Below are 138,788 nucleotides of genomic sequence, written 5' to 3'. Positions count from 1 at the left end.
TTGGACAAGCAGCGTTTGGGTACACTGGACGTATCATAATATCTGTAAGTCTTAAGAACCAGACTACCTGTTGTGTCGCCGAAATTCTTTGAACATTGTCCCCGCGATATGCCAAAATGTCAGCTTTGATGCATCTTGTTTTCCTGTAGATCAGGCGATTGTACCAGTTGGCCATTAATTTCATAGCCTGTCAGTACTTACTTATTTCAAAGGACGTCATAATCGCAGAAAGAAAGTGATGCATGTTTGCTATTGAGGCTATTTTACAATACCAATAGTTTTTTCAAAATCTTTTTTAAAGAAATTCAATACCATTTATTTTTTCTCGCTCGTCTGATGAAGTACTTTCTTCTGTGGTCATGTGCAGATCATTCTTTATACTGAGCTCTACGTAAGCATATATTTTTCCAATGCATGAACTTTTGGATTCCTAAAGCTTTATGTCACTCAAATGCATTTGGCTCTTCGAAACCTGGACTTGAGCATTTTAGTACGCCATGTCCATGTTGTTTGTTGTAATTGTCGTATTCTTCTCGTCGGTTGAGTAATGGACATGCTCTTTTGAAATCTTAAATATCTAAATACTTCACTGTGATGTTCAGTGTATTGTTTCGCATTAGATCTTCACAAAAGATTTTTCAGTCTTATTTCATAATGATTGGTTATTTCATAATGATTGAATTGGTTCTTCTCAGGCATGCTGTGTGGAGTTTTTAATTTTGGAAGGAGACAACCTGTCATCACTCTTTCCGGGGGCACATCTCTCCATTGCGGGTCTTCATCTTGAAGGAAAATCCATGTTTTCTCTTCTGACAGCAATATTCGTGCTACCTACAGTATGGTTACGGGATCTGAGTTACTTGGCATACGTTTCAGGTTTGGCACACTTCGTCTGCTTGGAATTTGTTTATACTTTGATTGGAACTGTTCAAAGGATTTTGAGATCAAATTTCATTTAAATAGAATAATAATACTCACCAAAGTTCAGCTTGATAAGAATGGAGGCAAAAGTGGATAGAGAAACTTCATGTAATCAATAGAGAGATTCCCTACTCGCTTGTCTGTCTGGATTTTTACAGAACGAGTATGTTTGAATATGTTGTAATGTTTTTTGCAATTGGAAGTCAAAAGGTTCCTCCATCATCACAAGGAATCCTGCTGTTTTTTCGCTGAGTACAGCTGGAGGCGTGGTAGCATCATTTGTAGTAGGAATTTCCGTTTTCTGGGTGGGAGCGGTGGATGGCGTGGGCTTTCATGAAACTGGACCACTTTTCAAGTTGTCCAGTCTTCCTGTATCTATTGGTCTCTATGGCTTTTGTTATTCCGGACATGCCGTCTTTCCCAACATCTATTCCTCATTGCGGAATCGGAATGCCTACAACAAAGTACTAGGTATAAGGTGCGCTCTCAATATCAACCATGATTTATATATTGGTAGCTGTTTATGCCGTTTTATGAATATGTCGAAGGAGAGACGTCTTTCTTCTCTGATCTCATTTGTTGCATGTGCTTTGATTCGCAGTTTCATACTATGCACGCTTCTCTATTCTGGAATGGCAGTCATGGGGTTCACAATGTTTGGAGAAGATACCGCATCTCAGATAACTCTTAATTTACCCAAACAGTTTCTGGCTTCGAATATCGCAGTTTGGACCACGGTGAGCCCAGTTCTCCAGCGTTTCGTCGCCTTTTCTTCATAATGTTCATGCTCATACTTCTTTAGGTCCATTTCCACGATGCCATAAAGCGAATATCGTTCTTTGGTGCAGTCTCTGGGTCTGAAAATATTCAAGGATTCATAGTTGATGAGGGTCATAAAATGAATTTGTGAATAAAATCAGAAGTTTTCTAGGTTATAAATGGTTCAATTATGAAGTTATATTTGGTTTTCTTATTTTCGTGGATATGAAATGAAGCTTATCTTTAATTATGGGTTTAAGTGTATATCGTTTTGGTTATTGCTATACAGGTGGTGAATCCGTTCACAAAATTTGCATTATCGATGACACCAGTGGCACTAAGCTTGGAGGAACTACTACCACATAACCCTGACTCTATGAAGCATCGGTCCTCGTCAATCCTTATACGCACAGCACTTGTGATTTCCACCATAGGTGTTGCGCTTTTGGTGCCGTTTTTTGGTGAGATTCTTCCCATCAGGAGTTTTTTTTTTTTTTTTTTTTTTTTTTAATGGAGTGTGGAAAACCATCTATCATTTTGTTGGAAAATTCGTTTTCTGGACATGTCTCAGAGAAGTCTTTTCAAATCGGTATCACTTGGTTTTTCTGTATTCTAATAGAGCAGCCAATCTAGGGTTGCTTACAGCGTGCTCTTTACTAATCACATTAAGTGCACCTGTAGAGTTTTATCACTTTTCTAACATTTGAATACCCCCTCAACACACAAGAAAATTTACTTTTTTCTACCAAGCGTCAATAATTTCCCTGCATGTTTTGTTGCTTTGATAATATAAATTCATGGTTCTGACCTTTGCTCTCATAAATTTGGATCACAGGTTTTGTGATGGCTTTTATAGGCTCCTTCCTAAGTATGAATGTGGTGAGTAATGTATTCTGATGCTGACGCTCGTGCTTTGAGTTTGGAGTGAGCAAAACAGAGCAAAGGAAGACTAAAAGTTAGGAGCTTAACTCATGAACAAAAATTATCTCAATCCTCTAGGTCGTGATCGTTGTTGGTATTACGTTTCATGTTCCAACTATGGTATCTTGCAAACTGACGCATTATTTGGTTTGGGATTGCAGTCATTGATTTTGCCTTGTGCATGCTATCTTGCCATCTTCGGCAAAAAACTGCCAGCGTACCAAGTAAGTTCCTCAACAAGAGAGTCTGAAATGAATCAAGTTTAATTACGATCTCTCAAAACATCTGTTTTTCCTCTTAAAAATTAATAGCCTCATAGCCCAATGTTTGAATCTATCGAAGTACAACCAAATTGCCTTAATGTGTCTGATTGCCAAACAGGAAGTAGATGTTATTTTCTTTACCAAATATGTTGACGACGGTTCATTCATGTCACAGGTGATTTTGTGTGCTATGGTGATTCTTGTTGGGTTCATTTGCCTGGTCTTGGGATCTTATTCCTCACTCTCTAGCATCGTTGCGAGCTATTCCCGCCCCAATAAACTGAATCTGCTTTGAGTACATTCCAGAGGGCAAGAATTTTTTTCTATGAGGCCTTCGAGTATTTACAAGGTAGTCGCCAATTTTTAAATCATGTTCATACACATGTGGAGGCTATATCTTTCATTCTGAATCATCTATGTACAACCCAGTATCATTTTAGTGATATTGTGAATATGGAGGATCTCTAAAAAATTCCAGACCGCTTACTTTTCCAATTCACTGAGTTTTAATGTTTTTTGACTTGTCTTCATATTTCCAACCATTGCATCACTGCTATGTCATGCTGTACTTGGAATATAGTCCGGATATAAGAGGTGACCGCTGAAACATAATATGTATATAATGTATCACAATTTGGTAATAAGCATTGATTTTGCAGTCCATAGTACATTTCGTTGCGTGGCACATCACTACCAAAAAGAGGTAAATTTGCACCTTCTTCATCCTCAACCAAAAGAAAACAATTTAATACACAAATGATATGAGCAAGTATTTATAAAGCTCAGAAAATGTCAATCCATACTTGCTCCTGCAATTCCCACCATGTTAAGCATTTGTCGATCTTCCTTGAATCGCTCCAGAACAGTGCCCTGCAGACCAGAAGCTCCGTTGGAAGTATTGTCGTCTGTTTTGACAACCACTGCCCAGCATTCAACAACGTCAGGCAGAATGTTCGACTGGGACGATAAAGGTGGGTTGTTATATGTTACTGAATGCCTGGTATGACCTCCTTCAAAAGCCGCGTTTATGAAGAGACCAAAGTGGTGGACTTGGCCACCAAACCCGACACCGTTTGGAATGCTCTCCGATGAAAAATTTGCTGCACACTGAGCCACAACAAAATTCGAATAATTACAGATCTCTGACAAATGCTGAAATTTAAAGATAAGAGCAAAACCTCTTGGAATAAAATAATAATAATAATAATAATAATATATAAAAAGACAAGAAAAAACAAAATAACAAAAAAATAAACAAACAAACGAAGTCGGATGGCATCCTCACCCATTGCAAGTTCGTATTCTTCCCAGTTGGTCGGTATATAGCAGCCTTTGGGTGGAGAGTAAAGAGGAAAGACTTCATGTCTCCGTAGAAGTCGCTATGCTTTTCCCAAGGCTGAGAAGCGTAACCTCCATACACACAACCCTGCTTGTCTTTCACTACCAGCACTGATGGCCCTTGCACGATCCTGTCAAATTGCTGAGCATTCTGTTAGAGCTGTGTTGCAAATTTTGTCATTGTCACCCATTAGCTGTTAAAAGACATGGAGCAGTAGCTTGTAATCACAGCTTCCAGAATACTTCTCAACTAAAGGACTCGTGAGGACTGAGGAGCAGTGGAGATGACAGTCCCTTGCAGAATCTTACAATATGTGCATTAACATACCGCAGAACATAACAACCTAAAGAGTATACTGAGAAAAACTTACGCAAGCTTGCCTAAAAATGTATTGAAGCTGAGGCCATGAGCGGAACTGTGATAAACAAGAACCCACTGAACGGCTTCTTGTGATTGCATAACTCCCGCAAGATGCCAAGCATACTCCTTCCTCATCACTGGTTGTAGCTGGCCCATCTTGTCTGGCATTAAAAGCTCTGGAACGAGTCGCCCCGGCAATCCTGATGCAAAAAAAAGTATAGTAGGCATGTGTCCAATACATTCAAGCATTTGAACGCAAAAAAAAAAACCTATAAAAACTGCATCAGTGATCAGTTAAGAAATAAGGATACCAGATGGCAAATAGATATGCACAGCACAAACCTGGGGCAGGTCCTTTGAGGAGTGACGTCAAGAATTTCTTGATGGATGGAACAGATGCACACCACTTGCGAAAGTCCTCAAGAGACATGCAGGGTGCAGCCTCACCCTCCACATCTTCTGTAAAGCTTGCTGCCTGAAGGAAAGACTGCAGACTGCCCTCTGATAAGCCTGCACCCGTCACTGCATTACTGGGACCTAACACTGTCTGCAATATAGATAAAATGACCCCTTCCACCTCTGCCCTGCACAACAATCAAAACTTTCAAGTAGACGAACGGGAATATAAGACGTCGTTCTCCTAGTGAAGATTTTGGACATGCAAATAGTGCACGGTGAAATCACTGGGCGATTTTATTGTAATCGTAACCCGTCACATTGTGTTTTTCTTCTTCTTTTTCTTTTCACAGAACTCAAGATTGCCAAAAAGCGAACTTAACACCATTCAGAATTTAACAGTGAGATCAACAGAAGAGCCAGATTGGGAATTGACCTTTGAGTATGTCCATCTCCACTTAAATCCACTAGTTGGTACATGAAGTTTTCAACTTCATCCGGTGCACCTTTCTCGTACAACCCCTACAAGCAGTGCTGAAACCATGTTAGTGGCAAATCCGTGAAAGCCATTTAGAATTTAAACGAAGCACAACTCTTTCAATACCAAGGAATCTCTAAATCTCGTTATTCCACAGAGTTCTAAAGCATTCTTCGTGTCGTGAAAGTTTAAGACGGAAACCTCACGCTGCACAATCTAAGATATTCGGCTGAGATGTTCACCACGATCGTCAAAAAGAATGAAATTTCAGTTACATACACATTAGTTTAAATTTCGCAGTACCGGACTGATGACTTCAGACTGAGAGTTTGCTCCATACCTTTGCAATAACCAGGTCTTCATAGTAGAGACACATGTTTTCCCGCTCCTGAGTAATAAGATTAAATAACCGCCCTCCCAACGAACCATGGATGCCAAAATATGCCTGAGTGATTTTGAAGAAAGTTATCAGTACGCACGTACATGCACGATGTGAGGACCTGGCATACCAAACAATAAACATAACCTAATGAATTGCCAACATCCTTCCGCTGAGCTCCACCCATTCCATGGTTGATAAACCGAGCATAAGAACAACAAGCAACTCAGCATCCCCCCATTACTTTAAGGAAATTTCAATGCAACAAAAACCCGTTCCAAGCAGCTAAATGACTTCTCTGAAAAAATGTCCTAAAATCATAAACAATACCCGCACCTGAAAAACGGAAGCTATTACGTATTTGCCACCGCTTTTGGACTGATAAGCCAGAGAAACAAACAGCTTCTTCAGGTCTCGCAACTCCGATTCACTGAACTTCCTGCCACACAAATTCAGCCCAGTGGTCCCATGAACATTGATCCTAGACCTCAAATCACCTCAATTCCACGGCCTCGCAAAAAAATTGATAAAAGCACAAAAAAACGCTAAAATAAAAAATAATAATAATAAAAATAAAAATAAACCCTTTTCTTTTTTTGAATCTTACTTGGACGCGATTACAAACGCCTCACTCGTGTCCTCAGTGCTGCTCGCATTCCCCATGTTTCTAACTGACGAGCTCCAATCCTCCAATACTCCAATCCCACAATCAAAACCAAACTATCGCCTCGAATTTCATGAACCACCTCGAACACCACAATTCGAGAACCCAAAAAAACCTACCCACCATAATCACCCAGATCTACATAGAACCACTCAACCAGCGACCAGCAACGCATCCAGAATCCACGTTACGAATCAACAATTAATGGAATTGAACGGAATTGAACCGAAAGCCCGATGGCCTCCTCCCCCTCAACGACGTCACGTCCCGCCCCGCCGACCTCTGCCCTCTTCCCGAAAAGCCATATCTACACCCGTTGCTCATGTAATCCAACAGCATCTAGGAAAACATCGAGAACGACCAGAACGGTGGGAACGAGACTCTCTTGCTGCTGACGGGAGAGTAGCTGGGCCAATGTTCTCCACGTGGCAGCCAGGCGTATCGACGTGGCAAGGGGTTTGGGGGTGTCAACGCAGAGGTCCGATCCTCGTCAGCTGCGCGGTGGCAGGTTACTTTTGTCTCTCTCGTGTTTCCGCCTGGCGTGCTTTCCAATGCCCCCCCCCCCCCCAACTCCCCTATGCTAGCGCAGGCCCCAGTTTTGGTGCTATTTGGAAGAGGCGGGGTAGGTTGGGTTGGGTAGTGTAGTGTTGTGTCTGTGCAGAGCAGGAGGAGCCTGCCGAGTCATACTCCTGTGGTGGACTCTTTCCCCTTCCCTTCCCTTCATTCCCTCCCTCCCTCCCTCCCTTGCTTGTTTGTTTGTTGGTGGCTGGGCGCCCTCTAGTTGGGTCCATGCTCAAGCTCACAGCATGTCACACTTTCCTTTGCCATGGGATTTGTCCCATTGTGGCAGTTGATGGAATGGCAGCTACCAGATGCCACTCTGGGTGTAGACCTAGTTCCAGGAACACAGTTTCCTTTTTTCTGTGGGAATTGTCACCACCCATTTCTGTTTGTTTATGCTGTTCATTTGAAGTGAAGCTGTGTACCAAAAAAAGGGGGGGGGGTAGAGTAAAAGTAAAAGTGCATTAGCAATGGGTGTTTGCATATGTGAGATGTCTGGGAAATGAAAACATGGGTTTTGATGTTAGATAAAGAATGATATGATTTAATGATTTTGAGGAAAAAAGAAATCCATGTCATTGCTTGTGTGTGCAGCATCTCATAATGCCACAATTAAAATCTTGATGTTAGTGATGTATCATAATGGTGTGTCTAAAAGAACGTAATTGTATGACATGTAGAGATTTAAAAATGGGGACCCAGCCTATGGTGATTGTTTTCAATAATAATTAGTGATATTAATGGTTCTTACAATACACTTTGCATTTAAATTGAGAAATGGACTTCTCACACATTGTTGTCATATGACAAGCATGTATACTTGTCTAAACGTTTTTTTTGCATTAGATATGAAATGTGAAAGGAAAACAAAAAATAATAATAAAAAAAGGGCAATGTTTACTATTTGTAGCACAATTGGTATAAGTATGTGTGTCACTTTCAGAGAATATAGTGCTTAAAAAAAGAAACACAATACATAGGCATAATTATATATTCAAAATTATGGATTGATTATATATAAAAAAACTAAAATATAAAATACTACACTTTTTAAATAATTTCTTAATTGATAGCTTAGTTTTTTTATTCAATGCTAAAAATAATTACAATTCCTATTAAACTTTCAATAAATGTTTTTTTAGATATCATATTGTAATTTTTTAGGTTATAATGTTAAAAAAAATTTATTTTGCCTTCAGAATTGCAATCAAGTTTTCTATTGCCAATCCTTTTCATTGTATTGAAAAAAAAAAAAAAAAAAAAAAAAGACAAAAAGAAAGAAACGGGCAAGAAGAACAAGTTACAGACGCCCATATAATTATTTTGGAGGATTGAACCATTAAAAATTTAAGAAAATTAAAAAAGCATATTTAAATGTATCAATAACTACATTTTCCAATTTCTTGAGTATTTCTAAGTTGTCAAGATTTTCAGATCTTCAGTTTACTATCTCTTGCAGATATTTATGGCCTATTTGACTTTGGTGAAGAAAAGATATTTCTAAATCCAATTATTTGCTTAAAATATTTATTTCATTATTATAAGTGGTTAAAAACTTTTAACCAATTGTTTATTAGCATATGTAAGAATCACAATAAATCTCTCTCTCTCTCTCTCTCTCTCTCTCTCTATATATATATATATATATATATGTATATATATGAGTTGTAGTAGAGTTTGAAATGTCATAAGCAAGTCAATATAATCTCTGTATTTCAATGATAGAACCGAGTTTTTCTTTTTCTTTTTTGGTAACACCCATTTTTAGTAAAATAATTTCTACCAATATTTTTATATAAATAGTTTTTACTATTTATACAAAACATTTTTTACTTTTACTGTTACTTTTACTATAAAAATGTATTTATGTATTCCTTCATTCAATGTATGGTTATGTTTAGGAGTGAATTGAATTCGTAATTGTTACAAATTTTGATAACATATGCATACCTACATACTCATAGAATATACATTTTAGCATTTTTATGTCGCGTAATCATTAATTATATTTTATTTAATATAGAAAACACAAATACACTTTTTTTTTGGAACTTTTTGAAAGTCTCAATTAAACCATATTGTCGACGTGGCATCTCCAAATTTCCAGCAGTGCGTGGTCAGTGAGGAAGCGGGAATGGAGACGAGGAGACGAGTCGAGGATGACGAATGCGGGGGGGGGGGGGGGGGATCAAATCCAGGCGCCGACCCCCAAAGCGTGCGTGCATCCATTCAGGTGGAGAGGAGGGAGGGCAGGGAAGAAGGGAGGTGGTGGACTTGGCTTGACTTGGCTGGCTGGCTCGGGTGTTCGTCCGTCGGTCGGTCGGTCGGTCTGTCTGTCTGTCTGTCTGTCTGTCGCTCCGTTTGCGTCTCTGTCTCCCGCTATGCCTCGTTTTACTTTTTCTTTTCTTTACCCTTGGCCGCGCTCTCTCTCTCTCTCTCTCTGTGAGTGAAGCTTTTGGAGTCCCGAAGCCTCTGTTTCTCTAGAGCTCCATCTGCGTTGACGTTGTTGCGTGCGGATGTGTTCCGTTGCCCGACGGGTGCTTTTGTTGCATTTGATTGTGAGCTGGCGTTTCAGCGTGCGGTTATGCAGTTCGATTAGAAGTAGTCGATTCGTGAAAGGGAGGGAGGGAGATTGAGTTTTTGGGACTTCGTCTCTGGGAGGGTTGTGCGTGGTGATGGATCGAGTGCGTTAGTGTTAATGGTTGGAACTGAGATGGCGTGGGTACGATATGAGGGTGGAGAGCGCAGAGGTAGATGAGATTAGGGTGTGTTACTTAGGGTTATGGAGGTAGATGCGTCTGGAGGAATGGGGGAGCAGGAGGAGGTTGAGCGGCACGGTGAGCAGGAAGTGCAGACGATAGAGCAGGATGGAGAGAAAGAGAACAAGCTCGAGCAGGTGAAAAAGGGCGAGGATGAAGAGGTGGACCGGAAACAGACCGAGGCATTGACAGGAACGGCGAATGTGGTGTCGGAGCCTCGTTCAGGGGATACTTGGGGAGGAGAGGCTGTGACGTCGCCGCCTGCTGTGGCTTCAGTGGAGCAAGCGTCGCAGCAAGCTGCTCCATCAGCGCCGGTTCAGCAGAACTCTCATCCGCAGCATCAACAGCTGTCTGGACCTCGACCGGCGCCTACGTACAGGGTTGTGAACTCTGTAATTGAAAAGCGAGATGACGGGCCTGGTCCACGTTGCGGCCATACATTGACGGCTGTGGCCTCTGTGAATGAAGAAGGCTCCCCTGGATATATTGGTCCGAGGCTTATTCTTTTTGGTGGGGCGACGGCCTTGGAGGGGAGCAGCGCGGCTGGTCCTCAAGCTGCCTCGTCTGGAGCTGGCATTCGTATGTTTCTATTGAACTCAGCCTGTTTTTAGGAGAACAACTATTTTCGAGGGATTTTAGAGCAGGATCGGATAGGTTGCTGGTTTTATTTTATATGCACTGGAGTTTGGCGCCTTTAAAGGGGCTGAAAAATAACCCACGATAAGAAGTCGTATGCGAGTACATGTCTCTGATCTATTTTTCGTGACCTCCGTAACACACTTTTGAGGCACTGAATTCAAATCGAAATGATTAGTCAAATTCATCCTAATTAGAACTTGTCAATTCCGGCTCATCACCCACTAATCGATCACTTTTGGAGAATCCCGGATTTTTCCTTAACAATCATCTTGTTATCATGTCTAGTTGACATCCATTGGTACAACAGAAAGTGGTTTCTCTGTGAACTCACTACCTGTTGTACTGGTTGTCTAGGTTTGGCAGGTGCTACTGCAGACGTGCACTGTTATGACGTGCAGTCTAACCAATGGACAAGGTCAGCCTTCGTCAACTTTACATTTCTAATTATTTTAGTTTGTAAACCATACTGGCGCATCGGACTTCGTAAGAATTTGCACGGGGGTTTAGTGTTTCATACGAGACAGTTAAATATAGTACGGTCGTTACGGTGAGACTGCTTAATCACTGGATATTAGGTCAACTCACTGTAGAACTTCAAGCCATGGTGAGTTTAGGAGCTGAAAGTCATGATTTTTTATTTTCTACCTTTTATTTGGTTTTTGAGGATTTCGAGGGAGGAAAATGCACGAATTTATATTTTATTTATATTTTACTTCAATTAGTTCATATGATAAGTTTATTGATTCCGGCATTTCGTGTAGCTATTGTCCGTCCAGCAGGCTTTTAGGATACTTAAAGTATGCGTGGCCAACATTTACTTGAATGCGATGCAGGATTACACCTGTCGGAGATCCTCCTTCGCCTCGAGCTGCTCATGCAGCAACTGCTGTAGGCACTATGGTGGTGATTCAGGTGTGGCATAGAGAGGGTTAATGTCACAACGCTAAGAAGCTGCTTGTACTAGTATGCTGTTTTGTTATCTTTTGCAACTGTTCTAGAAGAGCTGACAAAGGTGGAGTATGCACAGGGAGGCATAGGACCGGCCGGGCTCTCTACGGACGATCTACATGTTTTGGACCTAACTCAAGCTAAGCCGAGATGGCACAGGTTAGTGGTATACGATGTACATCGGCGTGTAGGCTGTTATTGTCGGATTATTGCCCGGATTTGACTTTAGACGATTACTTGTCAAATCTTGGATTTATCCTAAAAAACTGTTGCAGACTAGATTATTTCCAGAGGTTGTGAAGATGCTTATTATTTTCTTTGCCATTCTCTTGAATCGGTCAGTAAATTGGACGTGGAATTTATGACGTCGGTCTACTTTTCACTACGTAGAAGGTTTTGCGTCGATGAGAATGTCGAACTGCTCTTAGTTACTGAGGGGGAGGGATTTCATCTTTGGCAGGGTGGTTGTACAAGGACCAGGTCCAGGCCCTCGCTATGGTCACGTAATGTCCTTAGTTGGACAACGATTTCTTCTCTCCATCAGCGGAAACGATGGTGCGTGTACCACCCATTGAACTAAATAATCATTTATGACATTTTCAACTTGATATTAAATTTTTCTAACAAGAATTTGTCCTACCAGGCAAACGCCCACTCGCGGATGTATGGGCCCTTGATACAGCGGCCAAGCCCTACGAGTGGAGGAAGCTGGAGCCAGAAGGCGATGGCCCTCCTCCATGCATGTAGGTTACATGTACAGAAATTTTCGTATTAGGGTTTCGTAACACTGCGTTTATATAGAGGAGCTTGATGAGGTGCTTCTCTCTGTAACAAGTGTGCTGATTGATCGTTATAGATCAAGTTAATGCTTATTTACGTGTGTATGCTTGGTTGACGTGTTAATTGATTGCTAATTATGCGTGGAAATAATATAATTATTGTTTAGTTTTTTGTTTGGTACCACTACCCGTCATTATGTAGACTTGGGTCAATGGATCGTTCTAGCACGAAGTTTTGGTTCATTTATTCTTTCTTTCTTGAGATAAGTTTTGACATGTTTTTTTTATATAGGTATGCGACAGCGTGTGCACGATCTGATGGTCTATTACTACTTTCTGGTGGAAGGGATGTCCATAGTATGGTATGATTATCTGTTCTCATCTTAGCCCGAGTTGGAATTCTTGTTAATAGTTATTTGCGAAAATTGTCCAATACAACTCAGAAGCGATGTGCAATGTGTCAAGAAGCTACTGATTAATCACGAGGCTTTTTATTTTCTGGCAGCCACTTGATAGTGCATATGGCCTTGCAAAGCATCGTGATGGTAGGTGGGAATGGGCAGTAGCACCTGGCATATCTCCATCTCCAAGATATCAGCATGCAGCTGTAAGTCTTTTTTCAGAATGTTACTGGAGATTGCATTATACAAAATTATCTTATTGTAGATCTGTATGGCTTATAGCCAGTGGTTTGAGATAACTACACTTGAAAAGTCCAGTGGCACCTTGCAGTTTCTGTCTTATTAAACAGGATATAGCTCCCACATATGTTGTGCAGGTATTTGTAAATGCAAGACTACATGTTTCCGGCGGAGCTCTTGGTGGCGGGAGAATGGTTGAGGACTCTTCTAGTGTGGCAGGTCTGCAGAAATCACTCACTATCCATATTCGGCAATGTAGATATGATAGTTTACATTTCATAGATTTTGTTACAGATTAATCCGAAGTCCTACAAAACGGGCTGTGGTGGCAGTACTGCATCTCTCTTCATAGAGACAAATCATTTCATGTGTTACGTTAGGGTTGTGACGTTGTGCTTCGTTTCTGTGATTTTGCAGTTCTGGACACAGCTGCTGGAGTGTGGTGTGATAGAAGAGGGGTAGTCACAAGCCCACGAACAGGGAGGTATAGTAATGATGCAGCTGGTGGGGATGCAATTAATGAATTAACAAGACGTTGTCGGCATGCTGCTGCCTCTGTAGGTGACCTTGTTTTCATGTATGGCGGCCTTAGAGGAGGTGAATTTCTTTCTTTTCTCCTTATTGCCGTGGTCGAATTTTCTTACACAAGGTGTATATAGTTTCAAAAATTTCGTTTCTGATGCTTGAGTTCCATCCTTTAATGTTTTAATAGTAACGTAAAAACAATTTAAATTTCATCTGTGATCTTTCATGTGATTAAGCTCAGGAACAAATGCATGGAAGATTTAACATGGGCTGTAGGTGTCACAAGTGGATGTATGCAAAGTCGTGATTCAGTTTTTTGCAGTTTTTGGAATACAAATCAAGATATTCACCTTGAAGATCAATTGAGACTTGGATAATCGTTCGCTTATAATCGATTCTTTGCGTGTGTTGAACAGGAGTATTGCTGGATGATTTATTGGTAGCAGAAGACCTAGCAGCAGTGGAAACCACGCCTGCTGCTTTGCATGCAGCGGCGGCATCACATCACTCATTCTCGCCCCATAAACCTCAGGAAGTGCGGAAAGTACCACATCCTGATTCTCTAGGAGCTGATGGAGCTTCTGTCTTGATGGCTAATCCAGTCGCTGCACCCGTGAATGGCGATACATCAATGGATATAAGCACTGCAAATGCTTTGTCACATGGACACAGGTACGATTTTGCCAATATATGTTCATTTTTGTTGTTCACTTTGTTAGTATTTTTTCTAATGATCTTTCCAAAACAATTCAATTCTTGAGTATTGCTTAATAAAAGACTAAGCATAAGTCTTCACTTCGAGGAGTCGAGAACATTTAATGACCCGGTAATTTTTTAGACATCTTAGTTATGATCTTTTCATTTGAGATCAAGTGTTTCTTCTCATATCAAGCTGTGTTGTTATAGAGATTCTGTTGTATATATAAAACTCAAAATATTAAAATTATTTTCTGGCATTCAATCTGTTATTTTTGTTTCGTTTTGTTTTGGTAGGAATGAAAGAAGAGGAGTCGAGTCCCTTGTGGAAGCTTCTACTGCTGAAGCAGAAGCAATAAGTGCTGCCTTGGCCGCTGCTGAAGCTAAATTTCGTGATCAGAATGGAGAAATTGAGCCGCATAGTTCCGATAAGGATCGAGAAGCTGAAGCCACTCCAAGTGGGAAACCACCTTCTTCACCATCCCCAAGGTCTCTTATGAGTCTGAACAGACCATCCATTCCCGCCACGCCAGTTCACACTCCCCCTGCGGGTGTGAGGCTGCATCATAGAGCAGTAAGCACTCTCTCGCTTTGTTGATTTTAACCAGTGTGCTGTGTTCTTTACTTGATATAGGTTGCTTTGTTTTCCAATAGCCCCGATTACCTTGTCATATGACCACAAATTATTTTTGTGGTATGCGTGTTAACCATCTAGTATGTTGTTGAACGCAGGTTGTCGTAGCAGCGGAGTCGGGAGGTGCTCTAGGTGGACTAGTTAGGCAACTTTCAATTGATCAGTTTGAGAATGAGGGACGGCGAGTCAGCTATGGAACTCCTGATAATGTCTCTTATGCAAGACAATTATTAGATCGTCAAATGTCTATAAGTGGTGTGCAGAAAAAGGTACTTCAAGTGTTTTCGCACCTTCCCTAGATCACCAGATTACGTGTAAGGAATGGATTAGGCACATCTGCATTCATTTTGAATCGATCGATTAGTTTTTTTTGTTTTTGTTTTGTTCACTGGTTTGCTCCTGCTACCTGAGCAGTTTCATCTTTGGTTTTGTTCTTTTGTTAGTGTTTTCAACTAGGTTTCAGAGTTTCAAGGTGTGGTTAAAAGTTCATGACACGTGTGCCTAGCTTACATTTTATAAGTCTTGTAGTCTGCACCCATGTGTTCTCAGTTCTGAAGCTTGAGCTTGTACTTCTTTCTGGTGTGCAATGCTGAACAGTAGTGCTGTGTGCAGGTACTGTCGTACTTGCTCAAACCGCGAGGCTGGAAACCACCCACGAAACGACATTTTTTCTTGGATTGTGATGAAATAGCTGATCTTTGTAATACAGCAGAAAGACTTTTTGCCCAAGAACCGAGTGTGCTACAAATAAGAGCCCCCGTAAAAATCTTTGGTGATCTACATGGTCAATTCGGAGATCTCATGCGCTTGTTTGACGAATACGGTTCCCCGTCCACAGCAGGAGATATTACGTATGTGTTTCCTTAGCACATACTTTTTGACATCTGTTTGACTGTTCCGCAGAATCTCAATTCGAATTATGGTGAAAAGTTAATTTTTGATGAAATAGTGAAGAACAAGTAATGCTGGTTTTTCACTTTCTACATTTTTCATCATATGAATGGTGGTTTTGCAGTTATATTGATTACCTTTTCTTGGGAGACTACGTCGATAGAGGGCAGCACAGCTTAGAAACAATCACTCTTCTACTCGCCCTGAAGGTGAGCCTTCAACTGTTACAATATTTGTTTTCCTTCCCTGTGCTCTAGATTAATGGGAAGTAAATATTAGTATACTTCTACTGGATATTCAAAACTATTTATCTAGATTCTCTAAATTTTCCATCTGATGTAGCGGTTGTGGAAAGGATTCGATTCATCTCATGCTCCTAATATCCATGTAATCATCTCATTTGAGGCAGATTGAGTATCCAACAAATGTTCATCTCATTCGAGGCAATCATGAAGCTGCTGATATAAATGCCCTGTTCGGTTTTCGTATTGAATGCATAGAGCGCATGGTATGCTGCGTCACTCTCTATTTGTATTTTATACAGCTAAATCATGAGACGATGTCTGGAACACTTAAATTCACAAGATTCCTTCCTGCCAATCAATTTCACTTTCAGCTTTGGTGTTGACGTTTGGGTTTTATTCCAGGGGGAGCGTGATGGCATTTGGGCATGGCAACGGATCAATCAGCTCTTTAATTGGTTGCCACTTGCAGCTTTGATTGAGAAGAAGATCATCTGTATGCATGGTGGTATTGGACGGTCTATTAATTATGTGCGCCAGATTGAAGATCTGCAACGTCCTATCACTATGGAGGCTGGTTCTGTTGTGCTCATGGACCTTTTGTGGTATAGTAAAAATCTGGTCACTGCAACTTCTGCCAGTATCTCATTCAGAATCTCGTTGTCTAGCTGGCATCTTATTCTTGGTGTTTCCAGGTGTTTTCACTTTTTGTTGTCTTTGTGACTGACTTAACAAGATGTGTGTCAGGTCTGATCCAACTGAAAATGATAGTGTTGAGGGTCTGCGTCCAAATGCACGAGGTCCAGGCTTGGTAACCTTTGGGGTGAGTTTTTAGCACATACAATTGAAGTTTGAAGCACGATAGCTTTTAAAGTAAGGAAAGCAGTTGGCTACGTACCCATTCTTGCTTGAAATGATGAGCTCTTCTCAACAGTGTCTTTGGATTGTAATTTGCAGCCGGATCGTGTTATGGAGTTCTGTAAGAATAATGATCTCCAGCTCATTGTGAGAGCTCATGAATGTGTAATGGATGGCTTTGAACGATTTGCCCAAGGTCACTTGATCACCTTATTTTCTGCTACAAATTATTGCGGTACGTGTCCCAACCTCTGAATACGATTCTGTATCCGAGTTCCAATATTTCTACTATTCATTTGTATTTGCACTCGGTCGTTTAATAATGGATGTTTAAATTTTCGTTATGATAACATCTGATAAAAGAGTTTTGATCGTACAGGAACGGCGAATAATGCAGGAGCAATTTTGGTTCTCGGGAGGGATTTAGTCGTAGTTCCCAAGCTTATCCATCCACTCCCACCTGCGATCACCTCGCCTGAGCACTCTCCTGAACACCATCTTGACGACATTTGGATGCAGGTACAGTGCAGCTTCTTTCTACGTATGTATGTGTGTGTTTACACACACAAGCACTAGTTAAAGGTCTCGTGTCGATTACGGTTAAACGAATAATTTCTGTTCTTTTAGTACATTTATTTTACGTTGACAATGTAAGTGAAGTTCAAAGCGTACACGGGCTAAATCTTTAAAGTAATAGCTCTAGTAATGAAAGTAACAATAGAATCGTGTATTGATAAGTATTTTTGATTCATCATACAGGAACTAAATGAGCACAGACCTCCTACACCTACGAGAGGACGTCCTCAGCCTGCACACGATCGTGGCTCCTTAGCTTGGATTTGATAGTTGTCAATCCCAACAAGTCATAATGCCTGCACACATCTGTGCCGATAGCAAATATTGTTCTAGGTGTTGTAAAGTATATTTGTGACTCCTTCAGACTTGATCCACATCCGCCGTTTTTTTTTTGAAGGCGATGAGTTGTGACTATAGTCAACCAGGTGTAAGTAGGATTAAACTGCAGGGAGGGACAGTGATTGTGGATAGAATGTGAAATGAGAATCACAATAATAACAGGCACATGTCACTCCCTTTCAAAAAAAAAAAACATGTATTTTTAGCTATGAAGTTGGTAATTTCTTGTTCAGATAAATATGTTAGGAGTAATAGTATTTGTAGAGTTGTCAAATTCTTCTAGTAGACACTATCTACACTTGTGAAACAGTTGCAGTTTTTTCTGCATTAGCCTATGGTGTTGCAGGGTGAATGTATGATCCATTGCGTCAACATAATTGTGTGACGCCATCGGATCACAAATGCACCTTGCCTGACTGGCTTTGTTTGTCCTGCAGCCTGGTTTATTATACTCTACTGCTCGATGTTGGACAGTTATCTGAACATTTTCTTCCACAATGCAGAGTCTCCAGCACAGAAAATTTCTTCTACCACTATAGTTAGTCCCTGCACCCTAGGGGCAATTGGAGTTTTGACCTGGTCCTCCGTAATAAAAGTAGGCACCCCATTCCGGGTTGACAGAACTTTGAATGTCGTAACAATTTGGGTGCTCAGCTAGCGTTTGCATTCCCACAGGAGTTTTGAGCACATTGTTTGCATCCACATACTTGATGTTCCGCACGTAGCTAGCCTGTGCGAAGCCCTTCTCTGCAAACTGGCCACTTCCCATGCTGGTGGCCGAATGGTGGCCATAAGGTTGTGTGTTTACCACCTCCCCTCCCCACTCTAACATTGTCGCACTACTTGCTAGATGTGTGAATATCGCTGCAGGCCAGTAGCCTACAAGGTAACTTTCTCCGAACTGCATCCACCAATTGCCTTTGATTGGGTCCTGAGAATGCAAAAATCTCATCACGATGAGTCCACGACAGCCCGAGTTTAATACATGGGTTCAGCCATTTCAGGATAGAAGGGAAAGACTTTACTTAAAATATGGCTCTAATTCCAGAGTAAACGAAAAACCCTGTTGCGCACTTGGCGAGCACCCGATGAATTACTATGATTGCCGCAGAGATCAGAGAAGTTTTGTCTACAAAAATGAAGCTTCCTGTGAAAAACTCTCATCACATGCTAGGAAAGTGGGCGTATCATGCTGTCTATTCAAAGTTCAGTGTAACACGCTCACCTTTCGTCCAGGGCAGAACTTATTAATGAATCCCAGAATTTATAACTAGACGGATGCACACTCACCTTCCAGATAAGGATGCGAATATCATATTGCGAACTATCAATACTGGAAACGGGAGTGACAGCCGCTCCTATAGCAATCTCATTACTCGTTTGGACAAACCCAGAGCACAAAAGGTTGTAGCATCCTGTTGCCTGGTAAGCATCTGTCTGGACATCACCAGGCCAACACCTCATGTCATAACCACCATTTGATACCACTACATATCGCATAACAATATAAACTCATTTCACAAATTTCGGAAATCCTGCGTGACGGAGGCAATGTATTTGGAAGTAGTACCGTCCAATATGTGAAAAGCCTTGGGCTGTAGTCTCCATACAATTGAGGGCTCACCTACAGGAATGTATCATCTGGCTTTAGTCCACAGTGAACAATATCCTGTAAACTTGAAAGAACAAGAGTGCGAGGACCTAATAAGCATCGTTTGCTTAGTGAAGAGAAGGGCTTACTTGCCAGCCAGCCTCAATGCTATTGAGGTCCCCGGTGAAGGAGCCAGCGAGAAGCCACATTTGAGAGAGGCTGAACTCACTGGGCACTTGGACACTGGGACTCCAAACATTTATGGTTGCCTGTGCTCCATAGTAAGTATCACCCTGCATGTACCCAATTGCATGCTGCCAATAGTTTCCAGAAACATTGTTTTAGTCCAATCTGCTGTAACCTTAAATAGTATCACCAGTTCATTGACGTGATAAACAAAATGACACTTGTTGAATATGGACTTTTATCGGGGGTAGAGTGAGTGATTAGCTCACCTCGTGGCCGTTTTCAGACATGGAATGGGGTTTCTTCGGTTGCGGCACCGAAGCCAGGCCGTTTCTTTTCTTTCTGTAACTTGCGAAGCTGCCTGATCGCAACACATCTTTCATCAGTGTGCGTCGAATGGCGACCGTGCCTTCAGGGCACAGCCCACTTTGATGCCATAGCTGAGGTCGGAATCTTGGAGCACTGTATGCAAATGCCGTTTTTGATCCCTCTGCGGTGAAGGGGAGCATTTCTGGTGGATTCTGCGTGGCCAGAATGGTATTGCACTATGAGCTAGTCGATCTAAACTCACATTGGCAGCGGCGTAAGTTCGGATTTTTTATTTTTACTGATTTTAATGACAGTTGTATGACAACAGAAAAGCAAATGTTTACATACTTCGACAGTGTGGTTGGCCAATGCAGGGTGGTCGAAGGCAGGTTGCCGGCTAATATCGACGCAGTCGATGACATCGCCATCCACACTCTGCATTCCACGATAGATAAGTAATCTCAGAATGGTTGAATTAACCACGAATGTGTTGATGTAATTCCCTAGTCATAGCAATTAAGTTCGGTGCGATACCAAAATCCTAGCTAAGAGATTCATCGTGCCCAAATACCACACGTAGCTGTGGTCCATCCTGAGAGTTCTGAGTCTAATGGCAAAACCCTGTGGGCGGCTAATTACAGAAGAAAACAACGAACTCTAGGTGCCGAATAGCTGGAGAGAATCAAGAGCCTGTTGGAGGTAGAGCACGGTTCATGACGCATAAACTCCACAATCTACAAGAATACTGATTCATAAGTGTAAGGAGATTTCACATTAGATCCTGAATACTGACCTGAATGCTGACCTGAATAGATTGTAGCACATGAAGAGACTGACCTGAATAGTTGTTACGGCTTGTTTATTAATTCTGTGTAGATGCCTGTGGATTCTGGCTAGCTTGCGTCGAGATGGGACACCCTTGGAATCTGGAGACGAGGAATGTACTCCTGAAAGGGCGAGGATTGGGTAGCACACAAGAATAATGCTCAGGAGTGCGAAGCCTGCCCACAGCTTGGGCAGCTTCTGCTTTGACATGTTTAGTCCCACTCCAGCTTCAACGAGTTCCTACATTGTGACGTTACCAGCCTTGTCGTCTACAATCCATGTGAAACTCCACCATCGTTACTTCCACTCCGGTACCACCTAGCATCCTAGCGACAATGCTCGAGGCTATTTGAACTTACAATGGTTGTGATTCGGGGGAAGTCGCTACAATCTCCATCGTCTAGCGAACCGACTCTGGGACACATCAAAAGGTCACTGCAGCGGTGCACCCCAACAAGCGATGACGCTGTGGTGAGCGGCAAGCGTCAAGCCATGGCGGTCAACCTCGAAGGATAGAGTAGACTGCAGAGCATCGAGAGTACTGTAGAGAAGAGGAAAGCGGACAAAATATTGACTTAAGAATAATTCTACGCAAAATGACCAAATTTATTGCTTGATGCACTAGACTGGGATCGAGTGTCTGGTCGACGACGTAATTCGCTTGCTTGTCCGATGCCGCGACCTAGCTGGATCGTCAGCGCCTAATACTGAGTTAGGTACTGATCGTTCCCAGTTACGTAGGCTATTTCTTTAATAGTAGCTAGCTCTCTTTGAAGCCTGCAAAGGGCTCTCTCCTACTCTGACCGGATCGAATGAGATGAAATGGGGCACGAGTACAAGCCGAAATCACCAGTGGAGTTCCTTCTCACGGATCCAGGTGTACCACCCATATTTTTCTTCCACTTTGCCTTAGGGCGTATCCCATCAGTAGCAGTCCGTCAACAGTCCGTCGCCGTCCGGCAGCAATGCTGGTGCCGTTTCGATAGGACCTCAGCAGCCGTGCTGGCGTCCCGGGAGGAAAAGAAGCTTCCTACTTACGGAGCGTCTTTGCAGCGTCTCATTCGTATGGAAGCGTTGTGTATCACTCACGTTATGAACACCATCGCCGGTGCATTCGTCCTTGCTCTCACGCGCTACCAGACCAGGTTTCCGCGCCTCCGGAAAACACAGCACCCGATTCATGGAACAACGACCACAACCGACCACTCCTTGCCTCCCATCTACGATACTGTAAACCCAGCTACAAGAATCCGGATCAATTGCTGCGTAACCATGATTAACCCACCAACCTCAACACCAAAAACCCACAGATCAAACCACCGCAGATATACACTGCCTCACGTGTGCTAGTGTTCGCCCTCAAGCGTGCACATGCTTCCCCATCAGCAGTTCTAGAAGCTCACAAGGCCACATCCAATCTTCTGAGTAAATCTTACGTGCTCGCCTGTGAATCTCTCCAACTTGCTTCCCTGTGAAGCTCCTCGACTTGCTTGAGATAGACTCAACTAAGCAGCAGTAGCAGCACCCACCCAATGTATCAAGGTAACAACATTCCAGCTTCGAAGCATAAGAATAATCCCAAAGTGGGGGAAAGAAGCTCTCATCAACCTCGGTGTGGTGGACAGTGATGTGTTTGGAAGAATGGATGATACGACCAGCTGCGTAAAGACCATCACTGGCGGTGTCAGGGAGTACTGAATGCTCGGTACAGGGAACAGCGAGACGTCCAGCAATTGCCACACTTTCAGGCTCCCCTACCAAACTGTGATTTATGCATCCTCCATTGCGAGCTCACCAGTCCCCCAACCCCACCCCACTTTCCTTTCCTTGCCTTGCCTTTCCAGGTTCATTGTGTTTTCCCTCTTCCCTTCCCTCCCCTGCTGCTATTTCTTCCGCATTTATTTTTCCTCCCATGTGTTGCATGAATTGGAGCATGTTTTTCCCTGCAACTAGCACTGTGTCTGGACTGTGGCCCTGCTCCTTCTGCGCAGAGATGGAGAGCTTGGAACAAACCCCCCCCCCCCCCCCGCACTCTTGTGATTAATGCCCAAGTAGATGCTTGGCGTGTGTGAGAGTTGAAGACCGCTGATTATTGTAATGGATTTGTTGTGTGGTCAGACGTTTCCTCTTTGATTATCCATGTGTTTTCAGTGTGGGAGATTCATGTGTTTGATTATGGGTGTTTGATTTTCATGTTGAGAGTTGAAGTGCAAGAGAATTAAAAAGCAATGTGGTTCAATAACTAAATCTGGTCAATGGTTGCAATTTTCTAGGAAGTTGCTCCTGGGTGGAATTTTTTTTGGTTAGTTTGTTGACAACTTGATTGGAATGTGGTTAGGGTTTACAATAGGGGTTTCAAACATGACACTTTTGCTAAACCAAATAATTGGGATTCAGCCCCCAAGATCACTTGAAATATCAACTCTAAAATATCACCGTTCAAACTTTAATACCCCTTGATATTTTGTGATATATCAAAGAGGGAAGAGAGCTGAAGAAGCGACACATTTTTTGATATTTAACCCACCCCTCTTGTTATTTCAATTTCAAAATCACACACCTCATGAAGTGGGTGATTTGGTAAAAGATCAAGTGATATTTTGAAATATCACAAAATACTTTGAGCAAATATCACAAGTGAAATATCATCCCAAAAGGCCATGTTTGAAACCTCCTAATTAGTGATGTAATATTTGCAATGGATTAAGTTTTTGGTGGTTATAGTATATATTTTTTCTAATCTAAGATAAATGGTGTAAGATAGAATTATATCCCATTTCATAATTCTATCTTTGGTTTTTTAGGCATCATAATGAATTGTCAACAATCTTTCAAAATGTTTTGTACATGGTATGATACTTGTTCATATTATCATCACAATATATAATCAGAATACATAGCTTTGTGATTGATGATTCTTTTGGATTCTTTTGTTTGATTTTTTCTAAACTCAATTTTTCTTAAGATTGCAATAATGTTAATTTATAAAAATTGTATATGACCAATTATTCATGTTTGAAAAGTCTTAAATTTTGTAACTTTAAATGGAATCAAGCTTTAGTAAAAATAAACCTCTTAGACCAATTTTGTTTTTTTCTTGCACACAAATCATACCTAATTTATAATCAACTTCAACTTTTATATATATATATATATATATATATATATTTATATTTAAAAAATAATATTTTGATGAAATATATTATTAATAAAATAAACCTAAATATATTTTTAAAAGTTATATATATATATATATATATATATTAAACACATAAAATTTAATGTAACAAAATTTAAATTTCCATTCACAAACTTGTTTCTACTTAATAACCTCTAGACATAGTTGGTAAAGTTTGTAGTAAAATCATCTTATTTTTACTTTTTCAATTGTAAAAATGCTAAAAAATGATTTTTATAACGTAACTAAATTAAATCAAATAAATCAAGTCCTAAAATATTATATCTATTCAATCCTAACATTATTTCAAATTTTAAAAATATTCATATATAACATAATCAAAGGTTATGGACTTCCAAATGTTGAAAGAACCTATTAGCATATGTGTATTTGAATTTTACTTGAGGTAATTAAAATTGTATGGATGACTATTTGAATAAAAAAATTCTACAAAGAGTCTAAGAACTTTTTATAATCTATTCAAGTAATCAAGGTTTTATTGAAAAATTATAATTTTATATTTAAAAGAAAAAGAAAAAAGAAAAATTTAATTTTTGGTTAAGTGAGATTAATGTTTCTGTAAAGGATATGTCTTAAAATAAGGGAGAAGATGTAAAGTAATTAAGAACTTTTTTCAAAACAATTTCTACTTTAAAAACACTAAGATAGAGCTGTTTTTGAATTTAACAGAGTATTGAAAGGTTGTCAATGATATTACTACAAAATGAAAAATATTAGTGATAAAAGACTATTCATTAATTCATTACTTCTATGAAAAAGAAAAAAAAAGTATATAAAAAATCCAAAATCAATACATAAAATCAATTCTCGAATGAATGCTAAATTCTACAAAGAAGAAGAAGAAGAAAGAAGTGGTGACTTATTTAAAAATGGTTGAACATATCACAAATTTTTTAGTAATTTTTTTTGAAAATTACAAATTATAGATTATTTGAGCTTTTATTTATTTATTTATTTTATTTCTCTTAATGTCTTTCTATAAAGTACAAAAAATTTATAAATTCACCACAATAATAAACAAACAACAACGTCAGCACTAAAAATATGTGTTTTTTGAACCATGATATTGAAATCACACACAAAATAACTACTATGAACTTTTTTATAGAAAAAATCATTGTATGATTTGTTTGAATGTACATACAATCTGGTAATCACATTTATCAGTATTGATTTACATAGATTTCGAATCTAAAATTTTGGTAGAAAAAAACTGAACTCATTAGTTGTTTGAATCTTTATTTGTTCTTGAAAACCAGTGTTTTTTCTATTTGGTATTCAAAAAACCTGTCAATACAACAAAACCAATCTTTTGTCAACTTCCAATGTTTCTGCCTCCCTGTGCCTCACTGCCTGTGAGCTGAATCCTTTTACATGTGATTCTAGTATATGATGCCACAATAAAGTTGTGAATCCTTCTACAAATACCACATACTATTGCTTGCACTTTTTTCTTCAAAATCACCCCTACTTTCACAATTCCATAATTACCTTGCATTCACTCTAAACTTTCTCATTCTCTACGTCTATCTCAGTAACAACAATAGTCTAGAAAATGCTTCACTGTTTTTATTGTAAAAATAAAAATAAATCTAAAGAGACCTGGAGAACAACATCAACCTAACTCACCCAAACTCCAGTCTCCTTTCAACACAAACTTGAATGTACCTGTTTAATAGCGATTAACAACTTATTAATTGTTTGACAATGCTTTGTTGGTGACTTCAAGCATGATTGAGCCCCAATACCAAGACCCACACCCTGACATGACATTTCCTTCTGTAAGGCAAAATTTGCCTGTTTATTTTTAGCTCTAAATTCATGATTTGACACTTGATATACTTACAAGACTCCAGAGCAAGGAGTGCTACCCCTGTAGCATGGATGTGTGCCAGCTACTGTGTCTTTGCAGCAAAGCATCTGTCTGTTATAAAGAACAAAACAAAACAAAAAAATAGATCCAATAAACTTCTTGTGTCAACATTACATATATATATATATATATATTAGAAAAGACTCTTGAGAAGTGCCTTCTGAAGCTAGTGGTGAGGCCAAAAGTCAAGGTCCTCCATGCACCAGCCTCACCCACTTCCAAAACTGTCTCTACACAATCAACCTGCAGTGCAAATAATGCCTGCATTCATTTAATGAATTCAATTCCTTGTTATAAGTCAAGGTCTATAGACACACACAGTCACACATACACACACACACATACATATCTGCCACCAAACAGACAGATGCCACTGCCACTCACACCAGGCCCTGTTTGTAAGATGAGTGCCCATGTGAGAAAAATTTGACTCCCACTCTTCTTCTCCTTCTTCTTCTTCTATTTCTATTTTCCTTCTTCTTATTTTAGTGCCCACAACCCACATTGCTGCCACACTACATAACCTGACCATATTGAAGAGGCAGTCAGTCAGACAGACACAGAGACACAGAACTTGCAGAGCCATGCTCTTTTGCAGATGCCATGCCCCCCTTTGCCCTCCCTCCAGTCAGACACTACAAATATAACAATGCATTGCTCACTTCAAGATACACCACCCACCACAAAGCCCTTCGCATTTGACTTTGTGATTGGAACTCATTTCCTGTTGAGCCTTGTGTTTCAACCACAGGCACCAAGTTGATGGTGTGACAAAGTAGACATGCCAATGTTTTGTTAGTAATCTGCACGGAAAATATGGTGGTTCATTAGTCCTTTTTAAACACTGGAATAAGTATTGATATAATTGGTAAATACTATATATATACAGTATGTATTTTTATGTTTACATATATGGAAATCCATGCCATTGGCCACGAAAAAGGTGTAAAAGTTTAATTTGCAGTTGCTAAGTAAAAAATTGACCATTCATAAAGAAATGTTGACCAAGAATTATATATATATATATATATATATATGCATAACAATCAAACCATTTATATTTCTTTATTGTAATTGGTAAATATAACTTTTATTTATTTCCTCTAGACCCATGCACATAATTCAATTAACTTTTATTCATCATAAACTAAAAGCAAGAGTCTCTATTAATATGAATCCACTCTTACATAATCCTTGCAAATCTCTCAAAGTGAGCAATCAATCTATATCATATTCTACAAAATAAAATAAAACCACTTTGAAATCTTTGATCATTGATCTCATTATCCAACTTGAGAAAAGCATGTTTTTGCAATTTTTAAGAGGATATAACCAAAAGTCAAGTTTTACATAGATGCTTCATATATCACATAGTTACAAAAAATCAAGTTTTATATAGATGTTGAGAAAAGGTGTATCATAGCAGTGACTTTATTTGAAGTCTAAGGACTTATGTCACCCTCCAAAGTGTCAATAAGTCTAATAATTTTATCATAGTGAGAACCAAACCTACTTTTGTCTATAATTACCTATGATATAATTCCTTGCCTATAAGCAATGTTAATGAAGAACTCACTTTCATATTTGCACAACCAAACCTTTATTACAATTAGGCCTAATATCACCTACATATACAAAGTCATAATGATACAATACTACAAAATATCTCTTAAAATTGCACAATTTTTTTAAGATGCTTTATATTAGAAGAGCATAAATTTGATTAATTGACAATATAAGAAGTAAGGAATTCTATCATTTCTAACTTTTAAACCTTTTCAACATTCTACATTTTTTTTTCTTTAAAGCTAATCCTCAATATACATGTATTGCTCCTACTTTTAACAACAATATTCATCTTTCTATCTACAATGTTGGCATTGTCACATTTCTCTTAGCCACATTCATCTTCTTCTTCATCTTTTTCTTTTCTTCACCTCTCTATTATTATATACTCATTACTAATATCTTTGTGATAAAAATATTTATAATAAAACAATTCCAAAATATCTCTTTACTATTCTAATTTATAAACATGTAAATACTTCAATACCTATATCAAATCCTAAAATTGAATTGCCCTACATAAAAAAAGAAAAAAAAAGAAAAAAAACTTTAGCATAAATTGATTAAAATAATTTTATACAATATACAATTCATATCTTATTAAATTTCCACAAAACATTGTATGCACCATATATAAGCAAAAATAGCATAGCCATCAATATCGCTAAGCACCTTTAAAGATCAAGCATATCCAATCTTATACAAAAAAAATTAGAACATCTTCTAATGTAATAGAATTTAAACCAAATCCTATAGCTCAAGTGATTTACAAAGACCTTATTATACATCTTTTTATTTTTCTGATTGTTGGCAAAAAAGTCAATATTTTAAAAGTATTGAAGTATAAATACTGACCTCAATTCTCAAGATAAAGCAACTTTAACATAAGCTCTTTCTTAGTACACAATTATGCTAGCATTATAGCAACAATGTTAGGAACTGCCACAAAGCTTTTTGCCTCCTATGTAATGCTTATGTAAGCTTACATTTTCTTCTTGAATTGAATTGAATTTCTTAGTTGATACTTTATTCAAGCATATATATTCTTAACTTTCTTTATCTTTTCTAGATTTGTTTAAAGATCATGTGATGAAGGAATGCAAATTTGAGTAGTAATTTACAAACATAAATACTTTTTTATTTAATTCATTTTGGATGGAAATTCTACTTGTCCTCTAATAGGCCAATTATGTTTTTTTTTTTATTATAGAATTAGAATTCATCATGTAACTAGCAATCATATGACAAGTTTGATTTTATTCTCTCATCCTAATACAAATCATATTTATAATCCTTCATTACATAATACAATATAAAATAAAAAATTTAGACCTTTGTATATGTCAATATAAACATACATGATACTAGATAACCAAACAAGCTAGCTACAATAATTGTTACATAAGAAGATTTGCTTTCTAATAGCTTAGCTAATCTTTTGATATAATCAATGTTAACTTGGTTCTCTTACGGCCTTGTGAATTCACCTTTTGATTCATTTTTTATGAATACAATGAGGCATGTAGTAAATCAAAGAGAGGTTTCGTCTCCTCTTGTTTATTCCATATATTTTTTTCCTTCTTGAGCTATTATATATATATATATATATAAACAAAAAAAACTCCATAAATTACCAATAAAACTATCTTCTACATAAATGTCTTAAATTTTTGAATATAAAAATTATGCAAGAAAAAAATTGGATATATATATATATATATATTCATTTATATAAAAGATAGATCCAATTAAAAACAGATACATCAAATTTATTTAGTATAAGTATACAAAATATATTTTAAGATAATTGAATCTATTATCGCAAATATATATATATATGTATTGTAATTGTTACCAAAGTAATATGAATAAATAGAATTAGGTAAAAGTAGATTAATTTCATAATACCTTCTTGAGAAGCTTCTTAAAAGCTTTCTAGATATTGTTTGGACTTTACATATGTTTTACTTGATAGATAGGTTAAAAACTTCGTCAACAAGCTACTCATGTGCTACATATGTTGATAGCTTGTGGAACTAGTTAACTATGTGGCATCCAAATATAAAATTTGCCTTACAAGTTACGATACATGTCATGCAAAGCCAACACATTTTTTGAGACCATATAGAATGTCACCACAAAGATCCTAGATAGATAATATATATAGAGGCAAGAATGAAGCCTTCTTCATTCTTGTCAATTTCTTTCTTGCTTCTAATCTAGATTCAAGAGTCTTTAGTTTTCTTGTCTTTTGGCAATAGCCATTCCAATTTCTTTTTAATATACATACTTCTTAATTTTTATTTTATTACTTTTCTTCTGACATAGATTTCCCTGGTTTATGCATATTCTTTCAGTTCATGTTGTTGACAAATTGACAAGAGTGTACTTACAATATTTGAGCTTTGTCTTTTCTTGATTAAGAATAGATTATTCTTTTCTCTTAATAAAACATAAGCATATTAGAAGTTGTAAATTACCTTCTTTTAAATTAATATTATTCTTAATATTTTCTTTATTCTCAAGTCCTCTCTTTTGCTTATATTGAGCAATATTATACATTTTTTTTCTAAGTTCTTTTGAAATAAAAAGTTCAACAACACAAATCCAAAAATAATTGAAAGAATTGATGCTTGTAATGCATCAATTTAGTTTATTGTCACTAAGAGCAACAAAAATAGCAAGAAATGAAGATACAGACATTATTGGAGCTACTTCAACACCTACACCAAATCACATCTTTTTTCTTATAGTAGAACATCCTTTTAGTATTAGAAAATCCAAAGTTATTTTATCTAAGAAGTTTGATGGCACAAGAATTAAGTTTCAAGGATTTATCAATCAAGTACAATTTGTGATTGAACTTCAATCTCAAAGCTATTCAACATTGGAATTACAAGTTAGATTCATTAATACACTTCTTTCAAATTTGGCATTATCATGGTTTTCATCTTTTTTTGAATGACAAGATTCCATATTAAGTAATCTAGAAGCTTTTTTGGCAAAGTTTTAATGTGTATATGGAAAACATGGTACAATTCATATTACAACTAATAAGATTTTTATTTTACGATAAGGCAATAGATCAGTAACATCATATGCTTTACAATTTTGACAACTAGCGATTGATGTCAAGTAGGATGATGCTGCTTTTATCAACCAATTTTTCTATGGATTACAATATGAGCTACAAAAATTTATGTTCAACTTACTTGATCTTCAAACATTAAATCAAGCAATTGACTTTGCATTGAAGTATAACAATTGACTTTTTGAATTTCAATCTGAGAATCATCTAAGAAAACCACTTCATTATTACAATTCAATGATAATACCAACGACCTATCAATCTAAACATTTGGAAGTAGAAGACATACAAATTGATATAATACATTTTAAACCTCTTATTAAATAAAAAAAGACTCATGGTCATCAAGAAGGATTGTATTTATATTGTGGAGAAGCTAAGCATATTGCTCAACATTGTCCAAAGAAACAATGCAACTACAAAATGAGAAGTACAACTATCAAAGATGAGAAATATCAAAAAAAAAAAATAGCTACAATAGAGACCATACAATTGGAATCTTATACAAATGAAGGTCCTATCTTCTCTTCAGAACTTTCTTTTTATTTTACAATAAATATGCATTTAAGACCTAATATTTATAAAGTCTTTACGTTAATAGATTCAAGAGCCTCAATTTGTTTCTTAGATGAAGAGTTTGTTAAAAGCTATAGAATATCATTAGTACAAAAAATTAAATCCATATATGTAGAAGTAATAGGTGGCCATCTATTATCTTCTAGAGATATTACTCACAAAACATTCCCTATAGATATAACAATAAATGGTCATAATAATTGTGTAATTTTTAACATAATTAGGTCTCCCTCTAATTTGGTGATTTTTGGTTTATTGTGGCTAGAAAAGCATAATCTTCTGATAGATTGGATTTTTCATAAACTTAACTTTTTTCAAAGCACTATTAAGAGTTTCGTAGAAAGCCATGAGTCTAGTATAGTCAAATCCATACTTATAAGCACAAAAGCTTTCTTACATGTTGCAAAAAAAATGATCGCCTTTTGTTATTTATGCCACATCTATTTTTAATAATGGAAAGACTTCAAGTGGCATTCAAAGTCAATATGAAGATTTTTAATATGTTTTTGATAAGGAGAATATAGATATTTTCTTGGAGCATCATCCATATGATTGCTGAATTGACCTTAAAGAGGGAAGTGAGCTACAATTTGGTCCAATCTATAATTTATTACAAAATGAGTTGGCTAAACTCAAGAAATATATTGATAAGAACTTAACTAAGAATTTCATATGTCATTCAAAATTTTATATTAGAGCTGCTATCTTATTTGTGAAAAAAAAAAGGATCATTGAAAATATGCATAGATTATTAAAAACTCAAAAAGATTACCATTAAGAATATGTACTCTTTATCTTTGATATCTACACTTTTTGATCAACTAAATCAAGCTAAGATCTATATAAAAGTAGATGTACAAAGAGCATACAACTTGATCTGCATTAAAGTAGGAGATGAATGGAAGACTGCATTTTGAACAACATATAGACACTTTGAATATAAAATCATGGCTTTTGGATTCACAAATGTATCATCTACTTTTCAACATCTTATGAATGATGTTTTTTGTCAATTTTTAGATGATTTTATTATCTATTATTTAGATGATATTTTAATCTATTCTAGGAACATAAAAGAATATGAAGTTCATGTTCAATGTGTATTACAAAAATTTAGAGATGCAAAATTGTATGTCAAGTTGAAAATGTGTATATTCTATACTATTGAAGTTGATTTCTTAGGATATATTATTTCCAACAAAGGACTTATGATGGATTCGAAGAAAATTCAAATTATTATAAATTTGAAGATTTCAAAAACAATAAAAGATGTATAATACTTTTTGGACTTTGTTAATTAATATTGAATCTTCATCAAGAATTTTTTTCAAGTTGCAACTCCTCTTACATGTCTTACATAGAAAAACATATTTAATTAGAGCAAAGAAGCTAAAGTATCTTTTGAAGCCTTTAAGTTGGTATTTATTTCTGTACCAATCTTGTATCGTATTGACTTTTCAAATGTATTTTTTATAAAAGCAAATGCATCAGATTTTACTATAGGTGCTATTTTATCTCAAACAGAAGAAGATGACAAGCTCCACCTAGTAGCTTTCGATTCCAGGAAATTTTCAACAGTCAAGTTTAACTATGAGATACACAACAAAGAACTTCTTGTAATTGTGGATTCTTTCTAAAAATAACATCATTATCTAGAAGGTACTTCTAATCCACTCACTATATATATAAATCACAAGAACTTCAAGTATTTTTTGTTAGTATATATTTTGAATTGTCATCAAACTCGTTAGAAAATGTCTTTGTCAAGATTTGAATTCAATATTATTTATTGGCCAAGAAAAAAATAAGGTTTGTTCAATGTCCTTTCTAGACATTCTTATCTTGCATCTAATGAAGGAAATATAGCTTTTGATCAACAAAGAATAATTTTATTGAAGCCAAAATAATTTCATCTTTAAATAGTGAAATCAATATTGACTGTTGATTCAACTTTTCTCAAGCAAATTGAATCAAAGTTGTCTTCTAATCCTCTTGTTCATAATATTAAGAATATTTCTTATAAGTCTTGTGATACTTCCAAGTTCAAGTTCAAGAACCACCTACTTTATTTCAAAAGACACTTATATGTTCTAGAAGGAGAAGCATGTTTACATATTCTTTAAGCATGTCACAACTTTCTAATAACAAGACATTTTAATTACAACAAGACTTTGGACTAACATCTAGAGATTTTTGGTATTTGTAAATGTGGAAGGCTATAAAAGATTTTTTTTAAGATCAAAAATTCCTCGTCATCGACCTTATGAACTTCTTTAGCTATTACTTATTTCAAAACAACCATAGTCTTCTATTTCTATAGATTTTATTATAGATATTTTAGTCTCAAGTTTATAAGATTCTATATTTTTGATATTAGATAATTTTATCAAAATGGCATATTTTATGCCATGCACAAAATCTATCATAGATGAAAAAATTGCCAAGTTTTTTCTTGACAATGTCTATTGGTATCATGGATTGTTGAAAGATATTATATCAGATAAAGAGACTCAATTTGTATCAAGATTTTGGAAAATTCTTTTTAAGATTCTAAAGGTGGATATAAAACTTTCTTCATTCTTTCATCATCAAATTGATGGACAAAAAACATGTAAATTAAGTTTTGGAGTAATACTTAAGATGTACCATCAATTATCAACAAGACAATTGAAGAATTTTCTTGCCATTTATAGAGTTTACTTATAATAACATAATGTATTCTTCTATGCAATAAACATCTTTTTTTTTCAATTATGGTTATCATCCACAACTTGATATTTTTGAATTTTCAAAAGTTGATAATCCTACAATGGAAGATTTTGTAAATCGTTTGTCAAAGCCACATGCAACAATGAAGGTGCAATTAAAAGAAACTCAAGAACAACAAAAGATCAACTTGGATGCCTATTGAAAAGAATAACCACAATTCAATGTAAGTGATAAGGTATACTTACTTTGTTATAATATCAAGACTACTTGTCTTTGTAATAAGTTGGACTACTGCAAGCTTGAACCTTTTCCTATTTGTAGACAATTCAATCCAATTGCTTATCAATTATATCTACTAGAGTCAATGAAAATCCATCCTATATTCCACATATCTTTCCTTGAATCATATAAGAGTGTGAATATACCAAGAAGAAGACAACTCCCACCTACTTCTATAGAAGTGGACAATAATAAAGAATTTAAAGTGGAAGAAGTTCTAGACTCAAGGCGACACCAAAATAAGTTGAAATATCTTATCAATTGGTATGGATATGATATTAGTGAATGCACATGGGAGCCAATAAAAAATCTTACAAATGCAAGAAAGACAATGGAGGCTTTTCATCAATAACATCCATCACAACTAAAATAAAGGATAGCAAAGCTTTGCTATAAAAGAAACATAATTTAAGAAAGATTGCATTCTATCTTCTATTCTTGTTTGTAGTTTGTGTATAATTGTGGCATTAAAAAGATGGAGAACCAACAACTAGAAGGTTCAACTCAAGAGCCATTATTTGTTAACTTATTGGACAAAACATTGCAATTATCTTAAACTTCAAGATGACATAATAGGAATAAATACCTTCAAGAAAAACATGATCATTTTCGAATAGATGGCAAGATACAATACATTTGGTATCATGACCTAAGAAAAGACTCTCGATGTTTGGTGATTTTATTGGAGGTAAGCATGACTCTTGATGGTGTTACAAATATTTCATATGAAGGAAGTTACGAAGGTTACAACAATGATCAAATCTCACAGTGGTCTTTCCATCCTAGAATGGAACATTACCAATGGCTGAGAGGACCTATCAAGTACCTTAAAAAAGAACTAAGATCAAAATACATAGCAAATAATTTTTTCCGCATCTTAGACTTTCTCAACATATGATCACCATTCCTCATGAAACTCGTTCTTAGAAGGGAGGATAATATCATGGATATATACCTACTATAATTATTACTTAGGTAATATGAATAGATAGAATTAGATAAAAGTAGATTGATTTTATAATACCTTCTAGAAAAGCTTCCTAAAACCTTTCTAAAAGCTTCGTAGATGTTGCTTAGACTTTACATATGTTTGTAGTTGATTGATAGGACAGAAACTTGGTCAATAAACTATCCATGTGCCATATGTATTGGTAGCTTGGAGAACAAGCTAATTATGTAGCATCCATATAGAAAATTTGCCTTACAAATAAAGATACATGTCATGCAAAGTCAACACGTTTTTGGAGGTCATATAATACATCACCTCATAGATCCTAGATAGATAGTATATATAGAGGCAAAAATGAAGCCTTCTTTATTCTTATCAACTCCTTTCTTGCTTCTAATCTAGATTCAAGAGTCTCTAGTTTCCTTGTCTTTCGGCAATAGCCATTTCATTTTTTTTTTAATATACATATTTCTTTATTTCTATTTTATCACTTATATTTTGACACAAATTTCCTAGGTTTATGCATCTTCTTTCAGTTCATGTTCTTGATATTTATGCAAGTATTTCAATTAAAGTGACAAAGTAAATACGATTTTTATTTAATTTATTTTAAAATTTTATATGATTTTTTGTAAAAATTATCAAATATCTTTATAACTAATTGAAATAAATAATTATAATTTTTTTAGTATTATTTTTTATCAAATATGAATTAATGTAATTTTTAATTATACCAATGTTATGTGTACAAAGAAACTTTCACTACCTTTTTGAAAGAAAAAATTACAATATCTATAGAGGTTTTATAGTATTTTTCTATTACGTTTTTTTAGGTAAAGAATTTTAAAAAAAAATGTTATTAAATTCTAATTTATCAATTTGACCAAAGAATATTAAAGAATGTTTTCTACTATAGATGCCTTGCCGTTTAATCACCCTACAATACATTGTATAAGGCAATTATGCATATTATTCTGCAAGCAATGTCAATTATTAATAATATTACTTTGTTGTTAACGATCTTATCATGATATGAAAAAAATATTATTTGGTTTTATAATAAAAAAATTCTTAACACAAACAAGATTTTAAAAAATTAAAAATAAAGTAAACTTAAAACATTCAAATATATTATGTATTTATTTATTTGGTTTCATTGTCTTCTTTTAATTTTTTTACATTTATTAAATTTTATTAACAACATTATATATATATATATATATATATATATATATTTAATTTTATATTTTTATCTTTTCTTCTTAAAGAAAAGAAATCACACTCTTGAAAATGTGGTTCTTTGGCAAGGCATTAACTTCACATTAATTCAACAATATATACCAATCATCTACATTCCAAAAGAACCACACTATGCAACACATTCACACATATACACACATACATACATACATACATACATACATCCATACATACACATACATACATGACCACTAATTTTTGTTTTTCATGTGCAAAAGTTTCAAAAGTTCCTCTTGATAAGGAAGGGAGCTTAAAAGCAGAAGAGTGGATTTGGGGGGCAATGCAATGTTTGGTTAAGTCCCACATGCACCACCTCATGGATGTGCAAAACACCTCTACCCTATGTACACACATGCATGACCTCTTATCAAACCAAATAATATTTTTTTCATAAAACCTAAATAATATTTTAAAATTATCACCACGGTTTTACAAAGGTGGGTACCCAGTGGTACACTGGGTATCCTCCTTCCTAAAACCGTGGTGAAATTGCTAACCACGGTAATAGGGGCGGGAAACAATAACAACAAGTGTGAGCGCTGACAACAGCGGTTATGGGAGTGGGGGGGGGGTTGCTGTACGATAACAAAACTTTCTGGCACCACCATTACTGGCTAACTTCAGTTTAACTGTGGACAGAGAATCAGATTATTTTCCCAGATACTTTATCCAGGAACATATAGATGGATGAATGTACATATGGATGGATGTACGAGTAGATGGATAGAGGGATGGATGAGTGCCCTTTGTTCATTGGGGGAATGACAGGTGGATGAATAGTTGATGATTTAATGACGATTTTGCATATTTGTGTGTGTGTGTGTGTGTGTGTATATACATTGAATATACAGTGAATGAATATACATACATTATGATTGAGTAAATTCATTCGAATAAAATATGTCAAATTGTGTTCCACATCAATGTTATTAGTTGGATGTCAAAACAACATAAATCAACTCTATTTGTACCATTGCATATAATGTTATATGCATATAATTAACATATAATTAACTGGCCTCAAATAGTAATTCTCATTTGTGGGGAAATGTTTATTGTTTGTGTAGGATGAAGTAGAAGAAGATTATTTTAATTCTTTACTTGTAATAACTTTATTAGTGCAGGTTTTTAAAAATTAAAAAATCTGAGAAGATAAATCTACAGAAATTTTTGAGTGAATGAAAGCAAGAAAAAAGAAAATATCACTAAGTTTATGAGCATGCTTAAAACATTGAAGTAATTTGGGCTTTATACTACCAAATTTTAGCAACAACTTTGAATGGTTAGAGCTAAAAACACTTATCTTTCTGTAATTCATATATTTGTGGTTATATATATATTTTTTGACAGTATAAATTCTTTAAAATTATCATAGTATTATTAACTATCTTTTAACGGAAATCTTTAAGCCCTAAACAAAATCACATCTTTGTAATATTGACCTATCTTTAAAATGGAACTTTAATTTCTTAAATTTTCTCATAAAAGATGCAACAGTATTGGTCTAATAAAAAAGATGTGCTATTTATTTTGTATTTATAGATTTACCTACTAATAGCTTATATTAATATTAATAGTACTAATTAAACCAATAAAAATAATCCATATTTAATTTTCAATAAAAATAATCCCCATTTTATTTTCAACTTTAGCTACTATTACGATTTAGTTGTTAGTCTAATTATAGATTTATGACATCAAAGCTATGGGAATCAACATTTTACTCTGCATTAACTGAACTTTGAAATCTTTTGACATATTTCAAACTTATAGTTCATATCAAATACTTTATTGTATATAGTTTACTTCAAAGGTTTTTAGAAATGTAATGTTGTATGTTTGATTTTTAATTTTGATATTTGATTGTTTTAACAATAAAATAAAAATTAACATTACATACATCTAAAAATGTTGGCAAATTCAAATTGGTTCAAATTTAAAGTATCTTTAGAATGTTCTGTACTCAATGGAACAAGATAATAAATTAACGGAACCACTAGGTGGACACCTCCCATGTCACGCACCCTTACATATACATAGTAAATCTCTTCTTTAAACTATAAAGTATTAGGGTAATGTTTTAGTAAAATATTCCATAAATAAAAATAGTACACTTTTTTAAGTGAATGAAAGAGTTATACAAAATGTATTAAAAAAAGTTATAAAATGTAATCAACAAAAACTAAAAGATATAAAAAAAAAAGGAGAAAAAGAAGAAGAAAGAAACCATAACATAATTCACCAGTTTTATCATAAATCTTTAACAAAGACAAATTTCTTTAAAATTATATCACTCAAAATAGTGGGTGTATTATGTTTTTATTTCAAAAAAAAATTATATTTTAATTTGATGATATATATAACAAAGTTTGATGGATATGAAATTTGGTAGTGTATTTGACTAAGTTTTGATGGATATCTTACTGCAAAGTTTTTATTTCATTTGTAGACAAAAACACACAAATAAATAAATAAATAAATAAAATACAAAGAAATGAATTTTTTCTTCCTTTGTCACCTCCCCAAATACCAAATGATTTTGAGTGTAAAAGAGCAACTATATCTTTCTCAGCGAAATTGACTTATTACTTTCTTTTTTTGTGTTCTGGCTCAACTCATCCAACTTTAGAAATTGTGATTTCAACATAAAATATGAAAAATGGCACAAATACAACATCCTAATGCAATGATCTAAGAAAGTCTTTGGACTCAAACTATGTAATATGCACAAAAGAAGAAAATTCATCGTAATAAGAGCCATATAACATACAACATGTTACTTCATAACCTTATCATGAAATGCATTCTGTTTAGTGTTCACTCATATCACATCCATCAAACTTAGTTAATTAAATAATAACCTAAGCAAACTATTATCTGTGCTGCACAGAAAATGTGCTGTTATCACGGTCCATGCGAGTTGTTTGAGTTTTGTTGAGTCATTTGAAGTTCTTAGAACTACTAAATGGTAAAAATGAGCAGGTAATCAAGGATTGACCAATCAGACTGGACAATGTAAATCAATACCATAACTGGTTAATAATATACACTATTATACATTGAAGACTACTCCTGAGTAGCTCATGTTAGGGTGCATCAGCAAAGCCTGGATTGAGAAATGGACTTGTCTGATGGTTGTCACTCATCGGGAGATCCTTTCGCCTCATCTCGACGCTCCTCGTTGACAGCAATGAAAGCTCGTTTTGCTAACTCATAAACAGCAAATGAGATAGCTGTCATGGGCACTATCTCGAGGTATTCTATTGGTAGACCACGATAAAGGCCTCCAATGCCTTCGTTTTCGATGATACCGTTCAAAGCTTGAATGACATTTGTATACTGAAGATTCCTGCCAACATGCACAGCTTCCTTGGGCAACGCGCTGAAGCTGATCTCCTTTTGAGCTATTTGTAGAGGATAAGTCAGTGTTGTGCTTACAGCAGAAGCTACTGCGCCAATTGTCAGGGAAGCCCAATTGTCAAGTTCTTTCTTACCCTTCTCTTTCAGATACTTGTCCTTGAGGGTTTCGTAAGTATAGAAGCTGGCAGCTGCAGTTGGCACCATCTTAATGAGGGCTGGAGTTATTCCCCGCATCAGCTCACGAAAACCTTCAGTTTTATAGACTTGAGCGAAAGCTGGGAAAAAGCCTGAGTATGCTCCACTCTGCCAAAGTTGTAACAGAGGATCCACGCCTCAGTTAAAATCCTTGACATCTGATATTTGAGCTGCCAGGCAGCATTACGCACTTGTGAAGGGTATGAATTGCAATCTTATACCTAGCACCAGAGACAAAAGTTTATCGTGTTTTTTACAATTTTTTTTCTTTTTCTGTTGCACATTTCAAGATGAAGCATTCCAAGACAAAGACACGTATGGAATTGACTTACATTCAAAACTATACGGTCATTGACAGCTTTAAAAGGATAGAGTAATATTGTTGATGTGAACCCAGCTGCAGCGCCCGCTAATGTGGCAAGGGGGATACCACGAGGCAAAGGTAACACTTTAGGATCTTTCATGTCTTTCTTCTTTTCGGTTCTCTTCACTGCTTCGTAAGTTGCGAACTGCATTCAAAATAAAGCGTGCATCACTTCTTAGAGCAACATCTTACCTACAACCATCAATACTTCTACACTGCGGAAATCAATAATATTTCCATGAGGACTTTGTTGTTAATCACGAAAACAGAATCAACAAGTTCAAAAAGTGGTGGCGATAGCTTCAAATTTTGAACTTCCACATCACCATAGACCCATACCTGGATGCCTTTGTCAAGTGAATTACGAATAATGCTAATGCTGAAGCTTCCTTTCGTTAAAATATCAGCTCCTTCCTCTTCTGCCACTTTCTTAATAACTTGGCCAACTGAGCGGCCTCCATGACCGCCAAGAACACGCATCTTAACGATGTCAAGCGGAGTAACCAGGGTTCCAGCTACCCCGCCAGCTACAACTCCACATATTAACTGCACAGTTACGAATCCGAGTTGTCAAAAAGAACTAAAAGAAATATACACTAGCATGTTAAGATTGGTATCGATTCGTTACTCCATAAAATAACATTTAGTAGAACCACTGCCAGAGTAGAAGGGCGAAAACGAGACTTAATGAGATAATGATGATTTTTGAACATTACAAAATCAAGTGAAACTCATGAAACTCAGAACCTCTTTGAAAATCAGTAACTGCCTTGGTTGAAGTCAAAATTTCGGAAAAGTTGAAGACAGACCTGCTTGAGCACCAAGCTCCGAACTGGCCCCAAAAAAGGAAGGTTTGCCTGTGGAACGGGCACCCGATGATCTTTAGCATATTCCTCAGTCTTTCCTCCGAAATCCTCTGCCTTCTCTAAAACTCTGTCAGCTTGATCCAGCACCTGGTCCTCAGTTTCCTTAATTTCTCGCTGCGTTGACCAACCCAGGACGTTAAGAGTCAGTACACAATTCTCTTGACATATTCCGAAGATCATGCATCTATGATGTTCTGACCCTAGAATGAAGACTTACCGTTATTAAGTCTTTAAAATACGAACCATCCACATATCTTCTTCAAAGTGAGATTGCAGATTCAATGACAATTTGAAGTCAGTGTAGAGCATCTCTGCAAGAAAAATCTCCCTTGCCATTCCTTTTTCTTGCAGAGATGCTCTACGCTGACTATTCCAGCAGGAAATCATGTTTTCGCAAATTTCGTAAAATCCCAGACTTCTACGATTAGATATACCAATCCTATAGCATCAGCTGTTAGATTCCCCTCTCAGGGACCGCACAGAGGTTGGATGGTACTGTTTTCCCTTCCAGACAGCCTTGGTATGGTCCTTATATTAAACTCATACGCATCGAATTCTGAAAGACAGCAAGTCCATGTATCGGAAATGAAATTTCTTTGGGATATTCAAGTTGCTAAAGCAACGCGTCAGCTTGTGGTTTCGCAGCCTTAATGTGGCGTATAATAAAATTTTACCCGAATGTCTTATCTTTCGGGGACCCAAGCACAGTCGGGATCCAGCAATACAAGGTCTTACCACACCGGGGCAAAAGAATAACTTGTAGTACCAACAGTGAGATACGAACGAAACAACCTCGCCCATATGAATTGGTCACCGCACAATGTATCATAAAATCTACAAATTCAATACTCTTCTCAAACAGCCCAGATTATTGATCTGTATTCTTGATGTTTACCTGAGGATCTGCAAGACCTCCAGTGAGGCTAGCGAAGCCAAGAGCGCCTCCTTTGTTAACACTGCTACCCGTACCACTGCCAAAAATATCATTCGTCCCGCTTGCCTTGTTTCTGCTTCTCAACCGCATACTGTTAGGCCTTACCAAGCTTACGCGCGCTTCTTGCAGCCGTTCATCAATCCATTGGAATCCATCTGCCGAAACCAAGCCTCTCTCCGGAGCCCACCTTGTGAGCAGGTAATGGTTGCGAAGAGAATCAGTAGGTGTATCCGCCATTGTGACCACAAATTTAACTGATTATGCAGCTTATCACCAATGTCTTGAATCTGTCACACACGATCCCATAGAAGTGGGAAATAAGAACGAAAAAAAAAAAAAAAAAAAAAAAAAGTCCAAGTTTCGAAGCATCAAAGTCATGCTTTTCGTACTTTGAAACTACCGTATTATCCTGTGTAATAATTATCAAACAAACAAAACTTACGCCCTCCAAATTATTTGGAAGATATAACTCGCTCTCTACAATCTTTCCGGAGGAAAAAGTTTTCGTCTATTGACGGTTCAAAGTTATAAACTCTAAACACCACTCCTCTGGTTCGTTATCACCTGAGCAAATTATTTTCAGGACCACGACAAGGAGACCAATAAGTAGCTTGCACTGCACAAAGCGGAAAGAAAATAGCAACTCTCCAATCAGGCATAGGTATCAAGACTTATATTACTTAGTGTCCAACGAAACCCCAACCCAATGACCCACAAGTAATAATCAAGAAACAATCCAGATGTATGAGAAGCACAATCCTTGATGCCTATTCCTAGTGTAATACACGATGTACAGCAGTAAGGTCACATTGATTTTGGACTGTATTATTGCTCAGACGAATAACGAAGAGGACTTCAACGCTACAACGAACAGCGGTTACACGAGAACAGGAGAGGGATCGAGGAGACAGCGCCAGCATCGTACTTCCGAACCTTTTACAAACAACATTCCACACCTGTTCAAAAAGCAACACCCCTGCTAATCTATCCGCTGTCCGGCAGAGGACAAATACCCAGTTGATCAGAGGCGCTACCCAACTGCGAAGAATCGAACTTCTTCATGAAGAAAACATTCAAAATGTTCTAGCGCCTTAAAAAAAAATTCTCACATCCAAGCCACGGTAGCTATCCACATTATCAAAACTCAAGTGCGAGTGCAGCTTCGTGGTTGAATTTCTCACAAGCCATGGAAGTTGGTGAGGCAAACGACCAGCAACTAATGTACATAAGAACCATTGAGATCAGCTCACAGCTCGTGATCTAAACAACGCTTCTCTCCCCTCTTCTACAGCATTGCGACTGACACGTGACGAAACCCAAGAAAATCCAACTTTAACAACAGAAACACTAATTGTAAAAAAAATCACATATGTATACACATCTCATGTAATCCTTACCTCAAAAAAACTCCAAACTTACAACGACTCCTAAGACATTATCTTCACAAAACTCAATAATCAGAAGAAGAAAAAGAACAGAAAGGGGGAGGCAAAATAAATAAAAATAAAATTTAAAATCAAGAACAAGATTGAGAAGAGCAACAACAATCCCGCATTACGTGCCAATCATTCAAAGCAGCCCACATACCATTAACTAGAAACTGGATTCTCTCAGGTCCATACTCAGGGGGAGCTCCATGACGTGCCTGCTTATGAATTGGGTCGGGCGCGACCTTGCTCCCACAACGATCGACGATCAATCCAGCAGAAGCTGCAGTGATCCCAGGCGTTGGGGGCCTCTTTGAACTGCGCCTGGACATCTGGACCTCCGGCGCTGCCACTTGGTAGGAATCCATTTGGCGTACGCGAAGGCGTGATCCGCCAGATGATGAGGTATGGAGCGGCGTCGGAAAAGTGCACCGGAGCTTTTCACATCGAGCCATCCTGCAAATCCGCAACAAGCCAACTTGTGGATTTGAATGGTCCGGAAAGCATCTGTTCCTGGCGTCGACGATAAGGCAGTTGACGTAACGGACGAAACGCTCTGGTACTGTGGGGCATGAGGGATGGGAGCCCTTAGAACCTTAATTCTAGCTGTAAAGGTCTCCGTGGGAACGATGATGTGTCATCATTTTGAACACGGAGAACCCTGATTTGTGTTGCGAACCTGTAATAATTGTTGAATGCAGGTCATTGACTGAGGTGTGGAACTTAATTTTGAAGAATACTCATGCATTGTGATCCATGGAAAAGTGCTTTACACATGTCAAGTTTTAAATGTCATGGTTTTTGGAGGAAAACATCTGCTTGTGTATCACATTGGGTTTGAGTGAAAATGTGCAAAACAAGAGTTTGACGACGGAATAATTTGACTGACCGTTCGTTAAGTTGTAGTTTCATACTCATTTACACCACTTTAAAAGAATGATGTGTTACTAAATGAAACAGAAATAAAATTAGTTTTATTCAATAACTTATGAACGGAGGTTTTATATGTTCACATATGTATTTCAAAACATTAAAATTTAACATTCAATTGTAGAAATCTAATTTCATAAAAGATTGTTAACGTTATAGAAACAACTAACAGAGATAACACAAAAACAGTCACTACAAGTAGCATTATAATTCAATTTACTGTAAACAAGCCAGTTTACTCAAATTTTGAATTACATCCATATTAGTATGGTAAATGGAGGCAATTTAGTGATCCTATATTCAGCTTCAGCATATGTGCTAGGAAACTCCAAACAACAAACAAATGATATAAAATTTGCTCCCTCTGATTTGAAGCAGTACACTGGTTTTTGCGATACGCTGTAACTCCAGAACTAAGACAACCTCTTACTCTGGGCTTGTTCAAGACACCGCACAGATCATGCCAAATGGCACCCAGTAATACATCAAGATGATTATGATTTGCAGCATTGTACATTGAGGAACGTGGATCAATTGATTTGTTGACGTTACCATATGGCTCGTCCGCTGAACACACTCGTTTGGGCGTTCACAATATTCCCAGTGTGATTTGGATGCCAATTTGGTTTTGTTGCTGACGCCATGCACCGACTCGTTATGCAAAAGTCTTCAACTAATGTACTCAGAAAAAGGTTTTCCTACATTGGCACCATTGGTGGACAATGGCACATCAGCTGCTTCACTTGGAGATGCAAGGGAAATTCCAGATGGTGTAATAAGCAACTTTTTCATCTGAACAATCAAATCACAAATCAGCAGAGTTGTTGAAAAGTAGAATCCAAGTCACATAGGTAGAAAACTACTGTAAAATACAATATTTCTAGAATTGAAGAGCCTGAATACTAGAAAATAAGTTTCCTAATGATGAAATACAAATCAGGCATGGCTATCAGTTGATTCAAAGAAATAACTTTTCATTACTTACACAAAGATATTCAGTTAGTAGGGGAAGGACAATGCACTAACCCTAGCCAGTCTCTCTTGCTGTTCTGCAGAGAACTCTTGTTCTCGCTGTATAGAAGACTCCAACGAGGCTAGGCTAGCCTCCATGGCTAACACAGCTTCTGAAAGCCCGGTCTTGAAACGTAATGGACCATGCTGTTGGCCCGTGGAAGGCAGCTTCGTCTGATTGTACACTGGAGGATCAGGGCGGACAACATTAATCAGTGTTGATTCCTCTGCTTCTAATCTAGATTGCATATCCATTTCTCTTCTGCTTGCAAGTTCATGCTCTTTCAATCGTGGCCTGTAAAATATAAATGGAGCATCATCAGATTAATGAAGATCAAAATAAGAAATGAGGGTAGAAGAAGAAAAACAAGAAAAGTGTGTCTCCTTCTATTTTCAACGACAAAACCAAACATTAAAGAGGCTTGACAGAGAAATCTTGACTTACTTGATAAAGAGGAAGAAAACTAAACACGCCGATCCACTTAGACCCACGCTATTGGCCACAGATCGACCCAATTCATAAGAAATATGCGTTGAGCTTTTCAGCGTTGCCAGGGTCTACGAGTCGTATGTGAACAAATCAGCATATGCAGGTGCGATTAACATGTGATAAAATGTTTGACAGTACTTAAAAGAAACTCTAAGCCACTCGACAAGACGTACAAAACACAATTTCATTGAAGCAACATAAGAAACCTTAGGTCATAGAAAAAAGGTGCTGAACATCTGTTAGCCAATTTGAATAAGAAAACGAACCAAATCAAAAAGCCTTCAACTTACCACCCAGCCTATTGTTAAAACGAAAGCACTTGTGGCAGCTGTAGGCAGGGCTGCTCCAAGAGCAATTATTACACGCTTCGGGTTGATATTCCCTGATGCTTCTCGCAAATTTGTGAGTTGCTTAACTGCTGCTTCCTTCGCTGATTCTCCAGAGAAGACAGGACGTAGCAACTGACTCAAAGATGGCAGAGAAGGAAGAGATGGAAGTAAAGTGATGTCAGGTGCAAGACTGGCTATATTAATTCGCCGTGGTAAAAAGGTGCCACGGATGAAGCGATGACGCAAAGCAGCTGCAGCTGAAGGACGACTGCTGCGAAGACCTGTAGCCAAAGCGAGGAAACTTGTGTTGGATCTTAACTTGATGGTCGCTAGCAAAAAACATTCAAACTCAAGCCTCCATACGCAAGCTTATGTGACCGTAAGGAAATAAGTATGAGGCAATTAAACAAGAGAATGTAACAATATGACGTACTTGGCCAGATGAAGAACGCCTTGTCATGCCTAGGTTGAAGCATAGCCTTTGCGAGCTCCCACCCAGCACCGTCTAAGAAATAAAAAAAGGACTAGATTGGTTACAAAGATCACCATGAATAAAAGCTTATCAAGAAACATAAAATTACTGAAACTTGCAACCCATATGACCCAAGTAAAATTATTTGAAGGAGAAATCAAACCAATGCACAATGCCGAAAGAGCATTCCCAAGCAAGACCTCAAAAGACTCACCATCAGCGTCTAGTACCGCAAATTCCTCGCTACTAATACTGCATCTTTTTCTCCACACATCCAAGTCGTAGCCGTCCCGCTTAAATTGAGTACTGAAAGTTTTCTATAAGGTAGAAAATTGAACGAGCACATATAATTATGGTGCGGATTGAATGCTATCACAACAAGCTACTTTGCTCTTACAATTTTCAGATGGCTGCGGAAAGTAGTGAACAAGAGACACTAGGAGTTCAATACACACTATTACATACACAGATGTTACTAATACATGGACGAAATTATGCTCTAGATTGATTTCCTTCGCTAACAGTTATTTTGCTGTAGTCAGTAGAGCAAGGAAGGCCTCGCATACGACATTCACCGTTAAAACCGCACTGGTACAAGAGGAACAATAGGTCAAAAGTATTACAAGATATATTACCAATCCCACATCCTGGCGTAGCTGCTTTACACATAGCTGCATCAGAATAAGACCCTGCATAAATGACTCTTTTCTTTCAGCATCTGAATGACAAGTAATCAACATCATTCCACGCAATTCCGACACAGAAGCAAAATTAAGATTTGCAGTTATTCCGGATGTTCCAGAAAGAACTACTTTCATGTGCGAAATGGTCATAATTCAAAAAATTACACGGTACTTACAGCAGAATAGAGGTCAAATCGGTCTGGAGTGTTGAGGAACCAGACAAGGGGAGAGATCATAGAACACAAGGGGTCTGGAGGCAAAGTAGGAGTGGAAGTAGGCATCACATAATGCTCGGGAGCGGCGTATGTTGGGTCAATGACAGTCTCAAATGGATCCTGAGACATGCAGCAAAGAAAAGATTTAGATAGTTACGATGATACTGAACAAAATTTCGATTGAATATGTGAAAATTATGCCATGAAGTGGTTGGAGAAGGATCAGTACTTTCCACCTTTACCTATGGTTTTGCAACTTCTCTGAAAAAATAGGCTCAGAAACCAAAACTTACAGTGGGTTAGCAAAGCCTTACATAATTGAATCCTGATCTGATATCAACGCAAGCACCCAGATCAATAAGCTTGAAGAAGCCAGAATCTTCAGATAGGACCAGATTTAGAGGTTTCAAGTCCCGATGAACAACTCCTGCATTAAAAAACCGTCAATCTTTCTTTTTCCAACATGCGATTGGTGAACTATCAACCACGTTCCAGGCAGAATGCGGACACAAGGATCTAAGCTTGCCTGATCGATGCAAGTCACGCAGGTTAGTGAGAATTTGCTGCATAATTTTCCGAACAACAAGAGCATTCTGCTTGTTCAGAGCTGCTCTAGAAGCAGTGTTCTTCACCTGTTAAGAATGTAACCAAAACAAAGTAACCTCCATGTAAGAACCTCGAAGACACCAAGATACATGCCAAAAAAACGTTGCTAGCAACAGTTACAAGTTCATAATGACTAATTTTCTACTGCCGTTTTCAAGATCACACTGAAAGATAATAACAATTAACAAAACTTTTCACTCTAACAAGAGGTTGTACAGGACTACCCGCAATTTTTATTTATATAGAAGTTAGAACCAATACAAGACAAAGAAAGAACGTAATAGAAGAGTAGAAACCTCACCTTTTGACCAAGAACGGCTTCGGCAATGTTCTCTGGAAAGTTCTTCTGCTTCATGTAGTGGTCCAGCGACCAATGCCCTTGATATTTCCAAACTAACCAAACTCCCTGCAAAATGAAACAAACTAGCATCTAAGACAGAGGAGACGAACCTATCGATTACATTTACTGACTTGTGTCATCACAAAAACCAACAACCTCTTTATAGCCCATCACAATCGCAAGGTATTGTCTTTCTGAATTATCTTCCAAGCAAATCAAAACATACAACGAGACTCACTATCACAGGAATGACTACAGCAAATTATTTAAAACGTTGGAAATCAAACCTCCGTCAGCTTGCCCCGAGCTTGAGAGCTAGAAACATTCACGGTGCCCAGAAAATCGGCGATAGCTTCCGGTGATGTTCTCTGATCACACCAAGTCCCCAGAAATAACATTTTAATCAATCAGTTCCTTGGGTGCAGAAAGCAGATTTTTTTCTTTTTCAGAATGAAATTGTTAAATCGAAGAAAGAAAATTATATAGTCTATCATTATGAATTACTACAACAACTGCTCATTATTTCTGGTCTTGTCTCTGCATGGTAAAAACGCATGGACCACAGAAAAAAACCTGCAGACGTTGATTCATGTGTATCTCCGCGTTGAGCATTTGATTTGCACCCGCTACCCTAGCCTTATTCTTTTTCAATACCACGTGCAGTGGCTGCTTCCCTGGTCTCTTCCCTCCTGAAATGAAAATATAATCGTTGCGACTTAGGGTACAAGTCAGGAATCCCATCAAGTGATCAAATTACCCAAACAGGAGATCTATCATACCATTAGTTACTAATCACTAAAACCTCAAAATCAGATAGATCCCGTTCTAATTAGGCAAGTCTATTGGAAATGAAATTGCCACACGTACCTTTGTGTATGAAGCCCTCATAGGCGATTCCAAATGACCCCTCACCCATCAGACGTCCAATTTTAACTTCATGCGCACGAAAAGTACTGCCAATGTACATGTGACAGGTAACATAAAAATGTTTAGAGCAAATTTGGTTCACATGTGCGGATTCCACAAGCACAATTGATGTCTGCGATTGTCAATAATGTGCGAAGAGCAAAGACGCCATATTATTTAAGCAACAACTGATACACAGTTTAACAGTAATTTGCGATCAATACATCCAGATCACTTCACAGAAATTGACATTCTTACGTCTTATCCAAAAAAATCACATAAATGCCTCGCGTGGAATGTTATTTCTACAAGAAGGCTAACCCCGGAAGATAAGCAAGACTGTCGTACAAAAAGCTTACAGAGAACGATTCACATCAGCACGATCTCGCACAAAATCTAGAAGACCTGCGATTGGGCCAGGAGTTGCTGTTAAGTACAGCAACGCAGCAGGAAGAGCAACGGCCAAGTATCCCACAGCCTGGATAGAAACATGCAGGATATTTATCAACAGCTTGAACCTTTTGACTGCATTCATTATTTTGCATTTAATCTCAACATTGAACAAAGCTGGTCCTCTATGTTGCTGAGTATCAATCAACTTATTCGATGTCAACGCCTACTTGTAACTCACAAATGATTAGTGAAAATACTAGTTTACAATACAATAATAGGATCAAAACCCAATGCAGAAAGACTAGTATTACTATGTATATTAATTATTCAAAGCATCAACGCAAAGAACTTAATAATGCCATGAGACTATTCCAATATCTGAACACAAGTTCAGCTATGATCGCAGGAAGAGCTCACTGCCGATTAAATCATTCATCATGTAGTCGTATCCAATTCAAACACACATATGGGATCACAGAGCCGACATGAAAACTGGACACTGTTAGAAACACTTACATTTTCGTCATCAGGAAGATGAACGCCTAGTTTTGCATAGTTGACAAAAACATCGTTATATAATTTAGTCATAGATTGATAGGCTTCAGGTCCTAACCTGCATGAAAATCGCAAACACCACTGAACCACATCTTTCCTGATCGGAAAATACTGTAGAATGCTACCGATCCAGCATCTAAGGTAATTCATCAATGCAAAATTAACCAGCGAAATCCGTAGATGAAAGACTATCAAACAATGAATATGCTACTCTGTACCACCTGCAACTTCAACCCCCGCCTTCAAAAAATTGAAATCCCTGCAGTCATCGTTAACAATCCTCCCTAAAAATGTCGCCCGACTCAACTCCTACACCGTTTCAAGGACAAATCAAACCATCAAGCAAGAACATCGCCAGCAAAAATCGCAGCCAACTCCCATTACATGAAACATGTCTAATTTATTACCCGCTCTGCAGCGCCTCGGAGAACCCTGCCACAGAAATCTGTGCCACGCATCGCCCCGGGTCAATGGAACCCAACCGCGATGGCAAAATTCTATACGTCAACTGCGAATCACGCCGAATCAAGCAGGGACGAAACAAAGACGATCGCAAAGACACAGTGGAGGGGGAGGGAAATGACAAAGAGGCCGCCATAACCGTCATGCCCGATTCCTGCAGCGGCGCCACTCTCCTTCTCCTGTGATCCTCCAACCCTTTGACTATGGCGATCCTCCGATCCTAACTTCAACTCCCTACTGAAAATTTCGAAGCAACATTGGCGCTGCTGGCGAATCTCAGTGTCATTTTCTTCCGTATCGAAGATCATATTACTATCAATTCATGTTTTACAGGACAACATGTACATTCAAGCAACTTGCAACCCAAAGTGAATGTCCACTTGCAAAAAACACTTTATGGAGCGGTCGGCGGCAATACACCAAATAAGGGACATTTTGTAGATGTGAGTCTACAGAATGAATCCGAATGGGATCTCCTGGGGTTCTTCTACTTTAACTGCCAGGTCTACCTCGGCGTAAGATTTGCAAACACCCACATGAAGGTAATTTAACACTCACAGAGGGACTTTAAGCGGAGGCTCAAGTTTTCAACGCCTCAAAAAAGCGGGGAAAACTTGTCGAAACGCGATCGTGAGTGCCGTGTTTTTCCGACTCTAGCAACTACAGATTGCAAGCTCCTCACCTCGGGTGTCGCAATTCTCTTCTTTGCAGGGCTACCGTGGTTACTTCTGTTGCTTCGGCGCTTGTGCTGCGATATTTAGTTGCGACATGATCTGCAACGTCTTAAGAGACACTAATCGATCTTACTTTCACGCAGATTGGTGGTCTCTGATGAGAGTGCAAGAGGGAGAGTGCGAAACGCGCTGAGGATGACGCTTGCTAGGTTAGTCAATCCTTGGTGTGGTATGGAGGTTTTTGACGATTTTTCGTTTTCTCAATGTTTGTGTTATTTGATGTGATTCTTACCTCCCATGTATTGTCAAAATTTCTAAGTTTTATTTTGATGGATTCATGTTTGATCCAGTGGAAGTAGGCAGATTTTTTATTTTCGTTGGTTGAGTTGATGCATTTTTCGAGTTCAGTCTGAGTATTTGTCAATTCTTGGTTCCAGTATAGCGTCCTTATTTACATTGTAGATGTTTTGTGGGTCATTTTAACTGTAGATCTCAAGTTGAAGATCTTGGTTTAGCTGTAATCAATTGACGTCCGGTTTCGAAATTTTTGGTTTTCAAAACGAGGTTTTAAGTCTCTTTTTATTTGCTTCTCTTCCCCCGACAAATAGTTTGGGTTGATGGGATGAGTTCTTGATATCAGTTTGCCGAGAGTGGTTCACGATGGAGTTGTTTGTGTGCACTGTCTACTCTCGTACACTTAAATTTTAGATGGATTGATACATTGGACACTTGCAACACAAGTGAGAATCTGCACTGAAAGGATCTGCTGTGTAATTACACATCTTCCCGATTATCTATGAATTCAATACAGGATAGAACGAACTAGGATACACTTCACACTGTAAGCTTCGGAACCTATTACAGGTTTCAACACGGCTGGCGTATATGAACTAACATTCTCCTTTTTGAACGGCTTCTAACGTCATGGGTTTTGATGTGTTTGCATCAGTTTAAACTAACGTTACATGTGCTTTGCAGCTCAAGCAAGCGTACCAGGAGGTGGAGCATCGTTATCAAGCAGAGATCTTGGGAGTAATAACCACCGCCATGCAGGTTTCGGTATTTATGAAGCATTTTGAAGCTTAGGGAACGGTGAGTACGGTAACCTGTGTGCATAACCTGAAATCAGGCCAACATGCAAGTGTAAGATGCTGTCAGTGCATGAAAATATGCTTCACGTTCCTTCGCATCAGTCACAAATGTGACTTCAAATTCGAAGTTGAGAGGATCTACGCTTGAGTAGATGTTGGGGATTGGTGGAATGCCTGTTACTATATCTTAAAGCTCAGTAAAACGGCATCCCAAGTTGGTTAAATACTTACATTTTGAAGGGTCATAGAAAAGTTGGATGTGTCTATTTGGATGTTGTCTTATGTTATGCTGAAATGGGCGGATAACTGTGAAGCTCTCGGTACATGCACCTCCAAGACGGGTGAAACTGAAGTTGATGAAAAGAATTGCTGCTGAGCTTAGTTGTGCTTATATTTAATGATTAGCTGTTAGTATAAACGGAATATCCATGCGAGCTCCCTGACATTCCTGATCAATTTCTTATGCAACGATTGTGTAGTTAATTGTCTCTCTCTCCCTCTTTCTTCTAAATAGATCATTCAGTGTGCAGGGTGGATCCAGTTATTTCCTTGGAGCGAATGTGATGCCGCTTCCTGAATTCGCTTTCTCATAATCCGTTGTGGCCTCCGCTGCCTTCTGACTTGTTTGGATAGTCTTTGCCTAGATCTTTATTTGAGGACCAGCAGAAATACCAAGTCCCACTTAAGAACGTCCCTTCACCTACGAAGTATGAGCCTCTTTCACCTTAAGTCAATCACGTTCGAAAGGTGGACACGGTTAATCAGGTGTCACGTGTTTCAAAGGGCACACTTATTCAATTGTGAAATCTAATACTTCGAGAGATATGTACGTCTCGACGAAGGATTAGATCTCACGTTTAAATAAGTGCGCCCTTTGGTGATCTACGATTAGTGGTGATTTTGTCTACTGAGCATCTGAGTAACCCATAAGTCAGAACTCGATTACTTTAGGTTTGAATGGTGATGGCGATGATGATGACGACGACGACGACGACGACGATGAGAATCTTAGTGTGCAAGTAAATTTCATTCCATTACAGATGACCAAACGAGGAATTCGATACCAGCACTGGCAAGGCCCAGTGATGGCGATACCGCATGTAAGATTTGCGAAGCAATTGAGAATTGACCCTATGTTTGTAACTACACCTCCGATAGAAAAACATATGGCTTTGAGTGGGGTCCTATAGATTTGTCCAATTTTATGCTTCCATTGATAAAGACACTCTTCATTACATTACTTACGAGTCTGGTGATCAAAACAGTTCGACCGATTCTGAGACATCTAGCGGAGTAGAAGTCCAACCATTACGTAATCAAATTTTTGCTATGATTTTCAAATCTTCAAACTTCGATCCATGAAGGGTATCCATTTTTATGACGAAGGATTACTTGCGGAAGTCAGTGAGCCTTCGCGTCTCAGGAGTTTCTCGAAACCAGCACAGTCTGATGATGAAGATGAGAAGGATGCTTCACCACTGGTGATTAAACCGAGACTTGCCTTGTAAACTTGCCAAACCAGACTTTGGCTGTTCGTTAGACACAGCAATACTTATTCTCGTTATCCAGTACTGAAAGGATTTCAATAGAATTCTTCTCCGAGGACGAATGACTTGGAGGCGTAGTTCGAGGCTCTAGAAGTCTCTGAATCCAATGGTCTGGTATAAAACTTGCACACGAGAAACGTAGTCCTCCTTTGACTGGAGGTTGTCATCACATGAACGGATTATTCCATCACCATTTTCCATACTACGTGTGAGTAACGAATCGTTGGTACCGTCTGTGCGCTCGATTTTGGAGTACTCGAGGAGATACACTGCATTTGAATACCGTATTCATTTACTTGGGCATCTGGGTATGCCCCCATTGCACTTAAAAAGAACGTGCTCTCTCGTGTGTCTGAACAACCAACCTCAACACCGTATGCTTGAAATCGCAAGTCATGCGAAGGCTAACAAAATCCTCATCCATATACTCATATAGAGAGCCAGCGGCGATGGAAGACTCCTAACCATCTAAATTTACTTGAATCTGAGGTGGTCGATTAACAGAACATCATATCTAGAGCCAACAATAGAAACTCATGAGTTACTATTTACAATGTGTACACCGGACATTCAGTCTGACAACATTGCTAGCAATTCAAAATTTGAATGTGCCGCTTTTTTGTGTTGTAAAGTGTGAACGAGGCAACGCCATACTGTTATTTCCTAGCGAAAGAGCTCTCACACTACTGATTTTTATAAAGGGAATCATTCAGTGCATTACATGTCACCTTCTACTGGTGAACGGAGTCGTGGACGTCTGGTGTCTTCTAAGACTCCTATTTATGAAGAAAAACGTGACTGATCGTCGGCAGGTTTGTTCGATGCACAAGTAATGTGCAATGGCTTTTTCTCCACCTTGGCCAATTCAAAGAGGGAATTTGTTTTGAAAAGGCGGTGAGAATAGGAGGCGTCGTGGTCTCATGACCTACGGATCTCGAACTGGAAAAAATAGCAAATTACAGGTCAAAGGGTGGGGCCTTCACGGAGCCCACCTGACTGATTTACGAGGATTGAGGGCTTGCCATGCTCAGGAGAAGCTGGCATCCCACCAAAAAAACACGAGCAGATTCCAGCATGTCGCAGAGACTTTAATGCCGCTCCGCGGTGTGCTTGGTGTAGAAATAGGCGGCGTTCCAACAAACCCCGCAGCCCACTGGGCACCTTGTCCACGGGCCAACGGAGCTCTTCCCATGCCTCTGTTTATGACGACACCCACTCTTTGACTTCCGTTTCTTTCTGGCATCGTTTGCAAATATAATTTTTTCTAACTTTCCAATAATGAAGTCAAAGGATACCGTATCCGAGGGATTCCCATGGTCTCAAGGGCGACCCCCACCGAAACAGTGCATCAACCTCGAACCCCCCAAGTGCACCACTTCGTCACAGATCCCTCGAAGCTCTATCAGTTGATGAAGGCTCTCAAATGTAGTTGCAAAGCTGGCTTCTCTGACACCACACCTACAATGTCAAGACTCAAAACCCATCACTCCACCACTCTAAATGGACTGAATACTTCCGTGGCGTAGGAGAAAGACGCATGGAATACGTTACAAAGCCCACAGGCAACCAGCATCACATCCGGCCACCAGCCGCTAGCTTAGAATGACCACACCGAAACCCCATAATTCGATGTAACTTTATTTAGAAAAAAACACTAAGCTCGTGTAAAAATAAACACAAAACTGGGTCTCAGATTGCATAATAATAATGGACGATGTTTGGGTTCCAGGAATAGCAGGCTGCAGATGGAGTGAGCATCACTCAGTTTCTCCCCCAACAACAACAACAACCCAGTTTCCTTAAGATGGTAATTGATTTGACAAGGTCACCGAACTCCAACCGAGCCATTGCATCGCATGATCCGCTACATCCTGACGATGCGAAGAAGCACCGCAGCTGACTCCCAATCTTCCCTTCATCCTGATTTTTAAATGGCCTCTGCGTGCCTGATGCAATAAGTGGGGAGATGATTTTGTGTCGTGATGATTTGGCTTAGGAGCAGAGTCACGACGGCGAGCCAAGCAAGAGCGGTGCTGACTGTTGAGAATGTTTAAGAGAAAGAGACAAAAGTAGCTGGAAGTAATATGCACATACATGTAAAAACACACACATAAGAAGTTTATTGATAGGATTATCTCTCTTATACAAAGAGAAGGGGAGAAGATAAATAGTTTCTCTCCACTACATGTGATTTACTATAGTCTACAATAAATACTATAGCTACACATGATTTATTATAGTCTACAATAAATATTATAGCTGCAATATGAAAGTCCACAAGTTGTTTCAATGAGGTTTTCGATTGATCACAACCAAATACATTCCCGAGATGTTTCATGTAAGGCAATAATTTTTGCATGGTTGGATGAAGTTGCAATTATAGTTTGTTTCACCATTTTCCATGATATTGCAGTTTCATGTCTTAAGAATACTTAGCTTATTTGAGATTTAGTTGTTACAATATTAGATTTATATCCTACATCAAAATATCCAACCAATTTTGGATTTATATATCGTATGTATTATAATTTCAAATCTTTAATACCTTTTAAATAATGTAATAAATATTTGATTCTATTCCAATGTTGTAGATTTGGACATGCACTATGTCTTAGAAAAACACTAATTGCAAATGCAATATCCGCATTAATAGATGTAGCTAGATATAAAAGTGTTCCAATCCTTGCAAGGCATGGATATTGCTATCTCAATATTTCTTCCTCTTCCTTGCCCAGATGGTATGGATCATGACTATCACAACTGCGTCCAACCATTGCTGTTGACAATAGATAAGTATCAATCATATTGAATCTTTATAAGATTCGTCTAATATATGTTAGTTAGTAGAGAAAAATGCTACCATCTGCGACATGCATAGTCTGAAGATTAATATAAAAAGTTATTTTTCCTAGCATTTTCATCTCAAATTCATGGATAAGTAAATTAGTAGTTACAATACATGCAGATCTAGTACACATTAGGTTAAGATCATCAACATATATAGTGATGATCATAAAACCAATTTAATCTCATTTGATAAACAAACAAGGGATTAGTGGATCACTTACAAACTTATTTATAATTAAATAATCTTGAAAACATTGATACCACATGCATCCAAATTGTTTTAGACCATATAAAGCCTTATATAATTTAATACTACGATATTGTCTTGAAGTAGGTGTATTTGAAGCTCATATTTCTAAACCAAGCAAAACTTTCATATAAATATCTACATCAAGAGAACTATACAAATATGTAGTTACCACATCTATGAAACATATCTCAAGGGTGGCATGAATTGCCATTCCAATAATATATTGGAATATAATTGAATCCATGACTGGAGAATATGTGGATTCATAATCAATGCCAAACCATTGGGTAAATCCTTGGACAACAAGACAAGCTTTATAGCGGATTATTTGATCCTTAGCATCTCACTTACATACTAATACCATCTTATATCCCACAAGGCAAGAAATAAGAACGTCCATAATTGGACCAAAGACTTTCTTCTTATACAAAGAAGCATATTCTTCCTCGATGGCAGTTTTCTATTTTAACTAATCAGAGCAACACATCACTTCTTAGATGGTTTAAGATTTAAGATCCTCTTTCTCGTAAGAAAGAGCTTTTGCAATCATGAATGCAAATGATTCATCTATTATAATAGATGGTCTATCTCAAATATCATTTGTAGTACAATATAGAATAGATAATTTTGTACTCAACTTGGATTTGTTCATCTTAATTTCAAGATTTTCTATTGCATGAGGTGAAGGTATAATGTATATGGATATATTGCCATTAATTGATGGTCTCGTAGGTTTAGTAGGAACTTCCACAAAAACAATACTAGAATCATTATATGTTATAGCTTTCTTCTTTTGTGGTTGCTTATCTAGTCCACGAGTCCTTTCAATAGCTAATGTTTCAACATGAGATATATTTGTTAGTTGTATTGTAATTTGAGCGGGTTCATTCTAAGCCTCATTAATTGGAACTCTTGTAATCCGAGGCACATCATTGAAGCCATCAAGTATTTCATCTGTAATCCATTTTATATACAAAACCTTGGCAACTTCATATTCAGCCAAAGATGTTCTAGGATCAAGATTCATTGTAAATGTTTCTGGTGCTCCAAATTTAAGTATTATATTTTTTTGTTGATTAAATACTCTTTCTCAAAGAGATGAAAATATGTTCTCTTCAAAACGGCAATTTTGAAAACGAGAACATAATAATTTGTCAGTTAATGGATCAATTGTATGAATAATGCTTGGTGAATCAAAACCAACATATATGACTTCTCATTGATGAGCTCCAATGGTATGCCATTGATGTTCTGGTACTGGAACCCAAGTATGACAATGAAACATCTGTAGGTGAGATACATTTGGAACACCACCTAAAATGAGTTCTTGTGGTGTAATAATTTCAAGAGAAGAAGGATAGAGGCGTATTAATGTTGCAGCATGCAAAATTATATGACCCCACATAGATGCAAGTAATTTTTTCTTGAAGAAGGAGTGGCCAGGTAATGTATTGTATATGCTTTATAAATAACTCTGCAAGTTTATTTTGAGTATGTCTATATATAACATAATATATTAACACAATTCCTGTTGGAATACAATAGTCTTCAAAGGACTTTGATGCAAATTCTTTTACATTGTTCATACGCAATGCATTGATAGGATAATTAGAAAAATATGCTCAAAAATTAATAAGCATAGATATAAGATTAACAAATACCATGTTTTGGGATGATAATAATGAAACATGTGATTGTTTGTCTGATGCATAAAAAAGGGACAAAAAATAATAAAATGGTTTCGATATTGGATTAATAGGACTACAAATATCACCATGCAATTTTTCAAGGATTTGTGGTAATTCTTATAAGAGTTTTCAAATTGAAGGCTAGACAATCATCTTACCTTACACACATACATGATATAATTCTATAGAATCTACATCTGTGGATCTTAAATTATGTCCAGTTATACATGGAATTAACTTTTGAAATAATGTAGATCTTTGATGTCTCAATTGTCCATACCAGAGAAAAACGCAACTACCTGTAATAGATGATGCAAAATTAAATAGAATAGGATGTCGAATTGCAATCTGGTATAAACTATTTGTAACAGCAAACAAAAATTCATTTAGTTATGTTGCTCCTGTTATGCATACTTCTCTCCATTAAATAGAAATTTGATTTCGTTGACAATACCATCACTGCTTCACCTTGACACTATGCATATTCTTAAATCATGTAAAAATTTACTCTATTTATTTATTTAAATACGTTTTCTAAAGAAGGGCATAATCAACAGTTACTTATCATATAATTTCCACCTTCATTTATTTTTAATAAATCTAAAAATATATTACTCTTATTAATATTTTTTGTTTAATGTTTTGATTTGTATTAAAAAATTTCAAGTATGCAACTTAAACTTTTTCAAATAAGCTACAACTTTTTCATTATATGATTTAAATAATCATAATAATATTAAAATTGAGGTGCTTTATGAGTTTAAATGGGATTTTTTATTACAGTTTACTATTAATATAAAAATATATTGAATATTGTCTCTGAAGGTCTGACGAAACCTTCTACAACTGATAATTTATTCTACTTTCAAGAAGATATTTTGGTCACTTCCATATCCCACTTCACATTTTTTGCAATTTTTTATGTTTATATCGTTTATGTAGTTAATTTTAATTTCATGTTATGTCTTTTTATGATTAGTGAAGTATTTAAGTTTTCTTTTTTATTTTATTATATAACTTGGCAGCTAAAAAGAATGGAATAATGTAAACTTCAAACTTTTAGATGACTCTGTTTCAGATGCTACTTTTAGTGCTAACGTTTTGATTATTTGATGCATTGTAATATTATTGTTCTTCTTTGTCAGTTTTAATGACAAATATAATATTTTAAAAAAATTACATAGATTATTAAGACTATTGTATTGAACTATATTTAATAACACCACTTGCAAATTCATTTAAAAATTAAACCCATTATTTATATCCATTTTCTTCTTGATTTTTTTTCAAAATGTCTCTATTGTATGTTCAGAAAGATAGACATAAAATCCAATCAAAAAATTATTGGAAATTTTTCGTACCTTCACTATACATTTAAAAATTAAATTAAATTAAAAAAATAGACTTTTTAGATTTGAAGCCAAAGATAAAGTATCATAATTTAGTAAAAACATCAACTTGTTAAAATGTTCGATCCCATATACAATAGCATTGTAATCCTATAACTATAAAAGAACTACAATAAACTCAAAAAGAGTAGTATATAATAAATTCATTAATTTGGAAAAGATTGCAACAAGTTGTTCAAATTCTTTGCTAAATTGTGGTTATTTAAGAAATCTTGTATACTCAATATGGCACCTATGTTGTTTGTTTATTTGTCTAATGTTGTTTGCTTATTTGTTTATTTCGTATTATTATATTGATTCTCAAGTCTTACATTATGTTTCAAAGTTGGTACCAATTAATTTTAAGACAATATCTTTTCAATAACAAAATCAATGATAATAAATTCAATCAATAGATAGTTTCTTTCAACTTGCATGATTTTTTCTTTTATGGTGCATATATTGTTGTATTTGTAGATCTATGCATGTGCAGATGTATTACATTTTATTTTTTTCCTTAAAAAATTGCCAAAAAAACAAAAAAAAAACAAAAAAACAAAACAAAACGTAATAAAATAGTTGCTAATTTTTAAACTGCAAGCCCTCATTATTCAACTGGCTAGAAACTTGTGATTTAAATAGAATATGTAAGGCTTAAACAAAAATGGAATATCCTTCTGGAAACCTCTTTATCAAACCTTACACAAACAATGTATACATCATTATTCATACAACATATGATTGGTTTCAAAGCGGTCAACGAACTAAGATTAATTAAAACAAGTAGTGAAATTTATAAAATAACAAGTGGGCTTTAATTCTAGACTTTTAATAAAAGTAATACTACAGTGGCATAAAAGGACCTCATAAAACACATGCACGTTTATGCAATATATAAAAATATATATATATATATATATATATCACTTTTTACCTCTTGCGAAGCGAATATTGAAATTTAAAGATACTTTCATGCATTGTTGTATTATTCAATAAAAAGTAAGGCACAAAAGGACAATTTTCAGGTAATAACATCCCTACAACACAATCAGGTCTCAAAGGTCTTTTGGAAGTTTTCAAGCATTAGAAAAAGTTTCAAAGGTCCCACTTTAAGTCTCAACTAAATTTATTCAAGTTTTGACTAAAGAATTATTGCAACATCAAATGTCTTGTCAAACCGACATCCTAAATTTGATATGTGGTAAGATTAAAAAAAAAAAAAAAAAAAAAAAAAAAAATTGCAATCGCTGCATTTGATAGAGTTTGGGTTAATTATACCACAAAAAATCAATTAGACATTAAAATGGTTCCCACTGTGAAGCCCTCAATAAACACAACCAATATCTGCTAATATTGATGAAATGAGAAAAAATTCAAATCAATTAAAAAATCATAAATATTATAACTCAATTTTCATACTATGTGATATTTGATTATTCTTTGACTAGAAATATGATAAGCACACTATTCACAATTCTTTAATTAAAATTTGTATCAATAAACAACAAAATATTTTATCTTATTAATAATACATCTAATTTTGTTTTTAAATTTGAGATCCATGATTGTATAAGAAGTATTACAGATTCGTTTTAGCAGCGGTTTTGTGTTTTACAACCAGTTTTGTTTGAACTTCTTGTTAATTGTTTGAATCTTTCAGTGTCTGCTTGTATAGCTGTAAAAATTCGTAAACACTTGTGTTTTGCATCAGCACGTATTATTTTACATTATTAATGTACCATATAATTATAATTAAACTTGTTATTTCTAATTATAGGTGTGTATGAACAACTCAGTTTTTTCCTTTGTACACATACATTCTTATTATTTGAATTGCTTAATTATCGAACTCATGAAAGTGGAATGTGTTTTCTTGTGTGTGTATATATATATATATATATATATATGAAATGCTTATTTATGTGTGATAACTTAATTGATTGTGTGGTGATCTCATCAATCAAGACTAAAGCAGCTTTCCTATTTGTATATTTGTACTTTCAACTTCTCATTCATAAACACAACATTAGAACTTGTATAAAATTCAGTTATTGCTACAGTTTTTACAGTTTAGATCAAACAAAAGCGCATGCTGTAATCTTTAATGAAAGGCAGTCAGTATTTTGTCTTTTAATATGAGGATTCTATGATGGTATTTTGTTGGATAATATGAATCCAATTACAGCACAAAAACACTTTGTTATGATAAATAGACAGACATCGTGATAAGAAAGATAAGCACAACAAATAAAATGTACATACAAAATAGCTTATACGACCATTTATAGTAAACATGTGACATATTATATTTATTCTAAACATTCATGAAATAGAAATACTAATACACACTTTTGCAACCACTTCGCAACTAAACTTTTATACAGTAGCTACTTTTCAATAAACAATACAAATTCCTTTTTTTATTTATTTTTATTACAATTTCAACGATTATAGGTTTTCTATCGAGCACAAGAATCTAAAAGCAAATCATAATCATACAATAGAGTAAACTGGAGGATAGGAAACCATTCAATCACGTTTTTCTTTTCAAGGAAAACACGAAACTGGGCATTCTGAGAATGTACCCATCTTTGCTCATCCAAAAAACAAACAAACAAAAAACAAAAACAAATAAAATTCCATAATATTGCAAAGGGACCCAATTGGATTACGAGATCGATGAAGAAGGGACAATAGTGGCATTCATTCATCCAAACAATCGTCATCCATACCCTCATCAACAATTTCATCCTCTCATTCATCCATTTATACATCCATTCATGCATTGGCGCCGAAGAGTCCCGAGCTGTCGTCTTCGTCAGGGAAGCGGGTCATGATCTGCGAAAGGGCGGGGGCGCTCTTCATCGAAATTGCTTTGGATTGAAGTTTCCAAGTCGGCGATGGTGGTGGTGGACCTCGCCGCGACCGGTAGTGTGTGTTTGAGTCCCGATAACAATGGCGTCTCGCGGATCAGGACCTCGGGAGCGGAGTTTCGGAGTTGCGGAGGGGCAGGGCACAGGGGCGGGCTTGGCTGGGGAGCCGCTGGCGTTGTCGCGCTGGCACTCATGAACTGAACACGAGTTCGGGACGGAAGCTGGATTTAATTTTGGATTCGTGTTTTCGTATCCCAGTTTAGAAGTGAAAAGGAAGATGTTATTTCGAGCTGGCGCTCCGGGGGAGCCGGATCTCGTCACGGGGTGCTGTGATTCAGAGTGGGAGGTGACACAGTAAACCGTGATGGCCTGGTCAACTGGGAGATGTTTCACTTGTATACATTGCTTGTACGCAAGAGAGTTGGTTGCAGTGGTGTTACGTAGTGTTGTAGATTACAGAAATTTTGGTTGATAGGGATTGTGCATTCGGGATTACGGATATTTTTCTCGTGCTGCGCCGCACTGGTGTTTTATTTTATCTTATGTGGATTTCGGGGTGAAGAGTCCTTCGGTGTGGCATTGTAGAATGGCAGATGTGAATTGTGCAGTTGAGAACGCTCGCAGTAGTTGTCGACTTGTCTTTTTCTTGGAGAAGAACTCTAGTTTGCTGGACCTATTGTATATTCTTCCTAGGTGGATCTCGACATCGTGGTTGTGCGTTTTGGAATACTGAACCGGTTTTTGAAGTACGATGTTATGGACCAGGTGGCATTGCGTCGCTGATTGCGACCTTGCTCGAAACCGTTAGGTGCTTAGTTAGATATGTAATGCATCAATCGATGCTGTTCAGATTTGGATGACTTAAGTGGTTGGTGCGTGTTGCATCGTGACGATGCTGACAACCGGATGTTATATTTATTTTTTTGCGTGATTGCATAGTTGATACTTTAGACCGTCGCAGACCGGAATTTACCTAAGAACCATAGATTTGCAACATTGAAATGCAGCGGAACCCTGATCCCCGTCACACATTGTGAGTTTCTCAGTGGTCTCGTACGTAAGTAGCTCTATGCTGAAGGAAAGGTGGAGGCAAAGAGATTCGCCAGAGTGGGTGTCAAGTGTTTCAAAGTGGACATTTAACTTGCTTCATTCTAGTGAGTTGACGCCATTTAGCTATCTGTGTCTCTGAAGACAATATTCACCAAATTTTCGGTAATGGAGGGTGTGGGTGCCGAGGATTTTCTGAGGGAGCTCCAGAACTATAGTTTGAGGCAGTTTGATTTGAACCCTTTGTTAGACCTTTCATCCGGTCGCAAGAACCTCATGAGCAAGTACCTGGACTTGCAAGAAGAAGAGCCGTGGCCTCTGCTTGCTGAGTATTTCGGTGTCGCTCTGGCTTTCGCAGCGTTGGGTGCTCTTATTCGTGGTGCGAATGGAAACAGAGTGAAGGAGGTTGGAGTAGATGAAACTTCGTGGTCCGAGAAGATATCCCTCCAGAAAATGCTGAAAGTGGCTATGGGTCGACTTCAATGCTTAGCTCGAAATGCCCGTGATCTGCAGGAGAGGATGAAAGAACGAGCGGAGGTAGGTGAAAAAGATAGAAAAGAGTGGGATGAAGATAAGGATAAGATGTTACGAAAATTAGCCAATGCCGAGACTGAAATTAAGGAATTGAAGTCTAGGAGGACAGATGATGCTAAAGCCAATGAGAAAGTTGTGCGTATATACGCCAGTCGTGAGCATGCATGGAAGGCCGAAAGGAAGAAGCTTTGTCATGAGATTTCCATGCTTAGGAAGGACCTGATCCACGAAGAGGCTAGTGGAATATGTGGTTCAAAGGTTGGTTTGCTAAATTGCGATGAGTGCGACGTCAAGGAGAGACTTGTGATTGACCTAAAGAAATTGCTGAAAGAGAAGGAGGTAATGGCTGTGACGGAAATGGAGGATTCTCGAAACAAAGAGGCTCAGATTCGCGAGCTCACTTCAAAGCTTGCCGCAGAGAATAAGATCACGACCGAATTGAATGAGACTCTGCAGGAGGAATTATCTAACTCAAAAGAGCGAGAAATTGTACTCAACGAAGTCAGACGTAAGCAGAAGGAAACTGAACGCCAGTTAATGAAAACGTTGGAGGAGCTTGGCACCGCGAAAACAAAACTTGAATCTCTTAGTCTTGCGATCGAAGGGCACTCATCAATGACCCTAAAGCTCTCGGACGAGTTATCGACTGTTAGGCAAGAATCGGAAGACAAGGATGTGATGATATCCACCATGCTGGAGCGATCCACGTTGGAGAGAGAAGAGAAGGAGGATCTTGCCCGTGAGCTTTTTGTCGCGCAGGCTGGGAAAGAAGCTACTGAGGCAGAATTACGCCAGTGGAAAAGGTTAGCGGAGGACAAGGATCGGAGGAACCTCTTTGTCGAAGTTCCCGACTCAAGGTCAGGTCATCGCAGTCATCGCAGCTTGGGTAACAGGTCTGAGTGCGAGAAAATTGTGGATCATGAAAGATCTCACCTCGAGGAAGTGAAAAGTCTCTGCACCTCGTACAGAAGACATGTCGAGGCTCTGGAGAAACAACTGATGGCGTTCACGTCGAAGGCTCAGAAGCCCGCCTCTTCTCCTATACCGACTCTTTTGTTTGCAGACCTCCAAGGTACTTTTCCTCTTCATCCTTGCTTGTGCATTTGAAACGACGTTAAGATCTTATTTTTCTCTCCCACACAAGTCGTTGGTGATTGCATTTAGAAGGTTACATCCCTTTGTTGTTTTATTCTCCTGAATTTGGGATGTATGAATGACTGGTTATCGAAGCCGACTCAAAGCTGGGAATATGCGTCCATACCGATTGCAGTTTGTACAAATTTAACGTCCAAACCTGACCACTCTGTAGGGCATCAACAGCAGTACATGTACTTTGCTTATCCAAAATAAAAGATGATGCTCTAGTTCTGCAATTATTTCATCTTATATTCTGCTCTCTGTTCACCCATTTCAGAGTCAGCATCGGACCCGACCTCTCAAGCATGGTTTGAAGATGTGAAGGGGAGGCTTGTTATGCAAATGGAGGAAAAGCACAGGAATCAGATAGAGACCTTTGAAAGACACTTGCGAGCCAAAGACGAAAGGTTATCAGCCTTCAGATCGAAGCTACTGACAATGGAGACAGAATTGGCTCAATCAAGGACGGAATTTGACGACTTGGGATGCGATGCTGCAGCGGCCGTGGATGATTTTCTAACTGCGGTCAAATCTGAGCATGATGATGTTCCGTCGCAAGTGGTTGGGAAGAGTGACGGATGCGCGCGTTGCGCGGACATAGTGATGGCACCCCAACGATCCATGGAAAAGTTACAAGTTGAGCCTGAAATTGACTACAAGTAAGGAGAAGTTCAACTAACTATGCGTGCAAATTTCTCTGCCACTGTTCTTACAGCATCCGAAACCCTGTGTTACGACGTGCTTGGTTTGGGCTCTCTTTCGAACATATGAATCTGTAGATTCTTCCTGGTCTGTATCTTTATTTCGGGCTTTCACCACAAGAGTATGAGGACCATTAAGTATTTTCTTAATTATGAGAATGTTCTCCATGTCACAGGGATAAGCTAAACGTTCGCGATGATGAGCACAATACTACTATTGAGAAGATACTGGGTACTTCTGAGGGAGAGCTTCAACTCAAAGGTGTTCAATTGGCTGCTTTGGAAACGAAACATCGCCAGCTCCCATTGCAGCTCGAGCAACCAAAATCGGCGAATAAAATGGCCTCTTCGGATATATCTCAAGAGAACGTACGACTGCATACGTTCTTCAAATAAATAAATTTCGTAATAGAAATGCTGTGGCAATATTGCTAAGATTATTTGTGAAGATAAAGCTCCGGCCTGCCGCAGAATGGAATCTGATCGAAATCATAATGCTGATATGTTTTGTCGGAGGCTATTGACTTGAAAGTAGTTGAACTGATCATGTTATTGGAACCGTGTTATCAGGTGCTTTCGGAGAATGCTGAAGTTTTTCCAGTGTCGAAGCCTGAAAAGGTGCTACAATCGTCTCAACATGCGGATGCTACTTCTGGAACAAAAGCTCTGGAGCTCCGAGACCAAACTCCAGAGAAGAATCGACTGGAAATGTGCTTTGAAAAACCTATTCTACTCGACAACTCCGTCTCCGACTCTGCAAAATTGCTGTCTAGACTAAAAGATCTGTGCCTGAAAGAAGAGAAACCTCCCACCACAATACGCTTCCATAAAAAATTAGAGCTAGAAACCTCTGATAGCATAATATTCTCGACAGACGATTCCTGGTTAACTGCTGAACAAAAGACAGGTGCAATGACCCTGCACTTTTCGCCAGAAAAAGACGACTCTCTGCCGGAAAGCATTCCCCATCTTGTATGGGAGGACGAGGATGCTACATTTGGTAACAACTCTCTTAGAGCGGAGTGCGGGAGGGACTTGAAAACGTCGTCTGTGCACAGAAAAGGAAAGAAAGGCGCAAACAAGCAACCCTTGAGTCCTATTGTTAGTGATTATCACTCGAAGGCCCTCCAGACTTTTGACGACATCCTCTACACACAGGTAACATCCTTCATTTGAGTGTGCTAGAAAGAAATTACTGAAGTTGTTACTGGCTAGTCGTGTTATGTAGACGTCATGGGATGCTCATCTGCCTATCAGTTTGGATTCTATGTGAGTTTTCAACTTCACAGATGTGGATGCGATGCAGGCCCCTTCTAAAGGAACGAGACTTGCGAGGTTTGATATGTCCGACGAGCTCGAGGATCATGCTTCCCAACGCGTTCTGTTTACCGACATGGATGGGCTGCAAAGCGCGGCTAACAATCCTACATTTGTCACTGAAGAGAATCAAGACGGTCTGGACGAAATAAGGCACGTCTTGGAACTAGTTTGCACGTCTCTAGGAATTTCCATTGATATCATTTGTTACACAAGTCAGTTTTGTTTGTGTGGAATTTCCACCTCAGGGTGGTCCTAATTTCTCTCCATTACCTTGCTTTATTCAGACAAAAGTCGCAGACTAGACAGGATATTCAGGTGTTGGGATTGGCTTTGGAGGTGAGGAGTATCGAGCAGCAACTTTCAGAAATGAACAAATCGATTGAAGATGCTCAGAAGTTGATTAACCGACCAGTCAAAAGTATCCGAAGTCTGGTTGAAACGTCCATCAGCAAACAAGCCAGTCATTGCATGGGGCTTGCAGGAAAAGTCAGCCAGTTAGCCAAGCAAATTGTAAGTGTTGACAGGACTTCTCAACTCTACTTTTCCTTAAAACTAGTCCTGTTGTTTTGGCTAGAAATGACATTAGAAAGTAAGCTTCTATGGAAACTAAGTTCATCTTTTTAGAAATATTGCATGCTTTTATAATTATTATTACTACTACCATTGTTATTCGTTTTACTGTTGAAGCTATCGGTGCACCTAAAATCCTTGAACTCTGTGCTTTCAGAGCTTGACGAGACCTCTTCGGAGAATAGCATCGAAACCTCAAATTGAGGTGAATGAGTGCGCTCAAATCCTGCTCCCGTCACCCGATTTGTGTCTGCGTAAAAATCCATTATTCTTGCAGGAAACTTCCGCATCTGAGCTTGCTTCTCTGCAAGAAAGAGCTGAGAAAGTCGGCGAAAGCCTCTCTGCAATACAGGCCAGACTTGCGAAAGAGAATAGATCAGATTTTTATGCGCGGCATGAACCTGCTATGGCTCCCAAAAGCAAGTTGGTAGACGATGTTCAGACGCATCTCTCTCAAGTTCAAGAGTCGCTTCACTCAAAATTGACTCAAACAGCAACTGCAAGAAGACCACTTTTACTTACTGCATCGAAACCTTCGACTCCAACCAAAGCCTTGACTCCACGCAATCACACAACACCAATCAAACCATCGACACCTCTTAAGCAATTCAGCCCAACCAGACACATACTGGCATCTTCACCCAAGCAGACAACTTCCATCAAACCGGTGACACCTTCACCTAGGCGGATCACCTCGACCAAGCTGTTGACACCATCTCCACGATCGTTCACTCCGTCTAAACCCTTGACACCGGCACTAAGTCCTTATGGACGAAGGGTAGGGTCCCCAATGAAACCCAAACAGGTAACATTTCGAGTCATTATCCTTAGCTGAATCCATTACTTCGTCGGCATGAAAGGAAATCAGCTTTCATTAAGCTATTGAATATGGACAAGATCTCTAGAAGTTGAGGGTTCACAAGTGATATTTGCTAATATATGTGTTTCGGAGGTGCAGGTATATCCGAAAACCGGAATGGTAGAAATTGTCAAAGATGACCTGAGGAGCAGAGCAGCTTTCGGGAGGAAGGAGACGAAGTCCTTAGTGTAAGTTTCAGACCCATCCTAAGTTGAGTGTACCAGAGTCTTTATGTACATTGCTTAGATTTGTCCTGCCTAGGTTTTGATTCCTCTATTGAACTCGAAAGTACGATTTTAACCCGAACCATGGCACGACAGTGGCCTGACAACTGTCGTTCAATTGTGTGTGTCAATGCAGACGTGACTCACAGACGCGGCATTGGGCAAGAAAAACCAGTACGCACTACGAATTGGATTTGGAGCATTTGCGATGAGACCATCAACTACAGTGAGCAGAGGATACAAAGACTTACCTTTTTCAGGGATGAAACATTGCGTCAGAATTCCCATGAAATTCTGACGCTGCGTACATCACAGCAACATGGATGAGTATTGTGGAGGTTTGATCAAGACGACATACTCAGAAGGAAATAAAGGCTTGCGCAGTTCACCTTCGCAGTGTTATGAAACACACAATGCGTCCGATTCATATCGATAACAATCGACTCATCACATTTGAACAATTCGTTTATGGCTGCATCCAGCCCTCATGCACTTCAGCAATCAACTCGTGAAGGTCACCATGGCACAGACAACTAAAGGCGGACACTGGTGCGTGGTGGTCACGAGTTCATCATCAGCACAACGCTACTCTTCATTGTCTCGTGGTGCCTTTTACAGGAGGGTACCAATAACGGATTCTTCCCGATGATATCATCCTGCCCAATACTTATTAAGTAGGCAAGCGATCTGGTAGTAATCAACATATGTTGAAGCAGGGAATTGTAAGATAGTTTTCATTATCTCCAGAAACTTCATTCACACCATCAGAAATCTCAGCCTAACGTATCAACGGCTGCTTGCATAATTTATCATAGCGTTCGTTGCTGTTCATGTAGATAGGCTGGTGGTACAAGAGACTAAATTCCAAATTTATAAAAATTATTTTTCTACTTGTTTATTGACGTATTGTCAAAATTGAATAATACCTAGTAACAATAGCCGAAATTACATGAATTTGGCGGGATTGATGAATGCAACTTCAAAGTGGTATCCGATTTAATTTTGCAGAAAATCATGAGAGAGCTGACGTGTTTAAATTTTCGAAAGCTGTCGGCCTGAGCATTCTATCGAGCAATTCTATTCAAGGGGAAAACCACCTTCCAACTCAGAGATAACCTATATATAAAGCCACGTCTACACACTGAATTTTTATGTCCAAATAGATGAAAACTCTCTAGGTCTGTAGTGACTGTTGGCTCCTGCACCTCCATGATCGCTCTTTGTCACCGCTTTCTTGCTCCTTAACCTGTACGACGCTGGTGGCTTCTGTCCAGTGGAAGTCTCCAGAGGACCTGAATTGCTTTGGCGACGCAATGAAGCAGAGAATTGCCAAGCGGAGCGATCGGAATCTGACAATGCTGCAGAGGCCGACAGAGGCTGCCCAATAGGATCCCTGCTGTTGAACAGTCCTGAATCATAATCACTGCTGAGGAAGGATGAATCTGGGAGAAACCGTGCTCGGTGATCGGTAGTGGCCCCATACTTGACAAGGTCTAGGGAAAGATCATCTGGGTAGGAGTCACTTGCGTCTGAGTCATTGTAGACAAGTTTCAGAGCCTGCACGACTTCACCCATGAATGGCCGTAGCGACACTTCAGGTTGGACACACGTGGAAGCGACAGCTGCGACCTTAGCAAAGCTGTCGAATGGAGAATCGCCCTCAAGATATGGATCCATTAGCATCACCAATCCTTGTTCAGTTTTAAGCAGTGGACGAGCCCATGTGACCAGATTGTGCTGCCCTTCTGGGTTATTTGAGTCAACAGGCATCCTCCCTGAGAGAAGCTCAAGAAGAACCACCCCATAGCTGTACACGTCGCTCTTCACTAGGAGGTGGCCTGTCATCGCGTATTCAGGCGCCACATATCTGCGTATTAACATATTATCTAATAAGTACGATTTAATAGGCAATAAGTACACAAAAACGTCCAGAATTATTAGATTGCACTCACGAGTTAATCTCCGTGCTGAAAAACCATGACAAAAGCAGTTCCTACCCAATTGTGCCCATCACGCGAGAGTATGTATGCTGACTATTTTCCCCTTCCACGGCTGCCTTAGCCAGACCAAAATCGGCCACTTTAGGGGTATAGTCCATTTCCAATAAAATATTGCTGGCTTTGAAGTCTCGATGTATCACTCTCGGATTCGAATCCTCATGAAGATAAGCTAGCCCCCTTGCGGCTCCCAGAGCGATTTTCAGCCTGGTCTCCCAATTCAGTGGTGCATTATGTTTGTCTGTACCTGCAAATCAGACTCATTATTAAATTATTAAAAATATGTAAGAGATCATGAATTGAGAACTCCACCAGCAAGGTAATAATGATGATATAGTAGCAAATATCTTACACGTGCTTATTATGTGTTCTCGGTAGGAATTTTCAGAACGCTTGCATTCAAATACATATTTAAATGTCGAAGGATTTCTCAGAAGAAATTAAGATTTCATCATCATTAACTTATGTCAGATTGCACACTTCAAAATTCTCGAAGCTGATGTGATCATGTAACATTGACAAGTTTCACCACTGGATTCCAACACAACTTGCTTTAAAAAGCATTTGGTATTAGCGCTAGTAGTGCTTACCATGCAAATGTGACTGAACACTGCCATTGGGGATGAGTTCATACACTAAACATCGCATCCCCTCTATACATATACCAACGAGTTTGACGAGGTTTCGATGATGTAATCTACTCAGCATTTCAACTTCAGCAACAAATCCTCGACCTCCTTGGTCTTCTCCGCGATTTAAGACTTTCACAGCCACATGAGTTCCGTCATCTAATTTCCCCTGAAAGACCGTCCCAAACCCTCCCTGTCCAACAATATTTTCTTGTTTGAAGTTTGCAGTTGCTCTGGTGAGTTCTGCTAGCGAGAAACACCTGGCAGTTCCCCTGTATACTGGTATAATTGATTCACCCGAAAATGATGCTGATTGGAAGCTTCCGGACACCACAGAAACTCCACCTGTGCAAGATCAACAATTGAGTAGTCTTTGAGCCTACTTGGTCGTATTACTTAGTACTGAAGTAGCCTAACTGATTAGATAAATCTAGCAATAAGTAAAAGTTCGACCGCATCGGAGGAAATCATCTAATTCAGACACATATTCCCATTTTCTTTATTAACTTACCAATACTTACGTCGAAATCTGCTGGCAGGTAACAGATTACGAACTGATACTGACCAGAAATTCACTAATAACAAAACTTACCTGAGCGGGTTGACTGTCTCGGGGCAGAAGGATGGAGGAGCTCTGTGGCCTTTTCAATAGCTAGAGCCCGGTTATTGCACTTTAATATCACTAACCAGATCACACAGAGGCAGATCGCTGCACCCATTGTCGATGCTAGAGCAATTACAGCAATTTTTGCACTACTTATTTTATGGTCAACATTGCTAAGGTTCACTCCAATGGGTCGCTGTGCAGTCCCTCCACTTCGTATTGGAGGTATTGCGAATTCGGGTTGGGCTTGAGAAGGCGGAGAGGGAGGGAGTCCTACAAACAGAATCATGCGAACCTGTGGGGGGTGATTGAAAAATATAGAAATAGAGGAAGTTCAGATTTTCAACCATGCAATAAGTATTGAACAATGTAATAGAAAATCAAACGATTTGTTCTCAAATGCTTGATTAAGATTTCAGCGTGCATGTTGTGATACGATATGAAAGAAGTGTGACTACATTTCAGAATATGTCACCTCTCACCAACAAACCACGCCGCCAGCTATTTGATTGGCGTTCCTAAGTTGGGAAATTCAAGGTATAAAATCATGAAATGTACTCTGATTATTACCACCACAGGTCAAAGAAACGCGTACATGATGACATTGTAAGTCCAGAAACTTAGAAGATTCTTGACATTAAAACACATCCACCTGATGTTTTGCAGCTATTACCTGGATAATGTACCGAGATGACTTTGTAGAGACCGAAAAGGGATTCGTTTAATTTCACTCCGTGTTCCCAGATCTGAGAAGCAAGAAACGACGCAGTGGTGTTGTCAAAAGCATCTGCCAAGGGAACAATCTGCACAGTCACATCTGTGTTGTCCTGGAATTGCTCTACTGCATTCGCTCCCACTATATGCACTTGGCTTTGGTGCAGTAAAAGGCTGTCGCTAAGTTCCTTGGCAAGTGCATTCACCAACGTCAATAGTTTCTCAAAGCCGATTTTTAGTTTTAGGCGTGCAGTCATCGGTATCACACATCCACATGGAGCACCTGATGGTGCATTGGCATACCCGTCTTCACATTCTTTACAGCCTGCACATATAAATAGATGTCAGCACCTCACAAATGTCATTAGGTCTTGGTCAATTCTGTAATACCTTTATCGCTCCGGATTGACCGCCGAGATTGAGTTGCAGTACTGTGCTGATCGCTCACTTGTTACACCAAGAAATAGTGCCAATAGATTCACTGCATATGACAACACTTCGGGTTTGTAATCAAGAATTTTTTTCAATAACTGTCTGTACCTTGTATATCCTTTGGAGGTGGAGCATAGATCTGCGGTGGCACTGGAGCGAATGCTGGTGCAGGAGATGGTGCTGTTACCATTCATGTCCAAACAAAATCTTGATCAGCACGATAGCTAAAATTTTAATACTAAAGAACATCGATTTCTCATTGCAGGACATCACATTTATCTCCAAAAACAGCATTACACAAAGCATCTATTAGAATAAGGGATTGGGAAAATCATAAAAATTATAGAATGGAAAATGTATAAAATAACAAGAGTAGTTTATTCAATAGTCATTCTAATTAAATATAATAATCTGATTTTTGTAAAATCTCTATTCTCTGACCTTTGTATGTGTGATGGTGGTGCCCTCTTATTTTTGGAGAAGGAGCTGGAGCTGTAACTGTTGGCCGTGTGGACCTTGTTCGATTTAGACGGGGACTATTATCTGGCGAAGCGGCTGGCGAATAATCTACCAGTTGGGTCCTCAGAACTTGGGGTGCCATCGCAGGTTGCATATCTAGAAACCTGGATGCTCGGATTGGACGCATCACTAATTTATCAGAAGGCAACCCATCGGATGATGAGAAGGTGGAAGTTTGTATCTCTGGTTTCTGGGTAACAAGAACTCGAGCAGGGGGTTCATCCCCTGTAGAACATGGCAAAGCTGCAGCCCAATGCAAAATGCCAAAATGCAACGTCAATTTATCAGATATATTAGAGGCATACTCGGAAAATGCAATAAAATTTAGTAGCAGTGTAGAACATGCTGACTTGAAAGTCTTCGTGGAAGGAAGTTCATCGACTGATATCATACACGAGCTATTAGTAATGGGGTTACATTTAACATCAGTTTCTAAGAAATGAAATTACTTGACGACGTTTATCGACCTATCACTTCGAGCTGTGACAAAACTAGATCAATACTGCGGTTGTAAAACATCGCTGGGGATCCCATGGTATCAAAACAACGATACTACACGTATCTGCTGGTTATTGGGGTATTAAAGGACCCCATTTCACGCGATTGACTCTTCAAGTTCACACCATACCATGAGTAAAGCTATCTAGCCTAAGAACAAATTATGCATCATAATTAAAGCGTCGGAGCTATATACATTTGTCATAAGCGTTAGCATTCATCTATTGTAGATTGTTATTTGGAGCATGACTAAAATCAAAAGTTCCATCTCAGGGCATTATTAATGCAAGTCTATCGAGTTTGCACTGCAATTGAGGTGCAACTATTCTGTCCTTCAACTAGGATTGTGGAGATGGCACTATATGGGTTGAAGCCAAAATATGAATGGCAATCTCCACAACCTACCTGGAAATATTTGACACGTAAATGTAAGGCACCAGGTTAATTTGTGGAATGGAGAAAGGAGAGGATTGTGGAGATGGCACTATACCATGGCCGATCCTGAGAATCTGGGTAGCCACAAGCAGCAATAAAAGCAACCCTGCAATTGGACAGGCATTGCAACGCATGATCGCTCTCACAAGTCTTCACGAAATATCTCTTGATAATCCTGTCCTATCCTTCCCATTCGTTCCGCTGATACGAACAAGCTTCTTCCTGACCTTGGCAACACATGGAGATATTAACTTCCACGATTCGATCCTTCCGTTGAGACCAACGATTTCGCATTGCCTCAGCACCTTAAACTTCTGCCTTTACTCATCTTCGCATCACTCATTTCATCCGAAGTAATCGTGGCTGATAGAAATTTTTCGGTTTTCACAATCAATCTCATGTCGTCAATCAGATGTACCAGAATCAACTGTCAACTAAATTGAGAAGCTATACCATCGGCTCTTCCTGTTAGCAAAGAGCTTCAACTCTTCTCGCGAAAGAACAGTGGACCATCAGGAAAAGTTGTTTGGAACACCTCATCGTTACAACGAATGGCAAATCCCCATTCTGAAAGCCAAAGAACATTAAATGAACACGAATGTTCCCAATGAGACCAGCACAATTCTATCCTTGATTCCTTTAATTCTACTGGGGTATCTCACGCAAAATGCCGAAATCCTGAGAGATAAATGCCGCCTCTAAAATTGTTCCCTGAAAATGTGAACTAGTTACAGTGTGAGTTCTCTCAGAGTGTGCGAGTTCACATCGGTTTTTCAGTAAGCGAGGTTGATCCTCTTTCTCTACCTCTGTCACTCAACCAGTCCTCTAGACTAAAACCCTATTGCACCGACACATCTAATTAACCAAGTAATGTGTGCCAGCGATAAAATAACGCGACCTGTGTTCGCGATTACATGAGCTCCAAGGATCAGTGCCCGTAATTTTCAAGCAACGTTTGTTTATTCCACAAAGAAATCCTGATGATTTTTGGGGAAAGTCGGAGCAACATAGCCTTGAGCTTATACCTGCAGCCTCCCAATTCGGCAACATTATCACAACGTGTATACACCTAATGGTTCTCAAATTCATATGAAACATCTATTTGTTTCACATTTACCTATTATTTAGGGATAAGGTATCTAATCATTTGATTATAACATACTCAATTATGCATCAGTCGAGACTCAATGCCGTCAGTGTCAACGAGCCAAACCTTATTTAGTCAGAATGGACAAGCAGACAACTTCAAAATGGTGTGGCTGCTACCGACTGATATGGAATAAAATCGATCATCACGCGCACATGGGGGGGGGGTGCTCATAAATAAGTGAATGCGCTTGCATGGCATCCACCGCGAGCAACTAGATGCCATTCAGAGGTTCCTCCTTCAGCTGAACAACTCAAGCATGCATTCTTCTGAGCAGTGCGTGCAACCTATCTGACATTACCAACATTTTTGGAGCTCGTTCCCCGAAACTCTTGGAAGCAGCCTACTATATATGTTTACTTTTTATATCGCTTTCACTTAGCTGACGAAGTATATTAAGACATGACCATCCGGCATACTTCTGAATGCACAAACAACTCCCTCTATTCGCCACCACATTACCAGGCCGTGCCAGCGTCTCTCAAACCAAATACATCACTCAACACAGGGAGCTACTGCACTTAGGACGAGACTTACCTCTCATAACGGAACAACTGCATTGCAACTCTCTCGCCCTACGTGTCCCGGCCTAAGGTTTCTAAGCTCACAGACGGCCTGTACCAGACCACCTGCTTTGGTTAACAACGCAAAAAGGGACGTAAACTAGCAGCATGCTGGCAACCTCTTCGCAAATCCAAATCGTCCATACTTTAAGTAGACCTGAGCTCCGCGTCTTGCAGCAATCACCTTCCACTTTGTGATCCTTCTCCTCCTCCGCCTCCTCTAGCTACCTCAACCTTCTGTGAACCAAAGCAAACTACAGCAAGAGCCTTATAACCAACTGCTAAAACAAAGCTCCTTCTCCACGAAATACTAACTGTCAATGCGGTACAAGAACTCATAGACTTGTGAAGCCGACGCGAGAAGCTAGCGAGATCATCAGAGGAGGGAGCAAGTAGGACTAAGGTCAAGATGAAGCAGGAAGAGCTCGGAGAGGACGCACGCACGCATGCGAAGGTCGGGATGGCGGGCAGAAGCAAGAGTTTAATTTACAATGGCGAGGTGGTAATGGCGCGCCCACGTCGGTATCACGCCCAGGGCGGGGTAGTAGGCAGGGAAGGAGCGGTCATACCCGTCCCTTTCAGTGAGACGGGCGTGGGAGTGGGCCTTGGTGAGTGCCCATCATTAGTCCAACCGAAGACCGTGCTAGTCATCATGAGACCGTGGCAGTAATACCGTGGTCTGTTGAGAATGTCTGGCACGGTCTGTGTTGAGGTGAACCGACTTGTGTGTGCATTGCGCAGCTGGCTAGGCGGTTATCAATCTATTCTTTGCAAAAGCTCAAAGGTCATTTCGAATAGAACACCTTTCTGTTGAATTCTTTGTTGTCTGTTGTGCATATGTTTGAATCTATTTTTTCCAACAATGTCATTTTATTTTATTGGAAAATCTATTATGGTTGCTTTTTTACATTTATTTTTTCTTTCTTTATTTATTTATTTATCACCTATAACAACTTAACAAGTATGTAGCTCAACCCAGAGCAAGACACTGTCACACACGGGTTGGCCAGCTATCCCTTCCATGCAGCTGAATCCAGACCCCATGAGCACTTGATTTGATTCCCCTCTTGCTTTGAGTGAGTGAGTGCAAGTGTGTGTGTGTGGACATGGACGACGTGGCAGTGGATTCGCCATGACGGACTCACCCCTCCACCTGGATGTCTAGGTGGCCCAATCATGCTGACGTGGTATTTTCCCACCCCCTGAGAGTAGATCCTGTAGAGTGTAGCACAACAATTGGGGTCCGCCACACCTAATGTGTAGTTGCCTGGGGTGTTGAGAACACTCAGGGAATTGTTGTTCGCCTGTCATTTACTTCATTTCAAAGCTGGTGATTAGATGCCAGCTCAGCCTATTTTGTAATTGGTTGCTTCCAATGACCACCGTTTTTTTACAAGTCTTCCAAGTGTATGAAAAACACAAATGAAAAAAATGTTGTAGTGTCCTCTGAGAGTGCCGTGAGTAGCTGTTTCAAAAACAGATTTTGCAAGACATGTATTTGTTTGCAATATATTTCATCCAGATGTTAATTAGTGAAGTGAAAGTAATAGTGATTCGTTGTCTTCTAGGAATCTTATACAAAGTGACATGATTATGCACAGATAGAAATGAAAGACAAAATGATGCGTGTTTGAGCCATCATGGTTATATTGGCTTTGGTTGGTTGGTCCGTGGAGCTCTTATGTTTTGTATTTGCTTTTTGGACGTACTTAAAGCACATGCCTTACAATTTTTGAAGATTTGATCCAACTTCTGAAACCAAAATTTTCATTGCATTCTCGTTGAATCTCTCTTAAGCTGATGCAATCAACTACTTGATTGCAAATTCGAAAGGAATGAGGTAAATTATGAAGAAAATTTTAGTTTTTTAGTTTTCGAAAATTGAAAGAAACCTAAATCGTAATTCATTATTTTTCAACCAATACGTGTCACTTCGTTTGTTTTGGATCTGTTTCCAATAGATAAATAACTTTGAAAGAAATTCATAGTATGCCTTACAATCCATCCATCCTGGGGAAAGGAGGCAAGGGCAACCAGCAGGATGGTTGCCACTTCAGGGATACTGTGTCTGCACCACAAGTAGAGATCAAAGCAATCTTTCATTCAGGCACGAACGGCACGTAGTTTTATCCAACAAATTTTCATAATGAAGACCACTCTTTAAGGCGAAGTTGGGTTCTTTGCATGTTCTCAGCGTCCTACTTGTAACGGATGTTCATTTCGAAGTGACAACCAGCTGCAGAACAAACTAGAGTGTGCAGATGATTCTGCATGGGTGTATACAATAGGCGGGTAAGTATCTTAGCTCAATTAATGTGTCAGACCATTGAAGCAGAAACTTTCACAAGTAAAACACCATGGCTAGCCTTCTTTTTCAAAAAGCTATGCCCATGTTCATTTTCGCAGCAAATAAGCTGGAACAAGAATCTTCCTGTAACAAATACTGCCTCAATGTGAAAGCACCAGGATTCGTATTTCAAGCAGAGTAGTATACGGCTCTATGAGAAATTTGAGACTTATTTTGTTCGCATAAAACGTCGGCGCATTAGTTTAAAAGGATTATTGATTTCCCACACTATGATAGGGCGAAACCAGTACCAGCCTTGGATATATTGCAACTGCTGGATAATGGGCTCCAACCACCAATTGCAACAGCCACTGCAGTTGTCTTACAAGTTAAGCAATTTTCTTGAAATATCAAGAATTTGGACAGCAAATGCATGCAAGCGATAAAGGTACAAAATGCATCAAATTTGAACGGCAGGTCAAACAAATGAAGGATGTAATCAGGAAGCATCCCTAATTGTTGAACTCTTGAGGAATTTCGCTACATATATGACAGATATTCGTAAAAATAAATCACTTGAACAATTGGTCTCCAAGAGGTCAGTCATACTCCAACTCTTCAGGCGTTATTTCTCGTTTCAAGGGAATGATCGATTTCTTATGCACATCCCGTTTCATGGCTTTTCGCATGTCTGCGGAGTAAATCAATTCAACCCCACACCATCAGCTACTGACAACATGCGTGAAAATTAAGGGAAATATTCTACTCTTACCACTTTCAATGAATTCCACCCTATCTAATTAAATGATAGTATTCACGTGAATGCAGATTTAAAACAAAAAGAAACACAAGTGTGCATCTCTGATGAGATCTAGTATTCGATGCACATACCAAGTCCGTCTTCTTCACCCGAATAATATCTAAGAACCCGTCGGTACACTGAATATCCAAGCTGTTAAGGACCACAGCAAGCAAACCAATTCAATAACCAGGGATTACAAAGTAAAATAGTATGAAGCGGTACATAAAAGAATCACTTCTTTTGAAACTATCTAATTTAGAATCAGTTCCTGCATAGCTTCTGGTCCTCAATGCGAATTTGAATTTGGATGTCTTGGAAGTTAGGTTGCTAAATACCTTCTGGTACATCGTTATTGCAGGGATGTTCGATGCACGTACAAATAAATCCACAAAGTAGCCATTGTACCTGATCACATAAACAATTTCCCACGGCAGGGATGTTACAATAATGTTAAATGACGAGAGGTAAGGGTTAATTGAGAACAAAGAAGTTTTGATTGCTGCGTCTGAGGTCAGATATAATCGTGGGACACAAGCAAAGCTCACGATTTCTCAGTGATGTCCTCTAGGATTTGCATCAGCTTCTTTGCAAGCTGCTGCCGTCGGTATTCAGGGGCCACGGTAACCGCTGTAACATGCCCATGCCAATTCTCGTTGTGCCCTTCCACCTTCCCTAAAACTGCCAGCCATCAACTAGTTACGAAGACGTCATGCAATCACACCTCACTCAAAAAAACCTAATTTCTTCAGCTAGGTGTATTTCATGGACGTACTTGACATACTCTGTAAAACCGACTCTCTTCGCTAACATCACTAAGCTCAATTTTCTTAAGGTGACTCCAACCTGCTTCTTTACACTATCTGTAGCGTGAAGCTAGAACATTGAACAGAAAGGAAGGCCAAAGTTAACAAGCATCATGAAGAGATTGTCAGGTTCGTATCCTCGACGAGATACCGCGCACTTCTGATGCCACAAAGGTCAGCATACAATTCAAACCTGAAAACTCTCTACAATGCAAACCTGCAATCGGCATCACGACCGAAACTTACTGTAACCCATAATTGATCCATTCGGTGCCTCCGCTACATGGCAATAATCTGGCCACCTTGCCATGTAAGTCTGGTAGAATGCCATGCTAAACTGCACATAAACGTCCGCACACAAACTAATCACCCCGCCATCCGCATTCTACATCCAATCACCTCTGATTCACACGAACCCTCTCGACTCACCGAAAATTTCCAACCACACTTAGAAAACTCAATTCAACAACCCCAAAAGAAAAAAAGAATAAAAAAAAAGAAAAAAAAAAAAACAGCAGCAACTTACAGTTTCAGTGAGATGGTCAATGTTCACGTTGGCGAACTTGAGTAGATCATCGCAACAGAATCGCCGAATGGTCGTCATGGTTCTCTCAACTGTAGTAGACAAAAACTCAAGCAAGGACAACGAATTCCGCAAATCTTGAAACCCTATAGTAGATGGGAGATTCAAACGAGGCGCAGAGGAGCGGGAACCTCAAGGGAACAAATGTTCCCATTGCTTCTCACGTATGGGAACATGAGAACTTCGTCTCCCTCCTCGGTTGGCTGGAAATGCGGCGAACTCAAATCGCATTCCAAGTATGGCATGTTCGCGAGGCTTGTAAGACTCTCAATCCGTTGATTGAGACTGAAGCTGAATGGCCCTCATCCGCGTCACCCTTCTCTTTCGCGTGAAGCTTAGGTCATTCGGAGAGCTTGTTCAGTCGGGTGTTGTCTTTTTTTCTTTCAGATATCTGGCTTGCGAGGCTCCACTTTCGGGTGTTGAAGTCGCAGAGTCAATCGCGAGATTATGCTGCTGAATCTGTGAGATTATTGATAAGATTTCGAGATTTTTGGGAGTGGCTTTGTCGGCGGCATTGATGTTTTCTGGAGCAAGACGTTGCGGAAGACGTTGAGGTCGGAGAAGAGGACGTGGAGTAGTATGTATGAAGTGAATGGTGTGAGTGTGTGGTTTAGAAGTGTTGGAGTTGAGAACTTAGAGTAGATTGTGTGGACGGGAGTTTGTTTTTCTGCGAAGGGTGCGAGTTGGTATTGATGTGGGGTGTCTCAATTTGAATCGGATTGTAGTTGCGGCTCACTGAGCGCATGTTGTGCTCAGTGTGGTTCTATGACGGAGGCTTGTTGCGTCGGAGTTCGTTGGGCGTGAAGCTTGGTGGAGAAGAGTTGGTGTGAGAGATTGGATAAGAATGAGGGGTTCCGGGGGTGCCTCGAGGCCTCAGAGGCAAGCAAGGGCTGGGGTGACTTACAAGGAGAGCGATGATGATGACGACGAATTCATTCCCAATGCCAAGTTATCCTCCGACGTTGTTGGCAGGAGGAGTCTCAGAAGTTGCGCACTCGAGGTTGAAGATTCAATGATCACTAAAGGGCGGAGGACTTTAGCCCTGAAAAGGCCAAGGATTATTGTGAGTCCAACTCGACCATAATTGCATCAACTATTCTTCGGATCCTGTTGTTCTTGTTGTAGTCTTTCTGACGGTCTTTTAGCGGAAACATGATTGAAGTTGTATTTTTGAAGTGTTGAATTTGAATTTTGATATTGTTATATCGTCAATTGTGTATAAAACTCTAAAGGTCTTTCTGACATCTGCCGTTAGGGTCCGCCCATTGATAGCGGCAGTGTAAATTAGGTTTCATTGGTGTTCTGGGAATGATCTCTTAGTGCGTTAACAGGTTTCTGTTGATCCATCAGGAACCTCCTGTGATCACGGAAAAGGAGAATATCAATGCAGATGAGATAGCTGAAGCTCCTCACGAGGCGGAGCCAGCGCTATCTCATGATTATCGACACCAGTTCCTCCAGGGCCTTGAATTCTGCCGGATTTCTGCGAATGTGCCTGGTTCACAGAGAGAAAACAGTGCATTTGATTATCTATTGGAAGCCGTCAGTGGGGCAAGTGGTGATGCCTATGAAGAGGGTGCTTCGACAGGTCAACAGTGCTTTGCGACGAAATCAAGCAATCAAGATGAAAGCAGAGCAAAGCAGGTAGTTTGTATTGTCTTAGAACGTGGTTTAAGCAAGATTTGTGAAAATTCTCTCTTCACATCTCCCTGTTGTTGTGGTTAACTGGTATTCAGAAGGAGCAGGAGATTGTTCATTCTATCTCTTCTTAGCAGTTCAGCATTCATGTACTCTGGCAATAGCAGTGAGCATGATATGCATGGCACCTCAGTATTAGAATCATTTTCGATCAGAGTGAACCATCGGGAGGGTTTTTGGTCATTGAAACGGGATTTGTAGTGTTTACACCTTCCGGACCGTGCTAGAAGTATAGCTGGCTGTATTACTCTGCAAGTGGACACTTTGTTAACATGGACAGTTAGCGCCGCCGTGAATTTTTATTTCTTACTTCATTATTTGATCATTTTGTTGATATTTGTTGACAAGACTGACAGGTTTGGAACATGTATTGCTGCAGGAGGTGACTACATCAACTACCTATGCTCCTGAACTTCTTGAAGCATATTCTGTTTTTGAGCGTACGTTGAATGCTGTAAAAGGAGTGATGGAAGAGGACACAAAAGCAACCGTCACATTGACGAGTCCGACACATTCTTCTCATGAGGTATGAATAATTTTAGGCATGTTGAGCAATTCCAGGAATGGAGCTTGTTTAATCATGCTGATACTCATTATTAGTCCATCTTCATTTAATAATTATATGCATCTCACTGTTGGTCATTTACTCATATTTTATTTCTTTACAGGGAGGTAGGCTAGCCAGTTCAAGTGCAGGCGAAGTTTTGAAGAATGTAGTCGAACTTGAGAGGAACAGGGAAGTTGAACAAGATGCTATATCTTCTGCAAATGAGAAGACAGGCCCTAAAAAGGGTTTGGAAGACAAGGAGGTTAACATGTCTTCTGCTAATGAGAAGACAAACAGGAAGAGGGTCAAGAGAGACAATCAGGACAATATTCTCTATTCAGACGAGAAGAAAGACACCAAGAAGATCGAGGACGACAAACAGTGTAATGTGTCTTCCGCAGAGGAGGAGGAAGATGGAGATTCTGAGGCTTCCTGGAATGAAAGTTCTGACGCTTCAGATTCTGATAAAAAGAACTCCGCAATAGGGAAGAATGATACTCTTCCTTCATTCGAGAAATCAAGTCCAAAACTAAAGACCTTTGTTAGTATCTCTGCAACTCACTGAACTTGATTGTCCACCATAGCTTTGCTGTATGCAGGTGTCTCTAGCTTAGAATTTACATGCTCAAAAGGATTTAAGGCCTTGTTGTGTTCACTGACTTAGTGTTTTTTGCTCCGATCTCCTCGAATGTTCAAAATAGTCACGTACTTGGGAAGAGGTATCTACACGAAAACAGAGGCCTGAAGTGTCAACTGGAGCAGTTTTCGTAGATGCGTCAATGTCTGGGAACATCATATTATCATGGTTTTAAATCCTTTTCGTCCCACGCTTACTGCAGGTAAAGAAGTCCAAAGTTTTCAAGAAAGATCTGAACTGTACAGACCCTGTTCCCTCGGTCGCAAAGTCAAGTAAAGCCCTTTACAATTTGAAGTGTAATTTCTGATCTTTCAATCATCTTTTAAGAATCTCAATGGTGTGTTATATTTCTTTTCTTTGACCATTTTATGCCAGTTATCAACTTCAACTGCCTTGGTACAGGTGCCCCACCGTTGATTCCTAAAAAGAGGCCTCCTATTTTTGCCGGCAATAAACCTTTTGTCTCTCCAGGTACCACTTTTACCTACCGTACTCCACAGTTCAATCTTTTCTTCTCTCCGCAGAGAGCTAAGAAATAGTATGTCTTATGCAATCTGTTGTGCAGAGAGCCAGAGGTTGTGGCTTGAATTTTGTCGTAAGCATTTTTAGATGATGAAGGTACTGATCATTGATTTTGTTTTCTGTATAGTTCCTGTACCTCTGAGTCTACCGTCACCAACTGTGGCTCATAGACGAGTTGTGGGGCTCTCTCGGCGTCACAGACCTCCACCATTGCACCCTTATCTGCTGGGAACATAGGCTCCAAAGCTGCCAATGTCGCAAATATTGAGGCAGGTTTTGTCTTCATTTTCTGCTTGACCACAGATAATTTAGGGATGGTGTTCAAGCCGTATACATGCGGGTAGGTAGAGTAATAGTGTGACCTATAGACAGTTGATCATGTACATGGGTTATACTCGATTGTCCTTCTGCCGTGCGTCGGATCCCTAACCGAACTACTAATGTTTTGCGGTTGGAGTGTTTAGGAAGTACATTGAGGATGGGTCATGAAGGCAACTTCTTCATGTGCCAATTTTTTGAAATGTGGAAAGGTCTTTAAGAGGACCAATCCTGTAAAATATGTAGCAATTTATGAGAACACTGCACCGGTTCGCTTGTCAATTCTGTTTGAGCACGGTCTATCCTGAATTTTACTTAATTTTCATCTGCTAAACCTTCCACGTTTACAAACTTCTAGTACCATTAAACTAATTTTATGTTTTTTAAAAGGTACTTCAAAACTTTCTTTTGGAACTTCGCCAATAAAACAAGATCTTTGTAGTATCCTTTGATGACACTACTTCGTCAATGTCGAAATTTGGAACTTGACACTGAACGGGCTAAAATCCGTATTTCTAGCCAGTACTGGAAATGTCGAATTCACCGGAACAGGCTGTCATTCATCTCCGGATTACGATATGAAGTCTTGCGAGGGAATGTGTCGGACTTCTTACGTGAAGTATCTCTTCAAAACAAATTTAGAAGGTGATATGGTTGTAGATCGAGTGGCTGCATACGTGGTAGAAAAACTATGCAGAACCTAAAATGTCACATTAATGCTTTATTCCAGAGCTTTTCCTTCACTTGAGAGCAATGATTTTGGTACTTAATGGCGATGATAAGATTAGCTCCGGGTAAATTGTTAATGTTAAGACCAGGTAGCATTAGGCTTAAGTGCTAACATTCAGTGATTTGTTCCACATTCATTGCGATTACGCAACAGCTTCTTAAGATAGTATACGTGCCATTGGTTGCACATCGTTACCAGAGCTAAATTCACTCCTGGTTCCTCATCAAGACATTACACTCTCGTTGAGACACCAAATTAATGGAACTTCGCGGTTTGTTCGACAACAATAGAAACAAATGGATTTATAAGGACAGAACCGCACCACACGTCTTGTACAACCACATGTCATAATGAAAGAGACGCCGATTTGAGACCGAATTTTGGAAACACTTTACAAATGTGAGTGATTAGAAACGGTTCACCCAAACCAAGAGAAGAAATTCCTCCACTGTATCCACGTACCAGAGCCTCTTTGGTGTGAATTTCTCCTACACTTTTTTACGGAAGGGCAGCCACGAACAGTCACCAATTCAAACCCAATGCACGCTGTCTTCCTTCGAAAGACTAATGTACAAAGAAAACTACAAATCGGCCGTAAAATTGAGCTTCGTAACCGTTTCCCAAATCCATGACCTACTCATGGTGAGGCACTCCATGGATGTTCTTCACCAGGATGGAGAATGTTAAGAAGGAAGCGAACAACACCCAAGCGAAGTAGATCTTCATCAGGTTGGCAGCGACGTGGTTGACGGGCTGGAAAGCACCGATGCATGTGAAGACGCCGGCGGCGAGCGCCAGAATGTCGACGAATGCGAGAGTGATGTTGTGGAACCTGAAGAAGAGCACCGACCACATGAGGTTCAATCCCAGCTGCACGAAGTAGGCGCCGAGAGGGAAGGCATTTCGCTGGAATCCGCCGTCGGCCCACACTAGCCACGAGGCCAGGCCCATGAGGGGGTAGATGAAGGTCCAGATCAAGCCAAAGATGGGACCAGGGGGAGTCCACGCCGGCTTGTTCAAATCCTTGTACCACTGGTCGGGGCCAGTAATCGAGGACACCACCAGTCCTGCCACAAGCGGGATTGCGCAGCTCACTATCAACGATGGCATTCCGGGCTTTTTCACAACCTCGGCGGATTTACGGTATGCCTTGGCGACATACTTCTGCTGTGTGGGGTCGACATCGTGCACAATATCGGCTGTGTCCCGTGACCTCTTCTGCAAACCCTCAGAATTCATTTCCGTTAGCTGCTTCGAACCTACAAGTGCTTGACAAACGAACCCAACAAGACAAAGACTGTGCAAACACTCTAAAAACCTTGTACCCTGAACTAGTAAAAACGAACACAACCACTCCACTTAGCGAAGCTGATCAGTGGGCTATGAAGGACAAGACGTTCTAAGAAGTTCTTGTGGAAAGCAACGTTCTGATAATCAACATGCAACTCTATATTACCCAGAAACGGATACAGCAAGCAAATATATAAACTGAGCCTACCATCCAAGTGGCAACCAGGAGGCTCGAGCCAAGTCTTGCCACGCGTCACTGATATCAAAACGTGTCAAAACATGGAGCGAAAGAGGGACGTGTTGGCATGAGACGCAAGGACCCATTTTGGGTAAGGATGGAGGCCAATGCCATGACTCAGATTCCGACCCCGTTGCTGACAACACCCACATGTTTGCAATTTTGCAGGATTCACTGATCATGAGGGTCGTCTGCCACGTACCTCCTGTTCATCGACCTGTTCACCATTCACCTTTCGCATTTAACGCCGTTGTAGCTGACTTCTGCGAGAACGAAGTTTGACTTGTGGTGCGAGCGTAGAGTCTTGCTCATGGTGATTTCTACAAATCTGGGTGATCACTGGGAGACGAAGCTTTTTTTATTTTTATTTTTATGCTAGCTGAATCAGGCTTCGAAGTTAGCGTGAGCAGCCTCCAAGCGTTTTGCAAGAGAGAAGTGTACCTTTGCACAGCCTTGGTTGATTCTGTCACTCGACTTTTGGTTGCCAGCCGTGTCCTCTCTCGGCTCGTGGTCTTATCTAATGGAATCTCAGTTCTGTGAATACGATGGTTTGCTTCTCTGCTCAGCAACATGCCCCCCGTCTACGGAGCAAGGCAAGCGCATCTGGCGTAAGCAGAGCAAGCTTTCGTGCGAGTGAAAGAGGTGGAGTTTCGGATACCTTTCCGTCGTCGTTGCGAAGCAGGTATGATGGTCTTGTCGGTCACTTTGTTGGACGAACTATTTCTTCCTTGGCGAACAATGGAAACAAATATCGAATTGTAGGAGTTGCGATTCTTCACAGTGTTACGACTGTCAAAACAACTTCAGTAGCATTTAAGGTTGCCAGGATGAGGAGAAAACACATTCCGGTTGACCAGGTCGCAAGATATGAATCTACACCTGAGGGTTTGCGCGGCTGATTCTGAGATAAATGCGACGTTGAGGCGGAACTTGGATGTACCAGTTTTGATAATCACCTCAACCATCACAAAATGTCGCAGAAGCACCTCGATCGAACAATTCTCTTGTCATCGCGGTTGTTGAGTATGTGTAATTAGGCTCTCTTCAGAAGAGTACAAACAGAGCCAAACCCAAATTTTTGCAACCACTAATATGCTCATTTCCAACTCAATCTATCGTTTTATCCTTCAGAACCAGAAAGGCAATCTTTTCTGCGAAAAAAATTTGATGGTCTTTGGATTGAGGGCAAGTGACGAGACTGCTAATTAAGCCCATGTTGTACCAGAGAATACGCATATTATCTGTTCTGAAGCAGGACGAGGTCCGAGAGCGCAATCATGAACAATAACCAATACAAAAGACAACAGGAATTCACAAATGATGTAAAGTTCTAATTGAATGTAGGGGAACACAATCGTATATTGCACAGTCGCTGAGCTACATGAAAAAATGGGCAGACAGCCAAGGGCTGAAATTATATAGCCGTTGGTAAAAATATAAAGATCGATTGCATTGACATTAAAATTCCTGACATATTAGGCTCGACTCTACAGATGAGCGGATGATATATCGAATGCGTCGTCATTGCTGCAAAAAAGTTGATTGCAGATATTGGAGAGCCTCTCCGAAAGCCTCTTTCATCACAGTGGAATTCAGTACTCCTCCAAGAAGACTGTACAAAATGGCGGCCATGGTTGCGTAAAACAAGATCCTAATCGCCATTCTAGTGAAGAAAACTAAAACGCGAGCCGGCAAAAGGATTAGGTAAATAGGCCAGGAAATCACTAACAGGACAATGCGGACGAGTAATCGGAGTGCTGAAAACACATATGACACCGCCAGCCGTAAGAATTGGAGAGACAATACAGCAACGACGATCAGAAGTATATACGGCCAAGCTGCTGCGAGAAATTGAGAATTAAGAAAGTCTGTTGGCATCGATTCCTTCGCCATGGTTCTCCGATTGAGGCGCGCACACAGCAATCTCCTCGGTTCCACACACTCTACTACTTCTGAAACCGAATCCTGCAATCTTCAAAGAGTATCGGATGTTAATCGCCTCAAGATCACCCTTCGTTTCAGATATCCTCAGAGCGAAAACATCAATGCTGGCAATTGTCGTCTCGAGTTTCCTCCTCTCCCGTCACCCGAACTATCAGTCTTCCATCGGCTTCAACAGCCGCATCATTGATCGCAAGGAAACACTCTCACTGTTCACAGCACCGTCAAGTTTGTGACAAGAAAACACCCGGCTAATAAAGGACATCGAATTAGGGCATTGTAAGAAAAAAAACACTGTCGCCAACTTAACACCAATAACAACTTCTACCATCGCAAATGCATCGCACTTGTTAAAATTTTGCAATGATCTAAAATTAATCTTCTGCCGCTGCACACAACGATCAGAAATCGTAACGTGGAATTTCTCCCAGTGCATGTCCAAAGAAAATTCTAGAAAAGTCAAGAGCTTCCCAGTTTTACGGATCCCTTAACGTCATCGAACGATTCAGATTCACAAGACGTCGACGCTTCCCTCAAGTAAACAAGACGTGCCATATAACATCTCACGTCTAGATCCTCATGGTGATGTAAAACATCACGTCCTTCATCGCACCGAATCCGTGTGTTATCCCTCGAAAGTGGCAGTTGGAGCTGAAAGAATTCCGAACGTTATGCCACATTTCTCTCACAACTGCAACGCTGTGACCTCACAAACCAGCCTCGCCATCTGGGTACATGCCCATCTGTAACAATGCCCAAAAGAAAGCAAAAGCGAGGGGATGGCGAAGCAAGCAAGGATAGCAATAGCAATAGAAAAACTATATATATATATATATATAACAAAGCAATAGAAGAACATATATATATATATATATATATATATATATGAATGAGTGTGTGTGTTAGGGTAAGTGAAGGAAGGGGGGGGGGGTCTGCTCTCTCGATCAATGCTTAAGGTACACAGCCAAACAGCCTACAAACAAACAAACAAACACCACAGAAAACATAAATTGCTTCTTTTTCTTCATCAGCAGCAGCTATTCCGTCTATTGTTTTCTCTCCGTTTCTAATGTCGTCCTCGAATAAACAAAAAAAACAAAAGCTTCAGCGCAGAATGCAAAAGGAGGATGATGGTAATAAAGAAGAATCAGCTAAATTGACTAAACGGGCTTCAAAATGTACAGAAATATATACATTTTAACTGTTGCAAGCAGAGATTGTAGCACCAATGAATCTTGTCTATGTAGTAGGAGAAATGTTGCACAATATTTAATATTATTTTGTTTATATATATATAGTCATGTATGAAATTTTCATGAAAAAGATTGTCCTGAGCTTTTTTAATTGATTTACAATAATTGAATTTTCAAGTTTTTCTTCATGCATTATTATTATTATTATTTTAAGGGTTTAGGGCTTAGGGTTTTGGGATATTTACATACTTATTTACATATTATATATATTTATATACACACCCCCCCATACATAACTCTTGTGTGCATATTTTCAAATCAACTGTTTTATATCCACGTAATAGTGCTATAATATCTTCTTAAATGCAAAATTGCATCCACCATCACTTCATTGCATTCTATTCATTCTTATTTCCACTGCTTTATTGTCATTATAGAACTACTTTACCATGTGATCTAGTTTTTTACTGGTAAAAATTAACTGTACATGAATATGTGCATTAAAAAAATAAAATAAAAAAATAAAAAATGATTACAGGATAATATCTCACAAACATAAATAAAAATGCACAACATTCTATCATCTAAAACAATAAATAATGTGAAATATTTGTGTCTGAATTTTTTAGTATGTCTATTTTTTTATTTAGACACATATACTAGAGGGAAAAAAACACACACAACTACAAAAAAGTTGTAACATTTTAATTAAGCAAGTCAAACGTAAATTACTCTTATCAAAACGTTATCAAAAAAGAAGAAATTAAATTAAAATATTCATAATGAAACTATTAACACTAATTTAGTGCTATTAGCATTTACAATTCTTATTTCTTTCAACAACTAAAATAGTTAATATTTGAAGAGGTGCATCGTAAAAAAATAAAAAAAAATATATATATATATATATATATATATATGAAAAGACAACATACATAGAAAAACAACATATATATTTTTTTACATTGTAAAAGAGCATGTATATTTTGGTGATTTTGGAACAAGTTTTAGTGATTTTGAAACAATTTTTGGTGTTTTCATTGGACATCAATTCTATTTTACAATAGTAGAAACCTGTGTTATTGGGCATTGCAATGTGTATCACATGCATCCATTCTCTTGTTCATTTACACTTTTTTGTTCCTATATTCCCATGTTCTATGGTTCCTTATTTCCTAGTGTCTTAATCCCCATGTTCTTTGGTGACCATGTTTCTTGATTCCATGTTTACTTATTTTTATATTCTTTGGTTCTTATATTTCTCAAATTTCTTGTGTTCCCTTCTTTACAACCAATCAAAAGGCTTCTTTGCTTCCTTATATTATACCCAAGTTGTCATATATGTATATATATATATATATATATATATACTTATAAAAAAAAAATTGTGTTTGTATATTTGTCCACAAAAGTTATTGATTAAATGAGGTTATTAAATGGTATTGATTGAATACCAGTTATTGATTGAATGAGGTTAATAATATTCATTTGATTCAAATTTTAATATTAAAAATCACTTTGAGTTCAATCATTATTCTTTTGTTTTAAAAACTATATTTTTAAATCGCCATTTTTGAAAATAATAATAAAAAGGACGAAAACTGTTGTGATAAAAATCAGAGTACATTATGAGGTCAAGTTTAATTGAAAATTTACTCGGTTTGTTTTTTAATATTTGATAAATATTACAGATTAAAAAAACCTAACACGTGGCTCAGCAGTGTTTTTAATTCAAAATGAAATCATAAAATGGCCGCAATAATGTCCAAAGTTTGGCTCCAAGAGCAATGTAAAAAGTATAAACAGTATCATAGTCCACATTTAAATGATAAACTTTATTTGCAAAATCAAGGATTCTCGGCAATTGAGAATTTGGAAGAATATACTGTAAGATCGTTTTCATGGATTTTAAAAACTCAGTATGATTACAGACAGTTTTAACAAATTTAAGAATCAAAAATTATAAATATAAGAATTTTTTTGTTTCATGATATGAAAATACAAATCTATTTACGATGCTATGCATTTCTTTAATTGCATTGTTTGATATTTCTTCACAGTTATATTCAGCATAAGTTTATTTTTTATTTTTTATTTTTTTTTTGTTTGTTTTAGGGGGGGGGTACTTTATTTCCATTTCATGTATATTTAGTCTTGAAAACTAATAATCAAGAATGATATTTTATTAGAATCAATATAACTTTATTATGATAATCAACCCTATTTATCGGTATCAAAATATAATAATTATACACGATCATCATTGATTTGATTTCAGGAAGTGAAAATTGCATACCTTGAGTGTAACTGCATTGAAAGCCTCACAGGCTTGCAGCACATGACAAAGCTACGTACTTTGTATGTAAATAAATGTTCAACTATTTTTTCATTATATATATAAAATTAAACATTTTACAAACTTTTATATTGGAAAACGCACATCAGATTTTAACTTGGTATAATAGTGAATTTTTAAACTTTGTGTTACTTGAATTTATAAATTGATAAGATAAGTTGATTTTTGAACATTTTGCATACATTTCGATATATGAACAGAGTCGCTCATAAAAACAACATCAAAAAGATTGAGCATTTAAATGATTTAAAGATGCTTGATTCGATTGACCTCAGGTTTCAGTTTGAATTCGTTTTATTATATCAGTACTTGTTTTTGAATGCTTAAACTCACACATTAAAATCGAAAGATATTATGCTATATAAAATTATTACACTATACATATATATATATATATATATATATATATACATATTAAAAATTTTGATGTTAAAGAATATTAATTTAAATAAATATGTGTTCGTTTAAATTGATCTCAAAACACACATTAAATTTTTATTATTATGCCCTTCAATAAAAATATGAATACTTTGGATTGTTGATAATTTTGGATAATAATTATGATATACTGTGAAGATGTGAAATTGTAGTGACAATGCATTGGCCAAGCTAGAAAATTTATCATGCTGTCCAAAGTTAACATCTTTAAATGTTGCAAACAATCATCTCAAGACAAATGAATCAATACATCATCTCAAAGAATGCAATAACATTAGGTTGTTATAATCACAAATATATATATATATATATATATGTATATATATTAATGATATTTATGTGGCTCTAAAAAATAATAAAGATGAAAATAAAAATAAAAAATTATTGATATGTGAACACTTATCTTAATCGGTGTTCAAAACAGCTAATCACTATGTAATTTTTATAATAAAATAAATGTTATATATACACATACACATAATGATGATACATTATTAATATTATTATTATTATTATTATTACCATATGTTTAAGCCGTTTGTGGAACAAACTCAATATACGTAAACCAGGGTACTAGACTTGTCACACAACAAACTAGAGGATGGAGAATATGTATTAGAAGTATTAAAGACATTGCCTTTTCTATCTTGTTTGTATCTTTCTGGAAATCCATGTGTTAGAAGTATTTCAAACTATCGAAGGGTACAGTTTCAAAAACATTGTTCCACTTTACAAATGTTTTTTTAGCATAAACCTAGTTCCATTGCACTTTAAACATAAAAATAAAAATTATGCATTGTTTGCATTTGATATAGTACAAATATTAAATCATTTTATATTTGAATGTTCACAGACTTTAATCTCAATGCTACCAGGTTTAAAGCATTTAGACCATTCTCCAGTGTTCTGGACTGAACAAATCTATGCTAATGCTTGGTATGCTTACACATCCCTCATGTGCTAAAAGCTAATTACTGCATATATATATATATATATATATATATGCAGCTATGCTAGTGATACAAAAAATAAAAATGTAAACTATGCAATAACTGTGGTAGGGCAAATGGAGGAGATGAAGCTGTAGAATTAGCACGGGAAGAAGTTTCAAAAACCATAAAGGAAATGGAGAGAACCCAATTTGAAGGTATTATTATAATAAAAATAAATAAAACAGAAATGTATATACACTTTTCAACAGTTTGAAAACATTACTCAAATCTGATTAAAATAACGGTTGCATTTGTTATATGGTGTTATATTTCATTTTTTTGTGATTGATTACCTCTGGTAAAACAGAATGTTTCATATGCGTTGATGAAATGCATTTAATTCACACACCATGACTCCAGAAAAATAAATGGATTTCAATAAGAGAAATGTAAAATTCAATATGTGAAATTGATGTTTTGAATGTGAGGTCAAAAGGAATGAGAATGCTACAAGCTCAAGCTGTAAAAGAACGCCTGGTACCAATTGATGCTACTTTACTGCAATTTGATGAGAATGAGCTGATTGCATCATCTGTAACACCCAATACTACAACAAATTGTGAACAACCTTTAGGTTTGGAAAATAATGTTCACATTTGAAGCTCAAAACAATGGGCTTATGAATACCTGATTGTAATAATATATTAGATTGCCATTCAAAAATAGATCTAAATGCAATTTTCAGTTCCATATTTTACAAGTAATAAAATTTACATCTTAACTTTTGTTTCAACACTTCATTTCATACGGAAGACAATCCACTAGTTTATAGTTCACATAAAGTTCATATTATCAAGAGAGTCTTTAAGACACTAATAAAAATCCTTGTAACAAACATATTTGCAGCAATGCATTGTTTATTTGTATTTCTTTTTGTTTTATTTTGTTTTAATGCAAAATAGGGGGGAAATTAAAAAGGAAAAAAGAAAAAGGTGGATGCTGTACAAGTTTGATTTGATCCTTTTTGTTTGAATTTCTCATGTTTTGGATGCTTTGTTATTTAGGTGTAGTACCAAATAAAAATAAGTCTTTATTGAAAATATAATGATTTCATACAAACCTTTTCAATAAAATCTTTGAACTGTTAATTATGTTTTATCAATTTAAATTTTTTATGATTTTGCTAAACCAATTCAAAAATTACACTTTTTTATTCCTAACTATCAAATTCAATTCAAATGTAATTAATTTCACATATATAGAATTTTATATTTAGTTCAGAGATGAATTCAACAATTAAATCAATAGTATTAAAAAAAACGAAATTGATAAATATTTATAGACTTATTTATTTTTATGTTTGTTTCATGGGGTGTAAAACAACCCTCAAATACTAAATAGCTCTAATTGTTGAACCCTCGTCTACTCACATTGTTGAATCTAATTAGAACTAGGGACTTTATTTTTCTAAGAACTTGATATTCCATTAACTCCCAACACATCAAAAGCACCTAAGATATTTTACCCTAAAAAATAAGTCTCTATAATTAATTATTCCATTGATAAAAAAAACACACCCTATTTATTACTAGTTTTAGTAAAGTTCTAAGTCATTGGAAGATTAGACACACCACTTAATTGCTTTAAAGGAAACCCATTCAGAACCTGTTTTTGAATCGAATAGGATCCTAACTTCCCACACTATTCAAATAAAAAGAATGGCTTCTAAGTTGGCACACCTACAACCGCGTGCAACCCCAATCACACGGTTACAGGTTCCTGAGCCAGCGACCGTGGATGAGAAATAGACGAATGATATCACCAACGGATGGCTGATGTTCCCGTGTTCGGAGAGCGCGTTTCTATATTATGGCGGCAGAGTGTTGCGACTGATTTGAAGCTTCACAAACAATCCTCGTCGAGAATGGCGCGCGTCAATGGCTTCAGCAACACTTCGCACACTGTGTGATCACCATCCCAAATGACCCACAATTCAAAATTTCTTCGCAGCGACTGGGTTGTCTGTTTTCAGACCATGAGCGGAATTCGAAAGCTGTATTCACCGTTGGAGCTATGGAACAGTTGTACACGCTGTTCCACAGGGCAGGAAAAGGTGGGGAGTAGGTGTAATTCTCGTAGGAAGGAAGAGCAGGAATGTCGTGTCCGTATTCATGAAAGTCCTCGATGATGCAACTCGTGCATGGCTTGTTGAGGAAGCCGCGGAGTTGTTCGTGTCTTTGTTTTTGAGAGGCTGCGTCCTTTCCATGTGAAACGTGAAGTGTGTGTGAGAGGAAGATTGCTGGGGAAGGGTGTGTTGTGGCAATAGAGTTGATCGAGATGGAGGCGTTGAAGCACATCCAAGAGGCTGTGGGAGTGGTGACGAGGTTTGATGGAAGAGGAGTGTGTGATGCTGGCGACGTGTTGGCCCAGTGCAAGAATTGGGGTATTACTGCGGAGCTGAAGCCCCATCAAGCTGAGGGGGTGTCATGGCTCATTGGCCGTTACGTGCTTGGCGTCAATGTCATTCTGGGTGAATTTCTAAACTCAAATCTCGTCGATTTTATTTTTTGGGCAAGCGATCACGAAAAGTGATAAAGCAGAATTTAATGTGGTGTTTCCCGATGGGAAAACGTCTGTTTATGGAATTCGACGAGAGATATTACTATTCGTTAATCGGCTATCTTTTGGAACGTAGGTTTTTCTGCAATGTGACAATCGACTGAGAATTTGATAGAAAATCTACATGTTTGTGGGTCGTACTGTGGAAGTTTTATATGTGTTTTTTGATCTTCATTACAGTGCCATCCTTGACCAGTGTCGTGGATGTGCAACTTGAAGGATTCTAATGACATGTTGTCGACTGATAATCTGCAGGTGATGAGGTGCGCCTTCTCGAACTTTGAGAGTATGCTAGGGTGCAGTTAGATACTTCGTGTGCGAGGTTAAAGTGTTAATTTCCTCTCAGCTCAAGTAGTGATATTGCTCTGATTGTTTCGGTCACTTATTGGATGTGTTTTGTGACAGGCATGAGAGAATGAATGCGAACTTTAATGAGGAATTGTCTTCGCTTTCAGTTGCTCGACAGGGTTTAAGGCTTGAGGTGTCAACTTTCTGTCTTCGGTCTTAGTAGAATCCTATTCATTTGAACAAATGAAATTCCAGTTTGATATTGTGTATTTCAGATGGGATTAGGGAAGACGCTGCAGTCCATTGTGTTGCTTGCGTACTTGAAATTCGCACGCTCTTGCAAAGGCCCATTTTGTAAGTTTCCTTTTACTATTTTGACCTGCAACATTGTTTTGTCTTATTGATGCGTCTTCTGGTTCCACCTGCATCAGAACAGTATCATGTATTGATTTTATTTCCTAAGCTCCTGTAGGCTTCCGCAAAGGTAAAATTGAGCTGTAACGGTATTAGTTTACGGATTTTATAAATGAATCAGTGAGTATGGGCAATTGAATTTATTCTGAATGTTTCCATCTGTGAAGTGGCCAATTTTTCTTGATGGCATTGTTTTTCTTGAAGGATTACTTTATTTTTAATCATCTATACAGTTCTGAAGAACCAGCCTCATCATTTCATATTCAATACCGAAAACTGAAGTGGATTTTATAATTGGCACTATTCTGGCAGTGGTGATATGCCCATTGAGCGTAACAGAAGGATGGGCTCTGGAGATGGCAAGATTTGCGCCAAAGTTGAGGGTATTGCGGTATGTTGGAAACAAAGGAGAGAGAGAAGAGTTACGCAGAAGTATCAGCGAGCACGTTAATAAGCAGGCCCCGTCTGCTCGGGTAGGATTTAATACGGTCCTAATTTACATCATTTTTCACGAGGAATTGTTCACTGAAAGTATGTAGTTCTAATCTGATGACAGCTTCTTAAGCTGTTCAATCGGACAACTTGGCCAGATGCTGGTCTGATTCATCCTTCTGCTTTACAATTATGTGTGGTTCGCATAGCTACTTTTTGATGTTAGTTGTTCTGAGATCCTCTCCATGCAACCTTTCAGTGATGGTTCGACTTTTATTGTAATGTTGAATTTGTGGATGGTCTATCTTTCAGTATGGAAGGATCTGTTTCAAAATGTACATTGGGTCACCTTCGGTTGTGAACACTTCCATTTTCACTCACAATGATATCTGCTTTTTGGAGCCCTTGCAGACAAATCCAGATTTGCCGTTTGATGTACTTCTATCGACTTATGAGCTTGCGATGGCTGATGTATCATTCTTAAGCCGTATACGCTGGAGTTATGCTATTATTGATGAAGCTCAACGCCTTAAAAATGCTGACAGTGTATGATTTCCATTTGTACTTGCAAAAGACGTCTTGTACATTTTTTTCTGACAAAATTACTTTACCTTCAATTGTTAAGCTTGGTTTTCATTCTCAATGTAGAATTCCAAGTTCTGAAACTTAAAATTACCTTTTACCTTAACTTCTGCCATTTTGATTTTTGAGACTGGATGATGTGGATACATTTGTGGAAGTTGAATTGGAATTTGTTTTAGGGTCTATCTCTTGTTCCTTCACTCGATACAAAGCGGCTAATGCACATCCAGATGAAGCGCGTTGAAGAAGTTCTGCTATGTACTCTACAATTTACTTATGATTCCAGCACTTGATGATAAAAATGTGCAGGTGCTTTTCAAAACCCTTGACGAGCAGTATATGTTACCCCGACGCTTGCTGCTCACCGGAACCCCAGTGCAAAACAACCTTTCAGAACTTTGGGCATTGCTACACTTTTGCATGCCTTTAATCTTTACCAATGTAGAAGAGTTTCTTGATGCTTTCGGGCCAGCTGCCGCTGCTACACATAAAGGTGAGGAGTCCACATATTTTATTTGTCTCGTAACTTGCAGAAAATTTGCTACATTACCCTCTTGTTTTTGTTTGTGCACTATTTGAATTTTCTTTCCATGTTTCGATATGACAGATGGAGACAAAATTGTTGATAAGGAAGACTCAATTCTGACAATTCTACGGGAAACTGTCAAAGTTTTTATGCTGAGACGTACAAAAGCTGCTCTTGTTCACTCAAAGGCTCTTGTTCTTCCCCCTCTTACTGAAGTTACCATGTGAGTACACTCCGAATTCCACTTCAATTTACAGTACCTTTTCATTTGTTAAGGATGAAATTTGATAAGATGACGTGAATCTTAGGGAAGGGTCTTTGGTTCGCTAATGCAAGTAAATTGAAGGACCCTTGGAATGTTTTTGGAGTAATTTATATTTAGATGTCCGACTTGATCTCGTCTCATGGTTTACACCATTTGAAAACTTAGTAGTCTTTCGATACGAAATGCTTATCCCTCACTTGTCTTCTTGTGGTGGACAGATTTTCTCCTATGGCTAATATTCAGAAGCAAGTGTACGTCTCAGTATTGAAGAAGGAATCTCCAAAGATTATCGGTGACAGTCCTGGAACAGCAACGTCACTGCAGAATATTGTGAGTATTTGAGATTGACGAAGTTTCTTTTAGTAGAAATGTGGAGACCTTATGTCATTTAAATCACATATTATAGATGTCATGTTCTTACGGATAGAAGTTGGATTGTCCAGGTTATCCAGTTAAGAAAAGCTTGCAGCCATCCCTATCTCTTTGATGGGATCGAACCAGAACCATTTCAAGAGGGTGAGCACATTGTTGAGGTATCATTTCTTCCCCATATCTGCATAGATTGGGAGTACCATATCCCGCTAATTCTGAATCCTTTGATACATTTTGCTTGACTGATTTCAGATGTATTCAAGTTGATGAAATATGGCTTATTTTATTCAAATACCTTGTAAATTCTTATTAACACCTTGTTTCGAAAAATAGCCCATAGTATGTTTCACTAAGAACTGAATCTTGCAATGGATGGTGGACTCAAAATTGGATCAGGCTAGTGGAAAGCTGAAGATGCTCGATGTGATCCTGAAAAAGCTGCATGCTAGTGGTCATCGTGTTCTTATTTTTGCTCAAATGACCCGCACGCTGGACATACTTCAGGTCTGATCAACCACCACTGGCATAATCAGCCCAGTCTTGCATGAACATCGTGTGTCAAACAATAGAGAACTGAAATTTGTGAGGCCAGAAGGTAACTTTAACTTTAACTGGAATTGGACACTTGGAACGCGAACATTCGCTGCAGAACTTTTCAGGCTGGGCCTTCTTCGTGACTTTCATTACGATTGTACCAATTCGTACTAAGTTATCTTGAAATTTGATTACACTAAACTCAGGACTACCTGGAGTATCGGAGCTATTCGTATGAACGCCTTGATGGTTCAGTTCGTGCAGAGGAGCGGTTTAACGCTGTTCACAGCTTTAGCGCAGGTCACTCGAAATGTGGTGGTGATGCCAAGTCTGGCAGCGCATTTGTGTTTCTGCTCACTACCCGTGCAGGAGGTGTTGGCTTGAACCTCATCGGTGCAGACACTGTAAGCATTCTCTCAGCCTTAAGGTTTTGGCATGCGTTCAGTTTGGAAAGCACAGTCGAAGAACTCTCGGATCTCTTTAGAGCAACAGCGAAGCTGTACAGACTTCTTTCCATGTTAACAATGCTTCGGAGAGAACTAAGTGACAAATTCAGGTTGATAATGTTTGGGAGTTGTCTCTGGGAATCAGATGCACAGATGCTAATCGACCTGCTGTGAGAAATAAGTATTATTTGCACTCACTAGTCTCTTTTGTACAGGTTTCCATAGGTTTAAGAGGACACCAAATATAGCTTCGGATAATGTGTTCAATCTTTAAGCTTATCGACCTTTCACACCAAGCTAGTCAATGTCACATGTGTGAAGGCCTAATTTTTGGCTGAGTGTGACACCATGGCATAGGTTATCTTTTACGAGCAAGACTGGAACCCTCAAGCTGACAAGCAGGCGTTGCAACGAGCACATAGAATAGGGCAGATATCACCTGTATTGGCTATTAATCTTATTACACGTCACACAATTGACGAGGTCAGTGTTTCACTAATTAGGAATTCGAATCAAATATGAATCAGGAAATAGCAAGAGATTGCATATGCGACTGTTTTATTTGCTGAGAGCGTGTTTACAGCGTTCCTAATGAAAAGTGGGACGTGGTTGCCATGAATAATTGCTATTAAACTGTTCCCAAAATTGTGAAAAAATATTCATACCAGCACTGTTGAAATATTTTTCAAATTTCCTCTACTATTGTAATTTTGAGTATTAAGATCTGAAGTATCGGCTCCAACTTTTCTGAATCTTGTGACAATGTTTTGTTTTGGATTGGATTGTGATGGTGCGTTTCATGCCTTTGACGCTTGGATTGTTGCTTGCTTATCTCCTAATACAGGTGATAATGAGGAGGGCAAAAAAGAAACTAGAGCTCACTTGCAATGTGATTGGGCGGGACGATGCGGATTTGGAAACTCATGGTCCTGCAAGTGCCGTCTCGACAGACTTGAGATCCATGATAATGTTTGGGATTAATACGCTTCACTCGTCCGATGCTACCCAAGATACTGAGGTTGGTCGTAGCTCAGAGCTGGAAAGAATTGTGGAAGCTGCGTTGAACCAGCGTGGCAAAGCAGGCCCTGGCTTGTCAAATGCCACTGAATTCGGCAATGTCGAACTCGTTACATTAGATGCCCAAGACGATGGCGCTGAAAACTTTTACAATTATGAAGGCAAGGACTTTGCGAAGGTGAGAAATTGTGAAGGATGCTGGCTTGACTTGGGTACAAATGTATCTTGGTTCTTTTTGCCCTCGTACGTATATTTGCGGTTCCTCAGAATACTGATATCGAGAGAGCTAATTCATTCAGTTATCTTTCAGCTTTACTTTATGATGCTTTTCGCTCATTCTAATCAGGGTTTATTTGGTACTTCTATGATTTTGTCGATCGTCGTGGATTCTAGCCTACAACAAATGCACATGTATCCCAAATTTATTGTACCACAGTTACTGTATTAAGATGAGAGGTGTCTTAAGAGATATGTGGGCTTTTGCAGCCGGCTGATAAAGCACTGCTGGAATCTTGGGCTGTGCATGCGAATGCAAGTAATGGAGATGAACCTAGCACTCGGCGAACACGCAAAGTAAAAGCTTCTTATTTGAGTGACGATGCAGACAAGGACAACTCCAGGGCTCAGAAGAGGCAGAAAGCAGAAGATAAGAAACACGCAAAATGGAAATCACTTGGATATCATACATTAGCCATTGACGATCCTGGTGCAGGACTTCAGCCAGCTCTTTCAAGTGACAACGTGGGCAGCGATGTTCATTTTGTGATTGGCGATTGCACAGTTCCTGTGACAACGCGCCCAGACGAACCCTGCATCATATTATCGTATACTTCATATCACTTTCGTGCTCACTTTTTTATCCAACTAATTTATATCACATTTTCTCTTTCCTTAGTGATGACCTATCCTGCGCTATTTTAGACTTTTGTTTCTCTCAAGTACTATATTTTTGTTCATCTATACTTGTACTTTTATATGTCTTGGTATAACTTTAGCATGGCATTGAATACAGTTGGGACATTTGTCTGACCATGTGTTTTGGTCGTGTGGCCAGATTCGTCGATGACTCTGGAGTGTGGGGTAGTGGAGGAATGTTTAATGCTGTTGCAAAGCTTTCCTTCAAGATTCCAGAAGCTTATGAAGCAGCTCATGAAGCTGAGGATTTGCACCTTGGTGATTTTCATCTAGTTCCTTTACCTGGTGTGCACCCTCTTTCTGCAACCTCGCCGTCGAACACTTCTCATCTTGAGTGCTTACAGCTCGGGAAACGCCGATATGGAAACCTGTATTGATGAAGCTATGCATGGTGTCAGAAAGAAAGCCCTCGATGATATCCAGGATTTTATATTGATAGAACTGCTTTTGCCGTTGCAGGAGATAGGAGATTTGTTGGAGTAGCAGTAATTCAAACTTACAGCCGCAGAAGGAAGGTCCCTCGCAGTGACATCTCCATCTCAGCCTTCGAAACGTGCCTTCGCAAAGTTGTTACCGCCGCCAAGGCGCGCTCTGGTACATTAACGAGCATTTTCTAATTATAACATTAATGATTGGGAAAACAATTGTTCGATCATTTCAGCTCTTAAACAGAATGATGGGTCACTGAAACCTGCAAACATTCACAGTATCGCATGTGAACGTGAATCACCTTCAGGAACGTAGCTCCACTACCCACTTCGGATACGTTCAAACCGTATTAGTGAGCCTCAAACGAGCCTCATAGCGTCTATGTCATAAACTGATGCCCTCAAACACTAACCTTCAAGCGATAATGCGATTGTTGATTGCAGCGTCTGTGCACGTGCCAAGAATTGGGTCGCGGGGGCAAGGGAAGAACGAGTGGTATGCGGTGGAGCGGCTGCTGCGAAAGTATGCGACGGGCTACGACGTGCCGTTCTATGTGTAAGAAAGTGGTTTTGAGAAGCTGGTTGGGTGAATGAGGCAGGCATTGGTTGGTTGGATGCTGGAGGGGAAATGGGGCTGACATTGTTGGGTTATGAGGAGGGAGGGAGGGAGGGAGGGACTGACTGACTGACGTGTGGGGGGGTGTGTGACGGAACGCAGGTACTACTACAGAAGACCTTGAGGGACATTGAAGATCATGTAACACCATGAGAGAAGAAGTAGGTGTGTTAGTGTTAGTGTTGGTGATTGGTGCAACAAAGGGCAGCGTTGTACGTTGCAGAAAAGAGTAAAACATCAGGTCGTAGTGCTGCTGCTGCTGTTTCTGTCACATTTGGGAGACAAATTCAAGCGTCTTGGTGTGTTGATTGTACAGCTGATTGCCATTTAGCGTCGACTTTTTGCAAATTTTGTTCGACAGGAGTTGAAATGATGAATGATGTTTTTCGGAGGCACCTATCTGTCCAGTCTGTGTTGGTCGGGGAGGATTGGAGCGCGGTTTGTGCAAGCAAAAGAGAGGAAGTTGGAAGTAATGTGTTCCGGGAAGGAAAAAGGGATGGGAAAGGGGAAGCATTGTCTCTGGGTTATCAGAGCGAGGTTTCGATCCTCGGACCTGTGGGTTATGGGCCCACCACGCTTCCGCTGCGCCACTCTGATGCTCGGATGATGGCTTATGTGGACTTTTTTGTAATCATAGGATGCTAAATTTCATCTCGTCAACGGAAGCATTGCTGAACATCTCGGGTTTTCCGTTTCTGCCGCGAAGGAGCTGCGTTTGAAATGTTGAACCCAGATCGCCTCTACACTTCGGCGACTGGCGCCGAGTCTTCCGTTGCTGGGAGAGCCTCCAACCTCTCGCGCATGGCCAGTTCAAGGACCCACGTTGTCCTTCCTCGCGTTCGCTCCGCGTGCTGCCCTCCTCTCCATCGCTCAACAGTACAGTAACGATGCTATCTTGCGGCTTTCTCACTCACACTTTGTTCAGATGGCTGACTTGGAGAACAGTTTCAAAACCTTAGTGGAAGGAACGAAATGGTTTTTCTGAATCTTTTGTTGTAAGAGTCTTTTTTGAAGTAGGTTATCGTTGTTTGTAGAGAGAACGTAGGGTTCGGGATTTATGAAAGAAATTGCACCTAGCACCTTATAATAAATGTTCTTTACTTAATTCTTTACATAACAAAACGTTTAATTTGCAGAGCGTCAAAATGATATCTTATCTTTACACTGAGGGTAATAAAAACAAGAGGTTCCTAGCCAAGTTAGTGTGCAACACGGGAACAGTTAAAGATGTTCAGTATGTACGGTGGATTAATCAACAAGAGTCTACTTTTTGATAAAAGTAGAACTTGGGAATTATCACAGCACACAAAGTAGGTGATGAAAATTGTGGTGGTAGGTTACAAAGACGATCTTGAGTTAACGAAGGAGAAAGAATGTATCAAGAATATATGAGGAGAAGGGCCGATTCAACGTGAAGAAGGGAGTGAAGGATGATGAGGGTTGTCGTTGGTTGCCATGAAATAGGAGACAATGCGTAACATACTTCACTGCAGCACATACGTAGGTTGAGCAAGAACATCATACCGCAAAAATCAAAACTAGTCTTTGGAGAAGACGGGCATCGATCCCGTTACCTCCTGAATGCGAATCAGGCGCTCTACCATTTGAGCTACTCCCCCACGTTGGGAGATGCCTTTCTATTTCAAATTATATACAACATTATCGTCTCAGTCAGCTCCGGAGCAGAAGCTTCACGTACTAGTTCCTCGGACAGAAGGGCTTTGGACGTAGTACGCATTCTAGCCCTGCTTGTGTTCCTTGCGGTTGCCATGTTGCTCCTTCAGAGAACCTGCTGTGCTTGTGCTTAAGGATTGCTTGTAGTAACTTGATGAGCTCTTGAATGGCATTTGCTTTGCTATAAAATGGTGAATAGTTACAATTGTGCTGGGTGTAGTTACATACCTTTCCAATAACCAAGTAGCACCGAAAAGTTATTGAAAGCAAATATGTTAATAGGATTTTAAATACAAAAGGAAAGTCACGTAAAAACGTAGAAGTCCGTCACATATAAGATAAATTAATTATAATGAACGAAAATTGGAAAAAAATATTGGTACTCAACCACCCAATTCAACTTATTAATATTTACAGAAAAATTACAGAATTAACATTAGCACTACGACATTCGTTTACGATAACCTACTTCAAAAAAGACTCTTACAACAAAAGATTCAGAAAAACCATTTCGTTCCTTCCACTAAGGTTTTGAAACTGTTCTCCAAGTCAGCCATCTGAACAAAGTGTGAGTGAGAAAGCCGCAAGATAGCATCGTTACTGTACTGTTGAGCGATGGAGAGGAGGGCAGCACGCGGAGCGAACGCGAGGAAGGACAACGTGGGTCCTTGAACTGGCCATGCGCGAGAGGTTGGAGGCTCTCCCAGCAACGGAAGACTCGGCGCCAGTCGCCGAAGTGTAGAGGCGATCTGGGTTCAACATTTCAAACGCAGCTCCTTCGCGGCAGAAACGGAAAACCCGAGATGTTCAGCAATGCTTCCGTTGACGAGATGAAATTTAGCATCCTATGATTACAAAAAAGTCCACATAAGCCATCATCCGAGCATCAGAGTGGCGCAGCGGAAGCGTGGTGGGCCCATAACCCACAGGTCCGAGGATCGAAACCTCGCTCTGATAACCCAGAGACAATGCTTCCCCTTTCCCATCCCTTTTTCCTTCCCGGAACACATTACTTCCAACTTCCTCTCTTTTGCTTGCACAAACCGCGCTCCAATCCTCCCCGACCAACACAGACTGGACAGATAGGTGCCTCCGAAAAACATCATTCATCATTTCAACTCCTGTCGAACAAAATTTGCAAAAAGTCGACGCTAAATGGCAATCAGCTGTACAATCAACACACCAAGACGCTTGAATTTGTCTCCCAAATGTGACAGAAACAGCAGCAGCAGCACTACGACCTGATGTTTTACTCTTTTCTGCAACGTACAACGCTGCCCTTTGTTGCACCAATCACCAACACTAACACTAACACACCTACTTCTTCTCTCATGGTGTTACATGATCTTCAATGTCCCTCAAGGTCTTCTGTAGTAGTACCTGCGTTCCGTCACACACCCCCCCACACGTCAGTCAGTCAGTCCCTCCCTCCCTCCCTCCCTCCTCATAACCCAACAATGTCAGCCCCATTTCCCCTCCAGCATCCAACCAACCAATGCCTGCCTCATTCACCCAACCAGCTTCTCAAAACCACTTTCTTACACATAGAACGACATTGTCGTTGTGGGCGGCAACGCCTTTGATTCATTTCGTTAAGATTTTAATGTGGAAATCAGGAGGTGGAATAATCAGGCAATGAAGTGGTGATGAAGCGATGACCTTTGCAAAATCTCATGATAAATTAGGTCAAAACTAGCTATGTGGTACTTTTGCATCACAAAATTCGATAACTCTAAATCTATTATGTTAATTATTATACAAACATACAAACAAACAAACAAACAAACAAAAACATCAAGAATTAAGGAAATGTCTGGCTTCATGTTACTTAAATTTGAACTTATTGTATCAAACAAAGGTGTATTGTTTTACTTCATGGGGGCATTTTTTGGAGTTTTTTTGGAGTTTTTTTTTTTTTTTTTTTTTCTAACATTTATTTTCAAGGATATTTCATGAATGTACATTTTAAATGTTCATTTTTTCATACGAATAGAAGCGAAGTTGTGGTGGTCTTAAGATATCAACAAATCCTCATAACATTACAAGGTGTATATTTGGTTTTTCTGTTGGGTGTTGTTTGGCTGGACCATGTACACCATTCTCTTCAAAGGTTGTGATAGGCATCTACAATTACTGGATACACATTTCAAAGTAATGCAAATAAGTATCGATTATGTCCAAGGCCATAGTTTCTGGGTTTGTCAGCAACCAAATAATACTCACAATTTCGCAGTAGTAATCAAAGTTGTAAGATGTGAACTCGCCACCTTTGATTACTTTTTATTTTACATATTCCCTTATGGAGTTCTTCAGTTGAACCACAGCTTAATAAATGTTGAATGTTTGAAGAGTTCGATGTTTTATAGCCAACTACTCAACTTGTTTGAAGTCTGCGCTATAAAAAGAGTTTTACAAGCATTGATAGCAAATGAGGATTCGCTTTGCTAATTCACAGCTTCGCCCGGAATCGCTCCGCTTCGGTCTGGATATGAGATCGGTTGATGTCTGACAGTTTTGTGCAGCCGGCCAAGGTCACGACAAGCTCGAATTCATCCCTCCGCAGCTGCAAGACCCTTTCCACGCCCTGCTGCCCGTCGCAAGCAAGCCCAAAGAGAACAGGTCTTCTAATCTTCGCAAGTGAAAACTGTGTCGATTAGAAAAGAGATGAAAAAGATTTTCGAATTTCTGCAAGAAAACTGCCGAGCAAGGTTCATTCCCTATCTATGGTTAACACAAGTATTACGGAGAGATTGCTAGGATTAGGATTACTCATGAAGACACCAGATGCGCCAAGAGCTAGTGCCTTGAACACATCAGTACCACGGCGCACGCCTCCGTCCAGAAACACTGAAAACCTGCCGGCTGCAACTTGCACAACCTGGCAATTGATGCAGAGTTGACTAAGTCTTCGGTTATGAAAGAAAATGTGTAGATGAATCTCGTGAAAATGATGAAAACGAAGCAACTACCTCAAGAGCTGAGATTGTTGCTGGGACGTAGTCAAGCTGCCTGGCACTGTGATTTGACACAATGATACCTGCTGCTCCGTTACAGATGGCAATTCTAGCTGCGACCATCATACTTCCGGTACGTTAGATAAAAGTTGTGATTGGAAAATCTGGGTGGGGTAGCATTGTAAAGGTGGAACGTGGTTGTCTTTTGAAAATAGTCGATTCTGATTATTGTATGCAAGGTTAAGGTCGTTAGGAGAACACTTCCTATCTTCGGCGGTGAGAATACCCTTGATGAGGACTGGGAGTTTGGTGATGGATTGCAACCATTTTACGTGTTGCAGAGAAAGGATAGGACGTTTCCTGGAGTCTAATTCATGTATGGAATGACTATTCGGCCTCTGCAAAGGAAGATGATAGTGCTAGTGCTTTGTACCTTCCAGGTAAGAGACCTGTCGATTTGACAGGCAACAAAAGAAGCCAATCCAACATCCTGGGTCTACATGACAAACAACACATCCTCAAGGGAAAGAGTTAACTTGGAGTATTTTGGCGAGAGGGAGGAGATTTCAGAACGAAGATCCATGCGCTACACAAACAATGCAAGAGATCCTGCAAAGGGGTTTTAGGCACAAAGCTATTCTACCTTGTCCATCGTTCCAAGGTCCACATCCTGGAAGGTGGCTAGGGTCAGGTGCTTCGGCAAGGCGAACCTGCACGTCAATAGAAGCAAAACTAATAACTGTTCATGTTAAAATACCTGGATCGCCCAATTTCCGCAAATGAACACGTTAGCAGTGAAACAACTCCAAGTGGACACCTGTTCCTGTTGTTTTTTTTCTCGACGTCCAGTACGAGGCGGATCGACTGTAAGCACAATGGCCTTGAAGCCTGCCCTCTCAGCCCGGCGCACCTGATGGGCCACGACGTTCCTGTCCTTGTTTACGTGGAGCTGAAAGAAGCGAATGCTGGGACCGACTGAGCTCACCTCCTCCATGGAGCTGGTCGCCAAAGAGGAAAGTGCCTGTCATTCACCAATCGATTCTACTCGATGAGTATCACCACATCGCAATTCACAGCAAGAGCTGTGCAGGGACCTTTACTTTGTGAAGAACCATACCATAATTGTGCCGGCTTTTGAGGCGGCCCGGATTGTGGCCAATTCTCTTGCACAGAACGAGGATCTCACTTGAATACGCTTCGATTCGAAAACGCATGTCGGTGTAAAGGAAGAAGGCGTGGCTACAACGGAAAATCGGAGCAGTTACCATCCGGGTGAGCCATCCTCTGCATAGCGGTGGAAGCAACCATGATGGGCGCGGAGATGGTGAAGCCCAAGACATTGGCTCTCGGATTCTACATCAACAATAACACGGGGACGGATTCTGCGCGGCAAAACACAATTGTATTCTTGATTGCAAAACTTCCCCAAATTCAGTATCTCTAGATGTGGGGAGATGGCACGCAACATACCTGATTCGCTCGAAGGCGCTGCGATTCTGTTTCAAGGTCCAGAGATCCTCGGCACCAGTGGAGTAGTAATCGTATACCATCTTTGGCAGCTTCTGCTTCGCAAGCTCTTCAAACTCGGACACTTTCACGATCTCGGAGGACGACATGGTGAGCTACTCAAGGCACGAGAAGTCCAAACCTCAACTCCCTTGAAGCTACAAATCAACCCTTGTCGTCGTCCCCAGAGCACGCCCGAGGCCCATTCTTCACCACGCAATGCATGTTGCGAATCTTAACGCAGAACCATGACGCGCTGACACAGGATTCCCTTTCGAATTTGCGCTGGGTTCCTCCATAACTGAGCTGGCGCAAGTCTAGAATTCAACCAAAATTGCAAAGCTCGATGGCGCAAAGCAAATGCGAGAGACAGATTCGTGTTCGAGGCTCTGAAAGCTCGAGCTCACTCTCGGATTGGGTGGGAGCATATGCTCAACGCTGCTTAAGTGTCACCGGTTGACTGCCCTTGGCTTTTTTTAACAATCCTTGTTGGCATCCAAGCTTACAGAATATTTGACATTATACTTCATACATCAAATAGCGTCAAATATACAGTCCAAGTTATTGTGATAGTATATAGCACAAATACCTTAGTAGTTGATAAGTGCAAAGAAAGAAGTTCTAAGCAGGAACTGCATCAATGAGAAGAAGAACCCAAATCAACAAAAGATAAAAAAAACAAACAAACAAATAAGAAGAAAGGTTTCTTTACAAGAAAAATGTTTAATGTATCACTTTAGAATTAAGTGTATCTATATATATATATATATATATATTATTAACTATATTTTATTATAGATTATTTTTGTTAATAAAAGAAATTCTTTGGTAAGGCAATTCAAATATGAATCTTTTGAAAGAATTTTTCTTCATAAAAATTTACAATCTTTCCTTACAGAAGTTATTAAATTTTTATCACAATCATCCATATTTACACCAATAATTATCTATATAATATGAATAAATAAAAGTAGATAAAAGCAGATAAATTTGATAATAACTTGTAGAATAGCTTCTTAGAAGCTTTATAAATACGGCTTTGCTTTTGTACATGTCAATAGGTGATTCATAGGTTAAAAACTTAGCCAAAAAGTTGACCATGTATTGCACATATTGGCCACTTGTGGTATAAGTTGGACATGTGGCATTATTAAGGATATGAATCACAACAAATAAAATCTCAATACTCTCTTGAATCATTCAAAAAGAATAGATAATCACTCAAAATTAATATAGTATTGAAACTAGAATGGCTATTGCCAAAAACAAAAAGACTAGAGATTCTTGAAATAAGACAAATGACTAGAAAGTTGTTCACGAGAGATAAGAAGGCCTCACTCTTGCCTCTATATATACTTTCTAACTAGGAGATATATGGCAACATTTTATGAGATCTTCAACACATATATAACTTATAAGATATGTATCTAACTTGCAAGAGAAGTTTCCTATATATGTACCATATAGTTAGCTTGTATCATAAGCTACCAATGTGTGCAATATGTGGCTAACTTATTAGTCAAGTTTCAAACCTACTAATCAACTACAAACATGTCTAAAATCAAATCTACATCTATGAAACTTCTAAGAAGCTTCACCATAAGATATTATCAAATCTACCTACATTTATTTTCTATCTAATACTTGTTATATATATAACATGTGTACATATATAAAGTTTATCTTGCAAGTTTGATATGTATTTTGCAAGTTGGACACATGTTGGAAATTCTATAGAATATTACCACTTAGCTCCTAGTTAGATAATATATATAGAGACAAAAACAAGGTCTCTTTTGTTTTTTTCAATTATTTTTTTACTTCTAGTCTAGTTTCAAGAATCTCTAGTTTTTTCTTCTTTTGGCAATAGCCATTACAGTTTCTTTTTTAGTATATATACTTAAATTTTTTTGTCTTTTAATATTTTTGAAGAATTTTTTATATTTATATGAGTATTTTTTAAATTCTTATTCTTGACATTTCTACTTCATTTATTTATATTCAATAAAAAAAATTAATTTTTAAATTATATTTTGATTTTAAAGTAATTTTTAATTAATTTTTTTGAATCATTTTTATAACATTTCAATTTTATACATAATTTTTTATATTAAAAGCCTTGCAATAGATAGAAATTTAATAAAAAAATTGATATAAAGAAATTTTAGAATTATTTTATGATTGTATTAAATCTATTTAATAAAAAAATAATATATTATTATTTATTTTTATACTTTGATAAGTAATATATTAATTTTTTTTATATGATTATATTGTTATATTAATAAAAATAAAATTTATTCATTTATATATATATATATATATATATTATTTTTTATCTTATTAATTTAGATTTTTAAAATTTTATATTTACATACTAATTAAAAATAGGTTGTTAGTGAGATCATTTACAAAAATGTAGCTTAATAATAATGTTGTAAAATTTCCTATTATAAATCATTATGTAGCTTGTATTATTTTTAAAATAAATTATTCAATTTTTTATAAAAATTTTAAATTAAAATTTTTAAAAATAAAATAAGTATTTAAGAAAAATATTAAATAAAGAGAAGCTATAAGTCTCAATGCTAAGTATCAATAATATTACACACAATGAGAAGTATGGATTAAGATAATCCTTACTTCTAACATTATTTACTAATGGATGGTGGTTGATGTTCTAATAGACAACTTTCATCTTTTTACTTTAACATTCATCAAAGATTATTTTTAACGTATTTTTTGAAATATAACTTATTAAAAGAATATTCTATAGTATATACTTTATATTCTTACTTATTCTTTGAATATTATTTAATAAATTCATCATCCTCATAATCTTGAGTCTTGGCCTATTGTCAAGGACATGAATTAAAAGATGATGTATAAACCAATAAAATCTATGTCAAAGAAAGAGTAATAAAATAGAAATAAGGAAGTATGTATATTAAAAAGAAACTGGAATGGCTTATTGCCAAAAGACAAGGAAACTTGAGACTCTTGAAACTAGACTAGAAGCAAGAAAGGAATTGACAAGAGTAAAGAGGGCTTTACTCTTGTCTCTGTATATACTATCTAACTAGGGACTAAATGGTGATGTTCTATAAGACCTCTAATATGTGTTGACTTTGTAGAACACATGCCTTGACTTACAAGGCAAGTTTTTCTATGTGTGGACCACATAGTTAGTTTGGGCTACACAAGCTAACAACATGTGTGGCACATGGCCAACTTGTTGACCACTTTTTTAATCCAAAAAGTTAATTATAGATACTTATAAAGTCAAAGTAGTATATATAAAACTTCTAAGAAGCTTCTATAGAAGATATTATACAATTAATTTACTTTTACCTACTTCTACTTACTTCTATCTATTTATACAAGTAATTATTGGCTTACATGTATATGTCTGTGACACCCTTGACCTTATAGTTGGTTCATAGGATGGTCCTGCTACATCCTAAAAACCAATCTTTTAATTGTTAATAACTTTATTAAGATAATATCCTCTAGATGATAAATTATTTTATTTTTAATTTTATTTTTACTGACTTCAACAAAAACATCAAGATATTTAATAAAAAAAAATTAAAATTTTTTTTGTAATTAGTCTCTAAATTCATCAATTACAAGGCTAAAATATTTTGATGAAATCTTCTAATATCTTAATACTTAAATTATTATAAAAAATTTAGATGTTTAAGTAATTTTTTTTAAATATAATTAAATCTAATATAATCGTAAATTATTTAAAAATAGATTAAAGAAAAATCTAAAAGAATTAATAATTATGATTTTAAAATATTATATATTAAAATATATATACATTATTATTTAATAATTTCTTTTAACAAAATTATAATTTAAAAGACATAAGGAATAAAAATTAAATATATGAATAGCATATTATATCAAAATAATCTATTTAAAAAATCGTATTTTTTTCACCAAGACTAAAATTTGTATAAATTAATTCAAGTTAATTTAATATATTTTTTTATTATATAAAACATATATTATAAGTCACAATATTATGTCTCACAATGATTTTTTGCTTATGAAATCTTAACTTCTACTACCTCATTTAAGGCTTTTTTATATTATAATCCTAAAAATCTTATACTTTTAGAATGCTCTTAAAACTAGTTTTATAATTATATTTCTTAATTTTCTAAAAGACTTTGTATTTGTTGCAAGTTCTTGTTTTTATAATTGAAGATCAAATTTCAATTCTACCTTCTATATGGTTATTACTTAAGTATCAATCCTACCATTTTTCTAATTATTTCACAAGAATTTAAGTTTTATTTTGTTTTAGAAAAAATTCTACTATTTTTCCATATATTCTACGTCAACTTGATCCATTTGTAGCTTTACTCAAGTGATAGAAGTCTTTTAATACTATAAACTATATAAAATATAAATCTTATAGCTAATTTCAATCTATTAATTATTAAGGTTTAAAAAATATCTTTTAAATTTGTAATTAAATTTTCTTTATAGATTTTAGATTTTTATTAATATTTTTATAACATAAGAATGTCAAGGCATAACAATAGAAGATATAAAAATATTTAATTTTTAAATACAATCTTAGTATATTCTTGATAAGCAACTTAATTTTTGGCTATTGTAGCCATTGTAACTCAAATAATATTTTATAGTAAAACAAAATTTATTTAGACATTATTATTAATTAGTATAAAAGGCTTCTTAGATATAGTTAGTAGAGTAATAAAGAACATATGTCACAAGTAGGTCTCAAAATAACTAGATCAATGTAAAAGCAACAATCTTAAGAAACAACACAAAATGGCTTTGCCACTTTGTTAAATTATATATATATATATATATATATATATATATATATATATATATATATATATACATATATTTAATATATAAATTTATAAATAAATTAATAGAAAAATCAAATTAATCAAGATATAATTAAGAGGCTTATATACCACATAGACAATATATAGACTATATTTTTATTATAATAAATAATTATTTTCTAAAAAATATACATTATATATAGAGGGCCAAAAAAAAAATATACATACTATTAATGATAGAAGAGCAAGTCAAATAATCCTATCAAAAATAAAATTTCATAATACAATCACGGAGGTTGAAAATTAATATCCAAAAGATTTAATTATAATATTACATTTAAAAGACATATATTTACTTATTATTAATAATAAAACTATTATTAGAATAAATTTGCTATAAATTATTAGAATATTTTTAAGAAATCACTTCATGCTTTATTAATTAAATTACAATAAAGGCATTAAGTTTCAAGATATACATATAATTTAGCCTCTCTTATCTACAATCATTATTATATTATGATACAATTGTTTGATATAAAGATTGGTGATGATTTAAGATTTGTGTAATAAACTCAAGTAAAAATCTTATAGATCTTTGTTTATGGCTTAATTGCTAATAAATATGGCTTATCTACAATACATATGTTTTATATTATTTTTTTATATTAAAACAAAAAAAACTTCTACTACTTAAGTAGAACAATAAATGGATTAAGATGAAGTAGAATAGATGAATAAATATATGGTAACTTTTAGGGTAGATTTAGATTTATTCTTTTATAAAAAATAACTACATAAATTATAGAATTGATACCAAATAGACAATTTTTCTTGCAACAAGATAACAATTGAATCCTAAGGCACAAGAATAATGACTTTTGGCACCTAGGATTGTTTTTAAAGATCAAAAAGGATGATTATATAGCTTGTGAAAAAAACTATTCTATATGTGTAAATTTTTTTGAATAATAAATTAAAAAGACCTTAAAAAATAAAATAAATTATAGAATTTTTTAGGAAATGAAAATTAATAAATAATGATATTAAATTCAAATTTATACTTGATCTATGATTGAATTTTTTTAATTGCATAGATATACAAGCAAGATATAATTTCATAAATCTTCTATTTTGTTGATGATGCAATTAAAAGATGTCTTATTTTATATATAAGGAGGTACTAAAATTTAATTAATTAAAGTTAGTTACAAAAAAAAAACTTTAAAGTACTAATAGAAGACATTACAATTAAATTGTGTACCAAATTTGAGTAGAAATTAATATTTGTAATGTAAAAAGTAACTATTTAAAGTTTTTATTAAATTTGGAGTAAAAAGCCAAATAATATCAATGAAGATTTTATTTCAACTTCTATTACTATATTAAGTTGATATATCTTAAATTTTATGATTATATATATGACTTAAGTAGAAAAAACTATTAATTATGTATTGTTAATATAATTTCATATCAAGAGAATATATTTTATTATATTTTTTAATTAGGCTTTTAAATAAATGAAAGGATTTTCTTAAGAAGTAGGCTTTTGATATTAATTTAAAAAGTAGATTCTAAGGTCTTAAGATTTAAATTTATGAAGAAACTTAAAGTTGTTAAAAATATATATATTTATGAAATTTCTTTTTAGAATCATAATATGATTGTGAGTCATCAAAAAAACCTTCTATAGCTAAATACTTGGTATATTATTTAACTGAAATTTACACAATGCAAAAGTATAACTAGATTTGGAATTAAAAAAATAGATTTATGATAGATTGAAAATTTAATATTATACTATAACAACATTGTTGCATTGGAATACAACCACCTAATAAAAAGAATAGTGGAGAATAAAGCTATGTGAAAATAACTCAAATATAAGTTTTATAAATACCTTCTTATAACTTAATAGCTAAAAAATAAAGTTTAGCTACAAAGAGTACGTTGAATTTTGACTTTTGTATTAAAAATTGCTTTTACAATCTTTATAGGACCATATATGAATTAAATAGAATATGTAGAAATATAATATAATCACTTATAATACAAATTCATGGTTTTGATTTTACAAGACTTACTATAAAATGAGAAGATTAATACCATAAAAAGTACCATTTATGAAATACAATTCAAATCTAATTTTAGATATAAAAATAAGAATTGATAATAAATAGAGTATTTTTTTAGAGATTAAAAAAGTGTGGTTGAAGAACTAAATTATAAAGATTCTAATGATATAAGATTTGTAACTAAGTGGCATTGGTGAAGATTTTATTTCAATATCTATTGATTTTTAGGATAGATTTGTTTTGAAGTTAAATCTACATTAATGATTAAAAATGATTGTATTGTGAAAAAATTTAAATCTAATCTAATTATCAAATTAAGAACTATATCTTATCATAATTTATTACTTCAATTTTGTTAGAATTTATTAAAATCTCTTTAGAGTGTTTTTTAGGATTTAGAATTTAGAATTTGATAATCTTTACAATTTAGAGTACAATGGAATTTTGGATTTAAAATTGTATAAAATTCAAGATTTAGAATTTGATAAAATATAGAAATTAATATTAATTAGGTTTAGTATTGTTAAGCAAGTTGAGGTGTTTAAAGAAGAATATTTTTATATACATATATTATTATCTAAAAAATAATTATAACTTATTAAAAATATTCTTCTAAAGCAAGATGCCTTGTGCATTTTTAAGCCAATTTTATATAATATAATAAAATAAAGTCCATGAAAAGTACACTAATATTGATTTATATGAGAATATTTTCATTAAATTTTGAAATAAAATTAGATCCTATAATTCATTTTAGATTATTCTACAAAATATACATATTTTTTAAATATATAAAAATAATAAAAAAAATTGTAAAAAAAATTGATCATTAAATAGACTATGTAATAATTTCTAATACAAAATAAGACAACTCATATGATTTTATAAAACTTTTGCAAAAAGTAAGCCATTCAAATAACAAGAAAAATTTTAAAAATTAAAAGTAAAATATAGTATCATTAGATGTTATTATAACAAGATCCAAAAAATTTCATAGCTTAAAAATTATTTAATAAGACTCAAAAAACTATTTGTAAAAAGTGAGGGATCAAAAATTGAATTAAATATTTTTTAAATTTATTTTAAAATATAAAGAAATAAATGGTAATAATAAAATCCTAAGCCTTATATTTTTAATTCCTAAATAATACAAGAATTTCTATTTAAAAAAATAATAATTTAAATAGATTTATTATAAGTTCTACTCTTAATCATATTCTTGTTGTTAAATTCTCTAAAAGTATAAGATGTATTAGATGGTTTATTAATTTTTTTTATTATTATTATTACAAAAAAATAAGTTATATAATTTTTTTAGCCTCTTACATTAAAATAACTATGAATTGTAGAAAAAATTACCAAACCTCAATAGATAGAAAAATATGGCTATAATTAGACTAATAAAAAAGACATATCTAAACTATTAGAAATCTATTATGAAATTTAATTTAATATTATTGATGTAATCTACAATTTAGTTGAAATCGTAAAACATAATTTTTATTGTTGGAGATTTTTATAAGGTATAATCCAAAATAAGAACTTTTCTTAGAAATTCCTAATAAAGCAAAATACATTCTATTACAAGAGCTAAGGTTGTATGGATCATTTGTTATAGATTGATTATAAAACAACAATTGAAAAAAATTCATCTAAAAGATGTTTTAGTTGAGTAACACCTGAGTGCATACTAAAATTCTTACATCTAGAAAAATCTAATGCTTAAACTATATTATATCATAGACTTATAATAATTATATCTTAAATATTGTGACATTAAAGCTTAGATTTTGTACAAACTATTTTTTCTTAATTATAAATAAAAAAATAAAATTTACATATTGATTATAAATAAAAAGAGCATTGTATACATATTAACATTTATTTTTTAAAGTATAAAATAAATTATTGTAATAAATTTCAAATATTTTCTATTTAAAAAAGAATTGCTATTTTTCAAGAAAAATATGACAACTTTTCAAAATTAAAGACAATATATGCTTATATTGCACCTTTGAAGTTAATTTTTAAAATTTTACATACTAGATATAATAATCCAAATAAAAACTCAATGCCAAAATAGTTGATTTAAATGCCTACTCTTATAATAATCAAGATATCCAAACTTAAAAGACAAACATTCTTTTTTTTATGTTAGGATATCTTGTTTTTATGTCTTTGGCTACACTACAAATAAAAATTTTCATCAAGAATATTATTATAGTTAAATTTTTAGAATGATAATTAAATCAAAGAATAATTTTATTATGAGGTGAAAAATATGGTATTATTTGAAAAGTTTGAAGCCCTTTTCTTTGATCCATATGTATATTATTATTTCTCAAGACTTAATCTAATGACATATATTGTCAAGTTTAGATACAAGATTTTTTTAATTAAATTCTATTATTTGGTATATAATATAAGTTAATTGACAAGATTAACTTCTCTTTAATTTTAAATTAAACTATATATATATATATATATATATATATGTGTGTATGTATGTATGTATGTACACATAATATTCCTAATACCACTATGGTTTTTGCTATTGCCACCACTATCCACCATATGCCATCTACACCTTGATGATGCTTAAATTGTTGATGCTGAAGAACATCAACAATTTAAACCTAAATTTTAAAATTTTATTTTAATTTAAATATAAAAAATTAATAGAAGAATAAAATAAATAAAACTACAATACAATCCAAGTAAAAGATTTAATTATTATTTTTATTAAGATTGTGTTTATTTTCTATGCATATATATATATATATATATATATATATACACATATAGAATATCAATAAAAAAATCAAACCAAATAATATGAACTATAAAATAAATGTGAAGTGGTGGCAGGTTGTGGTATCAAAAACTGTGCTGACATTAGGAATACCATTCTTATATATACATATATAAATATATATACACGCACAACCACACATGTTAGCTATCAACAAATGCACCTTTTCAATATCCTTAAACTTTTCTCACAACATCCATAACGCTAATGGGAGCAGGTCATGAATCCAAGCCAACAAATTGCCACGTTGCAAGACTTTCGTTTCAAAACAGGCTCAGCTTCCAAATTTCGTCAGTCTGGACTCCAGTCACGACAGAATCTACTCCTTTTCCTGCAGGTAAAATAAAAAATAGCAATGCTGACCTATACCCTCATCGCTTTTATGAGTTATAATGGAAACACTAATATAGGTTTAAAAAATATATATTGGACAATCTGTCATTAAAGCTGTTACACGTGAGCTTGTATGGTCACAATTATGCCACTCCGCCATGTTTCATTACAAGCTCCAGAATTCCTTTTGTTGGACTCATTTGGCTCACGCCATCACAGCAAAGGACGCAAGGAATAGACAAACAAAAGATAAGAGAGCCCTTATCAACTACTCAGGAAAAGCTCCATGGCAACGCCAAAATGAGGGGCTTTCGGAGGGAATTCATTCCAATTACATCCTCCTGAACACTGCTGCATGTGTGTTTGCCATTGGGTGCCCATTAATAAATGAACCCTCTGATAAAATTATTGTCGAATAAAACCTTTTAGGCAGATAGCAATCTGCACATATCCTTGACCTTCCAGTAAAGTCCTCGGCATTAAACAGAATACTATTTTAGTCTGAGGAAAAGCTAATTAAATCTTCTCCATCCCCCCCTCAGCTTTGGGTTCTTTTTCTTTTGTGAGTTTTAAATTTATTTCTACTGTTTATATTTGCAATTAATCATGTCAAGGAATTAGTTTTCTATAACATCAATCCAAGAATTGGTATCATTTGTAAACAGTGACATGTAACTATATGTAGTTTTAAGAAATGAAAATGAAGATGCAAAAACAAACAAACCTAATCAGCTAAAAAAAATAAACATGAGAAGAAAAGTAACAGTGATGGAGCAGAATGATAAACGGGTGGATAAATGGATGCTATTACCTTTCAAAGACATCCTCTTCATCTTGTGCATTTGGTAATACTTGTTACCAGATACAATAATAATGAACAGCAACTGTTAACATTCAGCAATAGAGATTTAATTCAAGAACATAGTATTTTTTTTGTGTTCATATGGAACACAATATTGATTCATCTTGAAACTGAAGTATTTGTGTCTCTGAGAATAGGGATCAATAATCTCCTTTTTAATACATTGTTTCTAGACCAACTGTGTTTGAATGCTTCAATCATACTTAAGATAAAAAAAATCATGGATAAGAAAAACCTGAAAGAATATTATAATAATAATAATAATAATAATAATAATAAAATGTATATATATCTACATACATACACAATACTTCAAGACATATTCTATCAATCTGGAGTTCTCTCTCTCATATGTAAAATCATAATATTATATGAATGTCAAAGTATATATGTTTGAGCAAAGTTTTAGTCTTTGAAACAAACAAGTAAGATAATTCATCCAGTTGATAAGTTTGAAGGGATAAGTGATTATATATATATATATATATATATGTGTGTGTGTGTGTGTGTATATACACATAGACAAACAGAGGAGATCTAATTAATATACAATAATACTAATATGTATTATGTTACAAATAAGAAGTGAATGTGGAATCACTAACTAATAAGTGTCTTGTGTAACTAACTACATACTTCATATGTACTACCAACGTATAAAGTAATTACATGTTTTGTAGAAAACAATGTCAAAAAGATAATAAATTGCAATTTTTTTTTTCTTCTTTTCTTTTCTTTTTCTTTCAATAAGGGTCCTAGAAGTTCATGTACAACTTGGCATGTTATTTAAAATTCATTTTTTTGATATATTCTTAGAAGATGCTCCATTTGTTGCAACTATATTCAATGGTTTCTAACCTTATTTTGTATTATGTTTCGGTACAAGCTTATTTGTGTCCTTCAAATACTTTGTTAGTGTATTTTAAGCACAAGTCCTATATCATTTCAGCTCAAAAAATTCTAACTATCTACTGTTGTTTTTAATCTATCAAAGAATTTTATATAATAAAATAAAGTTAAACTAATTATGAAGGTTTTCATTTGTAATAGTACTTCAACTGAATTTTATAAAAAAAAAATAAGAATAAAAATCTACTCTTCATTTATAAACCATTATTGAAGAAGTAGATGTCTGATTGATTGATATATATCTATATATATATATATATCTATATATATATATATATATATATATATATATATATAATTTATTTACTTTCTCTAGCTAATAAATTTAAACCATCTAATAGATGAAGTGTTTTGTACTAAAATAAAAATATATTATAATTTATATATATATATATATATATATATATATATAATTTTATCATTTTTTGCTACAAAAAAAGTTCAATTAATATTTTTACTTACTTGTACATTTCTTAAGAAAAGATATATTATTTAACAACATTAATTTAAAGTGCTTGTTTGTTGTCATTAATTTGGATTTTATTCATTCTATACTTTTTATTACATATTTTTTTGGCATAATTTTACATCTTTTAGTAATATTAAAACATAAAGAGTTCTAAAAATATAGATTTTAAAAAAATATTTATATTCTATTAATATAATACAAAAAAACTCGTTGATTTAGCATATGTCAATTGGTAGTTAAAACCTAAACATTCATGCAACTTCTTTATATCTTGTGATATGTTGGTTTTAGAATGATGTTAATATTTAGTTTATTTTATTTATTTTTATTCCAATTCATGAGATTTTATTTATTTAGTTAAAATATAACTTAAAGATTCAATGTTATAAAATTATAAAGAAGATAAGAAGTTATAACAAACAAAGACAAAAAACAATCATTATAGTGATAGTAGCCAATTCTAGTTGTCCATGATGTTGTATAAATCTAATGACAATTAGGGTCATTCTTAATGTGGCTACATTCACCATATTCTCAAAAGTGCATAATCTTGTTAGGCTGAATTTTTGCCAAGCTTCTTAGGCCTAAAAATATTTTTTATATAAGTAACTATGTCAATGGCATCATTTTGATAATAAGCCCTATTACACTTCTAAATCTTAGTGGACACTTTTGCCACTATTGACTTGTCATTACAGTTGAGAATAACTTTTAATGTGTCTAATTCTAAAAACTGCCTCTCAATTTTAGACAAAAAAATCTTGATAGGTTAATTCTCAACAAATACATCCATTGATTCTATTGCAAACCATGCCAAATGGATATACATAGTATATGGTGTATCTTCAGTTTTAAGTTAAAAGTTATAGATGCATTGCATTAGATCACATCTAAAGCTTTTGAAATCATTCTTTAAATGTTTAATAAACACTTTGAGTAGCTCAAACAATGGTAGTTCTTCTATTATAGATAAAGCCGCCTTCATAACTTGAGCTATTTGTAATAAGATAAATGAAGTATTACTATTTAATGACACTTCTAATGCTATAACCTTCCTTTTGGTATCTTCAAAGGATTTTATTTTATTTTTTATTTTATTTTTTATTTTTTTATAGATGAATTATTTCTTTTAGTTTAGGAATTAAATTAAAAATAATACCTTCTTTAAAAGAAAAATATGAATTCTATTCTAATATTCCAATAGAGTTCTATGTCTTGCAATTAAAGTGAGTGTTCTTTATTTTATCTTCATATGATTGGAGTACCTTATATTCCAAATATTGTGGGAATAGCTCAAATGCATATCACTCATTAAAAGTAGGAGACTACTAACCTTTGTAATTTATCAATAACCACTTCTAATCATTAACATGAGTTCATTTCTATAATATCTTAATAAACATAATTTAGTATAATACAAAATGGAGCAACACCAAATATCCCTAGTAAAAATAATTACAAATAAGAGAAGATATTAAAGAAAAAAACCAAAAATCCAAACTAGATATTCATTCCAATAACATAAAGCAAAAATAATAAATGAATTAGAGCAATTGGGACTTGCTTGTGGTCAATAGTGACAAATCTTAAAACCTATAACAATGAAAGAAGATTGCATCAAAATCCAAAATTTGAAATGTGGAAAAAAGAAGGATAAAAATTTACTTCAAAAATAACTAATATTGAATAAATACTAATTAAAAGTTATAGATAACCTCCATATAATAAATCAAAAATATTATTGGTAATTTTTATGTAAAAATGATTAAAAAATTGTCAAACTTGGTTTTTTTATGCACTTGAAATAAACTTTAAATATTTGATACTCAAAGTTTTTTTTTTTTTTTTTTTTTTTTTTTAAACGATCCTTATGATTGTACATCATTGCTTATGACTGCACAACTTCTTGTCATCATGTGCCACAAGTTATTATAGAATGTTACAACAAGCAGCCATAAGTAGCCTATTACTACTTCTTTCTATATTTCTCTACTCCACTTCAACACCAAGGAGATTAATATATGGAAGGAAACATGACAATGGCAATGCAAACAATATTGGTTTTATACAAAGATGTAAGAATGCAAGGTCAATGAAAACTTTCACAACAATGGCTTTTCTTCTTCTATTCTTTGGTACTTATAAAAAAAACTAAAAATTCATGCCTTTTGCAAAAGAAAATCTAAATTCCAAATCAAATAATCTAGCCAAAATACTTCTAGTAATATTTCAACTTTCTAAGTAAAAATTGATTGAAGCGCAAAATCAAGCTTCTAAATCAGGTGTATCTCTTTACATTTTATTTTTTAATGTTACAATCCAATGCTTTGCTTTAGACTCCAATGTTAAAAAAATAATATCAAAAAATAAATAAAATAATAGACATAGTATTCTAACAATAAAGCAAAACTTTGTTGCTTTGCTCCAATCCCTAATGCTACACCACAACTCCAATGTTGCAAGTCTTTTAGGTTCAATTGGTCATTGCACTACAAAATTTTTCTTAAAAAATTTAATATCCATATTAACTTCAACATATCTAAATGAAAAATATGCCAATACAAATGTATCCAAGAGAAAAAAATTATAAAAAAAACATCTAATACAACTTATATAAATTAAAAAAGAGATTTATTTTATTTTATTTTATTTTAATTAAAAAAGATCAGATTCTTGTCAAGTAAAAAATGATAAATATAATCAAAACTCAGTCAAGTTATCTTTCTTGCTACAAAGAAAGAATCTAAGAGTGCAAGTGTGTAAAGAAAATTCTAAATATAACTAGACTATATATTTGATGTAATCCAATGCCACATCATATGACAATGATTTTTTTAAGTCATTATTTTTTAAGGCTTTTATTAACTAAACAGTGACAAAAAATATATAATCAATTAAATTAGGCATAAATATCAAATTAGATGTTTAATTTATTATTTTTATTTTTTTATTTTTTATTTATATTATTTTAATATTATTTTTGTATTATGTAAAAAATAATTTAAGAATGGTTGGTTAGATAAATTGTACTAACAACAAATAGAGAATTTAATAATCCTAATAAAATTTTAAACAAACTTTCATTGAACTCAAATAATTATAATGAAAATTTAATAAATCCTAAGAAAAATATTAAATAGTTCAATAAAAAAATCACAAGAAATTTTGAAGAAATCCAAAAGAATTTATAAAGGAAATATGAAAATTTCTTTAAAAAAAATTAAAGAAATAATAAAGAATCTTTATAGAAATTTTAAAAAAAATCCTTCAAAATTTTGAAAGAAAAATCTTAATGAAATTATTAAAATAATCTTAAGTAATTTTTTAAAAAAATATATTCCAAAGAAATGAAAAATTAATCCAAAAAAATTTCCAAAAAAATCCTAATAATTCTAGAAAAATCTAAAATAAATCCTAATAAATCTTGAATAAATTCTTTAAAATCTTAATAAAATTCTAAATAAATCATAAAAAAGTTTAAAAAAATTCTAATCAAGATCCAAACAATAATTATAATATATTGATTAAAAATAAGCAAAATAATTCAAAAAAGAGCCCAAATTATCAATTAGGAGAAAAAACTATTTAGTTCTTCAAGTATTGGCCGTCTTTATTCTCCAACCTTGATGTTGATCTTTTAACAACAATAATTTCTTATTAACAAATTTATTTACATTCAAATATTAAAAATTGGTCCAAAATAAAATTAAAAATTCATTCAAAAAACCTTTCATTAATCTAATTAAGAAATTATTCAAAATAAAAAAAACTCTTGTTGATCCTTGAAATTCAAATTCTAAGACTTTGTCATGGATATACATATTTATCCTCATAATTATCTAGATAATGAGAATAGGTAGAAGTAAGCCAAAGTAAATAAATATGATAATATCTTATGGAAAGCTTTTTAGAAACTTCATAGACGTTGCTTTACTTTTAAACATATCTATAGGTGATTGATAGGTTGAAAACTTGGCCAACAAGGAGGCCATGTGTTGACATATTGACCACTTGTAGTAAAATTTGGATATATGGTGCACACCTAGGAAACTTGCCTTGCAAATTAGACATATGTCTTGTAAGTTGGACATGTATGAGAGGTCCTATAGCATGTTGCCACATATTCCTTAATTAAATAGTATATATAGAGGTAAGAATAAGGCCTTCCTCACTCTTGTCAACTCCTTTCTTGATTTTTAGTCTAGTTTCAAGATTCTTATGTTTTCTAGTCTTTAGCAATAGCCATTTCAGTTCTTCCTTGAATATACATATTTTCTTCTATTTTGTCACTTTTCTTTTGATATAGATTCCACGACTTTATGTATCTTCTTCCTGTTTGTGTCTTTGATAGATTGACAAGAGTGTACATATAATATCACAGCTTTATCTTTTCTTGATTAAGAGTGGATTATCTTTTTTTCTAAAAAGACATAAGCATATTAGTAGTTATAGATTATCTTCTTCTAAACTGATATTATTTCTAATTTTTTTTTCTTGATTCTTAAATATTATATTTTATGAGAATAGACACCTTTCTTTTTATTATACTAGTATGGCAAAGCTTATTGAAATGAAGAGTGTAATGGCTCAAATGTAAGAGCAATTGACAGAATTAATGCTTGCAATGCATCAATTCAATCTACTACCACAAGGAGCAATAAGATTATCAGACAATGAAGATATAGAGATGATTGGAGGTGCTTCAATGTCATACTACTACTTGTACAATGGAACATTGTTCAAGTTTCAAGGAACCAAAAATTGGATTGCTCGAGAAGTTTGATGGCACAAGATCTACATTTCGAGGATTCATTAATCAGGTACAACTGGTGATTGAACTACAACCTCAAAGTTATCCAATTCAAGGATCACAAGTTAGGTTTATTGGACCATTACTTTTAGGTTCTACTTTATCATGATTTTCATCATTTCTTGAATGACGTGATTCAATATTGGATAATTTAAAACCATTTTTAGTAGAATTTTGATCTATGTATGGAAAACATGATGCAATCTATATTGCAACCAACAAGATTTATATCTTGCAACAAGACAATCGATTAGTGACATTATACACTTTACAATTTTGACAATTAGCAACAGATATCAAGTAGCATGATGCAACACTCATCAACCAATTTTCCTACAAATTATAATATGAAGTAAAGAAATTGATGCTCAATTTACCTGATGCACAGACATCGAGTCAAAAAATTGATTTTCTATAAAATATGACAATCGACTTTTTGAGTTTCAATTTGAGAATTGCATAAGGAAACCTCAACATTATTACAATTCAATGACAATATCAATGACTTCTCAATCTAAGCATTTGGAAGGAGAAGACATGCAAATTGATATAGTATGTTTTAAACCTCTTATCGAACAAGAAAAGACTCATTGTTATCAAACAAGACTATTTATATTGTGGAGAAGCTAAGCATACTACTCAATATTATCCAAAGAAATGATGCAACTAGAAAATGAGGAGTACTGCTGTCAAAAATGAAAACATGTTGAAAAACGAATTTGTCCAACTACATTAGGAACCATGCGGCTAGAATCTTATATAATTCCTAATGAAGATCCTATTTTTTCCTCATAACCTTCTTTTGATTTATAATAGATGTGCATTTGGGATCTAATAATCACAAAGCCTCTACCTTAATAGATTCACGAGCCTCTACTTATTTTTTAGATGAAGAATTTGTTAAAAGTCATAATATACAATTAGTACAAAAAATTAAATCCATACTCGTAGAAGTCATAGATGGTCATCTGTTATCTTTTGGAGATGTTATTCATGAAACATTTCCTATAGATGTAATAATAAATGGTCATAATAGTTGTATAATTTTTAATACAATTAAATCTCCCTCTAATCTAATTATTTTAGGTTTATTGTGGCTAAAAAAATATAATCTTGTCATGGATTGGATTTCTCAAAAATTTGAATTTTCTTCGAATATTATTTAGAATTTTTCTAATCCAATAGAAAGCCATGAATCTAGTATAGCCAAACCAGTACTTATAGGTGCAAAAGCTTTTTTGCATGTTGCAAAAGAAAGATCGTCTTTTATTATTTACACCACACCCATTTTAAATGATGGAAAGATTTGAAGTGAAATTCCAAGTAAATATCAAGATTTTCAAGATGTTTTTGAGAAGAAGAATGCAGATATTCTCCCAAAGCATTGTCCATATGATTGCTCAATCAATCTTAAAGAAAGAACTCAACCACCATTTGGTCTAATCTATAGTTTATCACAAAATGAGTTGGCTAAACTCAAGAAGTACACTAATGAGAACTTAGCTAAGAATTTCATACACCATTCAAAATCTCATGTAGGAGCTCTTATCTTATTTGTGAAGAAAAAAGATGGATCATTGCAAATGTGTCTGGATTATTGAAGACTCAACAAGATTACCATCAAGAATAGATATCCTCTGTTTTTGATATCTAGACTTATTGATCAATTAAATCAAGCTAAGATCTATACTAAAATAGATCTATAAAGAACATATAATTTGGTTTGCATTAAAGAAGTAGATGAATGGAAGATTGTATTTTGAACAAGGTATGGACACTTTGAATATAATGTAATACCTTTTGGACTCACAAATATACCAGCTACTTTTCAACATTTTATGAATGATATTTTTCATGAGTTTCTAGATGATTTTGTTGTCTCTTACTTAGATGACATTTTAATCTACTCTAAGGATGCAAAAGAATATGAAGTTCATGTTTGTCATGTATTACAAAAACTTGGAGATGTGGAATTGTATGCCAAGATGAAAAGGTGTGTATTCTACACTACTTAAGTTGACTTCTTAGGATACATCATTTCAAACAATGGTCTAATAATAGATCTTAAAAATGTTCAAACAATCATAGACTGAAAGACTCCAAAAATAATAAGAAATATATAATACTTTTTGAGATTTGCCAATTACTATTGGATCTTCATCAAGAACTTTTTTCAAGTTGTAGTGCCACTTACATCCTTAACTTGTAAAGACAAGCTCAAGTAGAATAAAGAAGCAGAAGAATCATTTGAAGTTTTAAAGAAAGCTTTTATTTTAGTACCAATCCTGCATCATGTTGACTTCTCTAAAGAATTTTTTATAGAAAGAGATGCATGTGACTTTGTCTTGGGCATAGTCTTATTACAAATAGGAGCAAATGAAAAACTTCATTCAATAGCTTTTCATTCAAAAAAATTTTCAATAGCCAAGATTAATTATGAGATCCATAAAAAAGAGCTTTTTGTAATCATGGATTCTTTTCAAGAATGGCATCATTATTTAGAAGGCACTTCAAGTCCAGTCACCGTATATATGGATTATAAGAATCTTGAATATTTCATGTCAGCACATATTTTGAATCGTCGGTAGGCTTGTTGGAGTATGTCTTTCTCAAGATTCAAGTTTAATATCACTTATCAACTAAAAAAATAACATTTGTCTAATGCCCTTTCTAGACATTCTTATTTTACACCTAAAGAAGGAGAACCAATTTTTGATCAAGAAAAGATAATTTTATTGAAGCCAAAATAATTTCATCTCTGAATAATGTAATCAACATTGATTGTTGATTTGACTTTTCTTAAGTAGATCCAAGCAAGTATGTCTTCAGAGCTTCTTATTCATGATATTAAAAATAATTCCTCTAAGTTTCAAGTTACTTCTAAATTTGAATTTAAAGAGAATCTATTCTATTTTGAAAGACACTTATATGTTCCAAAAAGAGAAGCACAATTATGTTGTTGTGTTGTAACATGACTATATGGTGAAAGATGATAATATGGATCTTATTATAGAAGATCCAAGTTAAAAGAAAAGGTAGAAAAATATGGATAAAAGATCGGAAGGTAATAAAACTTTTAGTAGTAATGCTGCCTTTTTAGAAAAAATAGCTTCTACTTACTTTGTAGGGCCAAAAATAAGGCAAAATAAGATAGATTGGAAAAATAAATGATATAGACATCTTTAGAAAAAATTAAGAGTAATTTCTTGTAAAAATTACTTTGAAAAATTAGATGTTGATACCTGGAGAGGGCCTGTTATGAATTAGGATCGAAATCAGATCCAGAGGCACAAAACCTAGTCTCGACGACGACTTTAGGATTCTTTGGCAGATCGGAGAATGGGATTTGATAGAAGATTGGATAGGGTTTCTATAGGAATTAATTTTGGGTGATTTGGAGTTGATATGACTTTGTAAGAGCTTTGCAAAGTCAAGGTTTGTTTCAGATGACTTGGGTTTTGTGAAATAAAATAGGGTTTACGTTTTGGGTGATTTCAAGAGTTTTCTAATAGATCTATGGGTGAAATTTTGTGGGTTTATGGCTATAGTTAAGTTTAATATGTGTTATGAATTTGAGCTCGATCTAATGGTTGAATTGAGGAATATTGAGGTTTAAGTGTGTCAAGGTCTCAGAAAGTAGAATTTTAGATCCAATGAGGGTTTTTAAGACTTCTTGCAATCTACAAGTTGGATTGGAGTGAAACTTATGTGAGAAGATATTATACTTGATTTTCTATGTGTATAAGAATTTTGAGATCAATCGAACGGTGCAAAAGAGAGATATTGACTCTTGAAGATTGGCATCAAGATTGGAGAAGGATGCCGACCAATATCCGAGCACATTTTTGAGGATATCATCAATTTGATAACTCCGATCCTTTTCAATTTTTTTATGCTTATTCTTAACTTATTTTTTTAGAAGTGTGCAAAATTTGAGTTAAGATCGATAGTTTATTCATTAGTTATTGAGGTTTAAATCTGTTGTAGGAATTACTAGGATTTGGTTTAAGAATTGGTTAGGATTTGGTTTTAGGTTTAGGATTTGGATTAGGGTTTGATTTAGGATTTAGGATTTGATTTAGGATTTATCTAGGATTTAGAGTTTGATTTAGGATTTATTTAAGGTTTAGGATTTGGTTTAGGATTTATTTAGGATTTATTTACAGATTAGGGTTTGGATTAGGATTTGATTTAGGGTTTAGGGTTTGATTTAGGATTTGGAATTTAGGATCATTTAGGATTTAGGATTTGGTTAGGATTTGGTTTAGGATTTAAGGTTTGGTTTAGGATTTGGTTAGGATTTGATTTAGGATTTAGGATTTGGATTAGGATTTGGTTAGGGTTTAATTTAGGGTTTAGGGTTTGGTTTAGGATTTGGTTAGGATTTGGTTTAAGGTTTTTTTAGGGTTTTATTTAGGGTTTAGGATTTTATTAGGATTTAAGATTCAATTAGTTTTGGCCTAAAGTTTGAATGAAGTTCAATAGGATTTTAACTAAAATTAAATTATGATTGAAATGAGATGTATTTGAGTGATATTTGTGATCCTTTTAATATTTCTTTAAAAAAATTTATTGTTTGTTTGAAATTTCTTTGAGTTTGTTTTGAATTTGATTAAGCTTGATTAGCATTATTATAGTCTAATAAGAGCATTGTTAGTATTCTATTAGAATTAGGATTTTGTTATTGCAATTTCCATTCTTCCTTCCACAGCTAGGTGCTCAAAGCATTCTCAAGCAAGACTTCACGTATTACGACAATATGCTCTTAAAGCTCGTCACAATTTACTTGCAGGATGACATTTTGGATATAATAAGACTTTGGAATTTATATCCAAAGATTTTTGGTGGCCTAAAATATGAAAGATTGTTAAAGAATTTGTGTAGACATGTGATGTTTGTTCAAGATCAAAAACTCCTTATCATTGATCTTATGGACTCGTCCAACCATTACATGTATCAAAACAACTATGATCTTCTATTTCTATGGATTTTATCATGGATCTTCTAATTTCAAGTTCATATGATTCCATATTTGTGATTGTAGATCATTTCACCAAGATGGTACATTTTGTACCATGTACCAAATCTATCACATGTAAAAGAATAATTAAACTCTTTTTTGATAATATCTATCACTATCATGGATTATTAAGGGATATTGTATCAGATAGAAGAACACAATTTTTATCGAGATTTTGGAGAACTCTTTTTAAGATATTGAAGATCGATATAAAACTATCTTCGGCTTTCCACCCTCAAACTGATGGACAAAAAATGTGGGTAAATTAAGTTTTAGAGCAATATTTGAGATGTACAATCAACTATCAACAAGATGATTGGACAACTCTTTTACCATTGGCAGAGTTTGTTTACAATAATTTGGTATATTTTTCTACTCAACAAACACCTTTCTTTGCCAATTATTGTTATTATCCAGAATTTGACAATTTTGACTTTTCAAAAGTTGATAACCCTACGGCAGAAGATGTAGCAAATCAATTATTAGAGCTATATGCAACAATAAAGGTACAATTAAAAGAAGCTCAAGAATTTCAAAAAACCAATGCAGATGTCTATTGTAAGGAACAACTTCAATTCTATGTGGGAGATAAGACATGGTTACTTTTTCATAATATTAAAATTATTCGTCTTTGTAACAAATTAAATTATCATAGGCTTGAACCATTTTCCATTTGTGAGTAGATCAATCCAGTTGCTTATTGATTATACCTATCTAAGTCTATAAAAATCCATCATGTATTCCAAGTGTCTTTATTTGAACCATACAAGACAATGGATATACAAGGAAGGAGACAAATGCCACTACCTTCTACAAAAAAAATCAATAATAAAGAATTTGAAATAGAAGAAGTTTTAAATTCAAGGTAGCACCGAAATAAGTTAGAATATGTAGTACATTGGCGTGAATATGACATTAATGAACGCACATGGGAGCTATCTAGGAATCTAGCAAATGCACCATTCAAAATTAAAGCTTTTTATCAATGACATCCATCAAAATTAAAATGAAAAGTCAAAAAATTCTTTGCTATAAAGCAAAACAAGCCCAATAGAGATTTCATTATATCTTGTATTATTGTTTCTTTGGATTTTTTAGTACTTAGGAGATGGAGAATCAACAACCAACAAATTCAATTCAAGAGCTATCATTTGTTGAGTTATCAGATAAGACATAGCGACTATGACAACCTTTGAGATGGCCAATACGAGATGATGATCTTCAAGAATGACATGTTCTTCTTCAAATAGATGGCAAGATACAACATGTTTGGTACCACGACCTTAAAAGAAACTTCCGATGTTTAGTGATACTTTTCGAAATAAAAACTACTAGTGATAGTATTATTAATATTTTGTTTGAAGGAAGTAATGAAGGCTTCAATAATGATCAAATATCAAGGTGATCTTCTTGCCATGATATAGAACATTATTGATGGTTGAAGGGACCTATTAATTATCTTCAAAGGAAACAAAGATCAGAGTATGTAGCAAATATAGTTTGGTGCATCTTGGACTTCATCTACATGTATTCACTACTCCATGATGAACTTATTCTTAGAAGGGGGGTTAAAGCCATAGATATATATATTTATCTTGATAATTATCTAGATAATAAGAATAGGTAGAACCAAGCCAAAGTAGATAAATATGATAATATCTTGTGAAAAGCTTTTTAGAAACTTCATAGATATTTCTTTGCCTTTAAACATTTCTAGAAGTAATTGATAGGTTGAAAACTTAGCTAACAAGGAGGCCACGTGTGGACATATTGACCACTTCTAGTATAAGTTGGACATATGGTGCACACCTAGAAAACTTGTCTTGTAAATTAGACATGTGTCTTCTAAGTTGGATGTGTATGAGAGGTCTTATAGCATATTGCCACGTATTCCTTAGTTAAGTAGTATATATAGAAGCAAGAATATGGCCTTCTTCACTCTTGTCAACTCTTTTCTTGGTTTTTAGTATAGTTTCAAGAGTCTTATGTTTTCTAGTCTTTAGCAATAGCCATTCCAGTTCTTCCTTGAATATACATATTTTTTTCTATTTTGTCACTTTTTTTTTGATATAGATTCCACAACTTTATGTATCTTCTTCTTATTTGTGTCCTTGACAGACTCTAATCTAATTAGATTTCAATCAACTTTAATTTGACTATTTGATTGAATTTAAATTGATAAAAATAAATAAATTAAATTAAGTAGATGTCCAAGTTCATACAATTTTATTTATCAATATGTTATAATATTTATAAAAGTTTTAAATATATAAAATTTTATTTAATTCTTACAAACCTAATATCAAGGACAAGAACATAACAAAGACAAATAAATAAGTGAGACTTCTTTCAAAGAAAGATGACAAAATAGAAATAACTTGATATGTATATTAAAAAAGAAAGTGGAATGGCTATTGCCAAAATACAAGAAAACTAGAGACCTTTGAAACTAGATTGGAAGCAAGAATGGAATTGACAAGAGTGAAGAAGGCTTCACTCTTTTTTCTATATATACTATTTAACTAGGGACTGTGTGGCGACGTTCTATAGGACCTCTAATATGTGTTGACTTTGTAGAACACATGCCTTGACTTACAAGGCAAGTTTTTCAACGTGTGGGCCACATAGTTAGGTTGGTCTTCAAACTAACATGTGTGGCACATGGCCAACTTGTTGACCACGTTTCTAATTCCAAAAAGTTAATTAAAGACACTTATAAAGTCAAAGCAATGTCTATGAAGCTTCTAAAAAGCTTCTACACCAAGTACTATAGAATTAACTTACTTTTACCTATTTTTACTTACTTCTATCTATTTATACATATAATTATTGGCTTACATGTGTATGTCCGTGACATTACCCTCCCCCCCTTCTAGGAATGAGTTTCATGAGGAGCGGTAATCATATGTTGAGAAAATCTATGATGCGACGAATTATATTTGCCACATATTCTGATCTTTATTCTTTTTGAGGATGATTGATAGGGCCTCTCAACCATCGGTAGTATTCTATATGAGAGCGAGAAGTCCACCCAGTTATTTGATTATTGTTGAGGCCTTCATAACTTCCTTCAAATAAAATATTTGAAATACCATCAGGAGTTGTTCCTACCTTTAGTAAAATCACCAAATATCGGAAGTCCCTTCCAAGGTCATGATACCAAACGCATTACATTTTGCCATCTATTTGAGGAAGAACATGTCGTTCTTAAAGATCTTCATCTTGATTGCGTCACCTTGAAGGTTGAGACAATCATAATGTCTCGTCTAGTAGGTCAACAAATAAAGGCTCTTGAGTCGAATCCATTGGTTGTTGGTTTTCCATCTCTTGAGCATCACAACTACAAAGAAGCTACAAAGAAGGATTGAAAGTAGAATGATATCTTGCCTAGATCTTGTTTCTTTTATAAAAAAAAGTTTTCATCTTGATTTTGATAGATGTCGTTAATGAACAGCCTCCACCACCTTTGTTGCATTTGCTAGATTCTTTACTAGCTCCCATGTACATTCACTAATATCATATTTGTATCAATGGACAAGATATTCTAATTTATTTTGGTACCGCCTTGAATCTAAGACTTCTTCCACTTCAAACTCTTCATTATTTTCCACTTCTATAGGAGGAGGTGGAGCTTGTCTTCTTCTTGGTATGTCCACTATCTTGTATGGTTCAAAAAGAGACACGTGAAATATTGGATGGATTTTCATTGACTCCGATAGATGTAAACGATATGCAATTGGATTGATTTGTGTAGAAATAGAAAATAGTCCAAGCCTTTGAAAGTCCAACTTGTGACAAGGACGAGTGATCTTGATATTGCGATGAAGTAACTATACCTTTATCACCCATGTGGAATGGTGGTTGTTCCTTTCGATAGACATCCACATTGACCTTTTATTGTTCTTGAGCTTCTTTTAACTACGCCTTCATCGTTGCATGTAGTTTTGACAAATGAATTACCAAATCTTTCGCAGCACAATTATCAATTTTTGAAAAGTCAAAAGTATCAAGTCATGAATGATAACCATAAATAGTAAAAAAAGGTGTTTGTTTTATAGAAGAATATACTGTATTATTGTAAGCAAACTCTGCCAATGGCAAAAGAGTTGTCCAATCATCTTATTGGTAGTTAATGATACATCTTAAATACTACTCCAAAACTTGATTAACACACTTCGTTTATCCATCAGTTTGACGATGGAATGCTGAAGATAGTTTTATATTCACTTTTAGAATCTTGAAAAGAGTCCGCCAAAAACTTGATACAAATTGAGTTCCCTTATTTGATATAATATCCTTGGGTAATCCATGATAGTGATAAATATTGTCAAAAAAGAGCTTAGCTATTTCTTCACCTGTGATAGATTTTGTACATAGTATAAAATGTGCCATCTTGGTAAAATGATCTACTATCACGAATATAGAGTCATAAAAACTTGAGATTGAAAGGTTCATGATGAAATCTATAGAAATAGAAGACCATGGTTGTTTTGGAATGGATAATGGCTGAAGAAGTCCGTAAGGTCGATGATGAAGAGTTTTTGATCTCGAGCAAACATCACAAGATTATACAAAATCTTTAACTGCTTTCCACATTTGAGGCCACCAAAAGTCCCTAGATATTAGTTTCAAATTTTTATTGTATCCAAAATGTCCTACTGCTAGAAAGTCATGACGAGCTTGAAGAATATGTAATTGAGCTTCACCTTTTGGAACATAAAGGCGTCCCTCAAAATATAGTAGATTCTTCTTGAATTGAAACTTGGAAGTATCATGAGACTTTGAAGGATTTTTCTTCATATCACGAATAAGAGAATCAGAAGACATACTTGATTGAACTTGCTTAATGAAAGTTGAATCAACAGTTAGTGTTGATTTCATTGCTCAAAAATGAAGATGCTTTGGTTTCAAGAAAATTATCCATTGTTGATCAAAAGCAGCATCTCCTTCCTTTGGTGCAAGATAAGATTGTCTAGAGAGTGCATCTAACAAACCTTGTTGTTTTCTTGGTCGATAAGTGATCTTGAATTTGAATCTTGACAAAGACATACTCCAATAGGCTTGGCAACAATTCAAAATACGTGTTGTCATAAAATATTTAAGGTTCTTGTGATCCGTATACACTATGACTGGACTAGAAGCACTTTTTAGATAATGGCGCCATTCTTGAAACGAATCCACGATTGCAAGAAGTTCTTTGTCGTGGATCTCATAGTTGATCTTGGCTGTTGAAAATTTTTTGGAATGAAAAGCTATTGGATGAATTTTATCATCTGTTCCCATTTGTGATAATACAGCACCAAAAGCAAAGTCTGATGCATCTATTTCCATAAAAAATGGCTTAGAAAAATCAACGCGATACAAGATTGGTGCAGAAATAAAGGTTGTCTTCAAAACTTCAAATACTACTTGTGCTTCTTGATTCCATTGAAGTTTGTCTTTGCAAGTCAAATGTGTAAGTGGAGCTGCAACTTGAGAGAAGTCTTTGATGAAGATCGGATAGTAGTTGACAAATCCCAAAAAATATTGGACATCTTTTATCATTTTTGGGATCTTCCAATCCATAATAGTTTGAACTTTCTTAGGATCCATCATAAGTCTGTAATGTGGAATGATATATCTTAAGAAGTCGACTTGAGTAGTGTGAAATATACACTTTTCTATCTTGGCATAGAGTCCTGCATCTCTTAGTTTTTGTAATACTTGGCGAACATGAAGTTCATGTTCTTCTGGGTTCTTAGAATAGATTAAAATGTCATCTAGGTAACAGACAACAAAATCATCTAAAAACTCCTGAAAGACATCATTCATTAGATGTTGGAATGTTGCTGATGCATTTGTAAGTCCAAAAGGCATGATGTTGTATTCGAAAATGTCCATACCTTATTCGAGACGCAGTCTTCCATTCATCTCCTTCTTTGATGCATACCAAATTGTATGCTCTCTGTAGATCTATTTTTGTATAGATCTTAGCTTGATTCAACTGATCAAGAAGTCTAAATATCAAAGGTAGCGGGTACTTGTATTTGATAGTGATTTTGTTGAGTCCTCCATAATCAACACACATCTGCAATGATCCATCTTTTTTCTTTACAAATAAAATTGGAGCCCTTGTTGGAGATTTGGAATGGCATATGAAGTTCTTGGCTAAATTCTCTTCAACATACTCCTTGAGTTCAGCCAACTCATTTTGAGATAAATTGTAGATTGGTCCAAATGGCGATTGTGCTCCTTCTTGAAGGTCAATTGAGTAGTCATAGGGACGATGTTCTGAAAGAGTATCTGCATTTTTTTTCTCAAATACATCTTGAAAATCTTGATATTAGCTTGGAATGCCACTTGAAGTCTTTCCACCAGTAGAAACAGGTGTGGCATAAATGACACAAGGTGATCCTTCTTTTGCAGCATGCAAGAAAGTACTTACACCTAAAAATATAGATTTAATTATACTAGACTTATGACTTTCTACTTGATTAACTATACTCTTAGTTATACTTTCAGAAAAGTCAAGACTACAAAAAGTTCAATCTATTTTAGGGTTATATTTTTCTAGCCATGATAAACCTAAAATGACTGGATTAGAAGGAGATCTAATGATATTAAATATTATAAAGCTACTATGATCATTAGTTGTTATTTTTATAGGAAGGATTTCATGAGTAACATCTCCTGAAGATATGACTTCTACATGAACAGGTTTAGTTTTCTTTACTAAAAATATGCTATGTCTTTTAGCAAATTTTTCATCTAAGAAACAAGCTGAGACTCCTGAATCTAGCAAGGCAGAGGTTTTGAGATGTTTAGGTCCTAAAATAATATTTATCATAAAATATGGAGAAGATTTTGAAGAGAGGATAGAACCTTCACTAGGCGATGTACAAGGTTCCAACCGCACGGTCCCTATTACAGTTGGACAAATTTGTTTTCCGACATGCTATCTTCTTTGATCACCG

At 36.3% G+C, this 138,788-nt stretch overlaps 15 protein-coding genes, 1 long non-coding RNA gene and 1 other non-coding gene across 41 annotated transcripts in view; 8 read left to right on the top strand and 9 right to left on the bottom strand.

The window, feature by feature from the left end:
• LOC112287768 (amino acid transporter AVT1B) overlaps positions 1 to 3,359 on the top strand; it is a 5,148-nt gene extending 1,789 nt beyond the window's left edge. The window contains exons 3-11 of the mRNA XM_024531142.3: positions 1 to 44; positions 368 to 391; positions 696 to 876; positions 1,180 to 1,399; positions 1,523 to 1,658; positions 1,970 to 2,141; positions 2,516 to 2,559; positions 2,763 to 2,825; positions 3,040 to 3,359. The exon at positions 1 to 44 is cut by the window's left edge and continues 171 nt beyond it. Coding sequence (XP_024386910.1) covers positions 1 to 44; positions 368 to 391; positions 696 to 876; positions 1,180 to 1,399; positions 1,523 to 1,658; positions 1,970 to 2,141; positions 2,516 to 2,559; positions 2,763 to 2,825; positions 3,040 to 3,159 — 1,004 coding nt within the window. The 3' untranslated portion in view covers positions 3,160 to 3,359. The remainder of the gene's footprint in view (positions 45 to 367; positions 392 to 695; positions 877 to 1,179; positions 1,400 to 1,522; positions 1,659 to 1,969; positions 2,142 to 2,515; positions 2,560 to 2,762; positions 2,826 to 3,039) is intronic.
• A 119-nt stretch (positions 3,360 to 3,478) lies between these two features.
• Positions 3,479 to 6,764, bottom strand: LOC112287769 (uncharacterized). 2 transcript variants are annotated; one of them, XM_024531143.3, is made up of 8 exons: positions 6,424 to 6,764; positions 6,153 to 6,255; positions 5,778 to 5,882; positions 5,396 to 5,481; positions 4,906 to 5,147; positions 4,574 to 4,763; positions 4,150 to 4,333; positions 3,479 to 3,971 (listed from the first exon to the last, which is right to left on the bottom strand). In XM_024531143.3, the coding sequence occupies exons 1-8, from the start codon at positions 6,477 to 6,479 to the stop codon at positions 3,657 to 3,659; spliced, it is 1,281 nt and encodes a 426-aa protein (XP_024386911.1). In that variant the 5' UTR covers positions 6,480 to 6,764; the 3' UTR covers positions 3,479 to 3,656. The 2 variants fall into 2 exon arrangements, with proteins under 2 accessions (XP_024386911.1, XP_090109655.1); XM_090253529.1 differs by lacking the exon at positions 6,424 to 6,764 and having other exon boundaries at positions 5,778 to 5,937.
• A 2,705-nt stretch (positions 6,765 to 9,469) lies between these two features.
• On the top strand, positions 9,470 to 17,777 carry LOC112287721 (serine/threonine-protein phosphatase BSL2 homolog). The gene is made up of 21 exons (XM_024531052.3): positions 9,470 to 10,379; positions 10,794 to 10,854; positions 11,273 to 11,351; positions 11,467 to 11,546; positions 11,848 to 11,942; positions 12,031 to 12,130; positions 12,459 to 12,528; positions 12,672 to 12,773; positions 12,945 to 13,026; positions 13,225 to 13,404; positions 13,749 to 14,004; positions 14,326 to 14,602; positions 14,761 to 14,931; positions 15,275 to 15,513; positions 15,678 to 15,762; positions 15,963 to 16,061; positions 16,201 to 16,400; positions 16,543 to 16,618; positions 16,753 to 16,888; positions 17,033 to 17,172; positions 17,413 to 17,777. Exons 1-21 carry the CDS (start codon positions 9,824 to 9,826, stop codon positions 17,494 to 17,496), a joined length of 3,168 nt encoding a protein of 1,055 aa, XP_024386820.1. The 5' UTR covers positions 9,470 to 9,823; the 3' UTR covers positions 17,497 to 17,777.
• On the bottom strand, positions 17,746 to 22,338 carry LOC112287722 (protein neprosin). Its single transcript, XM_024531053.3, has 7 exons — positions 20,492 to 22,338; positions 20,003 to 20,089; positions 19,615 to 19,866; positions 19,309 to 19,473; positions 19,139 to 19,192; positions 18,859 to 19,005; positions 17,746 to 18,499 (listed from the first exon to the last, which is right to left on the bottom strand). The coding sequence occupies exons 1-7, from the start codon at positions 20,687 to 20,689 to the stop codon at positions 18,122 to 18,124; spliced, it is 1,281 nt and encodes a 426-aa protein (XP_024386821.1). The 5' UTR covers positions 20,690 to 22,338; the 3' UTR covers positions 17,746 to 18,121.
• Positions 22,339 to 38,994: 16,656 nt separating this feature from the next.
• Positions 38,995 to 43,399, bottom strand: LOC112287866 (adenine nucleotide transporter BT1, chloroplastic/mitochondrial). Of its 5 annotated transcripts, none has more exons than XM_073536612.2 (7): positions 43,285 to 43,399; positions 42,262 to 42,313; positions 41,659 to 41,984; positions 40,707 to 40,877; positions 40,237 to 40,443; positions 39,866 to 40,042; positions 38,995 to 39,641 (listed from the first exon to the last, which is right to left on the bottom strand). In XM_073536612.2, exons 3-7 carry the CDS (start codon positions 41,932 to 41,934, stop codon positions 39,117 to 39,119), a joined length of 1,356 nt encoding a protein of 451 aa, XP_073392713.1. In that variant the 5' UTR covers positions 41,935 to 41,984; positions 42,262 to 42,313; positions 43,285 to 43,399; the 3' UTR covers positions 38,995 to 39,116. The 5 variants fall into 5 exon arrangements, with proteins under 5 accessions (XP_073392713.1, XP_024387192.1, XP_024387191.1 ...); XM_024531424.3 differs by lacking the exon at positions 42,262 to 42,313 and adding an exon at positions 42,140 to 42,261; XM_024531423.3 differs by lacking the exon at positions 42,262 to 42,313.
• Positions 43,400 to 44,269: 870 nt separating this feature from the next.
• On the bottom strand, positions 44,270 to 51,334 carry LOC112287953 (serine/threonine-protein kinase STN8, chloroplastic). Of its 3 annotated transcripts, none has more exons than XM_024531619.3 (18): positions 50,639 to 50,962; positions 50,462 to 50,499; positions 50,016 to 50,112; positions 49,466 to 49,584; positions 49,068 to 49,153; positions 48,774 to 48,889; positions 48,488 to 48,568; positions 48,162 to 48,266; positions 47,781 to 47,886; positions 47,569 to 47,681; positions 47,216 to 47,374; positions 46,980 to 47,045; positions 46,571 to 46,673; positions 46,318 to 46,389; positions 45,846 to 46,165; positions 45,511 to 45,623; positions 45,081 to 45,360; positions 44,270 to 44,846 (listed from the first exon to the last, which is right to left on the bottom strand). In XM_024531619.3, the coding sequence occupies exons 1-18, from the start codon at positions 50,822 to 50,824 to the stop codon at positions 44,724 to 44,726; spliced, it is 2,283 nt and encodes a 760-aa protein (XP_024387387.1). In that variant the 5' UTR covers positions 50,825 to 50,962; the 3' UTR covers positions 44,270 to 44,723. The 3 variants fall into 3 exon arrangements, with proteins under 3 accessions (XP_024387387.1, XP_024387388.1, XP_024387389.1); XM_024531620.3 differs by having other exon boundaries at positions 46,992 to 47,045; positions 50,639 to 50,961; XM_024531621.3 differs by lacking the exons at positions 50,462 to 50,499; positions 50,639 to 50,962 and adding an exon at positions 51,199 to 51,334.
• Positions 50,970 to 52,513, top strand: LOC112287954 (uncharacterized). The gene is made up of 3 exons (XR_002971448.3): positions 50,970 to 51,146; positions 51,334 to 51,399; positions 52,169 to 52,513. It is a non-coding gene; the product is annotated as an uncharacterized LOC112287954 (long non-coding RNA).
• A 10,356-nt stretch (positions 52,514 to 62,869) lies between these two features.
• Positions 62,870 to 70,168, top strand: LOC112287658 (uncharacterized). The gene is made up of 9 exons (XM_024530895.3): positions 62,870 to 65,527; positions 65,870 to 66,251; positions 66,470 to 66,662; positions 66,864 to 67,451; positions 67,600 to 67,763; positions 67,898 to 68,123; positions 68,341 to 68,988; positions 69,142 to 69,230; positions 69,403 to 70,168. The coding sequence occupies exons 1-9, from the start codon at positions 64,090 to 64,092 to the stop codon at positions 69,476 to 69,478; spliced, it is 3,804 nt and encodes a 1,267-aa protein (XP_024386663.1). The 5' UTR covers positions 62,870 to 64,089; the 3' UTR covers positions 69,479 to 70,168.
• Positions 70,169 to 70,230: 62 nt separating this feature from the next.
• LOC112287659 (receptor-like serine/threonine-protein kinase ALE2) lies at positions 70,231 to 75,465 on the bottom strand. 2 transcript variants are annotated; one of them, XM_024530896.3, is made up of 8 exons: positions 75,150 to 75,465; positions 74,084 to 74,404; positions 73,751 to 73,822; positions 73,170 to 73,535; positions 72,485 to 72,769; positions 71,854 to 72,237; positions 71,264 to 71,510; positions 70,231 to 71,133 (listed from the first exon to the last, which is right to left on the bottom strand). In XM_024530896.3, exons 1-8 carry the CDS (start codon positions 75,226 to 75,228, stop codon positions 70,416 to 70,418), a joined length of 2,472 nt encoding a protein of 823 aa, XP_024386664.1. In that variant the 5' UTR covers positions 75,229 to 75,465; the 3' UTR covers positions 70,231 to 70,415. The 2 variants fall into 2 exon arrangements, with proteins under 2 accessions (XP_024386664.1, XP_090109651.1); XM_090253525.1 differs by lacking the exon at positions 72,485 to 72,769.
• A 140-nt stretch (positions 75,466 to 75,605) lies between these two features.
• On the bottom strand, positions 75,606 to 81,345 carry LOC112287671 (N-terminal acetyltransferase B complex catalytic subunit NAA20). Of its 7 annotated transcripts, none has more exons than XR_012218333.2 (9): positions 81,223 to 81,345; positions 80,943 to 81,033; positions 80,439 to 80,571; positions 80,229 to 80,298; positions 79,983 to 80,043; positions 79,701 to 79,782; positions 79,403 to 79,462; positions 79,111 to 79,235; positions 75,606 to 78,872 (listed from the first exon to the last, which is right to left on the bottom strand). XR_012218333.2 is itself a non-coding variant. In XM_073536660.2 (8 exons), the coding sequence occupies exons 1-8, from the start codon at positions 81,298 to 81,300 to the stop codon at positions 79,199 to 79,201; spliced, it is 612 nt and encodes a 203-aa protein (XP_073392761.1). In that variant the 5' UTR covers positions 81,301 to 81,345; the 3' UTR covers positions 75,606 to 79,198. The 7 variants fall into 7 exon arrangements, 5 of the variants coding, with proteins under 5 accessions (XP_073392761.1, XP_073392763.1, XP_073392762.1 ...); XR_016505027.1 differs by having other exon boundaries at positions 78,815 to 78,872; positions 79,111 to 79,231; XM_073536660.2 differs by having other exon boundaries at positions 75,606 to 79,235.
• Positions 81,346 to 81,489: 144 nt separating this feature from the next.
• On the top strand, positions 81,490 to 85,283 carry LOC112287669 (uncharacterized). 5 transcript variants are annotated; one of them, XM_024530928.3, is made up of 8 exons: positions 81,490 to 81,833; positions 82,036 to 82,342; positions 82,630 to 82,923; positions 83,357 to 83,503; positions 83,646 to 84,065; positions 84,364 to 84,457; positions 84,564 to 84,632; positions 84,811 to 85,283. In XM_024530928.3, the coding sequence occupies exons 2-8, from the start codon at positions 82,124 to 82,126 to the stop codon at positions 84,918 to 84,920; spliced, it is 1,353 nt and encodes a 450-aa protein (XP_024386696.1). In that variant the 5' UTR covers positions 81,490 to 81,833; positions 82,036 to 82,123; the 3' UTR covers positions 84,921 to 85,283. The 5 variants fall into 5 exon arrangements, 4 of the variants coding, with proteins under 4 accessions (XP_024386696.1, XP_024386695.1, XP_090109652.1 ...); XM_090253526.1 differs by having other exon boundaries at positions 81,492 to 81,833; positions 84,364 to 84,433; XM_024530927.3 differs by having other exon boundaries at positions 81,490 to 82,342.
• Positions 85,284 to 86,097: 814 nt separating this feature from the next.
• Positions 86,098 to 87,192, bottom strand: LOC112287670 (uncharacterized). The gene has a single exon (XM_024530930.3). The coding sequence runs from the start codon at positions 86,968 to 86,970 to the stop codon at positions 86,365 to 86,367; it is 606 nt and encodes a 201-aa protein (XP_024386698.1). The 5' UTR covers positions 86,971 to 87,192; the 3' UTR covers positions 86,098 to 86,364.
• A 4,239-nt stretch (positions 87,193 to 91,431) lies between these two features.
• Positions 91,432 to 95,045, top strand: LOC112287511 (uncharacterized). 3 transcript variants are annotated; one of them, XM_090253528.1, is made up of 9 exons: positions 91,432 to 91,832; positions 92,115 to 92,280; positions 92,672 to 92,751; positions 92,950 to 93,024; positions 93,340 to 93,465; positions 93,757 to 93,889; positions 94,041 to 94,123; positions 94,249 to 94,334; positions 94,616 to 95,045. In XM_090253528.1, the coding sequence occupies exons 2-9, from the start codon at positions 92,143 to 92,145 to the stop codon at positions 94,777 to 94,779; spliced, it is 885 nt and encodes a 294-aa protein (XP_090109654.1). In that variant the 5' UTR covers positions 91,432 to 91,832; positions 92,115 to 92,142; the 3' UTR covers positions 94,780 to 95,045. The 3 variants fall into 3 exon arrangements, with proteins under 3 accessions (XP_090109654.1, XP_073392653.1, XP_090109653.1); XM_073536552.2 differs by having other exon boundaries at positions 91,432 to 91,866; XM_090253527.1 differs by having other exon boundaries at positions 91,433 to 91,866; positions 92,085 to 92,280.
• A 924-nt stretch (positions 95,046 to 95,969) lies between these two features.
• On the top strand, positions 95,970 to 97,380 carry LOC149988225 (uncharacterized). 4 transcript variants are annotated; one of them, XM_090253522.1, is made up of 4 exons: positions 95,970 to 96,232; positions 96,428 to 96,649; positions 96,919 to 97,001; positions 97,302 to 97,380. In XM_090253522.1, the coding sequence occupies exons 1-3, from the start codon at positions 96,193 to 96,195 to the stop codon at positions 96,963 to 96,965; spliced, it is 309 nt and encodes a 102-aa protein (XP_090109648.1). In that variant the 5' UTR covers positions 95,970 to 96,192; the 3' UTR covers positions 96,966 to 97,001; positions 97,302 to 97,380. The 4 variants fall into 4 exon arrangements, with proteins under 4 accessions (XP_090109648.1, XP_090109647.1, XP_090109649.1 ...); XM_090253523.1 differs by having other exon boundaries at positions 95,972 to 96,232; positions 96,958 to 97,001; XM_090253524.1 differs by lacking the exon at positions 97,302 to 97,380 and adding an exon at positions 97,144 to 97,228 and having other exon boundaries at positions 95,972 to 96,232; positions 96,958 to 97,001.
• On the top strand, positions 97,219 to 103,968 carry LOC112288103 (putative helicase CHR10). 2 transcript variants are annotated; one of them, XM_024531962.3, is made up of 16 exons: positions 97,219 to 97,380; positions 97,753 to 97,913; positions 98,284 to 98,418; positions 98,764 to 98,947; positions 99,062 to 99,203; positions 99,464 to 99,575; positions 99,689 to 99,778; positions 100,014 to 100,121; positions 100,358 to 100,555; positions 100,955 to 101,080; positions 101,442 to 101,792; positions 102,101 to 102,438; positions 102,669 to 102,814; positions 102,989 to 103,123; positions 103,402 to 103,513; positions 103,676 to 103,968. In XM_024531962.3, the coding sequence occupies exons 1-16, from the start codon at positions 97,302 to 97,304 to the stop codon at positions 103,695 to 103,697; spliced, it is 2,439 nt and encodes an 812-aa protein (XP_024387730.2). In that variant the 5' UTR covers positions 97,219 to 97,301; the 3' UTR covers positions 103,698 to 103,968. The 2 variants fall into 2 exon arrangements, with proteins under 2 accessions (XP_024387730.2, XP_090109646.1); XM_090253520.1 differs by lacking the exon at positions 103,676 to 103,968 and having other exon boundaries at positions 97,302 to 97,380; positions 103,402 to 103,517.
• Positions 103,969 to 105,119: 1,151 nt separating this feature from the next.
• On the bottom strand, positions 105,120 to 105,192 carry TRNAA-CGC (transfer RNA alanine (anticodon CGC)). Its single transcript has one exon. It is a non-coding gene; the product is annotated as a tRNA-Ala (tRNA).
• Positions 105,193 to 107,444: 2,252 nt separating this feature from the next.
• Positions 107,445 to 110,138, bottom strand: LOC112287317 (glycolate oxidase 1). Its single transcript, XM_090253519.1, is given in 9 exon segments — positions 107,445 to 107,876; positions 108,217 to 108,314; positions 108,635 to 108,697; positions 108,845 to 108,911; positions 109,019 to 109,222; positions 109,319 to 109,364; positions 109,448 to 109,549; positions 109,551 to 109,583; positions 109,672 to 110,138. Coding segments are annotated over 9 exon segments (939 nt in total). The 5' UTR covers positions 109,818 to 110,138; the 3' UTR covers positions 107,445 to 107,696.
• Positions 110,139 to 138,788: the final 28,650 nt, after the last annotated feature.

Source organism: Physcomitrium patens, chromosome 10 (assembly GCF_059467195.1).
Source record: "Physcomitrium patens ecotype Gransden chromosome 10, ASM5946719v1, whole genome shotgun sequence".
In the NCBI taxonomy this organism is placed as follows: domain Eukaryota; kingdom Viridiplantae; phylum Streptophyta; class Bryopsida; order Funariales; family Funariaceae; genus Physcomitrium; species Physcomitrium patens.
Note: the sequence above shows the minus strand (reverse complement) of the source record. Positions and strands in the feature narration are given on the sequence as shown.

What these genes read in the sequence shown, in the direction of transcription:
- LOC112287769 (XM_024531143.3), bottom strand. Translation starts at nt 6,479, where the DNA reads ATGGGGAATGCGAGCAGCACTGAGGACACGAGTGAGGCGTTTGTAATC. An exon ending in CCTCAAAGGACCTGCCCCAG is followed by an intron (nt 4,764 to 4,905) that starts GTTTGTGCTGTG and finishes TTTTTGCATCAG; the next exon opens with GATTGCCGGGGCGACTCGTT. An exon ending in ACATTTTTAGGCAAGCTTGC is followed by an intron (nt 4,334 to 4,573) that starts GTAAGTTTTTCT and finishes GCAATTTGACAG; the next exon opens with GATCGTGCAAGGGCCATCAG.
- LOC112287721 (XM_024531052.3), top strand. Translation starts at nt 9,824, where the DNA reads ATGGAGGTAGATGCGTCTGGAGGAATGGGGGAGCAGGAGGAGGTTGAG. An exon ending in GGACTCTTCTAGTGTGGCAG is followed by an intron (nt 13,027 to 13,224) that starts GTCTGCAGAAAT and finishes GTGATTTTGCAG; the next exon opens with TTCTGGACACAGCTGCTGGA. An exon ending in TTGAATGCATAGAGCGCATG is followed by an intron (nt 16,062 to 16,200) that starts GTATGCTGCGTC and finishes GTTTTATTCCAG; the next exon opens with GGGGAGCGTGATGGCATTTG.
- LOC112287722 (XM_024531053.3), bottom strand. Translation starts at nt 20,689, where the DNA reads ATGTCAAAGCAGAAGCTGCCCAAGCTGTGGGCAGGCTTCGCACTCCTG. An exon ending in GGCTTTTCACATATTGGACG is followed by an intron (nt 19,006 to 19,138) that starts GTACTACTTCCA and finishes GGTGATGTCCAG; the next exon opens with ACAGATGCTTACCAGGCAAC. An exon ending in TTCGCATCCTTATCTGGAAG is followed by an intron (nt 18,500 to 18,858) that starts GTGAGTGTGCAT and finishes TTGCATTCTCAG; the next exon opens with GACCCAATCAAAGGCAATTG.
- LOC112287866 (XM_073536612.2), bottom strand. Translation starts at nt 41,934, where the DNA reads ATGGCGGATACACCTACTGATTCTCTTCGCAACCATTACCTGCTCACA. An exon ending in GGAGCTTGGTGCTCAAGCAG is followed by an intron (nt 40,444 to 40,706) that starts GTCTGTCTTCAA and finishes GTAACTGTGCAG; the next exon opens with TTAATATGTGGAGTTGTAGC. An exon ending in CACTTGACAAAGGCATCCAG is followed by an intron (nt 40,043 to 40,236) that starts GTATGGGTCTAT and finishes TTTTGAATGCAG; the next exon opens with TTCGCAACTTACGAAGCAGT.
- LOC112287953 (XM_024531619.3), bottom strand. Translation starts at nt 50,824, where the DNA reads ATGATCTTCGATACGGAAGAAAATGACACTGAGATTCGCCAGCAGCGC. An exon ending in ACATGAATCAACGTCTGCAG is followed by an intron (nt 48,569 to 48,773) that starts GTTTTTTTCTGT and finishes TGGTGTGATCAG; the next exon opens with AGAACATCACCGGAAGCTAT. An exon ending in TGGGATTGGTAATATATCTT is followed by an intron (nt 46,674 to 46,979) that starts GTAATACTTTTG and finishes TCTACCTTATAG; the next exon opens with AAAACTTTCAGTACTCAATT.
- LOC112287658 (XM_024530895.3), top strand. Translation starts at nt 64,090, where the DNA reads ATGGAGGGTGTGGGTGCCGAGGATTTTCTGAGGGAGCTCCAGAACTAT. An exon ending in GACGGTCTGGACGAAATAAG is followed by an intron (nt 67,764 to 67,897) that starts GCACGTCTTGGA and finishes TGCTTTATTCAG; the next exon opens with ACAAAAGTCGCAGACTAGAC. An exon ending in CCCCAATGAAACCCAAACAG is followed by an intron (nt 68,989 to 69,141) that starts GTAACATTTCGA and finishes TCGGAGGTGCAG; the next exon opens with GTATATCCGAAAACCGGAAT.
- LOC112287659 (XM_024530896.3), bottom strand. Translation starts at nt 75,228, where the DNA reads ATGCGTTGCAATGCCTGTCCAATTGCAGGGTTGCTTTTATTGCTGCTT. An exon ending in GAGACAGTCAACCCGCTCAG is followed by an intron (nt 72,238 to 72,484) that starts GTAAGTTTTGTT and finishes GATCTTGCACAG; the next exon opens with GTGGAGTTTCTGTGGTGTCC. An exon ending in CGCGTGATGGGCACAATTGG is followed by an intron (nt 71,134 to 71,263) that starts GTAGGAACTGCT and finishes GTTAATACGCAG; the next exon opens with ATATGTGGCGCCTGAATACG.
- LOC112287671 (XM_073536659.2), bottom strand. Translation starts at nt 81,300, where the DNA reads ATGACGACCATTCGGCGATTCTGTTGCGATGATCTACTCAAGTTCGCC. An exon ending in TTGACCATCTCACTGAAACT is followed by an intron (nt 81,034 to 81,222) that starts GTAAGTTGCTGC and finishes GTTTATGTGCAG; the next exon opens with TTTAGCATGGCATTCTACCA. An exon ending in TGGATCAATTATGGGTTACA is followed by an intron (nt 80,572 to 80,942) that starts GTAAGTTTCGGT and finishes GATGGCTGGCAG; the next exon opens with TTTTAGGGAAGGTGGAAGGG.
- LOC112287669 (XM_024530928.3), top strand. Translation starts at nt 82,124, where the DNA reads ATGAGGGGTTCCGGGGGTGCCTCGAGGCCTCAGAGGCAAGCAAGGGCT. An exon ending in ATGAAAGCAGAGCAAAGCAG is followed by an intron (nt 82,924 to 83,356) that starts GTAGTTTGTATT and finishes GTATTGCTGCAG; the next exon opens with GAGGTGACTACATCAACTAC. An exon ending in AGCCCTTTACAATTTGAAGT is followed by an intron (nt 84,458 to 84,563) that starts GTAATTTCTGAT and finishes GCCTTGGTACAG; the next exon opens with GTGCCCCACCGTTGATTCCT.
- LOC112287670 (XM_024530930.3), bottom strand. Translation starts at nt 86,970, where the DNA reads ATGAATTCTGAGGGTTTGCAGAAGAGGTCACGGGACACAGCCGATATT.
- LOC112287511 (XM_090253528.1), top strand. Translation starts at nt 92,143, where the DNA reads ATGGCCGCAATAATGTCCAAAGTTTGGCTCCAAGAGCAATGTAAAAAG. An exon ending in AGAATTTGGAAGAATATACT is followed by an intron (nt 92,281 to 92,671) that starts GTAAGATCGTTT and finishes ATTTGATTTCAG; the next exon opens with GAAGTGAAAATTGCATACCT. An exon ending in GGAGAGAACCCAATTTGAAG is followed by an intron (nt 94,335 to 94,615) that starts GTATTATTATAA and finishes TGAGGTCAAAAG; the next exon opens with GAATGAGAATGCTACAAGCT.
- LOC149988225 (XM_090253521.1), top strand. Translation starts at nt 96,193, where the DNA reads ATGGAACAGTTGTACACGCTGTTCCACAGGGCAGGAAAAG. An exon ending in GTTCCACAGGGCAGGAAAAG is followed by an intron (nt 96,233 to 96,427) that starts GTGGGGAGTAGG and finishes TTGCTGGGGAAG; the next exon opens with GGTGTGTTGTGGCAATAGAG.
- LOC112288103 (XM_024531962.3), top strand. Translation starts at nt 97,302, where the DNA reads ATGGGATTAGGGAAGACGCTGCAGTCCATTGTGTTGCTTGCGTACTTG. An exon ending in CTCTTGCAAAGGCCCATTTT is followed by an intron (nt 97,381 to 97,752) that starts GTAAGTTTCCTT and finishes CTATTCTGGCAG; the next exon opens with TGGTGATATGCCCATTGAGC. An exon ending in AGGGTGAGCACATTGTTGAG is followed by an intron (nt 99,779 to 100,013) that starts GTATCATTTCTT and finishes AAATTGGATCAG; the next exon opens with GCTAGTGGAAAGCTGAAGAT.